This window comes from Mus caroli, unplaced genomic scaffold (assembly GCF_978045245.1).
Source record: "Mus caroli unplaced genomic scaffold, Mus_caroli_1 scaffold_10, whole genome shotgun sequence".
Taxonomy (NCBI): domain Eukaryota; kingdom Metazoa; phylum Chordata; class Mammalia; order Rodentia; family Muridae; genus Mus; species Mus caroli.
In genome coordinates, this window is record NW_028227265.1 from 40,804,447 (window position 1) to 40,948,625 (window position 144,179).

General features: G+C 44.6%; 3 protein-coding genes and 2 pseudogenes across 13 annotated transcripts in view; 3 read left to right on the forward strand and 2 right to left on the reverse strand.

Moving 5' to 3' along the window:
• Positions 1-27,411: 27,411 nt before the first annotated feature.
• Positions 27,412-83,369, reverse strand: Cyld (CYLD lysine 63 deubiquitinase). Of its 8 annotated transcripts, none has more exons than XM_021169542.3 (17): positions 83,286-83,369; positions 75,542-76,195; positions 73,808-74,110; positions 71,047-71,152; positions 61,582-61,680; positions 57,723-57,836; positions 51,114-51,493; positions 50,111-50,276; positions 49,151-49,292; positions 47,861-47,983; positions 45,999-46,090; positions 45,070-45,136; positions 38,160-38,292; positions 37,182-37,290; positions 34,442-34,560; positions 33,957-34,173; positions 27,412-32,553 (listed from the first exon to the last, which is right to left on the reverse strand). In XM_021169542.3, the coding sequence occupies exons 2-17, from the start codon at positions 76,043-76,045 to the stop codon at positions 32,369-32,371; spliced, it is 2,859 nt and encodes a 952-aa protein (XP_021025201.1). In that variant the 5' UTR covers positions 76,046-76,195; positions 83,286-83,369; the 3' UTR covers positions 27,412-32,368. The 8 variants fall into 8 exon arrangements, with proteins under 8 accessions (XP_021025201.1, XP_085699841.1, XP_085699845.1 ...); XM_085843715.1 differs by lacking the exon at positions 83,286-83,369 and adding an exon at positions 83,192-83,279; XM_085843719.1 differs by lacking the exon at positions 83,286-83,369 and adding an exon at positions 82,984-83,170.
• Positions 51,917-52,822, forward strand: LOC110300063 (nucleophosmin pseudogene; annotated as a pseudogene).
• LOC147002360 (small ribosomal subunit protein eS7 pseudogene) lies at positions 59,223-59,879 on the forward strand (annotated as a pseudogene).
• Positions 83,370-92,854: 9,485 nt separating the features above from the next.
• On the reverse strand, positions 92,855-132,627 carry Nod2 (nucleotide binding oligomerization domain containing 2). Its single transcript, XM_021170890.3, has 12 exons — positions 132,586-132,627; positions 126,595-127,061; positions 119,283-119,388; positions 114,280-116,095; positions 109,377-109,460; positions 109,134-109,217; positions 107,135-107,218; positions 104,879-104,962; positions 104,338-104,421; positions 98,215-98,298; positions 95,861-95,944; positions 92,855-93,659 (listed from the first exon to the last, which is right to left on the reverse strand). The coding sequence occupies exons 2-12, from the start codon at positions 127,051-127,053 to the stop codon at positions 93,587-93,589; spliced, it is 3,042 nt and encodes a 1,013-aa protein (XP_021026549.1). The 5' UTR covers positions 127,054-127,061; positions 132,586-132,627; the 3' UTR covers positions 92,855-93,586.
• An 11,204-nt stretch (positions 132,628-143,831) lies between these two features.
• The window catches only part of Snx20 (sorting nexin 20), an 8,984-nt gene continuing 8,636 nt past the window's right edge, over positions 143,832-144,179 (forward strand). For all 4 annotated transcript variants that reach the window (XM_029481031.2, XM_021170432.2, XM_021170435.2 and 1 more), the window contains exon 1: positions 143,832-143,957. The gene's annotated coding sequence lies outside the window, so the exon portion shown is untranslated. The remainder of the gene's footprint in view (positions 143,958-144,179) is intronic.

Consider the following 144,179-nt stretch of genomic DNA (forward strand, 5'->3'; position numbering starts at 1 on the left):
TCCCTGGTCTCACCTGGCTCCCTTGCAGGACCTTGGCCAGAACCCTTCTGCTGGCTGTCCACTGCTGAGTGGCCTCCCCTCCTCCAGCCAGCTAATCTAGGGTTATCCTCGTGGCACACAAAACTCCAGGAGATAGCCAGAGGACTGGTCAAGGCAACTCCACAGGTTCAACAAGTAAGGCCACATCAGGCTCCAGTTCTCCAGGAGACATCGAGAGTCACATGGCATTGCAGCAGACGAGGAGCAGGCAAGAAGCTGGGGCCAATTTTGCAACTCGTCTAGAAAATCAAAACGGGTCTGCAGCTCTGTGTGCATGTCTGCAAGCATGGACTGTGGGACAGAATGCATGGGAGAAATAACTTCTGCTTTTTTTTAATTTTTAATTTTTACACTTCTCCAAGGGCCGACCTAACATGCTTGTCTATATATCACGAATTGGGGTTCTGGATAGTGGTGATCTGCTGTGTTCTTCTGCAGGTTCAAGTTCTCTTAGCAGCTGAGCCATCTCTTCAGCCCTAGAAATTTTTTCTAGTTTGTGAAAAAGCAAAACCAATCTACCAATAGCCCGTGTCTGCCTCCATGCCTATCTGTGTGTGCAAGCATGGGCTAAGACAGAGCTAGTCTACCCTCACACACTCCCCTTTTGTGGGGTGGGTGGGGTGGGCCACGGTGCTCGATGGCAACACCTGGGACCCTCTTGAAGTCTTTTGAAGCTAGGCCTTAGGGTGCTGAGTGTTAGCACCCCAGGGAGCAGCCCTCAGCCAATGACACACAGAATGGAAGACAAACACCCTCACCAAGGGTGGGCCAATCCCAAAGAAAGCCCCATAATGTGACTCCAGGTGTTCCCTCCATTGCCTGTAGCAACCACCTGCTTAACAAATGGACCCTTTGCTCTTCCTTCTCCTCTCTGAAACTGCTTCTGAGGACACCTCTCAAAGAAAGACGCTAGCGTGAGTCTTTCATACCCAGGTTACTCCTAGCCAGAGGCCTAACTTTGGACGCACTAGGAAGCCTGGGGATCCTGGAGGCATTGAAAAGACTTTGCAGACCAACAGTCTCAAGGCGTTTGCCCCTACGAAATAAATGCCCTTTTCCAAGTAAGCTTCTGTGTCCTGGGGACCAACAGGCAGAACTGCGCCCTGTCCACAGGCTCAGGTCCTGCCAGCAGGAGGGGCTGAGGCTTGGGGACTTAATGAGGTCCCCGGCAGAAGCAAACCTCGCTGAAAATGACAAACGAACAGCATTACAGACTGGTCCCACAATTACTATCAGTTGGCTGTAATATAAATATGCAAATTCCCCGGGCTTGAACTTTAACACCCTCTGTAGAGACCATTCATCTCTTTAAAGTATTAATTTAAGTTGTAAAAGGGCTCATACATCACCGCATGTCATTTTGAAAACAAATATTAATCAATTTTACCCTCGGAATTGCTACGGAGGAGGCAGTCCCTGCGCTTGTAATCCAGGAGGCTGTGGGAAAGATTTACATATTCATCCTGGCTTAAGGAAGCTCTGATAACAGGTACATCTACAGCCCAGGGACGGGACTTAACGCAGACCCTTATCTGCTGCCAGCTTCTGCATCCGGCCCTGCAGAGGCTGCTGCGCTGATGATGACCTTGAACAGGGACAGTGGGCTCAGACCCATGGCCAACTCCTTCCTTCCCTGAAAGTCTAGACATTCCCTCCTTAAACCCAAGAGGAACAGCCCTGGCTTTGGGGGCCTGCGAGCAATAGGCTGGCCAAACCACTAACCTGAGTATCCTCTTCCACCAGCCTTAAGAACCTGCAAGTAAGAAAAGCAGTAAATACCGAAAAGGGGGTTCCAGGTGCAGAAACTGGAAGTACAGCAGGTGGGTATTTTCTGAGGGAGGCGGGGGAGGGCGGGGGCGGGATCAGGCAGTGTTTAGGATCTAGTACCCAACCATTCCAAACTAATGACCAAGCCCACTTCTCTGCTTTGTTGCCTGAGAAACAGACTTGGATTTTAAAGATAGAAACTCAACTCTGGTCACTGTCAGGTGGAGAAACCATGAGAAGCCCCCTGGTGCGGACTTGTCGGCAGAGTAAGCACTGGCATTGTGCTGTGAACAAGTGTTATTATTCCCACTCAATCCTTCTCCCCTCCACACCAGTCCCGTCCTTCCACTTCTTCCTGTATCAAGCTGGGGAGGCAGAACCCTCCTACTAACTGCCCCATCCAACAGAACTTAGTCCACAATGCACCCCCAGAATAAAATACACATGTTGGAGAAATAGGCCCCTATCCCACGAGACTGAACTGCCAGGGCTTCCACCAGGGAAGTGACCATTCCCCCACCCACAACCCCCTTTTCCAAGAGAGCAGCCTTTAGGTGCCTCTGGATCACGGCTCTCAGGAAAGCAAGACTGCTTCTCCTTCCTGCTACTGTTGACTGTCCAGCACAAACCAGCAGAGGGTGCATTGCCCTGGGAAGCTGCAGGGGAGGAGGGCTTCTTCCTGCACATAGATGGGGCACAGGCAGAGCTATCAGTTACTTTTAACTGAATATCAGTAACTGTGCTTTTCAGCAGGCACACTCACATCCCCAGGATGGGCTGTGCAGCTGAAGCAGAGAGCTAGCTCTTCCTCTGTGTACCTCCAAGCCGGCATCAGTGTTTCCCTGGTGGACTGCACATGCATGGCTGGAGGGCCCCTGAGGGATTGACCAGTGGGTATTGCCTACCACCTCCTGGTGTGTCAGCCAGCTGTAGAAACAGCTGTGGATGTCGGGTTTGTGCTTCACTTCTCAACCTGGGCAGATTCCGAGGCATCTGGTGATGCAGCCATGAACCCCACCCCCATCCCCACCCTCACCCCCACCCCCACCCCCACCCGCACCTGACTCTGTTCCTGGAAGTCAGTTACCTGAACAGCAGAGAGCTTTGGATAGGTTTCCCTGTCTGAATCTCAGGATTTCTGTCCTCGTGTGCACGTTGAGCCATGTGCAGCTCGAGCCACATATAAGTGTGGACAATGTAAACTGACCCACAGGTAAGTGTGTGCATAACACAGGAGCCACGAGAAAGCACACGGGAGCCCAAGACAGAAAAGGGACAGTAGTGAGTGTCCCCTCTCGGTCGTTCACACCTGCCCTACTCACCGAGGCCCTGACAACCTGCTCCCCAGCATTTCTGAATCCTGAGACTGATGGTGTGTATTAGCCAATCGGGGGCAGGGGACCCAAAAAAGGATTCCATCAATGTGTGTTGGGTCATGGGTAGAGACATGAATAGAGTGACGGATGTGTTAAGCTCCATATAAGTGTTGCTTTGTGAGAACATGGGGGAGGGATGGTTTGTGTGAGCATGGTGAGAATGGGGATTGTATGAGCATGTGGGGGGGCAGTTTGTGTGAGCATGTTGCTGGGAGGGGGGAGGGGGAGGATGACAGCAATAACAGAAACATAGTGAAAGTCAAAGAGAAATAAGCCTTTCTTCAAAACACCCTATGTTGTAATGTTTCATTCACCGAGCATCTATCCCACCGATGTTTATTAAGGAGCTAATTCGCTTTGGATAAATGAGAGGCAATCCAGAGGGCTAAAGGGCTGCGCTGGGGAACAGAAAAGCCAGCTCACTTTCTCCATCGGCCCTGAAAGCCTACGGCAGACACCAGGCTTCAGGAAAAGCTACTGTAGAAGTGAGGAGAGCCCCCACTCTCCCCCTGACTTCCTTCCTCAGTCAGCAGCTACCCTCATCATTATCTCCTTTCTTAAGGAAAGCATACAGGTTTGGAACTCAGGACAGATGACAGAGTAGGGAAAGTCCAGAAATCAGGTGTAATTTTCAAGGCTAGTACAAATTTATTTCTAGGCAGAACACTGTCTTCAAGCACAAGTCATGTTTTCCATGAAGGCCAAGTTCTCCTGTCTGAAGATCTCTCGGGTCCTGGAAGTCAGTTACCTGAACAGCAGAGAGCTTTGGGTAGGTTTCCCTGTCTACTTCCACCTCCTCACCCACAGAACAGGACATGCCCCCTTGCCCCCAGCCTTGTCCTACCAGTGGGACCCATATGAAACACCCAAGGACACTGGCTATCTAAACAGCCATCATCAGAATGACAGAGCCAGCAGACAGTTTATTTTTCCAAAGTGAGATAACCCTTATAGAAATGAGAACAAATGATGATAAAAATGTAGAACTCTTCTTTCTCATTTGGTTGTCTACAAGCCGGTGGCTTCCCTACACGGAGCTGTGAGCCCTCTAGCTGGTAGCAATCACTTCCCCGCCCTCTCACCCATTTCCATGGCTGCCCCAATGTGAACCAAGATGAGAGTCTTTAGTTCTCACTGGCTCCTCCCATTAAACACATGGGAAACTGAGGTCCAAGGGGGAGAAGCCTATAGAGTGAATGTCTTGTATGGATGCATCACCTGTCAATTAAAAACCCTATGGCCTATGGCTTGGGCAGGAGATAGAAGGTGGGACATCTGGAGGGCCGAAAGAATTCTGGTCAAGCCCAGGAAAGATGTGAGGAGATGGAGAGATGGTACCTGAACACAGGTGACCAGCCACGTGGCAGAATGCAGGTTAAAATAAATGGATTAGTGGGAGTGACAATCTGGTCAGAGAAGAGCCTAGCTATATGACCAAGGTATTCATAAATACATTTTTAGTCCAAGTCTTATTTCTGGGAGCATGGGCAGTGAAGAAGAACCGGAACTGAATTTCCACAAAAGCCTGCCTTAGCAAGGTTCGCATGTGTCCAGTGCGCATGTGTCCCCTTTCCCTGACAGAGAGTCTTCTCTAACCACAGTGTTTTGGGGGACTCCTAGGGCTGGAGGAAGGCGAAAGTCTTAGCCGCAATTCTGCAAAGCTCTAAGAGGCCCATCCCTCCGTTGCTCGGTATAAGTGGATCTTAAAATGTGGGTGGGGATGATGGCTTCCAGAGAGGTGGAGGTTGTTTGACAGGAACATTCCACGGCTGGTGTTTCACAGTTTGTCTCTTCGGTCGTTTACGGTTAGGGTATTACCAATATTAAGGCAAAGTAGATTCATTTGACAATCACCAGAGGGAAATCAGCGGCTGCCATAAAGCCAATGAAGTTATGACAGCAGGCCCGGGAGGAGTCAGAGCTGAGGAGAACCTGCCAGGCTGCTGACAAACGATGATAAAGTGATCGCTCATTCCAGCACTCAATGGAAATTGACAAGGTGGGCCTCCCCACCTAATGAACAGATCCAGCCCTTGCTGGATCCGATGAAGTGCACAGCAAGGTTAATCTCCACGCACAGCCAAATGAATCTACTCCCACGCTTATGAGAATACAGCCAGGAGGGCAGGAGCTGTGGCCTCCAAAGAAAGGGCCCAATGTGCCAAACAGGGATGGCATCAAGGTGCTGGGGGTGGGGTGGGAGGGGGCTCTATATGTGGCATGCTGACTGTACCCATCTAAAGGTACCCCTGCTGCTAACCCATCAGCTCCCCAAAAAGAAACTCAGGCTCAAATGGCGCCGACAGTCACACAACCTCTCGGTGAGCAACTGTCTCTATGACTTGTATTAAATGTGCCCAGCTCTGGATTCTTATAAAATAATGTCAGTTACAGAACAATACCAGCCTACCAGACGAGACACGTTAGAGGAACAAGGCGGGTGGTGTGGGGGTGGGGGGAAGACACCCCCCCCAGCTACCCTCGGAATACAATGCACCAGCTGCACATTAATAAATATGTAATGTTTGATTAGAAATATGTATAGTATTTTTTCCCTCCCCAAATGCCGGCTGGCCCTCAGGCGGAAGACGGGATCTGGCCCGCACTGTCGGGTTTCTTTCGCTTGCTTTGAAAATACAAACTCAAATGTTTTCCCGTCCCAGCTGTTTCCCATTGTTGCTGTTTATCAGCTTGAAGGATGAACAGTGGAATAAAAAAACACGCTCGCATTTCAAATGTGCCAGTCAGTCACGGCATTGTTCAAAGAAGAAAGCTTAATTGTCTGTGCTGGCAAACTTCTTTTTGGTGAATATCCAGGTTTTAAGAACAGCTATTCAGCTGTGCAATTTGTTTAATACATGCAGAGAAAAGCCTATAAAATCACTCAGTTTTCTGGGGGAAAAAATTAAATAAGGGGAAAAGAAGAATTTGGGGGTGGGGTGGGGTGGGGTGGGGGTGAGCCACATACTGAAGATCTCCACCATGCTCCCTCCGGGACCAGAGTCTCCCGAGTCTGTGTTCTGCTTGGGATCCTCTGAAGCATCCCGTCACGGATGGGAAGGGTGCAAACAAACTGCAGACACAGCCCAGGCAGCTGGAACTGCAGACGGGTCCACTCAAAGCGCTTCTCTCGCTGAACACACCAACTTCTGTTTGAACAGCCCCTGCTTTCTAGGAGCGGAGCAAACTAGTCAGCAATGATCAGGGGCCATCAGGAAATGAATTCTGGAATTTGGCACTGGCGAAGAAAAGTTCCTGTGGGGAAGGTTTTAAATGCCAAGGTAGACTTCTCACCTGCTGAGGTGAGTACCTTAGGCCAAACCTGGACATCCCAACCAGCCCCTCCATCTGTCAGGGATAAGCGGGGGCGTGTTTGCCTGGCTCACCCACTGGACAAAGCTATACGTGCACCCCCCCCCCCCAGAAAACACTGCTCATGCAGCCACAAGGAACATGGTTATGCTTGAATGGACTCAGCTGCTGCTGCAGGGGACCCTGGCTCCAAGAGGTTTCCACTTGGAAGCCGGATGCCCTGGGGACAGGGGGATAGTCTAAAACAGTGGTAGGAAAGCCACCTTGTCCCTTCCAGAAGCAGGCGTCTGGGACTCTGATTGAACCCATGTGGATGACTGCCAGACCTCACCTGTGGGAGGAGGGGAGAGAAATGGGGACTAAGAAAATGCAAAGACTCCGGAGGAAGGGCCTCAAAGATGGAAGAAAGGTCTTCACTATCTACCCAGAGGCAACGTATTCCACTAAGACAATCGCTCTCTCTGTCTCGATTTTAACGCTATGGTGTTTTTCTATAACTAGGAAGGAGTGAAATATCTGGAAGTGCCCAACCAAATACACCACAGTGTACACACACACACACACACACACACACACACACCTGTTTCCAGCATCCTCCCCTCCATGCCATTCACAGTGGAGTGCTTACAACATCCCACGCCCAGGTCAGTGACAGAGAGATCTGGGTCTCAGAAGGCAGGGTCACCTGACATGAACCTACCCAGCTACCGTAATAATAAGCACCCTCTCCCATCCCTCTGTGTGCAGTGCTCTATTAGTCGTGTCTCCAGAGAACCCTGACTAATACAACACAGAGGGAGTGGAGCGCTGGGGGCGTGCTTATTGCCCACAGCCAAACCTGCAAGACCATCCACCTCTGTCGCCTGCCTTGACCTCTCCCCTAGTCCATCCCAGAGCAGCACTAGCTTTTAGCATTGAGCTTAACCCCTCATGTTCCTTAAGGCCCATAATTTCTCCATTGGTACCTGTTTCCTGCACCTTCCATTCCTCCCTCCCTTGCTGGCCCCTACATCTCCATAGAAACATGTCTTACACCCTAGAATTAGCAGGGAAATGAATTGGATCAATACTACAACTGAGGTATGCCCATCGATCAGCGCTGCTCCGGATTTCTCCAAAGAAAAAGCCATGTTTGAAAAGGAAAAATGAATGCATACCTACATTAGGTAACCAAAGACTCGCTTTGTCTACAGTTCCTGGAAGTCAGGAAATATGTGAGGTTGGGTTGGCAGAACGGGAGGAGACCATGACGAGAGCTACTGAGAAAGCAGAGATGGCCAAAGCAGCCTTGTGGTCAGAGGAGCAGCGAGCAGAGCAATTAGAAGAGAAAGGAAGAGCCTGTGCAGTCGATTGTCACTGGTGCCAGGGATGCCACCCCATACCCAAACTGGCAGGAATAGTCAGGTCAGACCCAAGGACTGCACCCTAGAGCAAGTGAACCCATTGCTGCTGTTGGTCTTACCAACCGGCTCACTGCACAGAAAGGGCAGGAGACTCTGCAACAAGCACATGCTGGAGACTTTTTTTTTATCATCTCAGGCTAAAGAATCACGCCACGGTGTCAGTTCAATCCCTGGAACCCTTCAGGCTCATTCCCAGTGAAGACAAAGAGGACAAAAAGATACATAAAATACCTAGGAATAAACCTACAGAGAAATGCTCAGCATCTACGTGGAGAAAATCATAAAACTTTACTGGGGGACATAAAAGAAGGCCCAAGCAAATGAGAGGTGTGACCACAGGCCGCATGGAAACACTCAATATTGTAAAGATGTCAGATGCCCTTGAATGAAGCCATAAATTCAATGTCACCCCAGTCACTACCCCTGAAGATATGTGTGTGTGTGTGTGTGTGTGTGCGTGCGCGTGGGTATAGAACTGGAAAGGCTGATGCTAAAATTCACTTTTAAAAGAAAATATATGAGAATGGTCAAGGAAAAAATGTACAAGAAAAATTATTTGTGAGGATGACATAGCAGATATTAAAGCAGATGGTAGGGTGTTTAAAGAAGCATGAAGCTGATTAGCTTAGGCTGGAAACCCGAGGAGCGGCTGGAAGGAGCAAACATAGCATGTGGGCCTCAATTCAGACTAAAGAAAAATGGCAGATCGCACCCCAGACCACGAATGCAAACCTGATGGAATTAAGAAGCTGAACCTGAGAGACCAACCTAAAAAGATGAAAGACATTATGTTTTAAAATCATATGAAATAAAATCAAGGGAACAAGCTTATCAGGAACTTTTTAAATTCTGGGGCGGGCTGGAGGCGCTGTCTTCATGGTTGAGAGCACTCGCTGCTCTTCCAGAGAACTGTGCGATCAGCTTCAGGTCTCTGACCTGCTTCGTTCCAAGTCACTATGTGACTAAGTTGTTTTTTTCCCATTACAATGTGTTTGGTAATACATACATTCAAATTATCTTAAATAGTAACCAATTTTGTGGTTTCGATTTTTAAAAATTATTTATTTATTTATTTATTTATTTACTTTTGTTTTCCAAGACAGAATTTCTCTGCATAGCCCTGGCTGTCCTAGAATTCATTCTGTAGACCAGGCTGAACTCACAAAGATCCTCCTGCCTCTGCCTCTCAAACGCTGGGATTAAAGGCATCTGCCACCATGCTCAGTTTCAAATATATATCTTTAAATCTTTTCATAACAAATCCCTGAGTTCACACTAAAACACATGTGCCCACCTACCAACACGTCTACATCAGTGGCTCTAGGCCACAGAAGCAAGGGGATACACCTGTCTTAAAGACCAAAGAGCATCAATATGCTGGGACTTTAAGACTGTGCCCTCTCAGCTCCTCTGTCTGGACCTCAGCTGAGTGACTAGGCAGGTTATAGCTCCTTTCTCTGGAGCACTGTAGTGTGCTAACAAGAGGCACATAGGTCCAGAAGCTAAACCCTAGAACAGCAAATGCAACCTACAGACAATGGCTGACAGATCAAAGGATCCAAAAGATGCTGGTCCCAACGCAGTAAAGGATTACAGTGCGATTTATGTTTCAGATATCTCACCACAACCACAGCCCCTCCCATGGCCACAGCGCCTCCCAATTCCCTGGTCCCGCCCCTCCCTCAGCCACAACCACAGCCCCTCCTCAGGTCCCAGTTTTGGCCACAGCAGGTCTGTTGTTCGCTTCATCTTCCCTGCTCTATGCTTTCTCCCTTTTCTTATTCTTCTTACTTTCTTCCCTGACAAAATTTATTTCTCAAAATAACCTCACGGATCAATCACACATTTCCCAAATCCTTGTCTTAGGATCTACTCCAAGGAACCTGAACAAAAAGAGTCAGTATGGGAGTTTTGCTAGCAAAAAGACAAGCAGGATGCGATTCTGAAGAAGCAGTGCGGCTAGAGTTTAAGATTTATGGTAGCACCATGGAATAGCATTACAGTTGCAGAGAGTCCTACCTGGGCCACCTCTGGGGTGGTGGGAACCCAGGTGAGGGAGGGACCACTGCCTTTTGCAGGAGTTTTGGTGCTTGAAAGGCAGAGCCAGAAAGGTTTTTATAAACACTGGAATCAAATGACCACCCACAAGCATCATCGATGCCCTAAACGAAGGATAATTCCACTCAGAGCAACCAGTCACCATGAGCAATAGGCATGAGCATCCAAGAGCCTGTGGTGGTCAATCTGTCCATTGACTTCATGGGAAGGAGAAGCACACAGGAGCTTAGTAAGGCATCTGCCAAGACGTGTCTATGAGACTGTTTCCAGAGACAGATCATTCAGATTCTGACCCAATGAAGCACTCCATCCTTTGGTGGTTTCAAACTCAACAGGCCATTGAGGAGGTAGCACCGTAGAAGGTGGGAGAAAGTGGTTTGCTGAGGGCATTTGCTTTAGGGGTATATTTGGCTTGACCTCCTCTTATTACATACAGCTCTACTCTACTTTCTGTCCACTAAGAGATGAATACCTTCCTCCTCCATGTACCCCCATTGTCATGATGCTCTGCCTCACTGGGGGCCCAGAAACATATCGTGAGAATTTTGAGTTCTTTAAAAACCCAGTTATGTTATATGTGCATGTTTTTGTTTTAATCCCAGGTGGGTAATAAGAGACTGCTTCACAGCAGGTGATTGTGATTTGCCTCATGCACTAACAGGAGTGTGATCTTTGTCAGCTGCAGAGAGTTTAATTATGGGGACTCTAAAGAGGGTATAAATGGAAAGGCCCTGAGAGAGGGCCTGTGGAAGTGGCTGTGCCCCTGCTGTTGTTGCTGCTGCTACCACCATCACCTCTACCCCCACTGCTGCTGCTGCTGCTGCTGCTGCTGCTGCTGCTGCTGCTGCTGCTACTACTACCAACTCTGCTGCATTTGCTATTGCTGGGTTGCTGGGTTGCTAGGTTGCTGGGTTGCTGGGTTGCTGGGTTGCTGGGTTGCTGGGTTGCTGGGTTGCTGGGTTGCTGGGTTGCTGGGTTGCTGGGTTGCTGGGTTGCTGGGTTGCTGGGTTGCTGGTTGGAGACAGCCTGATGAAGATTGAAGCTGCTCCAAGGAACCTGACGCCCCCCCTATCAGCAGGAAGTAGTCTAAAGAAGTCTACACCCCTTTTCCCATCTAACCTTCTTTTTTTCCCTACCTCGTGTAGAAGGTCTGGAAGAGTTTGGGGTGGGGTAAGACTGGAAGGGTGGTAGATAATAGAACCCAATAAAGTAGCCCAAAAAGTACACCAACAGAAACCATGAGTGAAAAGTAACAATTCTCTTTCAGTAGTTCTGTGAGATACTCTTGTCACTGCAATGAGAAAGGCAGCAAAATTTCCCTGCAACTCAGACTCCTGCAGCTGGGAGCAGAAGGAGCTGCTAGTCTGAGTTCAGGACCAGATCTCATCACGACACAACCATGTTTGGACTGTGACAGGGATTTTAAGTAAATGACTCTCCAGATTCTGGTGATCAGGCATAGACAGGGTCGTGGGGACTGTGAGCATCTCCTGAGAATGCTGGGTTAAAGGGTCAGATGGAATGCTGGACAAGGAGGCACAGTTTGAGAAGGGTACCCTCTCCTTTGACATAAGACTTAAAATTCCAGGAAGGATTCCAGGAATGGAGTCTAATCACCACCTTGGAGGCTTGGGAAATGTGATGTCTCACTAAAAGAGCAGAGTCACCTATACTTTCCATGTCCACAGAGGAGGAAAGGCTCAGCCAAGCTTCAGACTAACTACCTCTCCCATGCTAAGTGTGATGTCTTCATTAGTTTTCTGTTGCTGTGGTAGAACACTGACCAAAGACAACTTGGGAGGGAATGGATTGTTTTCACTTCTCAGTTCTCAGTCCATTTCGAAGGGAAGTCAGGGCAGGAACTCAGGGCAGTGACCTAGAGTCAAGAGCTCAGGGCAAGAATCTAGAGGCAGGAACTCAGGGCAGGGAACCAGATCCAGGAGCTCAGAGCAGGGACATTGCCACATCCACTCCAGTAGTGACTGGCATGACAGGCCTGGAAAGCCTGGAAGCAGTCCCGAGGCAAAGAGTTTCACTGAAACTTAACCTCCTGGAACCTTGGCATTACCATAGTTAGAATGCCCCAGATTTGTCCCTGCGATAGTGTGGAGGGTCTTGCATGCTTTCTTAGAAGTATTTTACTTGAATAGAGCTAGAAAAGCTCAGGGCTAGTCTACATAGTAATTATTTAGAACAATAGCCGAGTGACACCCATACACAGGAATACACAATGACCTAGGAAATAGGTGGGTTGTAGTATTATTCATGAAAGGGTTAGTAGAACAGAATTCCCCTGGTGCAGGTTTTTCACAGGCCCAGAGGAATAGCATAATAAGATACTTACTAAAGAACCCCTGGTGGTGGGTTTAACAATAGACTAGCATTGTATCAGAGCATTCACCTGGCTCCTGTGTTTAGCTGATCTTAATTAAGGGTTGTTCCTATTCTCAGTTGTAAACACAGCCTGGCTCCCGCCATCTTTTTATGTATGCATCTTCTTTGTTTTGTGTTAAGAACCAGTGTACCTTGACAGATGTATTTGCCTAGCTTACTTGTTTTTCTTCAGTATTATAAGACTGGTGCTCGCTTTGAGAAAATACATTCAGATACCACTCTCCCTTGTGTTCATGTCTGTTTGTCACCCTTTTCTCTCCAACTCCTTGCCCACCTGTAACCAGAACCCCCTGATTTCTTCCGCAGATTGAGGGGGGCCAACTGAGTCCAGTCCGCAGCAGGACATAAAGAGGCAGGAACTCAGGGCAGGGACCCAGAGGCAGGGACTCAGAGCAGAGACCCAGAGGCAGGAACTGAAGCATAAGTCATGGAATGTCTCTGTGCTCACCTGCTTTCTTATTCTATCCAGGACAATCTGCCCAGAGTGGCACCACTGCAGTGACGTAGGTCCTCCCACATCAATCTTCAATCAAGAAAACATACTACAATCTTCTCCACAGGCCAATCTGGTAGGAGTATTTTCTCATCTGAGGCTCTCTCTATTCTCAAGTGACTCTAGCCTTTGTCAAGTTGACAGAACACAAATCATAACAGACAGTATATTTACCAGAGCCAACAATCACTGTATGGCTTAGAGTCTGGTCTGATAAATGTGTCCTTTCCATACCACATCAGGTTTTTTTTTAACACTACTATAAAAAAAAAATCCCACAAATGTATTGGTTTACTATGACAGAAAATTATCCTTTACAGTTCTGGAAGCTGAGAGTCTGACACTGTGGTATTGACAGACCATGCTCCTTCTAGATACCCTTGCCTCTCTAGCTTCTAGTGATAGCCAGAAACCCTTCACCTTTCTCGTGCTGGTAGGCATATTTCAGTGTCTACCCCCATTTTCACAAGACCACCTTCATAGTGGATCTCTACCTCTCTTCTAATGACATAGTTGGGCCCAATGCAGTCCAAGATGGCTTTGATATATAATTGTCTTCAGAGGATCTCATTCCAAGTAAGGGCATTGTCTTGGTCAGTGTTCTATCACTGTGAAGAAACATTATGACCATAGCAACTCTTATAAAGGAAAACATTTAATCGGGGCTGGCTCACAGTTCAGAGGTTCAGTCCATTGTCATCATGGTGGGAGCATGGTGGCACACTTACACACACGGTGCTGGAGAAATAGGTGAGAGTCCTACATTCAGATCCCTGGGCAGTGACACTAAACCTAGCTTGAACTTTTGAAATCTCAAAGTCCCCTCCAGTGACGTATTTTCTCCAACAAGGCCACACCTCCTAAACCTTCTCACATAGTGTCATACCTTGATAACTAAGCATTCAAATATATGAGCTTAAGGGGTCCATTAATGTTCAAACAATCACAGTCATATTTGCACATTCAAGTACACATATATTTAGTAGGCAGCACCAGACAACTACACATCCTAACCATGAACAGAAGGTCAAAAATCTCTGCAGTTATGTGCAGTGAATAATAATAGATCAGTCCCAATCGATATCAACTATCTGGACATTTCTCAAAGTACCTGACATCCATTCATTCACTATGTTAATGGCATTTTGTTAACTGATTCATATAAGCAAGAAGGAGCAAGTCTTCTGGAAGCCTTGGTATGAATGTATGCACCCCAAAAAGAAAATGTTTAAAGATTCAGGGGGCGTGTATCAGCACAGTGGTCTGGAGCAATGGAAAAGTCTCTACAAAATAAACCACAACCCCATAAACCATACTGTATAACTCACCCCAGGGAAGGAGCCTGAGAGCAGGTGGACCTGCTTGGATTAGAAGATGCAGATGCCCACCCTTGGGAACCTGACTCTGCCCTTTCAGAAGCTATGTGGAGAGATGATGGTCTTGTAAGGTTCAAGGCAAGAGGGGTCTCTGCAGCAGGGCCAGGCTGTGCCCTCCATCAGTTTGTAGTGTGGCCCTGTGACTCAACAGGACTTATGGCACTGGCTTAGAAGAGAAAGGGTTTTAATTATTTAGTTCTGCTTATACCTTGATAAATTAGAAACAAGACAGTAAATAAATAATCAAAGCAAAGGAAGGGAAATAATGAATGGGGCAGAAATCAGTGAAATAACAAAAAGAAGAAACCCAAGGACATGAAGATCTAGTTCTTTTAAAAGATCATCATAACCAATAAACTTTTCTGCTGCCATGATGGCTCAGTAGCCTAAGACCCTTCATGGAAGTGCACCCTTGAAAAACTCATGCCAAGGGTTAGCAGAACCAAATAGAGTATATCAGGAAACTATGGAAAGAAATCTGCACCGAATTCAGGGAGCTGAAAACCTGGCAGGAACCAAAGCCTACAGGGATACTTCCAGTCCCCAAGCAAGACATCAAGATGTAAATCGGCCTTATCAACACTTGGGGGGGGGGGGCAGGGTCAGGAGGCTCCACCCTCCCTGAGGGTTTATATGTAAGCAAGGACAGTAGGGGTGGGAGAGACATTTTCTTCAGGGGTAGCCACTTGTAGGTATAATGTAATGTAGGTACAATCATGTTGTAAATGACTCTCATATCATTAAGCAATGCACTAATGGTCCTCACCATTGCCATGAGGCCAGCAAAAGAAAAAGAAAATAAAAAAAAAGAAAACTGAAAAGAAGAAGAAGAAGAAGAAGAAGAAGAAGAAGAAGAAGAAGAAGAAGAAGAAGAAGAAGAAGAAGAAGAAGAAAGGTCATTGCTTGTTCAACATGATGGCACACCTTTTTTTAACTCCAATCTAATTTACCAGAAAGCTTCTAGACTAACATGTCACTCTAACATCAAATAGGGATCAAGAGTAACATACAAAAATCATGAATTAAAATAAAATTGAAAATAAAAACTGTATCTGAGCGTGGTAGCAGGAGATCGGAGTTCAAGGTTATTCCCAGTGACACAGTGAGGTCACATCCAGCCTCGACTATAGGAGACACTGTGTCAAAATATTGAGCGCGCACACACACACACACACTAAATAAACAAAAACTTTACAAAGAGCATTTATAATGGCTTCAAAATGGATCTAATTTTTTTATGAAGAATTTGTGTGCTGAGAACTATAAAACTCTGTTGGAAGAAAAAAAATCAAGCTCAAATGAATACAGAGAAGCCACGCTCCTCCAGTAGGTGACTCAAGAAAACTTTGGGTAAGCACAGCTCCCCATGTGCTGGTGGGCCTTCTGCGATCAGCAGAGGCTCTAAGAGAACAGCAAGCCAACCTCCCCTGGACAAAGGCAGCTCTCTGGAGCATTGGCCTTAGCTTGACCATCAGTGGCTCTCCTGGGCCCTGAGCCTACCACATAGATCACACTGCAAGTGTGGACGTACCAAGCTCTGGGATCACATGAGCACACAGATATTGTTCTGTCCTCTTTTCTTCCGGATTAAACATCACTTTTAGTTCTCACATTGGAATCCATGGTCCATTTCGACTTGCTAGGGTATGGTGCAAAGTAAGCGCAGACTTCCCTTTCCCCTGAACTAAACTGCCAATTTTCAAGTGTTGACAATAGTGCCATACCCCCACTCTGCTTCGGTGGCACTTGTCAAAAGTCAATGGATTATGTAGATATGGTTCTATTTTTAGACCTTCAGTTTTGTCCCATTGATCTATATGACCATCTTTATGTAAGTATCATACATCTTGGACATGGTATATATTTTATGAGTCTGAAATTAATATTAGCCCTCCAGCTTTCTGTTTTTGTTTATTCTAGATCTTTCATTTTCTGTATCAATTTAGAAACAAATTGGAAATTTCCATTCAAATTTGGATGAAATTTTGACTGGTATTACACTGAATCTTTCAAACATGGTTGGGGGATGAATTGATCAGGTTTCTCCACAGAAACAGAGGTGTGTGTGTGTGTGTGTGTGTGTGTGTGTGTGTGTGTATGTGTGTGTGTGTATGTGTGTGTATGTGTGTGTATGTGTATGTGTGTGTGTATGTGTGTGTATGTGTGTGTGTATGTATGTGTGTGTGTGTGTGTGTGACCATTAGGTAGGAAGACATTAGGAAAAAGTATCTAATGCCCTTGGTGAAGTAATAATAAACTCTACATTGAGGGCTGGCAAGATGACCCAGGGGAAAGGACACTCGCCTCCAAGTTCAATTCCTAGGACCCAATAGTGAAAAGAGGGCATAGGGTTCCAGAAGTTGCTCTCTGCCTTGTCCTCTGTGTTGAGAGGACATTTATAGAAAAGAGATAAAGAAATATTTTTTTAAAGATTTATTTGTTTTATGAATATACACCTTCATTCCAGAAGAGGGCATCAGATCCTGTTACAGATGATTGTGAGCCACCATGTGGTTGCTGGGGATTGAACTCCAGACCTCTAGAAGAGCAGACAGTGTTCTTAACCGCTGAGCCATCTCTCCAGCCAGCAGAAATATGTTGACTGCAGGAAATACTCCATCTCTTGGCTTGTGGCGGTTATGTGACATAAATATCATCAAAACTCACTGAGTTGGGGCTTGGGAGTGCCGTTTGGTAGCAGAGAGCCTCTCCAGCCTGTGAGAGGCCATGAGTTCTATCCCTGCAAAAAGGGGAGTTTAATGACCAAGAACTGGGGCCTCACCAGGGCTTCACGTGTGAGAGGTGAGCACATCTCCTTCGAACTGCAGCCCCTCCTTTACGCTTTTGACAGTGCTGTTTAGTGCGTATGAACTTTGCCCCTCTGAACCGGGCAGACGTGCAATGTTTGAGAAGCTCTGCCTACAAGCCAGACTCTGAACTGGCCTGTTCTCGTGGAGTTGCTAATGCTCATGTGGAACATGATTTGTTCCGTGTGGTCCTAAGACCCGGTCCTGAAATCAGCGCATGCAAAAAAGGGAGGGAATGCAGAAGACAACTCCAGGCGAAGGTCCTCCGTCTTCACCCTTCCCTGTGTCTGTTGGAAAGTAACACAGCCTGGTGCATTTAAAAGAAAAGATGTTCATGTGGGCTCGAGATTCTGGAGGCTGGTAACTCCAAGAGCAAAGAGGCAGCATCTGGTGAGGTTACCCGGAATGTGTGGGAGGGTCAAAACCCACGCATGCGCACGTGAAAGGAAGGCCTCACTACAGAGCTTACCTCTTGACACAGTGCTCCTGGGCAACTAGCCTACTCCAGTCGGGGGGCATTAACCCTTCTTAATGTCCGTCTCCCACCCCCAAGCTTACCATGGTACCAATTGATGTGCCTGTTGTGTTAAGCCAGTCCTCCCTCGCTCCTCCCTCCTTTCTGTAGAACATGGTCACTGGCTGCCTGCATGGTAGACTTGGTGCTCGTTGCTTCTGATACCTCCAAGAACTTTACTCACTTCTTCAAGCCACCTACGCAGAATCTGCCTTCTAGCCAGATCCCACAGAGCCCTGGGATGTATTCCCTTCAGATGCATTCCCAGTTCCCAGATTCATTTCTATAACCCTGATGACTGACAGGCTCTAATCTTCTACGAGCTCACTTCTGTTCCCAGCCTCATTTGAGTCTGGCTTGTTTTACTTAGCATAAGGATCTCCAATTGCATCCATTTCCTGCAGGTGACAGTTCCTTCTTTACATCTGAATAAAATCCATACATTATATAGGCTACATTTTCTTAACCATTTATCTGCTGGAGTCTGACCCCACGTCCTAGCTGTCGTAAATACACATCTATTATATTTTAACTTCTAAGTTAGGCACAGTGTGAGACTAACAATGATCACAGATAAATAGAATGATAATAACAAGTTGACACAGTGAAAGTTATCTATAATTTATGAATTGCTCACTCTGGAACTTTCAGACCACAGTTGGCTGAGACCACAGTAAATGAAAAAACTAAGACGCACATAGGAAAAGGTGGTCATCCTTTGATTCAAATTTTGTTGTGGAAGTAAGAATAGGGCAATTTCAGGAATTTAGAAGCATGTCAGAAACCTCAGCCTATGCACTCAGATTGCTTCAGGAGCATCTATGCCACTCAGCCTTTTAAAAGGCGAACTTGGTGGCTGGGATGTAGCTCAACCTGCTGGTGAGAGGGTGTGGTCTCTGAGAAGCCAGAACACTGAATTTAGAGCAGTCAGCCCCAAGGAACTCTACAGAAGCCCCAGTGAGCTCTTGCTCCCACCTCTCCCACAGCCTGGACAGGAGTCTCTTTACCAAAGCCTGCCTTCTGGGCTCCAGCCGCCTTCCCACCTCCCTCCCTACCACCCCGTCCACTCATCCCGGGCCCGGCCATCTGCACTGTCCACCACTGCCAACCTTCCCACCAAAGCTGCCTCCCTTTGTGTTCTCTATGAGGACTCTTGGTCTTCAGCCACTGTAGGGTCTGAAACTGACAAAGTCCAGAGCAGGTTCACAGAGGAGGGACACAGGCCTTGGGAGGGAAGCTGCAGGGGACCAAGAAGACAGCTTTTGTGAAGCTTTGCTGTGGTTCCTGAGTCCACCCTACTACAGCTGTTCTGCTCTTTGCACCATCACCAAATCTTTTCTTCTCCATTTTCTTTCTCTTCCTTCCTTCCTTCCTTCCTTCCTTCCTTCCTTCCTTCCTTCCTTTCTTTTCTGTTGTTGTTGGTTTTTTACAAGATCCCGCTATGTGGCCCCCATTGACTTCAAATGCAGTTCTCCTCCGTCACCCTCTCATGAGCTGGGATTATCACCACCGTGGTTCCTAGCCCACCGTGGCTTTTTTAACTCACAGTTCAACAGACATTGTAGTCCAAGGGTTCATTTCCTTGTCCACCTCATCCCTGCAAACTCAGCAGCTTGACTGATATCCCAAGGGCATGGGACTGAAATAAGGAATTCCACTTTCTTCCATCTTTGATTCTCCTTAGCCCTGTGAAGGATTGAATAGTCTAGGCCAACACTGGAGGCTGGGGGTGGGGTTGGGGGGATCTACCCTCCTGAGTTCCTGGTTCAGATGTCATTGTTTCAAACCACTGCCATATATACAGTGCCCCATACCAACCAGTGTTGAATCTGGACAATATTGACCTACTAAGGCTGACGTATGAAATTAACTGTTACCATGGTAATTATTCCCACTGAGCAACAAACTCGAAGGATGTGTGGAGCATGCAAAGCACACTCTCTGGCCCTTTGTCATCTTTCTGGGCAAAGACGCCAGAGAGAGAAGCAGAAGAACTCTGGAGGGAGCCATCACTTTTCTCTCTTCTGTATCAGCTTTCCCACTCACATCTTAGTCTCTGGGAGAGAAGCTCAGAGCAGCCACCAAGACCTCTGTGGAAACCAGGTCTTTCTTAGAGACCCCTATACTGACTCCCCCAGGAGCCCTGCTGACTAGATGAAGGCCAGAGAAAGGGTGCTGGATTCTCTCAGACAGAGTTTGGTGCCTGGCTCCATCACAGCTCAGTCAAGACATCCTAGGTGAATCACTTCCCTTCAAAGATGGCGACACTAAGGTCCACCCCTTGATGCAGCAGGCTAGCTGAATGCATGCAATACACTTGGTCTTTGATAAGTGAGCAGAGGGTGAGAAATAGTGGTCTCCTTCCAACCAAGGTCTTGGAGGGTCAATCCATAGCCATTCACTTCTTCCTTCTTCTTGAGTCTCCTGTCTTGGGGCAGGCTCTGAGACTCATCACCAAGTGAAATCAGGAGGCACGCTGCAATGGGAGCCGCAAACAGCTGTGGGACCTGGTGACCTAGTGACCTACTGTCTCCGAGCTATGAAGCTGAGAGCCCTAGTACTGAGAGTCATTCCTTGGAGATCACTGTGGTGTGGGCTTGGGAAGGTTCCCCTGCTGCCTGGGCGGCATCTGGGCCAACCAAGCCTAGGGAGATAAATGGGAGGTGTGCAGTGGCCAGCTTCCTGGCCTGGAGGAAGAGCAGGTGCTGATTCTAAGGGTGGGGGTGGGAAGCAAAGGGGAGGGGCAAGGGGAAGAGTCACCACTGGTGGTCCTGGTAAGCAGTGGGAAATGGGAAACAGACAGAGGAACAGGAAGTTGCTCTGCTGAGGTTGGAGGGACAGGGAAGTCGCCCACAGGTGACAGTCACTTGCCACTGTGCAGGACATGCAATCCCATCCAGCCCAGCTGCCAGAAGGTGTCCCCGTGCTCCCTATTCATTACCTGGCATAACTAATTGCCTGGTGACATTTCCCATATTATAGACAAATGTGAGTTATGGGCCCAGCTGCTCCCTCTCTCCCCACCAGGAATCGGTTGATAAATATGTTTATTCGAGGTCAGCCTGGCCTCATCCATTAGAAATATTGTTTTTCTAAACATTACATTGATTTAATTTAACTCTAATCAATTTAAAATGGTTCTGACAATTAACAAAAGCTTCAAATATGACCTTAAAGTAATAGGATTCATTAGCTATGTTTAGGATTAAACTTACCCTAATAGGGCAATTTTTCTTCCAAGAGTATTTGGTAAGCGACTAGTGGTCAGTCAAAATGAAATCAATTATTATAAATTATACAGTTAAAGTTGATTATGTATCCCCTGCTAATTTGTATAAATAAGGGTCTTTGACAATGGAAGTAATTTATTAATAACTATCTCCCCCAGCCCTGATCACACTTCATGTTCCAGCTGCCAGGGCATCTGTAACCCATGAAGTATTATTTTCAGGGCTGCTCTCGATGTATGCTAATTAAACCATAATTAATTGGAGCAGTTATAGTTAAAGACAATGCTAGTGCCCTTTGCTCGGTTATTCATGACAGTTAACTCATTCAAAAGGAAACCTGATCAAAAATGCATACGCTACGCTGGCCCCACTCAGCCCACAGAGTGTCGGTGACATGACAGCTGGCAAGCTGGAAGGATGACACACAGGCAGAACTCTAACCTACTTGGGTCTATCCTTCCCACCCTGCCTCCACCAGTCTGGGTCCTGATAGAAGCTGTGGTCTCTCAGAGTGCCAGAGAGGGTGTAGAGATGACAAATCTCTGGTCTGCCAGTTTAAGAGAAAATGGTTGTCATAATTTTATGAATGGGGAACTCTTGCGTCCTCTGGAAAACCGTAGTTGGAAAGGTAGAGCAGAACGAACCTCCTGCTTGCGGCCTTCAACTGCACTATCTCTGCTCCTTCTCAACAGCACCAGCCTGGTCCTTGTGAGCATGTGCAGTTTAAGAGCCTTGCTCTGGGATGCCTCGTTTTGTCTGTTCATTTTGTTTTGCTGTTGTTTGTTTTTCCACACAGGGTCTCTCTGCATAGCACTGTCTGTGCTGAAACTCTCTCCGTATTCCTGGCTGACCTTGAACTCGGAGAACGACCTGCCTCTGCCTCCTGAGTGCTGAAATCGAAAGCAGGTTCCGCCTCCACCCAGCTTAGGATGCCTGGTTTTAAAGCCCAAGGTCAGCACCTGGCCAGCAGATCCCTGTCACTCAGGCAACACAGCACGAATTCCAGAAGTCCACCTCCACTGAGGAACCTTAGAGTCTGTGTGTCCAGTGCCTGGGCTCCTCTGTATCACACATCCCAGGGCAAGAAGGACTCACCGATTGATCCTGATTCAGCCCTGCCTCTAACTCCCTGAGGTCCTGGGTGGGCTTATTTCCAGGTGATTGTGTGCCTATTTAATAGAGCCCTACCAGCAGGAGAGAGAGCAAGCGGTAGAATGTGACAGTCCAGTGACAAATGCAGACTCCACCTCCCTCCGTGGGCAAGGCCACAGACTTCCATACAATGTCAGGAAGTTTGTGGAGGCAGAAGCCGTGTATGCAGGACTTGTCTCTTGCCTTCAGGAGCAAAGGGACCCAAAGGCTCATGTTGAAAAATGTCCCTAGGGAGCCATGTGGCCTGACTGCAGGACAGGGCTATACAGAAACCCCACATGGGAGACATGCTGTGGTCAGTGGCATGATGTTGACAGAGAAGAAAGGAAACCACCTTCTAGGTCCTTTTATAAAACTGCTGGTGACCCCAGAGCCAGTCAGCACACCTAGGGGCCTCCCTTACCCATGGGCTTTCTACAGGTGGGGCCTGACAACACAAGCAAGCACTTCCCTCCAATTTTAGGGTCAAGGCCATGCTCTCTCTCTCTCTCTCTCTCTCTCTCTCTCTCACACACACACACACACACACACACACACACACACACACACACACGATCCAGAGGAATGAGCCGAGTCTGTACTATACTCCAGGGTCTATTTCTCCCAGTATATCAAGTATATCAGTATATCAAGTATATCAAGGTTCTGCAATTCAAGCTTCTCCAGTTGGCCCCCAGTATAAACAAAGTAGCCAGGATCTTCCGGCTTACCCTTGGGCAGGTGTGCAACCACTAATTCCCTCAAAATGGTTCCTACTGGCACATGTGCTAACTACGAAGTTTGCAGAACATGGAGACTTTTGAGTCGTGTCTCCATTTGTGAGCGGTTACCCAGCATCAGGAGCTAAAGAAGAAGCCAAACAAGAAAAGCCAGCAGCCCAAGAAGAATCAGATCCCCAGCCACCAGAGTAGCACCGGGAGTTCACTGATGGAGACCTCGGATGCCAGAGCTGAACAGGACAGTGCAGAATGAGGCCCAGTTCCCGTGTGGAGTACGCGCTGGTGCTCAGAGAGAAGCCATGAAGAAGGTGGTGAGGTCCCTTATAGGATCTTTGCAGCAAAGCACTGTCGTTTGTTTATGGCGAGCCCTAATCGGGACCTGGGAATGAAGCTGCATGCTTCCTTCCTCACCCAGAAGGAAAGCAGGAGTTAGAGAAGGCTGCTGGAAGCTGGGCAGCCCATGGTGGCACCACAAGGGACAGCAGCAGTAGTCACCTGCAGGAACTCCTCTGGCACACCCTGCCTGACCCAGGGGTCCTGTCTCACTCACCTGATGCATGTCACTAAATGAGCATAGGGAGGCGTCGAGGCTCCGCTGGGGCTGCCTGGAAGTTCCCACAGGCACAGAAAGCAGAGTATCAGCATCTTTCCCAGATATAAACTCCAGGTTTCCCGAAAGATAAAAAGTGTTCTCTGACATGGCAGGAATTAGCATACAGCACGCCTGGATACAGCATACAGCTAAGAAAAGGGAGATGGTGTGAAACGCCATCCCAGGGCCCTGCTCTGCAAAGCTGGTTCTGTCCGTTCTGCATAGGACCTCCCCACCTGCCTTTCCCCATCAGTCGGGGGCAGGTGGCCCAGAGACTCCGATGAAGTGAGCTGCAGGGCACATTTGTGCAACTGGTGACTTTAGGTTTGAGCCTAGACACACACATCAGTGGTTGTGATATCAGAACCTGTTCCTTTCCATCTTTCTTCGCATAAAACAAGATTCATACTCCACCACCAGCCTTACCCTGTCCTCCCAGGAGATGGCACTATCTCGTTCTAAATGTGGCTTTAAGGTGCCTGAAAACTCACGCTGGAGTCAGAACGAGGGCAGAGCCAATCATGAAGGAGGACAGTAGTAGCAGTCCTGGTCATCACGCACCATCTGTCTTTAAGTTACACGAGGGAAGCTCAAGCCCTCCCGCATGCCATTTGTAATGGGCCACGTATCCCTGAAGGCCAGGTTTGCTTTCAACACCACCTGCTGCCTTCCACACATTAACAGTCTGACTGGGACTGACTACTTGGGAGCTAGCAGATACTGTGTCATAACCTAAAGTGCCCACAAGGTGGCGCTCATGCACTCAGAAGAAGATGACCTAGGAAATACCAAATCTTACAAAACAGTGAGGACTTGTCACGGCCTGACCAAGTGGGGGCAGAAGGGGTGTGCTAATTTGTATTGCAATCCTATCTCTCAATTTCATGATTACATTGCTTCTGCTGCTGCTGGTGGCTACCATTTAGTAAGGGGTTTCTGAGCACCAGGCAGTGTGATAGGCACTTTACAAGCATGGCTTCATTCAGAGTTTATTTCTGGGGAAGCTCTGCGATGTCTCCAAGAGCATGTGTCATGAGGCTGGGACCTCTTGTACTTTCTCAAAAGGGTTGACAGTTATCCAGCTCTGGCTCTGTCCACAATAGTGAATAGAATAGCTTATCTGCCTAAGAGGCTAACAATTCCTTTCCCCATTCAGCAAATGTTTGAGCACCTACTGTGTCAGGCGCCAGTCAAAATTCTGGGAAAATGGGAGTAAAGAATCAGAGACGGCTCTGCTGCTAATTCTGAGAACACAGCAAACCAGAGCAGAGTAAATGGTGTGTGGGTGAGGAGTGCAGGGGAGAGGGGGGAGCCTAGTAGCCATCGGAGGAGTCCGTGGTAAGCAAGAACAGCAACAGGGCTCCTGAGAAGCAATAGTTAAAGATTCAGGAGTGAACAGCAGTGAGCTAGGTCTGGAAGTTAAACTGAAATGGGAGAGGTGGTTCACACCTGTAATCCCAGCACTCAGAACACCGAAACAAGAGGACTACTGCAAGTTCAAGGTCACCCTGGGCTATAAAATAATACCCTGCCTTTAAAACAACAACAAAAATACAGTGAAGAGGGAGGGAAACCTGGAGAATATATTTACATTGACAACAAAAACAGCTTCTGGAAACTTGGCCCTTCCTAGTTGCTATCTATTTTATGATATCTATAACAGCAGTGGGCAGACTTCTCCTGAAAGTAGCCAGAGAGTAAATATTTCAGGTTGTGCAAGGCCTTCAGAGTTCTGTCACTGCTCTACAACTCTGCTGTTGCAGGACACATGGGTGTGACTGTGTTTCACTAAAATGTCACTTGGGCAAACAGTATCAAGCTAGACTTGGTCCCGATACAGTGTGCAGAGCCCTGGTCTGGATTCTAGCATTCAGTGTGGGCATGCTCTGCCCTTTTGGGAAGAATTTTTCTATGTCTCTTTCCAATTCTGGCTGCTGGGCTGGTACTTTGATAACTTGCAAGCGCATGGTGTGGATGTTTATGCTATAAGACAAGCACAGGGGACCAACAGGGTTGTTCCCCATGTCCCCTGTACTCTACCCGCGCTATTCCCATCCTCCCAGCTCCCAGCCACTGCCTTGAAGACCTCTCCCAGTGCTTCTCTAAGGAGACTGTCTGTTCGGTAACAGTGCATTTGTCTACATTACAATGCTTCCTATTATAATCTCACTCCATGACAACCCACTGAGCAGGCTTGACCCTCTGGAGCCAGCAGACCACAGAGCTGAGAGGCAAACTGTGGGTGCAGGGTCAAGGCCTGGCTACATTTATTCCACAGGCTGGTAAGACCAACTAGCCCCCAAGAAGAGCACACCACGGTGGCATTAAAGTCTTGAAAAGTGGTACTGTCGACAGATAAAATCTTTGCAGAGTTTTGTTGTGTTTTGTGAGGAAAACCCCTTGCTAAGAGAAATCACTGATTCTATACTATGCAGGGCAGTCTTCTCCAGCCTCCTTGCTATCATCATCCCCAGAAACAACCCCTTCCATCAACACTGAGCATTGTAAAGCAGACCCCCACCACCACCACCACCACTGGCAACCCACCCAGACCTGCAATTCACCAACAGATGAAGACAGGCAAGAAACTCTCCCAAACTATTCTTCTCAGGGACACCTTTCCCTAGTCAACCTGGTGGGCTATGCTTTTGAGTGACATTTGGAACATTTGGCGTTCACATACACTTTGAAATGTTTCCTAAATGAAACAAATAGCATCTTCTCGACGTCTATATCTGTACTCTTTAAACACTTTTTTAAAAAAATTATATGTACGGGTATTTGGCCTGAATGTATGGCTGTGCACTGTATTGTACCAGTGCCTGTGGAGGCCAGAAGAGGATGCCAGATCCCCCTGGGACCGGAGTTGCAGATGGCCGTGAGCCATCAAGTAGGTGCTGGAGACTGATCTCAGGTCTGGTGGGAAGGCAAGCAGTGCTCATAACCACTGAGCTATCCTCCAGCCCCATGTCAGCATTCTCCATTCAAATCTTCTTCCATCCCTGCTTCTGTCCTACATCCAACACACATACACCCTAACTAGGCCCAGGGATCTTTCTTGAAAATCTAGACCAGCAGCTTCTCCATAGACTTGTCTGCTTCCCTTCTGGAGCTGTGTCCACAGTCCTATCTTCCACCGAAGCAGACGGTTCTCATTAGGGATGTTGTGTGGATTGCTTACCTTGGAAAACTCTGTCCATAACTGCTTCCTACTTGACTGCGCACTGGACTAGTGAAAAGAGCCCTGACAAATACCTACCTCTGGGCCACCTTCAGATATTCCTGTGGGCCTACATACAGCAAGCATGAGCACCATGAATAAACCCAGTGTAGACCTGGCCTATGGCCAAGATGGAGAACCCTAACTCTGGGCCATGCATCCCATCCTTCAGATTGTGTCAGGAGTCGAGGCAGAGGTCAAGGGTGGGACCAGAGTTCCTCTGGCTGGTGAGCTCTCAACAAAGACTGGTTTTCACTGGGCAGTCTAGATCCACAGATGGGCAATACACACACCATCTCTGTCACATCGATATGCCCAAATGCAAGAATGGGATCTGTGAACATGTATGCCAGCCTTTGAACCCAACAAGCAAAGGTAGAGCTGTGGAACAGCCCACATCATCAGCAGGTCCATCCAGCTGTGGGTTCTCTAATCAGAAACCTTGACCCACTAGACTAGCAACCCTCAGATCATTTTAGCTTCCCTTCCAATATGCAGTAAGTGGCTTGGCCTCTAAGGAAGAAGGACTGGTCATGCATTTTGTTACCTAACAGGAGCTTGGAGTCAAATTTCAGTCCCTAAAATGTCATGTGATTGATCATCCCCTGGGCATTAGAGAGAAGCAGGCACATCCTTGACAGCCTTTAGCCCCAGAGCATAGCCTCTGGAGTGAACAGCTCTGGGTCACATCTATAGATATAAGCACAGGAGGAGCAACCTGTGGTCGGAGGCTTAGAGACGCTGGCCATGAGCCATCTCCAGCACCAGAGTGGGCAGAGTCTAATGACTAGATCCCGATAGCCTTCCTAGACGCAGCGTGGGCCTGGAAGCTTGAGGAAGACAACTGTGGCTAGCGTTTCCCAGGGGCTTTCTGATTTAAGCACTTGAGAAGTTGTAAAGAACCAGTTCCTGTGTTTCCCTAACTCCAAGACCCTCCCCCTAAAGAAATCAAGGAGAGAGAAGCATAAAAACTGCACTTTAATGATACAGAAACAGTACATGGTACATCTCTTCTCACAGCAGCACTCCACTCCTCTCCAAGGTTTACAAAATTAAGGCTAAACTGGAGCATTCTGATAGCAAGGGATTGCTTTACATGATGCTATTCATGTTTTCATAAACAAAAGGATGTTCTTCAGGAAAAAAAGAATGTTGAACAAGGTACCAGAAAAGGAACTGGAACACATATTGTGCTCCTTTGGGTCAGCTTGATAGTAACCACCTCCCTGGAGAGTACCAGGGAGATATTTTATATATATATATATATATATATATATATATATAATGAATGTTTGGTTCTGGTATGAGGGAGACTTTCCAGAGTTAGCATTCCACAGTACAAAGCTATTTCATAATATGAAACCAAAGAGAGTTGTATCTCCAGTATAAATCCCTTTAGAATAACTAATGAAAGTCAACAGTGTTTAAAAGCACAGAGAACTGTGCTGAGGCCCCTGATGCCTGGAAGGATAATCTCTTCATCAACAGCCCTTTTCCCTAAATGAGAATGAGAACCAAAATACGCTGTAACAAACCCATCAGCACTGCCAGGATAGAGGTAGGGGACCCTGTGGCGCTCGAGGACCAGCACTGCTATTTAAGGCCACCAGAAAGGGCTTATCACCCACAATGCCACTGTTCACTACTGGCCAATTCTGCTTCCCACCCTCTGGCACTGCATTTGGACTCAAGAGAACCCTTTTTAGCAAGTCTAGAGTTTATAACAAGACTAAGCTATCTCCCCTAACATCTCCATCCAGGCCCCCCCACCCCCACCCAGTAAGACAACGGACAGACGCTCACACAGGAGCAAGGGAAAGCCCCTCACAGGAAGCCACGCTCTGACACCTTTGACAAGAGGGCCAATGCCCAGAGCCACAGGCTTGCCTTCCCTGATGAGCCCTGTCCTCTGCCTCCTCCAACCCTCTTTGCTCACTGGCTCCCACTATAGCAACCTCTTCTCCATCCACCCTGGTTGCACTATGGAACTAAAGAATTCTTTCACTGGTGAAGAGCTGGAATCACAAAGACCAAGGAAAGCCACCTTGTTTGCTTTTTTGTTTTTGTTTTTTAATTTGCAGGCCTCATGACCTACCTTCTCTAAGAAGGAAATCCTATTCTGACCTGTTACTGGGGGTAGGGAGTGGGGAGGGAAAATCTTCCCAAGAATTTAAATGTTTGCATTATTAAGTAGTAGAGAGAGATGAGCTCAGGGATTTTTTTCCCTACTTCTCTGGCTCCCGGAACCTGTTTCTATAGAAATAAAGTGAAAAGAAACATCTAAGTGCGTGCCACTGAACATCCTGACACTTCCGTGTATACCTACAATTACTAATCTCTCCAGCAATACAGGGGGGAGGGACACATACCAGATGCACTCCCATCAGGTCATATGTAAACGCAGATCCACACAGAGTCAGTAACCACTCCTTCACACTTACACAGAGTAACTGCCGTAGATAACACTAACAGAAGAAGGGGGTCTTTGAAGCCTTCCAGCCTTATGACTCCATAACTGCTGCTGGTCACTGTTTTCTGTGGATGAGCTTCTGAGTTGAAATTTCCTACCTCCAGCAAAAACTCAGATGTATCAGGCATGGCCTGGAACCCTGACAATTTGTACTGCTTCCCCTTATCCAACTACATATCCAACCCCTTCATCAGACAGAACAAGACACTGAAGCTCAAGAAATCGAGGTGGTGTTCAGCTACAGAGCAAGTGATGGAGAAAGAACCCGGGATTTTTGTCTCTTAGTCCTTTGCAATAAGGTTACACTAGGTTGTCTCCCAAAGTGGTCCCCAGACATGCCTGTTACCCATGCCTATGCTAAGAAGCATCAACGGTTGCTCTGGTATAGAAACTGAGCAGTAAGCTGTATGAGAGCAGGCCCCGGGTCTCTTAGGCCCCATGCCGTATGCTAGCCACCTAGCAAATGTCCCATAAATACTTGTTGGCAGTTACTCACCAGGCCAAGTACCGGGTTTTGCACTCCCAACTCAGCGCAGGAAGATGCAAACAGATGCAAGCTTATCTACCTGCTTACTAAATTGCAGTTGGGAGGGCTGCTGCTCCTAGATTTATGAAAACGCCACATTCAGACAACCAGAGAATGGACGGACACGCTCCAGAAGTCAGAGGTAAGAGGATCCCGGCCATTTACCTAAGCACTTGGCAAACATAAAATAAAAACCCTAGGCTACTCTGAGGATAAAATGCATAGGAACCACCCACAGCTGCACTACACAGATACCTTGCTCTGTTTCTCAATGCATTTTCCCAACTTAGAAAATACTTTGTGAACTGAGCTGGACTCTCTGTGAAGCTCGCCCCAGGAGCTAGACACTTTGTAGCTTTTGGATTAAAAATGTGCCTGGGCCCTTTCCTCTCCCTTGTTCATCCTCCTGACTCTCCATACATATATACAGATTTGCCTCACAGTAGAGAAATAGAATTCTTATATTTCCTATTTGTAGCTATGGCTCCTAAACCATGTTGTGAGTAAAACAATCCTACTACACTACCATCTTGATAAGGAGAAGGACACTCAAAATATTTTAAAAGGCAATTGGGAAAAACGGTACAGAAAACCTAAGATTACAAAATTAAAGTAATCCACAGGCATGAGGGCTATCTGCACCACAGGGTCCAATCCTATTGCCCCAGGGGCAAACCAGGCTCTGCTGGGACAAGGAATGAGGAGGGGCTATCCAGAGGGACAAGAAGGCATGGGAGAGAGCTCCTGCTGGCCTGTGGTCCTCAGGCCTCCCCAGCCACTGTAAGTGGGTGTTCCGCTGTGTGCCCCTACCCACCCACTACTGCTAAAGGACACAGTGCAATTTTGAGATGATCTTGCTTAAGGATTGCCTGTGGACATGGTCCTCCTCACTCACTAAGTGCCACTCCAACTTCAGAACCACTGCAAACAAGCTTTGAGTCCTCTCCTCTGAAAGCCAAGTAGCTAGTCTCTTTGCACATGGATTTTTGCCTCCATTTCTGAAGTTAAAAAAAAAAAAAAAAGCTTTCCCTCAGCCCCCTCCCCTTCACTGTTAAGCCAGGCTTGCCTATAAACAAAGACCTGACCATTCCTCAGTTAAACCTTTCAAAATCACACTACCACACTAACAGACTCATTAAATACACACTTATTACAGGGTGACTGAATTCTGGTCAGTGTGCAAGCTCAGCCCCTGTGCTCACTGTTCTCACTTGTCCCAGGATGATGAAGGCAAGGCCAGCCTATAGCTGGAGGACTTTACTGCTATCTACTCATGGCCTCTCCACCCAGTCTAGGCACTCAGCTATATAAAAGTCTGTGCACAGGATACACACTTTTCCATTGCAAAAGTACAAATATTACAAGATGGACGAGTTTTGTGTGTTGTGATTTATAAAGCTAATCCACACCAGCAAAATGGAATAATAAAACCAAGGAGTAAAGTGCCTTTAAAAATAACAGCAATATTTATAGACTCTTTTGACATTAAATCTTTTATAAAGCCATATGTTACACATATACCACCTTCTCTTTCTGTAAGGTTGACATTATTCAGAGAGACAGCCATACCACAAAACACACTCAGACAACAAGCATTCTACAGCATCCGCCATGGTCTACACACACACGCAGTCCTAAGATGACATCCGTTTTCTCCTTTGAAATCATCACTGACATTGCAGTAACATGCTGATGTGGTTGTCACTGTTTCAAGTGATACCAAATTGACACCAGAGAGTATAAGGGTCTTCAGTCAAACAAAAATATTAGTCTTATTTAAATTAAGAGAAATTCACTTAAACTAAAAATAAAATAATTTATTTACAATGAGATTTTTAAACACCTAACACATTTTTTCAGGGAAATGTTGGTGCTAACTCTGAGCCAGCTTCATTTTCTCTGGACTGTGGGTCTGTATAAGAATATATAATTTGGGGCTGGAGAGATGGCTCAGCAGTTAAGAGCACTGACTGCCCTTCCAAAGGTCCTGAGTTCAATTCCCAGCAACCACATGGTGGCTCACAACCATCTGTAATAAGATCTGATGCCCTCTTCTGGTGTGTCTGAAGACAGCTACAGTGTACTCATATAAATAAAATAAATCTTTAAAAAAAAGAATATATAATTTACTTATCACTCAGTCATTTCAGAAACCACTGCATGTTGTCCCATACTTAGGAGCCCCTACAGAAAACCTGTTCAGTAACAGTTGTTACTATGACTACGATGCTTGTTTTGTACCCTAATTCTTCAAGAACACATCAAAAATGGACATTTTATGACAGAGTCACTCATTTATCTCAAAACTAGAACAAATAAAAAATAACACCATGAAAGGAATTTCAGCATGTTCTGACCACTGCTGCAGGAACACAGAAACTCAGCAAAGTACAGACATGCAGGAAATCAGCACTTTATAGGAAAATTAACAATTAAACTCAGCACATCTTCAACAACTGGAGTAAAGGTGGACTCTTAATAAAATCATATTAAGTCTTTCTCAAGGCAATCATTAGCTACAAAAGGAAAATGATTTCATACCCTTGGTCCATAAGAAGAAATATTTATTTACATCCTCAATGGACTAAAAGAGGTTTTAGACGTCACAATTAAAATTGTATGCTTCCAAAAATATCGTATCATCAATGCAGTTAACTTAAAGTGTTAGATATTAATAAATCCATTTAGACTTCTTAAAAAATCAACACAAACATACTTCCTAGAGTGCAAAATGCTTCTTATTAAATACTTCAGGAACACAAAAGCAATTTGTTTGGAAACACAGGAATCCTTTGCTGAAGGGCCATCATCAAAAGAGACACCCATTGCCGGCAATGGGTGCCGGACAGAACCACAAACAAGCTGGAGGAAGACACAGCACTAAGGTTTGTGCTGTCTCTGCCCACTGCGGATGACCTGGTTATTTGTACAGGCTCATGGTTGGACTCTGGTACATGCACATGTATGCATCGCAAAGAAGTCTGCGCGCACAGCCTTGAATCCTTCTGGAGTCCAAAGAGTGCAGGTCCTCCAGAGACATCTTCAAGTACTCTCCCACTTCTGGGCAGGGCGTCACTTGTGGAATGTTGAAGCCATTCTGACCACCTAGAGAGAGGGGCAGTGAAATCTATTTAGGGAAGTGAATGTCTAAGTCCTTCCGGCACCCTGTCCTACCTGAACAATTCTACTATCCTAGAATTTAATGAGTACTGACTCTGAGAACTGGAAGAAAACCTTTGTTTGACTTCCAGTTTCTAGAATTATAGTCTCCTTGGCTTCTGAGAGGGTTCCACAGGCAAAAGTGAATAAAACTGGTGAAAGAACACATATTTAAGATAGGCCTGATTTGCAGGCTGCTACCCACTGTGTGCACAGTCTTGATTCCTCATACCTGCAAGTCCCTCCCATACACTAACAGCCTGACATTCTTTTCCACAAAAATTTTGCCCAGTTTTTGAAACAGTTAGTAATACACACTGCTGTTTTCCTATGTTTTAAGGACATACTTGCACACCTCTAACATGCGTTGTTTATACACGGATCAGCAGAAAGCACATTGATTACGTGTGCTTTGATGACTGGATTACAGAAAGCCTGTTTGGTTTTACTCTCCCAAGTACTTTCCCAAAAGCCATGCTGCTAATGCTAACTGGGTGAAGCATATAAACAGGAGAGGTGGGCGTGCCCCTCAGGTGTTGAAGAGCTGGGAAGAGATGGAGAACTGCTGGTCTTGTGTCTCTGGTCAAGGAGGTGCTACTAGGATCCTCTGGTTATTAGAGAGCCACACCAGAAGACCTTAGGGCCTAGAGCTTGGGAGAATACCTGTAGAAATAGGGGTTGGGGGGTTGGGTGTACTGTGACAAGTATTTTACTTCTAAAACTTTTTGAGGTCCCGACACTGAACTGTGTATTAAGAAATGACTAAGCTTCCTAGGAACAGCTCATTAGATAAAGGTTTCTTCATGAAATGGAATGCAGGAGATCAGGAAAAATGAGTTACATGCAAACCATGCAATCTTCACCACTTTAAACTTTAACTAAGACAACAGAAAAACAGGCATAATTTCTACAACTGCAGTATTCCCACTGAGCTTGGCCTACAGGTGCTCAATAAATGGCTACTACAGTGTATACAGAACTGAAAGGAAATAGATGGTAAAATCAGATCTAAAAGAAGAATCTTAGGATTTTTTTTTTTGAGGTAGGGCAAATTGAAAAAGATTCTCATTATGTACCACACACTGGCCTCTAATTCACAATCCTCTACCTCCCAAGTGCTGAGATCTTAGATAGCACTCTTTAACAAATCTGTTTAAGTGCCAAGATGTCATAACATTGTTCCTTAGTTTGGGTAGCTGAATTATGAATACAGTTCGAAGATTAAAGTCTATAGCACCATACTATTCCTTAAAGGATTTTCTCACAAACACCCTATTACTTCACCCACGTGTTCTCACTAGGAAGCACTACACCCCTAAATACAGGATGCTGACGAAGGTGGTTAATACCATCTCGATCCGCCATGCTGTCAAAGAAGAGCCAGGCAGAGTCATCTTTCCCGTACTTCACAAAAGCAACATAGTGGCTCGTTTCTATGCAGAGAACAGCAAATAACTCCATCTTCTGACAGGGGATGCAGCCGTGTCTCCAGTCCCAGTCAGGCAAGTCTTTGGGAAGTGACACTGGATGATAAGAATGATTCAACCTCCTGGGATGAAGGTGAACCTAAACGGGACCATGAAGAAAACACCACACATGAGCTAATACCATGTTTCAAGGGAGCAGACTCTAGCCACCTTCACTGAGCCCAGCTCTTATAAACACAGCCAAGTATTTCTCTCTCACACACACACACCAACAGAAGAGAGATGAGCAAGAACATTTACTATGAATGTACTTTGATTCTGAAGGGCTTTCAAGTCCAGAAATGTAGTGGACAGTCGGTCAGTAGATGACTTCTACAGGGCATGTCCACCAGGTAAGTACAGATTACCTGAGTGCTGCAGGTCTTACAGAACTGCTTGATCTTCCCAGCTGAGATGTCCGGATCGTCGTAGCACTCTCTACACTCGTACATCGCAAGTCCTCCACAGATGCGGCACTGCCTGGGAGCTACCATATGCAGAAAGGGGAGGAAGAAGTCTTTTAAAAAGTATTCTACCTGCCTGTCACGGTATCAATACCATAGTTTTTATCACAATTGCTCTGTAGTACAGCTTGGGGTCAAGGATGGTGATTCCACTAGAAGTTCTTTTATTGTTAAGAATAGTTTTCGCTATCTTATGTTTTTTGTTATTCCAGATGAATTTGCAAATTGCTCTAACTCTGTTAAGAACTGAGTTGGAATTTCAATGGGGATTACACTGAATCTGTAGATTGCTTTTAGCAAGATGGCCATCTTTATTATATTAATCCTGCCAATCCATGGGCATGGGAGATCTTTCCATCTTCTGAAATCTTCTTTGAATTCTTTCTTCAGAGACTTGAAGTTCTTGTCATACAGATCTTTCACTTGCTTAGCTAAGAGTCACATCAAGGTATTTTATATTATTTGTGACTATTGTGAAGAGTGTTATTTTCCTAATTTCCTTCTCAACCTGTTTATTCTTTGAGTAGAGGAAAGCCACTGATTTGTTTGAGCTAACTGTATATCCAGCTACTTCACTGAAGTTGTCTATCAGGTTTAGAAGTTCTTTGGTGGAATTTTTGGGGTCACTTAAGTATACTATCATATTATCTGCAAATAGTGATATTCTGACTTCTTCCTTTCCAATTTGTATCCCTGTGACCTCCTTTTGTTGTCTAATTGCTCTGGCTAGGACTTCGAGTACTATATTGAATAGATAGGGAGAGAGTAGGCAGCCTTGTCTAGTCCCTACTTTTAATGGGATTGCTTCAAGTTTCTCACCATTTAGTTTGATGATGGCTACTTGTTTGCTGTATATTGTTTTTACTATGTTTAGGTATGGGCCTTGAATTCCTGATCTTTCCAAGACTTTTATCATGAAGGGTGTTGGATTTTGTCAAATGCTTTCTCAACATCTAATGAAATGATCATATGGTTTTTGTCTTTCAGTTTGTTTATATAGTGGATTACATTGATGGATTTCCTTATATTGAACCATTCCTGCATCTCTGGGACGAAGCCTCCTTGATCATGATGGTTGATTGTCTTGATGTGTTCTTGGAATCGGTTTGCAAGAATTTTATTGAGTAATTTTGCATCGATATTCATTAGAGAAATTGGTCTGAGGTTCTCTTTCTTTGTTGGGTCTTTGTGTAGTTTAGGTATTAGAGTAATTGTGGCTTCATAGAACGAGTTGGGTAGAGCGCCTTCTGTGTCTATTTGTGGAATAGTTTGAGGAGTACTGGGATTAAGTCTTCTTTGCAGGTCTGAGAGAACTCTGCACTAAGCGGGAGTGGGTGGGTTGGTGAGCAGGGGGAGTGGGGGAGGGACTGGGAGTGGGTGGGTTGGTGAGCAGGGGGAGTGGGGGAGGGACTGGGAGTGGGTGGGTTGGTGAGCAGGGGGAGTGGGGGGGGGACTGGGAGTGGGTGGGTTGGTGAGCAGGGGGAGTGGGGGAGGGACTGGGAGTGGGTGGGTTGGTGAGCAGGGGAGTGGGGGAGGGACTGGGGGTTTTCGGAGGGGAAACCAGGAAACTGGATAACATTTGAAATGTAAATAAAGAGAATATCAAGTTTTAAAAAAAAAAGCAGGCAGAGAAAAATAAATTATGAAGCCGCAAACAATGACCCAAACACTGCTAATTTCTCATTAGAGGCTATGCCAGCCAGCCAGGGGTAGTGTGAAAGGCAGCAAATCCTGTGAACATAGCATTCTGTGCTCAGTGAAACAGTCCTTCAAGATGGATGGCAAATGTCAAGTGACTAAATAAGATGTGCTGGGGTGAGGTGGGGCGTGATGCTCGGAGAGGGCAAGCTCTCCCTTCTCAGAGGAGAAGGGGAGAGCAGGGGGAGAGAGGGAGGATCTATGTGTGTGAAGGGGCACTGGGAGGAGGGGGCTGATATTGGAGTGTAAAGTGAATAAATAAATTAAATGAAAAAAAAAAGGTATTCTGTCACTAAAAATGCTCTGGGGGTGGGGAGGCCTAGCCCCCTTCTGATCCTTTTAAAATTTCATTTGGATTTCCTGTGTTTTTTATTTTTAGGATTTTTTTTCAAATAACCATTTTTGATAGCCTATTCTAAGACTGTTTCTCTGGTCATAAAATACCCAAGAGATATAAAGAAAGTATAAAGAAAACTGATAGCACCTATGAGCTTAGTCAGCAAGAGAAATGCACTATTATTATTATTATAAACTTTCTCTAACACTTGTATGTCTGCATATCTATATACCTGCGTGCGTCCAGTGCATGTGCATTTCACGCATGTCTCCCATTCAGTCTCACAATGCACTTTCCTTCCACTTACAATGGTTTCCATGTATGTTGTCCTCATACTCATGTGTTTAATGGTAGTAGCTGTAAGAATAGTCCAATCAACCTCTGGCCTCTCACTAACATTTACTTGTCTCTACTTTCTTATCATATAATGATAAGTGATTTTGCATTTAAATTGTTTTTACCTCTTCTCTTTTCAGAATAAATTCTCAGCACTCAAATTATTGGCTTAATATGTCCAAGCTCTTCAGGTACTGCACTGCGTGTCAAAGTACTATATCCACAACCAATGTGACTATTTCTAAAACAAACAAACTAAGGACTATAACTTACTGTCTTCAAGTAAATCTGTTATATTTAATTCCAGGGAAGGAAAAATTTTTTTAAATAGTTTAAAGTCTTTTCCAAACCGAGGCATCTGGATAATCAAGCATGATGGTGCCTAAAAATAATAAAAATAATAGTGTTATTGATAACAATAACAACAACAATAACAGATACATCGCTTTAGAAATCACAGTCCTACAGGGCTGGGCCTCCTCAGCTTAGAATAGTAGCATGCCCACACCTTTGAGTCTCGTCTCCTGCACTAAGGGAAAAAACTGCAAAAACAAGTTTCCCTCTGAAACTGAAGCAGTCACAGCTGTCAAACCCAGCAGTAGTTTCAGCACTGCGCTGTTGGCCCACATGTGAATGTGCAGTGTGGACACAGAGCAGCAGTGAGCTACAGGATCTCCTGACTTTCCTGTCAGACGTCATCACAGAAGATGCTACCTATACATCAGCAAAGTAAGTGAGATGAACAAACGTTCCAGCAACAGACCACGGCATGCACTACGGAAACCATCCATTCAGGTAAAAGACAGTCTTCTATTACATTCATTAACAAACCCACACAGAAGATTTCACTGGCATTTTATCTTTAACAAAGGGAGAAAAATAGCATTACCTTCTAAATGTTTAGATACGATGCTTGGGTAAAATGACAACTAAAAACATAAACATGTATATGTATATGCATACCTTTGGCACTAAGCACCTTTAAAGGTCTTCAGGTTAAACACTAGATTTCCCCCCCACTTTGCACCTAAATCCAAAACATTTCAACTTAAGCTAAAGAGCTTTCTTAAAAAAGAACAAAGTTGGAACATAATTTTTTGTGTGGGTTTTCTTAACAGGGTGAGTGAGAGCTGGGTGTGGTTGAGCAGGGCAGCACTCAGGGTAGTATGTACAAGCCCTGAGTTTAACATCCCCCTTCTGACCACTGCTAAGAAATAAAACAACAACAAGAAAACAGTCAGAATCACTAACCTCTGCAAATTTCAGGTTGCTGTTGATAAAAGACCATTCTAATAACTGCTGAATTGTGGGTACTCCAACTTTCTCATTTTTTTCCATAAAAATTTGATAGAAGTTACAGTCTTGAACTTTTTGACCTGCTGATCTAAGAGTATCAAAAAGAAACGTACATAAGCTATCCACATACGCTAAATGATTGAATCACAATATCCAGCCAGCTGGCAGGACCTGAGACTATAATACCATGATCAGATGTGCAGCTCTGCACCATCCAAAGCCAGGTGAAAGACAATGATTTGGATGAGATAATTAAACGCACTATGCAGAAGACCTCATAAATTATTCACAAGTTCTCTCTGTGATCACAAGAAAAATGTATAGACTAATATCCCAGTCAAGAAACACTATGTGAGGGCTGGTGAGATGGCTCAGTGGGTAAGAGCACCTGACAGCTCTTAGCTCTTCCAAAGGTCCGGAGTTCAAATCCCAGCAACCACATGGTGGCTCACAACCATCCATAATGATCTGACGCATCTGGTGTGTCTGAAGACAGCGACAGTGTACTTACATATAATAAATAAATAAATCTTAAAAAAAAAAAGAAACACTATGTGAGCAATAATCAGTTCGATTTCTCTCTCCAGATCTAGAAAGCAGCAATCTGCTTTTAATGATTACAGTGAATGCTTAAATGGCTCAATGACAGACTCTTACACTGTCTAGATCAACTTCTTTTTACTCCCTAAAATAAAGGCCCTAAGAGGTACAGAAGGACAATTTTCTAGCAAGCTAAGCAGGACAAGGTGTGAAACCCAGGGACCCTAACAACTGTCCTCCAGCCTTGTAGCTACCAAGTCTTTAGATGGTCACCCACTGACCTGACAAATACCACATAAAAGTCTACAAATTCCCATCACAGTGAACACTGTAACATCTCCCATCCCTTAAAATCTTAGTCGTAATTCTTAAAACTAACACTACTAAGAGGTTTTATTTTTAATCTTTCAGTACTATTTATCTTTTTTTTTTTTTTTAAACAATAGTGTCTGGGCTAGAAATACACACTGGAGCTCTTCTCAACCATAAAGAACAAAATATATCAGTCATAGAAAAATGAATGCAACTGGAAATAATCATATTAAACAAATTAAAGCAATACTATAAAGAGAAACAATGTGTTTTCTCTCATTTATGGTTCCTAGATTTTACATAAATTTGGACAAAGCATTTATTTGTATATGACATGAATGTATTTATTATGAAGCTATCTAGGGAACAAAGGGACTATCAGGAAGAAGACACAAAAAGGGTCGGGAAGGGATGGAGGTATAGGGGGAAGCACACTAAACATACAATATGAAATTTTTAGAAACTGATAAAAAAAATTAAGTAACTTTCTGGCTTGAGTTTTAGAAGTCTGAAAGAACCTACAGAATCATAACAAAGCTGTGAAGCTGTACCAAACCATGCTAGTTGGGTTGTACATTCTCCACTAGGGACAAGCCAAGAGCACAGGGATATCAATTTGGTAACTTTTAAAAAATGGACATCTACATCTTACAAATATTAAAATAGAAACTCATGGGTTGCAGTGGTTTGGGTCTGCCTTTGTGGTGCAGACCACAGTAGGTGGGTCCTGAAGTCCTGTACTCACGCATCTGAGAATACCCAGATCCTGCAGCTCCATGGGGAGCATGCAGCTCATGATGTCATCACTGGTGCTACAAGGAGCTTGGATGGCCCTGCCTTAGTGGCCATAGTACTTGTGTCTTCTGGCTTTAGTCAGACCTTTTCTTGCTCTGTCCCCCAACTCCTGCTTTTGGGAATGAGAAGCCTCCCCTGCATCACTATAAGCTGAGGTAGGAAACTTGTTTATTCATTTTTTTTCAGGGGCTCACAGTTAAAAAGACTATACACTTGAACAGTATTTGAACAGTGTTGGAACTATTAAAGCTTTTGAAGACTTCTGAAGTTAGAATGAATGTATCCTGCATTAAAGACGGCCAAAAGCCCACAGGGATGAGAAGTAAAAAGTAATAGCTTTAAAATTGTATGTTTGGGCTGGAGAAAGAGTTCATCCTTTAAAAGACAAAAAAAAAAAAAAAAATCAAAAACAAAAAAATCTAAGGCTCACAACCGAAAGTGGCAAGAAATGTCTGAGCAGTTAGGACAACACACTGCTCTTTCAGAGGCCCAGAGCTCAGTTCCCAAAACCCACAAGAGGGAGTTTGTAACTCCTGCTTCAGATGGTCCTACATCTTCTTCTGGCCTCTGTAGATACTGCAGTCACACATATAATTTAAAAATAAAATTTAAATTATTTTTAAATGAATAGGTGTGGCCTTGTTGGAGGAATGTACCACTGTGTAGTTGGGTTTGAGAGCTCCTAGTGCCTAAGTTCCACTAGGTGTAGAAGAGAGCCTCCTCCTGGCTGCCTGCCTTCGGATCAAGATGTAGAACTCTCAGCTTCCTCTCCAGCACCATCTGCCTGGATGCTGCCATGCTCCCACCATGATGACTGAACCTCTGACACTGTAAGCCAGCCCCAACTGAATGTTGTCCTTATGAGAGTTGCCCTGGTCATGGTGTCCCTTCATAGCAGTGACATCCTAACTAAGACAGTATTCAGCCCCCTATTAGCTGGCCTCCCTTATAAAGACAAGAATGGCACTTGGGAGAATAAGAAGAACTCAAAATACCATCTTACAGTCTTTAGGAAAGAGTTGGTGGAATTATGAACAGGTTGCTTGGAAGTGTGAGGGGGAGGGTAAAGAATTGCCCAGGTGCCTTTCCCAATTCCAGAAAGGCCTTCACACTCTGAACAGTATCTGACACTTTCTTACTTCTGAGAATTACTGCAGTATTCAACTTATATTAAACCTGGGAAGTCTTGATGTCTCTTAGATATGGCTAGACTAAGGGGAAAAATTTAAAAACGATTTTAAGCATTCTTAGTTTATTTCACTAAAAGACAAACAGGCTATTCTTCTCTTGAAGTCCCTTCTTTCTCAGGAGTTTTTTTCTTGCTTTTCCTTAATAAATCTATGTTTATTCTAAAAAAAAAACCTTTTAAAGGAGTCTCAGTATGGTGGCATATGCATTTAATATAAGTACTCAGGAAACAGGCAGATGAGACCAGCCTGGTCTACACAGCATGTTACAGGCTAGCCATGGAGAGACTCTAAGGCCACATTTCAGGATAAAACAAATACAAAACTTAAAAGATGAAAAAAAAAAAAAAAGAAAAGAAAAAAAACCTGACATTTTCTTCCCAAACTACCTACCAGATGTCCTATATCATATCTTTTCTTTCAATACCACTAAGTTTCCTATTCAAGTTTATTAATAAATACTTCCAATTATATACTATTTTAATGTCTATTGTTTTTCCTTCACAAATTATAATCCTTTTTTTTTTTAATAAAAGAATCCTACACCTATGGTAGCCAGGAGAGCTGGCCCTGGAGTCATGAAAGCAAGCGAGCTGGCCCTGCCACTCACTGGTGCAGCACTTAGGAGTGTGGCCCCTACCTCCCCTGGTCAACACAGTAGTGCTGCCCCTGGTCAGTGGTGGGGTTTGGGGAGAAGCAGCATGGGTGAGCCAGCCCTAAGGCCAAGAGTGTGGGAGAGCTGGCCCTACCACTCATCTATTGTAGGGCAGTGAGGGTGCAGGGGTGATGCCCTCCTCCGCCCCTCACCATCTACAGTAGTAGGAGAGCTGACCACAAGGGCATGAGAGGAAGAGAGCTAACCCTGATGGTGAAGGCTCTGGTGGGCCGGCCCTTAGGATGTGAAAGCTTCACAGGCTGCAGCACTTGGCAGAGTGGGCCCAGCCCCCTGACTGGGCATCAAGGAGAAGCTGACTCTGGAGGTGTGGGTGTGACTGAGCAGGCCCCGAGGGAGGGCAGGAGAGCAGGAGAGCAGGAGAGCTGACCCTTCCTCCTGCTAAAGGCGGTACTGGGTGGCCTAGCCTGGGCAGTGCTGGAGAGCTCATCCTAGTGGCGTGGATAAGTGAGAGGCAGTGTGTTGACTAGCTCAGCTACCACCCAGGTCCAGATCCAGGGCTCTGAGTTGGCCCACCTCAAAATCTATGTCATCCGCAAATGGGACACATGAAAGGGCCAGTCCTGATGATCCAGAGTTGCAGGATCTCTGGGAAACAAAGCAACAACAGGACAACCAGGAGGTGTCCCGATGAGCTCCAATATTGATGGTGTCACAGAAGCCTAGAGTTCATGAACCAGACCAGTGACTCGCTTCAATGAACATTTGCAAGTGAAGATGTGTGGACAGAGGGGTACACTGTGGGTCACACTGTCGCACACGACAGCTTCCACGATGAGATGGTTTCTACGCTTTGTTTTGCTCTGTCCGTATGGTTCTTTTTTGTTTTTTATTTTGGCAGGGGAAGGTTGCCAGGGGCTGGGGAGATGGGCAGGCTTAGGGTGTATGATGTGAAACTCACAAAGAATCAATAAAAAGTTTAAAAAAAAAACCTGACGGCATTTTTACCCACTTCATTTTGTAGAAAACTCTAAAATCATTTTCTTGAGTTTCAAAGAAAGGACAATAAGTTGGATTCTGTCAAAATGCAAGTTATTTTGAAAAAAAAAAAAAAAACCTAACATGTTTAATTAATTAATCTTTCTCACTAACCAAATCTACCTTTTAGCTTAGTGTAAATCTTTTTTAACTCTACTTTTAAAAACTTGATTGCTGCCTATTTTTCTTTCCTAGAACATAAAATTTTCAATTTTCTATATGCTTGAAGGAATAAAAAAATGTTACTGACATTTCCATGATTACTTTTTAAATGGCCGGATTATAAACTCTTTTGTTAATTCTCTTTGATTTTCTAGGCACACAGAAAGCTAAGGCAGCCCTGACTTGCTGTTAAGTGTGTACACTCAATGTCGTTTGTTAGAAGCTCCTAAGCAGCACCACACTTTCACTGTGCACTTTCCTTGTTCCCACAAACCGTTTAGCATTGGTTCAAAGTGCATCACTGAGACAGAGGTAAGAGAACTAACTCGGCAGTGTTGGGATCTTAAGGAAGTAGACAGAACGAATACTCCTAACATTTTCAACAGAGAAACCAAGATTGAAATCGAGAGGGGTCTACCACTGCGACCTCTCAAATGACCTGGAAAGTGCTGACATTTAGAATATCTCATTAAGAACTATACCACATCTGGCATGGTGATTCCACCAGAGGTTCTGAGATTCCTCCTCACACCAGTCAGAATGGCTAAGATCAAAAATTCAGGTGACAGCAGATGCTGGCGGGGATGTGGAGAAAGAGGAACACTCCTCCATTGTTGGTGGGATTGCAAGCTTGTACAACCACTCTGGAAATCAGTCTGGCGGTTCCTCAGAAAACTGGACATAGTACTACCGGAGGATCCAGCAATACCTCTTCTGGGCATATATCCAGAAGATGTCCCAACTGGTAAGAAGGACACATGCTCCACTATGTTCATAGCAGCCCTATTTATAATAGCCAGAAGCTGGAAAGAACCCAGATGTCCCTCAACAGAGGAATGGATACAGAAATTATGGTACATTTACACAATGGAGTACTACTCAGCTATTAAAAAGAATGAATTTATGAAATTCCTAGCCAAATGGATGGACCTGGAGGGCATCATCTTGAGTGAGGTAACACAATCACAAAGGAACTCACACAATATGTATTCACTGATAAGTGGATATTAGCCCAAAACTTAGGATACCCAAGATATAAGATACAATTTGCTAAACGCATGAAACTCAAGAAGAATGAAGACCAAAATGTGGACACTGTGCCCCTTCTTAGAATTGGGAACAAAACACCCATGGAAGGAGTTACAGAGACAAAGTTTGGAGCTGTGATGAAAGGATGGACCATCTAGAGACTGCCGTATCCAGGGATCCATCCCATAATCAGCTTCTAAAAGCTGACACCATTGCATACACTAGCAAGATTTTACTGAAAGGACCCAAAGATAGCTGTCTCTTGTGAGACTATGCAGGGGCCTAGCAAACACAGGAGTGGATGCTCACAGTCAGCTATTGGATGTATCACAGGGCTCCCAATAGAGAAGCTAGAGAAAGTACCCAAGGAGCTAAAGGGATCTGCAACCCTATAGTTGGAACAACATGATGAACTAACCAGTACCCCGGAGCTCTTGTCTCTAGCTGCATATGTATCGAAAGATGGCCTAGTCGGCCATCACTGGAAAGAGAGGCCCATTGGACTTGCAAACTTTATATGCCCCAATATAGGGGAATGCCAGAGCCAAAAGAATGGGAATGGGAGGGTAGGGAAGTGGGGGGTGGTATGGGGGACTTTTGGGATAGCATTGGAAATGTAATTGAGGAAAATATGTAATAAAAAAAAAAAAAAAAAGAACTATACCACAGTAAACTCAGGTAATACTTTCAACAGAGAGAACGAAGAGATCAAGTTACTAAACAGAGAACTAGAGAGCTATTTTAAAGCTAACTGAGCTCTGTAAGTAACGGGAAGTAAAAAAACAAACAAACAAACAAACAAACAAACAAAAAAACCCAAAAAACAAAAAAACCCACAACATTCTCAGGTGGTTTTTTTTTTTTCTTTTTTTTTTAAATTCAATTAGAATAAGATTCTCTTTAAAAGCTTATTAACTGAGCTTCCAAAAATATTCATATTCAATTGCATAAGTAAATAAGTTGTGGGCACATCTTCACTAGGGCTAATTCAAAGGGCAGGTTCACCTTGTGCTCTGCAAGTGTAGCTCAGGGAAACGGTGGCAGCTAAGGAAACCCACATCTGTCCTTACAATGCTTAACTACACTCAGATAACACTGAGGAGTATCAGCAGGGATTTCATTCCTACTGAGGGATGGCAGTGGAAAAGAAGACCTACTTCCCAGTGCTTCTAGACAGCTTGAAAGTTACCTTATTTTTAACAATGGTTCAACCCTTAAAATATCATGAAACAGGATATTTAAAAATTCTTCAGGATCTAGGAGAAAATTAAAAATTCAAATAAATCACAGGCAAAAGTTAAAGGCATTATATTCTGTATGACAAACATATTTCTACACTGAACTTAATTTCATTCCTTCAAAATTATTTTAATTAAAAGTTTAGTATTTTCAAACTTTCCTAATAAGGGAAAAACCTTTATTTACAGGTTATAATAAAATGTTACTTTTCCATTTTGTTGTCATGTTGTCCCATTTAGCAGAATATATTCATTTACACATAGTAAGAACATTTTTATGTCTTTTGGAGGATTTCAGTAGACTACCACCTAAAATAAACCCTATTTTTCCTTCTATTTAAGTAATTATCATGTGTATAAATGTCACAGCTGACTACATTAACCCTGTTAACATACTCAAAGACAGAAGTTGGATCTGAGAAATTGTCTAGTTGTGAGTAGACAGAAAGGCTGTCCACCTCTTCCACAGCTCTGTTCAACTAGAAGCGTAGGTGGGGGAGTTGAGTGGCTCAGGACAGCCCTCACCACAGGAGGAGAGGCAACTCCAAACACCACTGCTGGCGGCGGCAGGGACTTCAGTCGTCTACTGTAGGTCACCCGCTTTCTTAATTACTACACATCACAGCTACTTTGGAAGAGAAGAATCACTTCCAACACCAGGAGAAATTTGCATGTCACATAGAAAAAAAATTTTCATTTATTTTTGCAGTGCTAGAAATCAAACCCAGGGTCTCTTGCATACTCTACCACTGAGATATATATCCATAGCCCTCTCAAATAATTTTAATTTAAGATTAACCCTTTAAGTAAAACAGACATACTTCAGGATATAATTTAACATATTGTTTAGCAACATAAATTAATAAATTAGAAAAGTCACCTTTTTCTTCAGAGGTAAAGCCTGATGCAGCCTCAACTTTTTCAAGTATTTTCCTCAGTTTCATAATCTTTGTGGCACATACATATCCATATCTATATTGATAAAAATGAATTAATAGATACTGGCATAGTGAATTATATGACATATCTTAATAATCAAATACTTTTCATAAAATTCTAACATGTGAAACGAATCAATAGACTAGGCAGCTATTTTTAAAAGCACAATTGCAGGCTTCTTACTAAACTTCAGAAAGTGAAAGACTGAGATCCAGAATGGCACCTCCAAAATAACATGCACTAATACAACTCTAAAATATTTTAAAAGTCTTGGTGAATGGTTTTTAATCAGTAACATTTTCTTATTATTAAAATATTTATTTTATAAAATAGAATGTCCACATTTTAGAAAAATCACTTTAACATATAGGATAAGAGATATGAAAAAGGGGAACTAACGATATACTAATAATCTAAAGTCTGCAATCAAACCAGTCAACATAATTAAGAAATTCTCTTTGTTTGATTATGGAGACTATGGGCTTAACGGAGCAAGTCAGAGCCAGCTGAGCACTAATCGTGTACTTGCTTTTGAGAGTGCTAGTCACTCACTTGTTAATAAATACCTATGACTCACGTAAAAATGTTTGCCACTGGGAATACAAAAGGAAAATTAAGCAAACAAACAAATAAACAAAAACCACCAACAAAAAAATCTGCTTTTGGGAACTTGCAATAAAGCAAAATCTGTGTCCAAACAACAGGTGTTAAGTTTGCAGACACCAGAAATATATCTCAAATTTCTGAGCTCAACTGATCTTGCCTTAGTCTCTTGAGCCAGCAAGTGCTGCGATTACAGGTGTATACCACCATGTTCGGCAAGACACATCCTGACCTCACAGGCCATCTGACAATCTCTTGGCATAGAGTGAGTGACAAAGTAGGCTAACTACAATTCCGGACTGCTTGAACAATATGATGCGAAGAATATTAAGTCTCTTACGGAAAGGCTTACAGTGTTTTACAAAGAAGGAAGGCTATAATACACCTTGTTATTGATTTGACCTCTACTGGTAGTACCATTTATATAGTGAAAGAAAAATCTGAGAGGTTAAAATTTGCATAAGACAAAATAATTAATGTGAAAATCAAAGCACATATTCATTTTAAAGGGTAAAATGATTACAGAATTTAGGGAAAACAAGTATCTAAATAGAGAAATTTATTCCTTTACTTTCTTAGTTATGTGACACAGTAGGACATCTAAAATATTCCTTTAATTTACATACTTTGTTATTTTTTAAATATATTAAATTAATCTTTATTTTTATTGTTAAGAAAAGTATATAACAAAATTCAAATTGATCATAACTGGCCTTTAAATTGCGTAGCTTGTTCTCTGTCTTCCTGACCTACTAGTTTCATGATCATTGCATGACTTAACTCTTCATCACTTAACCATCTGTGATGTTAACACACATCACCAACATCACATACCAAAGTCTTCCCACATCATCTTCTGCACATTTACAACTCACCTTAGTAAAGAAGTAAAGGAAGACACAAAAATATTCTTTTAAACAAACACCATATTACTATAATACACCTCATCTGCTTTTAGTACAGTGTTATTACTAACTTATAATACATGCTACCAAATGATTCACATCATTTCATAGAATATACTTACTACATACACTGAAATAAACAAAGCAGAAGACTAAAGGTTTTAAAAAGTCAATACTTCATGAGAATCAATTTCTATTCATCTTTTTTTTACTACATGAGCACACAGCAAGAATTACTACACAAGAAAATAGCAAACAGAATGCAAACTGAAGACAAAACACATCTTGTACTTACATTCTCAGAGGATTGACTATCTCTGTCCTCAGTAGCTCCTGAGTCTCACTGTAATACTCTATATCATTCTTCTCTTTGGGTCTAAGTAACACAGTGTCCAGGGCAGAACTAAAAGCAAATAAGCTACAAAACAAAAAGAATATTTTCCTCATGCGATAAATATATTGATATTTGAGAAAATTCTTAAAGGAGTCAGAAGAGAAAGAGGAACAATGCATAGGGAAGTAATGGCATAAGAATTCATGTGTCAAGACAGCAGAGGTCTGTGTTCAGCAATTAGTGGGCCCACAGAACCTGAAGTTCCCAACCACAAACACAGGGTAAAGACATGCAAGGGAATGTTTTGAGAAAAGCTTGTTTACATAGTCAAGAAGAGCCTGGAAATCAGCCCTCCCTCTCTTTCCTTCCTTCTTCCCTCCCCCCTTCTCCACTTCCTCCCTCTCTCTCTCCCCATCCTCTCGTTCCCCCTCTCTCTCACACACAGACAACATGGGGAGAAAGTTGGAGGCTACTAGTTAGGACAAATACATCTTGTTCTCCTGAGGCATGTGCTTCTATAAAATAACTTGTGAGTGACTAGCAGCAGAAACTTACTAGTATCAAAAAATATAACATTTGGCTTAAACAGATTTTTATCAGGAAATCTAAAGAATATAATAGCAATACTACAAGGTTTGTTTAATCACAAGTATTACACCAACAAAAAGACCCCCAGCCTTTATTCTGCTCTCTGCTTTTGAAATCTTACCATCCCTGCTAACCCCCTCGCTCTTGTGCACAGTTTACAGAGCAGAGCTGGCAGAGCCTCTTAGTTTAATTGCAGTGCACAATCCTTAAGGCCACAGATTCATGGTTCAATCTTCAGAGTTTAATGTTCCCTGTATTATTCACTCCACTTTAGGAAAGACGACACAAAGGATGGCAACAGTGATCCCATGGGAAATAATTTTTAATATAAAGAATTTCCATGATCACATCGATATACTAAAGTATACACATACAATGCCAACAGTTTACTGCCAGTTACTTGGCTCATTCAATTGCAGTCTACTACATTGAAAGCAGATGCCCTCATCACATCTGTTCACGGATTAGCTTTTAAAATCTATAAATAAGATATAAAATTTGTTAACTGTCAAGGACTAAATCTTATGATCTTTCTTAACTCCCAGTCAGTTTCTCTACTCAAAGGCACCTCCTTTCAGACACACACACACACACACACACACACACACGTCCCTTCCCCCAGTAAGGCACTATCTACACTTACTGCAGAAAATGTGAACTTACCAGAATAAAGTTGAGTCTAAGTAACAAGAATTGTAATGGCCCTGGATGCCTTTCTTCTTTCCAATCATTATCTCTAAACCTTCCTTTTCCATTTTAGGTGGAGTATTTTCTTCTACTACTTCACTTAAATAGCCCCCAAATGCTGAAAAGATAAAAAATGAAAATAATTATTTTAAACCATGATAGTATATATTCATATGCACTGCATGTATATATGTCATCGTTTAAAATACATTTGGACATCCTGTGCAAATTTTTTCAACCTTTAGTTAACTGTTAGTTATCTGGGCTTATAAAAATGCTATTATTCACTTGCAACATTGCTTCCTTCAGATAGAACTTAGAAAATTAAGTCAATTAAGCACCTGTCAAATAAATACTTTGTTACTTGTCCAAAATGTTTCATTTTCAAGTGTGAAAAGAAATCAAAAATTTCAAAATTACTCTTCAACATTTAGAAAAATGTTTTTCATCAAGATGGTTTCCCTATTTACCCCTGCTTGACGCTCACTATTGTCCAGAACTGGGAAAGGCCAGCATCAGAAAGCTGAAGACAAGTGGTGACAAGAGCCATCCTCCACCTGTCAAACTGATTATGTCCTCAGACTGTAACAGATTTCTTCATAGAATACCCTGAATGAGGTGCTTAAATAAGATGGTGAGGGGGACATTAATACTAAAAAGACCACATTTTCATTTCTACTACCTATATTGCCAAAAATTAAATGTCTATAATCACTACAAGAGAAGAAAACAAAACAAACTACTACTTTTCCTTCTTTAGATCCTAAGCATTTTCCCTGACTAACACTTTTTTAATGTGTCTCCTCTTAGGACAACTTTCTTATGCACCATGTTACAATCTTTAACAATCACTTAAACACTGTTATCCTGAGATACTGAAAAGCAGCATGAGACAGTCATTCCAGATGGGTAAATAAATTAAAAGTATCCAAGTACCTAAAGAGTTACACCTTTCAATCTGATTGGAAACAGGCTGCAAGGATGCAAACCTAGAGTCCGGTCTGCAGCTCTTCAGTTTCACAAACAGTGCCTTCTTCAGGGCACACGTGAAATAGCGCGTGCCCCTGAAAGTTCCATCTGTACAGCCTGCGCATTCATCTTCCTGAAAAAGAAAGTCTTCTTCGGTATGTGTTACACTGCACCTTGCAGAAGGAGTGGGGAAGAACTTAACCCTGTGTCTGAATTCCTTCATCAAATCTGTGCTGAATAGAAGAGCATCAAGGAAAGGGACTGACTGACTGACTAGGGAGTGGTTTAAGAAGACAATTCTTTAGCCCACCAGGAAGTACTGCATGCATTTCCTTGGTTTACTGATTTGCCCTGAGCCATTTCAAAAGTATTAAGATCAAGGGGCAAGGGGAGATAGATTAAGTTATCTATCTCACCATCAAGATAACAAATGAAAAAAATTAATCAAAAACCACATTAAGGTAAAAGCTAAGTTTATTCAAGTTCCTCATTCACAATTATGAAATGTCACACTATATTCTTTTCTAATATCCAAAGGGAAACCCTCTTCTACCAAAGACCTCTGAACATGATGATTAATTTGTAAAGCCAGTCATATCAGAGGAGGCTGAGGAGTAAGAAGAAAACCTGATAATTGCTTTGTTAGGTGCATTATACTTAATATAAGGAAGCTAAATAGTCTAAAATAGCCTAAAAAGTCTTCTACTCCTTGATTACAGACAAAGAAACACGAGGAAAAAATGAGCCAGAAGTTTAAGGAATGGCAAAGGGTGAATGAAGCTAGGCCATACAGTAAGAATATTTTCTCTATTACTGGAAATACACATATATGCACACAAACACACACAAACACACACACACACACACACACACACACGATGATTTTTCCAAGAAATCAAGAAATAGGGGGAAATCTAGACAAAACCTCATGCAGGAAAAGAGTTGTAGATTTTTGGCCAAATTAAATTACCAGTTCCAGTCCAGCTAGCACGTCACTGAGCCCTGGTGGCTGGCCAATCCAACGGATAACCCCATAGAACGGGGGGTTCTCTTTTACTTCAGCCAGTGAGCCCACCTCTAGCCCGTGTGCATTCCCAGAAGAGATGGGCAAGGGTGGACTCTCCTGGACAGGTGTGCTGTTCAGCTCCCCCATCACAGACTGTACTGACAGAGAGAGTGGACTATGAGCCATGCTGCCATTAGTATTGGGCATCTTTGTCAGGCTGAAGGGTAAGGAGTGAAATCTGTTCTCGCTAGACAAGGAGTTCATGGAAGGAGGTTGCGGTGGAGGTGATGAATGTCCGAAGTCCGAAGACATCTCTGTAAGTGACTTTGCAGGGTCTTCTGCAACTATGAAAAATTGTTCTTAATTAGAAAAAGTTGTTCAAGAACATTAAATATGCTTGTATCTCTAAAAACAATAAAAAGATCTAGTCTAACTGAGCACATGATCCCTTTGCAAGTCCACTCACAGCACTACAAACCTACTGACTAAATAACGTCTGCCCTTGTTTCTCTTCTTCATCTCCAAACTTTTCTGTCTTGGTAATCTGGAACCAATTGTTCATCTATGTCTGGTCAGTACCACATAGGTTAATACTCTCTAAGCTAGAAATCTGTGTGAACAAATATAAAGAAAATTTAAGTAGCAACTGTAAATAACTCATGGATCAAAGAAAAAATAAGTTAAGTTTTAAAGATAAAATAAAATAAAAGCCCTGCTGTGATTCTGTCCTGCGTGTCACAGTTTCTTCTGTCTTCCATCTCATTGAAGACTCGATGGACATGGACATGAGCCCCCTTAGGCCTCAGAACTACCTTTCAGTTGTGAACTAAAGGCTGACAAAGATCATCGCTTTAAAGTGGATAATGATGAAAATAAGTACCAGTTATTATTAAGAATGGTCAGTTTAGGAACAGGGGCAAAAGCTGAATTATAAGCCTTTGTAAGGGCAGAAGCAATGAACTAATGTGAAGGCAGTTTCAGTAACACTGACAATTGTGAAAATGTCTGTACAACCAATAGTTTCCGTTGGGGGCTTTGAAATTTCACCACTTGTGGTCTTAATGCTAAAGTATCAGGGCCTGTGCACAATAGTGAACAGCACCTAGTAGCTGTAGAGGAAGATACAGTCAGAAGACAAACATGAGGATGAGGAGGATGTAAAACTCTTAAATATGTCTAGAAAGCAATCTGACCCTAGAGATATAACAAGGTTCTACAGAAAAAAAGCAAAACTTGATAAAGATGCTTAGGATAATGACAAAGAAGACAATGATGATTTTGATGAGGAAGAAAATGAAGAAAAATACTAGTGACTAAATCTGTACAATATACCCCAGCAAAAAAAGCACAAAAATCAAACCAAAATGGAAGGGACGTAAAACCATAAACACTAAGATCAAAGGGTCAAGTTCTTCAAACAACAGGGAAAAAAATCCTAAAACACCAAAAGAACCTAGTTCCATAGAAAACATGAAGGCACAATTGCAAGCAAGTATGAAAAAGGTGGTTTCTTCCCAAAATGGAAGCCAAGCTCATTAATTATGGTGAAGAACTGCTTCTGGACGACTGCCTAGGGGGCTACTCAAGGTCTCTGGTAGTGGTGGATGTCTCTTTAAAAAAATGATTTAAGCCATTTGAAATATTCAGTCTTACTTCATTTCTTTAACAGTTGATATCAGGCTGTTCTTTTTACAATGTAAAGTGAGAACTTTGCCTACTGTGTTTGATAAATGCTGCCCAGGTTCAATTGCCAAGAATGTGTTGTCTAAAGTGCCTGTTTAGTTTTCAAGAATGGAACTCCACCCTTTACTTGGTTTACGTAGGATAGGACATAGTCATAGTGGTGGTCAGATGTAGAAATTGTAGGAAGATAAAAATACACGTGTGAAATGAACTAAGTATTTTAATAAAGTTTAAAAAAAAGAGAGAAAAAAGAAACCAAAGAATAAAAAATATATGTGAAACACAGATATGTAGTGTTTATTAAAAATTACTGACAGCTTATTTTAGAAAAAACAAAAAGCTAAGTATTAATTAACTCATATAGACTTGGTATATCAGAAAGCCAAAACAAACAGAAAACAAAACATTAATGAAAGAGAAAAAAAAGAATAAAGAAGGTTAAGCCAAAGTGAACCCCAAAGAAGTAACTCAAGAAAACAAACTTAAAGATTAAAAACAATACCCAAAAGTTGCTTCCTTAAGTGACTAATGTAGCTGACAGGCACACACTGCTTCTCAGAAGGAAAGAATGACCATTTTAATGTTGTTGAGCTAATCAATAATACATATGTTTAAACATCTGGGGCTAGAAAGATGACTCAGCATTTAAGAATGCTTATAGCTCTTTCAGAGAACCTGGTTTTGGTTCCTAGCACCCACATGGTAGCTTGCAATCTAGGCATGTGTAAGGCTCTAAGTTCGGTTCCTGGCATGACAAAACAAAAACGAAACAACAAAAAAACCCAATAAGCCAGGATCTTATTCATACTCTGCAAACATCAGTTCCAGGTAGCATATAAAACAATGTGTCTGGAAAACTACACATGTCTAGTATACAACATAGAAGAATGCTCTTTATTACTTCAAGGAAGAGAGCAATTACATATAAGCATATAAGCCTGTAAGGGGAGATGACAACTATCATCTGGTTAAAATAAGAACTTGTTCATGAAAAGGATTGTAACTGTGAGTGGCCTTGAGCTAAAGGAGAGAAGACTTGCAATCTACTTTTCTCAGAAGGTAAGAACATCAACAGGACCAAGAAAAAAAGATAAATGAAAGATCTGAAAAGGTAATTCACAGAAGAACTAATAAACTAGTGAGAAGATCTTTGCCCACACTAATAAACAGGTTAAGTGAAAACACAAACCAACACAAGATGTCATTTAAAACCTATGGGTCTTACACACTATTCTTATCCTTAATTAAGAGACTCTTTATAGAGTGAGCAGGGGTGAATGTAGAGACTCAGAATGTACAATTATTGAGTGTTTGCCTTAAACAGGATACTTATACAACTTCTCTAAAGCTTGAGGAATACTGCAGAAGAGGGAATGGAAAGAATGAAAGCACTGGAAGATAAGAAAATGACGTAATTTTTATTATTTTTTTTTTTAATTTTTGAAGCAGGGTACCTCTAGCCCAGGCTATCCTCCAAGTTTGTGTGTAGTCAAAGCTATCCTTGAACTCCTGCCTCTATCTCCCAAATTCTAAAATTATAGATATGTATCACCATATCCAGTTTTCATCTAAGCCTTTTACGACCAATATTATTTCATAAAGCTATTGAACAATACATCAGGTTCAAGTAGCTCAAGAAGTTATGAGTATACCAGTTTGAATGAGAACGGCCCCACAGGTTCATAGACTTAAGTGCTTAGTCACCACAGAGTACTGGGTTTGAGAAGGATTAGAGAGATTAGGAGGTATGGCCTTACTGGAGGAGATGTATCACTATGGGTGGGCTTTTGAGGTTTCAAAGGCCAGACCAGGCCCAGTCTCTTTTTCTCTGCTGCCTACAGATCAAGAGTAAAGCTCTCAGCTACTGTTCCAGTGCCATGACTGTTTCCCACCATGACGATCATGGAATAACCCTCTAAAACCATAAGCAAGCCCCCAATTAAATATTTTATAAGAATTGCCTTGGTCCTAGTGTCTCTTTCATAGTAACAGAACAGTAAAGTAAATAAGATACTAGTACAGTACAAAACGTATATTAATGAAAAGATGAAATTGTAGCATAAATTGGAAGCATCAGCATTGTCTAGATTATGAAAGCCTCTATGTCCATTCGCTCCTTTTTCTTAGAAATCAATCAGCACCTTGGAGAACATCTGTGAACCTGCTGGGAATGGCAGGGCATGATCAGGCTTCCTCAGTCATCCTCATTGGTCTCCATGCACATCCAGAGACCAGCAGTATTTGTAGAGGCCAAAAGTTCCTACCAGGTACTCTCCAGAAGTTAGAAAATTAAGAATTTGTAGTACAGACCAAGTCCTAACAAAAGTAACCCACCAGGAGACAGGCCCTCTTAAAGGAACACCATTTAGACACACGTCCTGCCTTGTAGGCAAAGGTGAGTTCTTGAGGGAGGCAGGTCATGCCGCCTACATTCACAAACTCCACCCAGTGCAGGAATCAGATGTGGAGAATATCCACTCAAGTCACTTTCTGTATAAGTACAGATGTAACCTATGTTATACAATTGCAGATTTTTACTGTGTGTTTTAGCCTATAACTGAAACCATGTGATGCATAATGTAGTCATCATAGAGACTTACAACACCATAAATTCACATTTTCATTTAGTTTACCAAACCTACTGAATATAAACCACTACAGAAGCACTAGGAACTTACAGAAAAGACAGGCGAGTATCCACGGGACATTTAACCTAACCTAAGAGAGTAGGCAAGAACAAGGAAGGCTTCTGAACAAACAAAAGCTTCAGTTTAAGAGGTGAATAGCAGTCAGCCAGACCATTAAACTGGAGGAACTAGTCCAGACAATGAATCATATGCACAAAAGGGTAGAAAGTGGGGCAGACATAGACAGAAAAACAGACAGAGACACACATACACATGCATGCATGTGCATGCATGCGTGCACGTACACACACACACAAAGAAACCCAAGCGCCTTGACCTATGTCAGTTACTACACTCTATATGCTAGCACACCCCAATTGAGCCTCTGATGACTTCTTCCCATGACAGAACTGACTGGGGTTATCAATGACTTCCAGAGTTAGCATCAAATGAGCTTTATGTGGGTCTCACTCCATGTGCTCTCTCTGAGAATTCACTTACTCAACGCACTCCTGACCCAATGGGCTCTTGGTTTTACCCAAAGCCCCACAGTCACTTTTCCTTAGACTCCATTAAGACTTATCTTCCTTCCATCCCAGCTATTAAGTCCTTCAACATTTCAATCACTGCCCCTTCTCCTCACTGTTAATTAAAGAACTTTAATCCTCCTGTGTGAAGACAACTTACAAATGTATTTCTCTAGCTCTTATCTCTCGTCCAAGCTTTAAACCTAGACATCCAACCAACCCTGTTTAAGGATTTACCTCTGGGAAGCTTAAAGGACCCCTCAAATGAATCATATTCAAAATCAAATTCACCACCTACTTCCTGCCATCTAAGTACATGATCCAGAAAACTAGGGGTTACCACTGATATGCCTTTCTTCTTCAACTCTTATATTCAATCTAGCTATAGCTCCCTTCAACTCTCAATATCCCTTTATGTCAAATTACTCCTATCTCTCCCCCAAATCTAATCTCAGAAATTATAATCAGTTACTGTAAAAACCTTCAATGGTGTCTACTTACTACATTCACTTTGAGTCTACTGTCTGTCCTGTACCACAATGCTGTTTGCAAAAGACAAACTTGGATATACCACTCTTTACTAAAATTTTTTCAGTGTTTCTCCACTTTCTTTCAGAGAAGTATAACTAGGAGATTATGTGTGACCTGGTCCCATTGACTGTTCCCTTTTCTCCTCTGGATCTTTCTAGTTTTCTAGGCTCCATTCTTCTCAGAGGGCTTTATATATACGATTTCCATGACCTAACTTGTGATATTACTCCCTCTGAATCATTTCTCTAATGCCCGTCTGTTTTCTGTCAACTTGATACAAAGCAGTGTTATTCGGGAAGAGGAACCTCTGTTGAACAAATGACTCCATTAGATTGCCTGTAGGTTAAGTCTATAGGGTCTTTTCTTGATTAATGATGAATGATGAATGTTGGAAGGCCCAGTCCACTGTGGTCAGTGCCACCCTAGAACACATAGTCCTGAGTAGTATAAGAAAGCAGACAGAACAAGTCATTAGAAACAAGCTACTAAGTAGCATTCTTTCATGGCCTCTGCTTCAGTTCCTACCTCTAGGTTCCTGCTTTGAGTTCCTGCCCTGACTTCTCTCAGTAATGAACTGTTCCCTGAAAACATGAGATGAGTTAACCCTTTTCCTCCCCCTGTTGCCTTTGGTAAGTGTTTTATCATAGCACAGATACACCTGGTAAACATGGGTTGCCCTGTGACCTCTCTAGCAGCTTCACAGCACCAAGTCCTGTCACAGCACCCATCAACATTGCAATTCCAAATATTTGTGTCTGATGGATTTCTATAATAATAAATGGACTACAACTTCAAACAGGGTTAGGGCTATATCTTTGTCATAGTAACCTGAGAATGTCTCAATAACTACTTGCTGAACAGATGAAGGAAATAAAGAAAATGATGTCTTAAGAAGGGAAAGTGGTATGTTTTAAAGGAAGTAAAATAGGACAGTCGTTAAATGAGTCATTTCATTTCTAGAAAACTTTGATCCTAAGCACATGGGTTAAGAGATAAGAACGGACTACTAACACATTTCAAATGGATCGTAACCCTCAAAGCAGAACAGTTCAAACTACACTTAATATTTCAGTTTAGCAATATTAGCATGTCAGCAATGGTCTACTCACTGGTTCCAAAAATTACAAATATTGATGAAAAGGCCATTTTCTCTTACACACTAAACAGAGAGGATCATTATAAAGAGTACTAAAGTTATAGGTTACCTTCATCAATGTACCATGGATTTTTGGACTTGGATTGTTGTGAGTCAACAGATGACCCATTTAGGGTATAAAATAATTCAGATCTGTTTCTACTTCCAGGGTCTGAGGTAGATCCTGTGGAAAAGAAAAATTCCTTTTTAAAAAAAAGGTCAAAATGGTGTAAAAAAGATTTTTATAAGTAATATGAATGTTGTATACCAGCTGCTGTACAGATAATAGACATATACAAACAATGTACTTTATTGTTGTCTTCAGCTTTAGAAGTTTGGTAATTGGTCAATACAAGCAAATGGGAACAAGCTAAAGCCTGCTTACTTGTATATTAAAGCTCTAATCATTCCACAGGCAGTAGTGGCACACACCTTTAATTAGCATTAGGGAGGGAGAGGAAGATAGATCTGAGTTCAAGACCAGCCTGGTCTACAGACCAAGTTCCAGGACGCCCAGAACTACACAGAGAAGTCCCATGTCAAGAAAAAAAAAAAAAATCATTCCATGCAGTCTATTTCTCAATGTTAAAATTACCTCCTCTCATTTCATTTGATCAAACTACTGACTCACACATTTAACCTGCTACAGTCATACCATATAACAGTTACTCTCAACCTTCCTAATACCGGGACCCTCCAACCATAAAGTTAGTTTTGTTCCTACTTTATAACTGTACTTTTGCTGTTATGAATCTAATGTCTGTGCTCTCTAATGGTCTAAGGCAATTCCTGTGAAAGGACATTTGACCCTCAAAGGGATCAGAACCCATGGGGTGAGAACTGCTGTGATATAAAGACATTTCAGTCTACAAAAGAACAAATGTGCAGCAGTGTTACAGAGCCTACATATGCACACAGTTCTCTTACAAAGGTGTGTGTAAGTGCGTTCTCTGGGAGTCACAGAAAAACACCAATGCCTAATGATGTACTACTCAGAGTGCATCCCATGTGATTATAATTTCCCTTTGTAATCTTCAAATGCTATAATCAAACTGAAATTAAGAATAAAAAAATTTAGCCGGGCATGGTGGCACACACCTTTAATCCCAGCACTTGAGAGGCAGAAGCAGAGGCAGGCGGATTTCTGAGTTCAAGGCCAGCCTGGTCTACAAAGTGAGTTCCAGGACAGCCAGGACTACACAGAGAAACCCTGTCTCGAAAAAAAAACCAAAACAAAAAAATTCAGGTTTAGGCTAGGTATGTGGTAGTAGAGCCCTGGTTTAGTTTGTGTAAGGTACTAAGCTTGATCCCAGAATCACCCTCCCTCCCAAAAGAAAATCAAAACAAAACAAAAGGAACATAACTTCAGTGTCTGGAGCTATACCTGAGTGATGAAGTACTTTCCTCACCACATATAAGGCTCTGTTGACTTTGATTACAAACATTACAAAAAATAATAATTTAATTTTTTTTTTAGATTTACTATTTAAACACCTTAGAATTTTACCAGTAAAATTTCTTGTTTTTTTATAGTTTCAGGGGAAGGACTTTTGGAGGACCTCTGGGGCAGCCTGTAGATGGTCCTAGCAGTGATGCCCGTGACCCAAGTGACTGATGGCACCTTCCTCCCCTTAGGTGGAGGCCATGTTAAGCTTGAATGCCAAGACTGTGAAGCCCAATGGTAGAAGCCCAGTGAGTTTGAATCTTCCATCTCTCAGGCGCTGCTGCAGCTGGAGATGAACTCAGATCTTAAGACATAGCAGCAGGAACTCAACATGACCAAGGAAATTGAAGTTGGAGGTCCAAAAGCTGTATTAACTTTTTTTTTTTTTTTTACCAGTTCCTCAGCTGAAATCCTTCCAGAAAATCCAAGTCCAGCTACTTTGTGAAATGGAGAAAAGGTTCAGTGGGAAGCAAGTAGTCTGCATTGCTGGGGGAGGACTCTGCCCAAGCCAACAAGGAAAAACTGTACAAAAACACAGTGAAAGCACCCAGAGGCTGCACCCTGATGACAGTGCACTATGTCATCCTTGAGGGCTTAGTCTTCCCACATGAGACTGTGGGTAAGAAGATAGTGTAAAGCTGGATGAGCAGCTGGCTCAGAAAGGGCCACCGAGACAAAGCACAGCAGAACAACGTGAAACACAGGGTCACAACATTGTCTGCTGTGGATAAGAAGCTCACAGGCAAGGATGTTAATTCTGAATTCTCAGAGTTTCAATTTTAAAGAAAAAAAGTAAACTTGCCATTCATAGTAATAAATATATAAATGAATAAATAAAATTTCTTAATTTTCTCATGTCTGAAAAAAATGAAGCACCATAATTTCTCATACTTTATATTATAGGACAAATCATACTAGAGATTAATTATGTGGTCTTAACAACTCTATTTAATGCAAGTTAAATTCTAAAATGCTAAGTAAAAATTTATTTCTCTACCAGAATCTTCCTCGTGTTACATGTAGAGATCACACAACTCTTTTTCTATTAGCTTCCACATACCTCATAGGTTTATAGCAATGGTTCTCAACCTGTGGTCATTCAACTTGGGAGATCACATACTAGATATTCATTACAATTCCTAACAATAGCAAAATTACAGTTTGGAAATAGCAACAAAGCAATTTTATGGTTTGGGGTCTCCATAACACAAGGAGCTGTATTAAAGTGTCACAGTATTAGTATTAGGAAGGTTGAGGACCACTGGTTTATAGGGTGATAGTTAAATCAGAAGAAAGTAGACCTGCATTACAAACAGGTACAAGGCACTTCCCTGCCTCAGTCTTAGATATACAAAAACACACCTCATTGGTGATCAGTACGAATTCCTCAACCTATACTGAAGCCAATTGCTTTTCAATTTAAAGTAAAAAGCTCTGCACTTGACAGTTTAACTCATACTTCATGCAGTACACCTGTAGCCAGCTACTTGGAAAGCTAGGACAGAGGAATCACCAGAGTCCAGAAGCTTAAATTCAACATAGGAAACTTACCAAGGCCCTCATCCCCAAATCAAGGCCCTCATCCCCAAATAAGAAACCTATAGCTTTTTTATGTTTGAGAGTAGTGATCTTATGGAATGTTTTCTGTGTGCATGACATGTAGGTATGTGTATGAAAAGGTATGTGTGCAATTGTGTGCTAGTCCTCAAGAGCTTATTGTGTTTTGTTTTCTTTAAAGAATGGCTCCACTGACCTGAAAGTTGCCAATTAAAATAGGCAGGCAGGCTGGCTAGTAACAGCTAACAAATCTCAGGAACCTCCTTGTCTCCGTGTCCCCAGTGTTCTGTCAAAAGGAAACAGTAATTCCTCAAACTCCAAAAGGCTGCCCTAGACTATAGAAGGATTTCTGGTAGTCAGATAAAGCCAGCATTCCTCAGGAACTTCTGAAGCTGGTTCCTCTCTACCAAAGGAGCCATTTCCATAATCACTGGTAGAAGGGACAAATGGTTCTCTGTAGTGTCTATTAGACACCAGAGTGCATGCTGGCCTCCAGGCTCCCTCGGCATCCTGAGCATCTGTGAAACACTTCACAGCCCATGCTCCTCTCATCTCCTCCTCTACACTAACTCTCTCCAGCTCATGGGCTTCCCTACTCCCAGCCACCCATTTGTTCCCTATATAAAGGCAAGAGTTTCCCCTGCCCCCACAATTCTTGCTTCTCTTGGAAATGGCCCTGATCATGTCCAGTCTGCTTCCTTTTCTTTCTGCTCTGGACTCTTTCAGCTGCAAAAACTCCCCTGACAATTCATGGGGTGGCCATTTTGGTAGTTTCTTTACTGCACCCTCACAATCATGTACATAAAATTTTAAGTTTACATAAAATGCTTGAGTTACACACACACAACACACACACACAAATACTATAAGGATTATTTAACAGTTGGAAAATCAGATATCATGTAAACTATCAAGAATAGCTCCATACCTGTAACCTTTGGTTTATTATGACTAGATGAACCTTTGTCACCTACACCTCTTGACATAAAGGCAAGTTTGGGAGGCCTCCTTTCCTGTGTCACGCTATCTGGAACAGCAAACACACTTTTTAATATAAACATAAATTCATGTAGAAGAGAAATAGTTTAGCAATCAATGACAAGTGCATAAACAAAACAAAACAATCCTTTCCAACAAAAAAGAATAATCTTTATAGTCATGCAGATTCTCTTTAAAGACTCAAAAACACTGCAAAGTAATTTCTCAGGGAAAAGAACATCAGCACTGTTCTTATGTAATTTCTACAAGAAAATACACTCCTAAATCCTTCCAAATGCTTTAACTTCTGAAAAGTTAGTCAGAGGAACTCAATTCTGTTTGATGTTTTAAAAAGCTATAAAGAAAACCTTACATAAAGAAAACCTTATTCATAGTTTTTGCTGCATTTTCCAGATCAGCATGCCCAGCACAACCCTCCATATTCCAGAGTGTTTTACACTCAAGGATTTACAAAAGGTGCTGAGACAAAGGTGGACCATTTATTGACTGCAGAAACCAGAATCTTTACACGCCTACAGAATCTCCAAATGATGTGGCACTAAATGTATTTGATAAAACCTTTTGTGCCACTCTAGTGAGAATCTCAGGTTAATTTATTTCACAGAGATAGCTTGATAGCAGTCTGGTTAGGAGACAGATGAGGCTTAGGAATGCTCTGAGTAGTAAATATGCTTCCACTTTTAACACAAACACATTACGAATAACAGATGTGTATGCAAACACATGTAAACAAGAAAAACACAGATTTACGCACAGATCAATAATGCAGAAAGCCAGAGACGCTGCACAATAGTAATTTTTTTTTTTTTTTTTTAAGAAAGCAACCTCAGTTTCATTCCAAAGCACAGACACAGAAAGGCTTGGCAAACTTCTTTAGATTCCAAGGCATTTCTAACCTTAGAACAATGTCAGCATTCACATGACACTTATAAACACTGACCAAATAAACATAAGGGAGCTAGGTGACAGGCTTCCCCTTAGGAAGTTCAACAGCACATCCATGAAGTGCAGGATAATGCTGAGGGGCCATACCTGATAAAGCTGTTATCAGCAAAAAACGGGATCACCCACAGTGGAATTTTGAGGACAGAAAGGAAAAATAGGAAACTTTTTTATATTTAAAATACAGAAAAGGACATTTAAAATAAAAAAGGGAGTCACTCTGAATTAAGTAAATATAAATAATGCTTGATATCTTTTTCCATGGTTGGAGGAAGAGGGAAATATAATATAATATAATATTAAATATATATTAAATTATATATCTTAAACATCTCAAAATACAATCAAATGAAATACTGAAATATCATTTCAATTAAAAAATTATACTGGATGACCATAATTTTACAAATAATACAATAAAAGAAATACTAAAAATGCCTTTATGACATTACCATTCAGGTATCTATAAATATTATCTATAAGAGTTTTTATAGGAAAAAATAACTCTTTGTCACTGGAGAAATGCCCAAGTCATAGCATGTAAACTGACTAAAGACAATTATGCCCACTGTCAACTATAACTAAAAGTATGTAACTCTATTTAAAAACAGATGTTTGTAATCCAACATATATATATACATACATATTAGATTTAATGGCTTAAATCTGAAGAAAACTTGAATATGATATGGTTGACAGGGTGAGGAATAAATTTAGCAGACAATTTTCTTAAGATTGAAATTATCATGAATAAAGATATTCAAGGATATAAGTCCACCCAAAAGCACACCAAAATGCACACAGTAACCCTATTCATAATAACTAATGGCTAAAACCAATCTATTCTATAGAACAAATAAACATTGAGGTATATAAAATTGTGAACTGAAGATAAAGGTCTGTGGCAGAGCACTTGCCAACATACCCAAAGCCCTGGGTTCAACTTTCCACCACAAGAAAACAACAGATAGAGTTCACTAAAAATGTGGTCTACTAATACACCTTACTACTACATAACAATAAAATGGAGCAAACCCCCGCTACACACATGAACACTGCTGAGCAAACAAAACTAGACCTCAAGTATACATAGTATACACCCAGCAGGACTGCATTCAAAGTGATAAAACTAGGAATTTAATCATTACTCTTTTTGGTCTGTAAGGAAAAAAAAAAAAAAGAGTATTTTTGGAGATTCTTGGGCTGAAAATCCTAACAACAAAAGAGTGAGCAAGTTACTCAAACAAAAGGTTTATAAATTTAAATAGCCCACTAAATTAAGAGGGGTTGTTTAAATGATGTATTGTTCAACATCCTCTATCATGGTACACAATTCAAACCCAAATGAGGATTTAACATGTAACAAAAATGCTATGTACAGCAATTATCTAAAATAATCTCTGTAAGTTTAGATGACTAATCAGAATATTTTAGATAACTGTATATAATAACTGTATCTGTAAGGGACCTTACAGGTAACATCAGAATTGCCTTCTGAGCTCTGGTTCTTCAAACCATCCTTGGCTCTAACTGTCTCTCATGACCAAAAGTCCTCCCTATATAGAAGAAATTACAGAATAGGCAAACTTGGAGAAACAGACAGCAGCTTCATAGGTGCCAAGGTCTGGAGAGAAGCTGCTATTGGGAGTGGGTAACAGGGTTTCATTCTGGATGATAAAAAGTCCTAGAGCTACACAACAGCAATAGATGCATGACATTCTAAATATACTTAATATTGATGGATTATGTTTTAATAGAGTAATGTAGTGGTACATGAATTACATTTCATGTTTTAAAACTAAGAAAAACTTCCAAATACAGAACTAAGTAAAATTTGTTGGACTTAATCTCAAAAGCGAACCTTGTAAAGAAGATGAGAAGACAAGACTAGGAGAAAATACTTGTAAATCATATTCAACAAAGGACTGGTGTCTAGAATACATTTTTTAATTATATAAATCAACAATAAAAAAGCAAATAACTCAATTAGAGCCTGGCCAAAAAAATAAAAATGTATTTTACTGAAGAATATAAGTATAAGACATAAAAACATGAAAAGATGTTCAGTATCCTGAGCTATTAAGAAAACAAAACTGCAATGAACTATCACCACACATTTCTCAGAACAGCTAACATGAAAAGCAGCCATGTTGAGGGGGATGTAGAAAGACTTGATCATTTGCATATTTCCAATGCTCATGTGACACCATACCGACCGAAGTCACTCTATAAGACAGTGTAGCAGTCTTTTTTACAAAAGCTTATTGTAAAGAATAGTGGTCCTCTGTGTGGGTAGATGAGGTCCTCCCAGTGCTAAGGGTGTGAGCTACTTCCCTTGGAGTTGCTGGTCAAGAATGCTCTTGGAAATCCCCAAATCAGCAAAAACAATTGTTGCTGTTAGTTGCCTACCAGATCTAGATGATGAGCTCTTATTGCTGAAGATATCACATGCTGTGCTCAGGCTGGGACCTTCCTCTGTGCTATCTATCCCTTATAGTGCAGAAAATGTAATGCAGACTGCTAGGGGGAACTATCAAGTCATAGTCAGCTATTTGCCCTGTGTATAACAACAATGGCTGGCCAGATGCGCTCACTAGTCCAAAAGTGGCAAGTTTATAGGGGAACCAACAGTTTCCTGATTAGGTTTGGGGCCTACTTTACAGGAGTGGATCTCATCAATCAAATGCCCATGGGTAAGGAGGTCATAAGACGTAATACAGAAATTACTGCTGCTGTTGTGTTAAATAGATATGATGTGGCCCATAAAGTGCCTTCTAAGTAACTTATGTTTATGCCCACAGGGTGGCTGTCATTTTGGTCAGAGAAGCTTCCTACTGCAGTGGTCAAAATGCTGAGAAGAAATAGTTGTTCAATGTCCAACTGCAACTGTTACATCTATATCATCCTTTCCAAGGCTCAGGAAAAACTGCATTCGAGGGTGGAAGGTCTATAAGAGCTGAAAGAAGCAGAGAAGCATGTGGAGTGCTAACTTCCAGGTTGCTGCACTCTTGAACTTACAGCAGCTATAATACCTTAAACAAGATGTACATGTGATTGGGCTTGTCATGGAAAGGGAAGGGACTCATGGGGTCCCTCCCTCCCTCCCTAAGGATTTATACATTGTTAATGGGTTATAGGAAAGGGCAAGACTTTTTTATTTTAACCAGTCAGGTAAATTATACATGCTCCTATAGCAACCCTAATGAAACTCATTAAGTCTAACACACACACACACACACACACACAGAAGCATTAAAGTGGGACTAATGGGGAAAAGAAGGATTAGTGGTGCTGAGAGGGGTCAAGAAGGTAACTGGGTAATCACGGTTGAAATACATGATGCACATGTATGAAAATATTATAATATATTATTATAATATTATTATGTAAAACTTACTATGGAAATAACATGATCTAAAACTACACAAAGAAAATATACATTTTCTACATATTTCTACATATATTCTGCCAGAAAAATTAAGATTTGAATTCACTCAAATCTCAGCATACAATGCTCATTAAAGCATTGCTCATAATGATCCCCAACCTAAATGTACTTCAATGGGCACTCGTTAAATGAACAGTACACCAAAAACAAGGACTATGTTAGCAATTAAAAGGAAAAGAAAACTTATACAGCATGGTTACATTTTCAGAGAATTATGGTGGATAAAAAGTCAATCAGAAATCCCCCAAACCATGTCCTATACAAATTCACTAACATAGAACTTTTCTGAAATGGCAACTTAAAGAAACAAAGAACAGACTGGTGTTTGCAGATGTTCCCTCTCCCAGCAGCTACCAAGTGCTTCAGTGTTTCAGCTAGTGGTGGGATTTCAGACCTACTATCCCCTCCTTCCATGATGGGATTTTGTCTGGCTTGAGGCTGCATGGGTCTTGTCCATGTTGACACAATTCATGTGAGATTATATATACAACTGCCCTGCTGTATCCAGAAAACTCTGTTTTCTTGACGTCAACCTCTACTGCTGGTTTTTAAAACCTTCCTGCCCTCTCCTCTGTAAAGTTCCCTGAGTCTTGGTGGGGGAGGTACAAGATGTCTGTTCCCACTTAAGGCTGAGTGCTCCGTTGTCTCTTGTTCTTTGTACCCTGACCAGTTGAGGGTCTCTGTCAGTGGTCATCTAGTGCCTAAGAAGCTTCCCTGATGAGAGGTGAAATGGAGTGTTCTATGGCTACACATCCATTGTAGCTCAACAAAACTGTTACCTTTTTAAAGGACATGAACTATGAAGACATGCAACACCACACACACACACACACACCAAGGATGAAAAAGAAATCCTGAGCTTGGGATCAGCCTCAGAAGAAAAGGTTCCCACTAAGCAACTTCCTTTTTAAATTTCTGTGAATATGCATAAACTGTGCAGTCTGAGTTGTTTAATTACATTAAACTCTTAACCTTCACAACTAAAAGACAGAGACAGAGCTCAACAAGCAGAAATGTATTACTTTAGGAGTGTCACAAAAAGACTTCACCACTTCACAAACCTGGATGTGGTATCACATCAGATGTGTTAATGCTTTGGGCCATCAGAAACAGCAGGGCAAAGAGGGACATTTTTATAGCAGGCTGAAGCAAAGGTATCGAGACACCAACAGTAAGAAACAGTTCACTGGGAAGAATTCTTTGCAAATCTCACCATCTATTCAGCTGCTGAAAAGGAATCTTTCCTACGTGCTGGAAATGTTAATTCTGTCCCACAAATAGAGGTAATTGAGCAAGAAAATAAATAAATAAACTAAGGAACTAAAGAGAGACTCTTCATGCTTTTTACCCCTCAAGAAAACAGTGTTAATGATACAAAAGATATAGATGAAGGCTTATTCAAATTAAATTAATTTTCATCTAAACAACTTTACTTTTTAAAAGTCTATTTGCAAGCTTTATTTTGTTGGCAAATAAGTATAATTTATGTGTATAAAAGCAGTATCATTCTTAATTATCTTCTATTCAAGATTTATGAATATCAATAGTTTTGAAAGAAAAAAAGCATTCTTTTCCTTTCTCATGACTGCTCTAAACCAGCAATGATGTTAATAACAAGCAAGGATCTTCAAGATCCCTGTCATGGGACTCTTACATCATGAAACGTACATGGTTTTCTCTTGTTGTTGATGGTTTTGCTATTTTAATTGTATATCAGTATTTAAATAAAATATAATTTAAATGTTTTTAATATAAGTACTATAAAAAGGAAAAATAAATTTTACTTGTAAGGATAAACCCTAACTCCAACATAGAGAAAACAAAATTTTTTTTCTACTCTCCTTTCCATTTCTTATGTGCAACTGCAGAATCTAAGACAATTCACATTTCAAACAAATTTAGAAGTGAAATGTATACATATATGTTATTCACATACATATCATATAATATATATGTTTAAATAAAGAAATGCAGCTGAAGCGTTGGGGGAGGGTGGAACATTTCAAATCTTTTTCTTCTACAGGAGAATGAAAATAACACAGCCAAGTCTGCATATGTGAGCTTTATGGCTCAGGGATCTTCTTCCTTCTTTAATGGTAATACCAACATAATTGTTTCCCCAATCCCACAACTTTATATAACATATTTCATTCAGCTATAAAATACAAAACTCAAAAGCAATGCAATTAAGATAGCTAAAAATGACAGTTACATTCACTCAAAAAAAATGTCATGGGCTTTAAGGTTTCAAAAACACTATTGGATGGGCCCCTAGGGGGAAAATTCCTTAAAAAAGAAAATGCCCAAAACATGTCTTTTTGCTAACTGAAGTGAAATTTCACTAGAGGATATGACTGTACAAAAGCAGTATTACCTAGAATTTGTTCCCCTGTAAAAATTCACAAATAATGAAAGAAAAAATGACAAGGACTTCTCAGCTATCAAGCAAGTTAGCATTATAAAATTAGCATAGCTCTCCAAATGTATTTAGACAGGGCCTCTCAATTCAGCTCTACTAAAAATGGAGGCCCAATTATTTCTTCTGTGTCTGCTTAAATGTCTCATGGAGAGATCTATAGGAACACATGGAAGTGACAGGCCAAACCCCATCTCTCCTACCCCTTGTTTTATCATCCTCTAGCCTGGTACCATCTAATTGATCATAGATATACTCACAGATTGTCTATCTCCATTCATTAAAATGAAAACTTGGAATAAGAATTATTTTTAAAATTTGTTTAATTTAATATGTGTATGTGCCTGAGTGCATGCATGTGCGTGCGTTCCTGCATGTATGTGTTCAGAGGTCAGAGGACAATCTGCAGAAGTCGCTCTCTACATTTACGATGTGAGTTCCAGGAATTAGTTTGGCTTGAAGGCAAGTGCCCTGACCCACTGAGCCATCTTGCTGACCCTAATAATTACTTCTCTTCAGTACTGGGACTTGAACTTACAGATTTACTCATGTAAGGCAAGTGTTCTATCACAGAGCTACACTCCAGCCCCAATAATTCTTACCTGCTTTGCCTCCTACAATATCCATATCTAACAAAGCCTATGTAAGGGCTTGCTACTATCTGAATGGTGTTTTATATTGCTGTTTTTAAAACAATAAGCACTCACTATAACATTAAAAAGTATTTCAACTCACAAACTTCCTAAACTATACTGTCTATAAAACAAGCATGACAAAGTAAATACCACTAAATAAAATATGAACACACATACATGCTTTCCCCTAAATATACACCATTTGTTTCCAAAAGGTTGAGCAAGGAATTGGGAATGGGGGACCCAAGAGGAGTTGGATGGGGGTGTTATAATCAAAATGTATTATATGTATGAAAATTCTCAAAGAATTAATAACAAATATATCTTGAAAGAAATCAAAAGTATGACAGATTTTTTAATAAAAGCAAAATTGAAATAAAGCTGTTACACGAATTTCACACCTCTTGCTACAAAACTAAAAGCTATGTGGGAAATATGTTCAAACTGTAAAGTAAGTATTTATGCCTTGACACCAACAGGGAGTCAGGAAGGACAGAGTGCAGCCCAGGAGCCTTCATTTCCCATTTCTCTGAAACAAGAAATTCAGGACTGAAAATAAGCTATAGAAAAAAAAAAAAAAAACCCTCAAAAACATTTTATGTTAACATTACCAATAATGGAAAAACATAGGCAGAGAAAATAGTTTGCTGCTCACTTATGATTCTTGCTACAGTAAAACTATCTTTTATAGAACCAGAGACAAAATACATCTCCATAGAAACAATATCCCCTAGCATCTGACACTAAGAAATATATCTTTTTATGCATTTCTTCATAATGCAAGAACACTCTGAGAATAAGGGATTTGCTGGAAGACTGAAGAGAGCTCATGACAGACAGGATGGACAGAAACTTCAGCTCTGCCACTTACATCATTTCATCACAGACAATCCAAGTCTGATTTGAGCCACAGTTTTGCTTTGTTACTTTTGCTGTTTGTTCTGTTTTACATTTTAAATCAGCAAAAAATTTATCAAGACCTATTTTATAAATTGGTTTGGAACATAAAGATAGCATATAAACCATCTAGTTCCAGGCCTAGCTCATTCCTGCTATTCATAGTTACAAAACATTCACTATCGTCCCCATCTCTGAATGCCTGCCTCTCTTGGCTCTACTGCACTAGCCTACCACTGGGAATTCTAACAGCCGGGGCTGGTGTTGCTACCACTGCCAATTATCTCATAGCAGCCAAGGGAGACACTTACTGGAAACAAAACAAAAGATTCTGAAGCTTTGCAGAGGTTTTTGGTGGTGGTGGTGGTGGCGGCTTTCTCATTTGGTGTTAAGTTCACAGGCTGTGCTGTATCTCAGAGGTAAAGAGTTTGACTGCGGTGCCACCTGTGCCACATGTGTAAGACTCTGGGTTCCATCCCCAGAAATAAATGTTAACTGCCTTTACCCACTGAGATATCTTGTTCTACTTTAGTAATTATTATTACTTCTATAATGATATATATAATAATAATATATAATAAAATTATGTAATGTTTCTGACCACAGTCATGGAGCATGATCTATCATAATGCCATCTTAAAACAAAAAGAACTTCAGCCATCATTTAACAAGAATCCTGAATCTACTGTGGAGTGTAGATGAGGTAACCAATTTCTCTTTACAGGATCCTACTTTCAACTCTTACTCCAACAGGCAGCAGCTTTTGTATTTTTGAACCTTCCAATTATAAGAAAGGTTTTTTTTTTCTCTATAAGAATGCCTAGGAGACAACAATGTAACAGATAATTTATAAACTTCACTCAGTACTTTTAGAAATACTACTTTTAGAAATAACCTTTATTGCTTTTGTTTGAGGTAAATAAAGGATATTGTATTTATTGACAATTCTGCCTTATAAAACCCAATTTCAAAAGACCTATCTTAAAGTATATATTTCCATTCTCATAACAAAACACACGTTAGAAACTGTCTTCTGAATACATAAAGGAGACATACCTGGGATGATGTCATTGATGTGCAGGAGAACTGTACTTTCAACACTTGCAAAACTACAGAGTTGGACTCCATCAAACCTTCCATCCCAGTTGCCAATAGGGTTATCCTAGAAATGACATACAAAGGAAGCCTTTAAGCCCTCCTCAATTAAATGTAAATATGAACATCTCCATTTCTTACAAAAGACTCTTCTAAATTATTTTACATTGAGAACCTTTAACTATTTTGCCCAAAAGAAAGGTTATATTAGAAATAGCTGCTAAAGTAACAAGGTTTTATAATAATAACAACAATAATAATGTTATAGAAAACACACAGAAAAATAGCTTAAAGTATTTTTCATACTTTAATCTGTATTAATAACACCACCTGAGGTTTAAAGTGACATTGTTTGCATATGAAAATTCACTAGGAATGCATTATTTAACTCAGAAACCTACCCTTAAAAGTTAATCACACATTTATATCCCTGGACACTTTGCCCATCTGAATTACTATATGACTTTCTATAGCAGAATGGTAAGTTACTCCAGATTTCTTTACATGGATGAGTGCTCTGCTACATGTACACCTAAATGCTAGAAAAGGACACTAGATCCTTTATAGGTGGCCGGAAGCCACCACGTAGATGCTCTGGAACTCAAGACCCCTGCAAGTGCAGCCAGTGCTCCTAACCACTGAGCCATCTCTCTCCAGCCCTCAGAATTCTTTTGTCATTTGTAGGTATACAAGACTTTCCCCAAAATGGAGATTTTCTAAGTTATATTCTACTGTGTCACCAGCCATGTGGGTTGTTGAAGAGGTAAAGACAGATGAGCCAGTGAAACAACTGCTCTGAGCAGATGTGCATGTGTAAAGTGTCCCTGGAAACAAAAAGGCATGAGAAAAGTTGCAGTTGAAGAACTTCTCAATAAGCCTAATGACAGGGTTTGGAAGTGACTCTTGCGTAAGTCAAATGGTGATGAACAAAACATGGGTGGACCTGGCAGGCAAGCCTGAAGACAGCCTGCGTGAGCTAAACAAGATGATCTCCTAGGCTACCATCGAGGGAGGAGAGGACCCAAACAGCTCCTGTCACAAGGAAAACCTGGGCCAAAGAATCTATATGGAGATTGAGTCCAGAGATTATTGGCCTGCTTTCTGCAACCTTCTCTCTGCCCAGCCCACAACTTTTCCTCTGAAACACTAAACTCACATTTAAAGAACACTGGTTTTAATTATTAGCAATTCTGAGAAGCCCACAGGTCTCACTCTGGCTCTAATCTCACATAGTAAGAGTCTAGCAAGTTTTTATTTTATACCTAACTGGTGAGCATCCAACACAATTTCTAAGCACAAAGTAACAAGAACATGCTAGAAACATTTGTGCCCTACCATTTCTTTTTGTTTGTTTGTTTGTTTTTGTTTTTGTTTTTTCGAGACAGGGTTTCTCTGTATAGCCCTGGCTGTCCTGGAACTCACTTTGTAGACCAGGCTGGCCTTGAACTCAGAAATCCACCTGCCTCTGCCTCCCGAGTGCTGGGATTAAAGGCATGCGCCACCACACCCCGCTTTCATTTCTTTACAGTATTTCTGAATAAATAAAAATGATTACTAAAACTAGCCCACTGTATGAGCCCGCTGTTCATATCCTCTCCTATTTGATATTATAAAGAAATCTCTATCCATAATGAACTTTTGCTCATATTTTCAATCTATAATAAAAATGTTCTCAACCTCTTTTTCTCACTCTCTTAGTGCCACAAGTTAATTCAGTATGTGGGCTGGAATGTATCCATTATTAACAAGTGTGGCTATTCAGTAATAAAATGAGTGACACGAACAGAAAAGGTGAGTGTATGACCTCACTGAGGTGCCTGCAGACTGGTACTGAGTGTAGCTAACAGGCATGGACAAACTGGCCAGAATGTATTTAATAAGAACAGAGTTCCCCATGAGATGATAGAAAAGTCCAGCAGACAGATCATGGAAATGGCATAATGAGAACATACCAAAAGCCACTGAACTGTTCTCTAACTATACTTAAGTTGGACACATTCTTCTATTAGACATATCTGACCACAATAAGGAAACAGTTTTAGAGCCGGGCGTGGTGGTGCACGCCTTTAATCCCAGCACTCGGGAGGCAGAGGCAGGCGGATTTCTGAGTTCGAGGCCAGCCTGGTCTACAAAGTGAGTTCCAGGACAGCCAAGGCTACACAGAGAAACCCTGTCTCGAAAAACCAAAAAAAAAAAAAAAAAAAAAAAAAAGAAAACAGTTTTAAACAGTACAAATCATGTGGGAATACTCCATCTACTCAAATGCAGTGCAGTTTTTTTCCTAGGTACTTTTTATTAATGACTTTTTACTTTCATTATTATCAGAGAAATCAATAAAACTTTATTAAATATATACAAAGCATGTACAAAAAATCTTTTTAAATTAAAGGAAAATACAGTGTCATACATTTGGGCTTGGCCAGGGAAGTGTCCGTTCCTTTTATTAGTTTGCTTTGGTTTGATTTTTGTTTTTGTCTACTGGTCAATTATAATAAGGAAAATTTAAAGACTGAGAACATTCTCCCAATTTATTAAAACTGGAAAAGGATTGCATTCTGTGTCTGCTCATATGTCCTATTTCAATATTCCTGGACCAAAGATAAACTGAACTGTCTTCTTTAAAGTGCTGTACCTTAATTCATTTTAAATATTCAATTTAAACCTAAATTGGCAATGAAACTAATACATATATTCACAATAATACAATCCAAAATTTTCTTACCATGTCCACACCAACAAAATATCCTAGACTCTCTTTTCCTGGTAAAACATCACAGAATATTACTGTTCCAGATTCTATACTTTCTCCAACCTTCAAAGAAACTCTGGAGTTTATTTCCAAAGGGGGAGGTTCAACCTGCATTGTATCTCCTGGGCCTGCAAAATCACTTTCCAATCCATTGTCATCATCTTCTATAAGTTCTAGTTTGTCCAATGCAACAAACACGCCACAGTCCTCATCACACTGGAAAAGCTGCTTCCCTTGATATACCCCATCCGTGAAACCTTGACCACGACCTTCTTCCTAAAGAGATATAGAAAAATATATAGAAAGATTATTCATTAAAGTGGTTACAGGACAATTACTTTGGGAAAACTCTAAATTATACACATAATAAGAAATATGACTAACAGTTACAGTTGGGTTTAAGATATTTAACAAATAAAGCTGTATCTGATAGTGAAATTACCTCATAGTTTCAAATCATAATTCTTTTGTGAAAGAGTTAGACTGAAATTTACAGTAGGGGCTGGTGAGATGGCTCAGTGGTTAAGAGCACCCGACTGCTCTTCCGAAGGTCCAGAGTTCTAATCCCAGCAACCACATGGTGGCTCACAACCATCCGTAACGAGATCTGGCGCCCTCTTCTGGAGTGTCTGAAGACAGCTACAGTGTACTTACATGTAATAAATAAATAAATCTTTAAAAAAAAAAAAAAAAAAAAAAAAAAAAAAAAAGAAATTTACAGTAGAATTCTACCATAATTTTTGTCATTCTACCTTAAGCAAAGAGCAGCATTTGCTCCATTTACTGAAAAAGAGCTGTATGCCATCCACTGTATTAGTGTGCCCTAGACACACTCCAAGTCATGTGCTATAAGCACTTCACAGAGGAGAAACAGATTCACAGAGCTGGATATAGGCTGGTTACGTAGCATGGCAACCCTGCTAGTATAAACCATAACTGGCTGTCAAAACCTAACTATCTCACTGTTGAAAAACCAATCAAGAAGCAAGTAAGACCTTCTACTCACAAGAATGTCAGAGTGTGGCACTGCTGAGAACCAATACTCAGTTTGGAAATACTCAAAAAAAATTTTAGGTATGTTTCCAACAGAAATAAATTCCAAGGCAGTTTATAAAAGTCAGGAAGAAGTATAATAAAACTGAAATTGCTACAATATATTTCAAAACTCTTGCCCTAAAACTGTTATACTTAATAGCATACATAAGGAACTGAGAACCCTGTAGATGACAGACATCACAAGATATTTCACAATTTTTGAAGTATTTAACTAGAACTGGCAGAGTTAGCTTTTTGGTTGTGAGCCTTTAACGGCTGAGCCATCTCTCCAGCCCCAGATTAACTTTTAATATAAGGTAATTTAAAACTTCTTAGATACGGAAGTCAAGAACAATGACTTATATATTCCTATCATAAGAGACGATTTTTAAGTTAAAATTAGTATTTTAAGTTAAAATTAAAAATTCAAGCACTGAATTTATATCCTCTCAGTTTATTATTAAATAAACTTTGGGGCTGAGATATAGATCAGTGGTAGAGGGCCTTGGGGTCTATCCTGAGAAGTACACCAAAAACAAACAAAAACCATAAATCCTAAGGATCATGAGTATAAAAAATATACTGCACACAAAAGGAGGAAATATGTATGTGCTCACACAACACACACACACACACACTCACAAAAACACTAAAATGTCTTTTCAAACTTACCAGTAATTCTACTCCAAAGAAAATCCCCGACACCGTCCTCTCCGCTAATAAAGGTCCTCTGAAGCGTACAACTCCTGGAAATTTCTCTTCCCCAGATCGCAGCTGTACTTTCACAGGACTGCCCACGTCTACCTGGAGGCCTTTACTTAGTCGGAGTCTGTTTCTAAATAGGCTGAGCCTCTCCTCACAGTTGGTAATTGCCAACAGTAACTCTGTGAATTTTTCATTTATTTCTACAACATCCTTTTCATCAACAAACAGAACTGCATGCGGTTGCTCCAAGATTTTTAATCCAATCTGATTTTTCTTGCCTTTTGTAGAAGGAACTCTTGAATGCCCCACAGAACGGTCTTGGATGTACTGTCCTATACTCCCTTTGGGTACTTTCAGCAGCTTCTGAGTTTGTTTGTCTGTTACACTGCATTCTTGAAGAAGCAGATAAAAAATCCGTTCTTCCCAGTAGGGTGAAGTAACTTTCTCTTGGCTCCACAGGCCTGAACTCATTGTGACAGTAACTTTCAGAACATTAACTGGCAAAAAGGAGCCACTAGTAAATCTGTCATAAAATCCAAAAAAATGAACTCACTATAAGTCCCAAAGCAAGATTTTAGCAACCTGGCATCCATGTTGTAAAAAGACAGCAATTCAAAGAGCCTGGCAAACAAGCAAAGCAAACTTTAGACTCCATTCAATACAACCTTAAATTAAAGCTTAAGATTTTAAAAATCACATTTATACACACACACATACATATATATACATACATACACATCTCAAAGAGCTAAAAGCATGTGACTGTGTCTACTGTAACTGCATTTTAAGAAAGCCAGAAGCAAAGCATTTGCAGACATTAACAATAATGACTATTTCAAAATTATAAAATCACAATCTCTGAGATTTTTTTTTCCTTTCAGTTTTTTGTTTGGTTGTTGCTTTGGTCCTAGTTTTTTTAAGACTGGGTTTCTCTGTATAAGCCCTTACTGTCCTAGAACTTGCTCTGTAAACCAGGCTGGCCTTGAACACAGAGATCCACCTGCCTCTGCCTCCTGAGTAATGAGATTAAAGGTGTGGGCTACCACTGCCCAGATGAGATGTTTTTAAACTATAAAGTAGCATTTCAGTCTTACTTGAACGGATAAGACACAGGGCTTTGAGAAAACATGCATAATCTTATTAATTAAAAAGGCTATTATTTCTAAGCATGTAACTTAAGTAGTAAGTTACATATTATAGTACTGAACATCTTTTATCAATAAAAATATGACAATATTATATTTGGAAGCTTCATCTACAATTCATTTATGTTTTATCTGACTCAACTTTATTTTTATACATTTTATTTACATGTGTATATTCTGTATCTGTATGATTATATGCCCCGTGTGTATAGGTATTCCAGGAAGCCATAAGAAGGGATGGTTGGAACCTCTGGAGCTGAATTGATAGGTAGTTGTGAGCTACCCACCATGAGTACAGGGGACTGAATTCAGGTACGCTGGAAGAGCAGTATAAACTCTTAATTGCTAACCCATCTCTTTAGGCCTCCTCACTTTCATTATCATAATCTTGTATATTTTGTGCTTAGACAGGGAGATGTTAACTAAATTAATTATAACTACTATTTAATTTCTTACAATTAATAAACAAATATTATAATCTAAGTATATAAATAATATTTGAAAATGGTTTATAGCCTCAAAATTTGGACTATGTAATAATGACATATGACTATAGGATAATAATACTGAATTATAGATGTTTATATCAATAAATTGTGGGGTTTGTGTCACAGTTTTAACTATGTATTAAAAAATAATATACAAGCGATTACTTTCCAGCTTCAATTTTTCGTTTAAAACTGTTACAAAAATAATTACACAATTCTGTAGTTAAAGCCTACTCTTATTGATGACTTTAAACTATATAATTTCAAATGCTGTATAAGACAGGTCTATAGCCAACATCATGCTAGAGAAAAACCTAAAGCAATTCTCCTAAAATCAGGAACAAGGCAAAGTTATCCGCTCTTGCTACACATGAATACCACAGTTCACATGAAAGGTACAAGGTCAACATGTAGGAACTGGTTCTCTCCATCTACCATGTCAGCTCTAGGAATCGAACTCAGGTCATCAGGCTTGACAGCAAATACCTTTACCTACTAAGCCATCTTGACAGTCTAAAATCTACTATTTTGTAAGCCAATTTAAAAATATAAAGTTGAAAGAAAATTAGAGTTAGAAGGAAGATTTCCTGCTTAGCTAGACTGCTGATCCCAGAAGCCATGGTTATTAAAACAAAATTCCCAGTGGCAGGTATGGGATACCCTCCTTGTCAGTCAGGCAGGTCCTAAAGGCCCCCAAGACAATACAGATTCTTGCCAATCCTCTTGGTTGCCATCAGAACTAGATGGTGAGATTCTATTGCTGAAGACAACATACTCCCTAGCTGTAAGATATAGAGAAACCAAGCTAGAGCTGAGACAGACACTTCCTCCCTGCTAACTAGCTTTCAGTGTTGAAAGATGCTATGTACACTGGGGAGAGTAGGACATCAGCCATCTTACCCAGCTGTGAACCCCAGGACTACAACAGTAACCCAGCAAGCAAGTTAACCTAACATGCCTACTAGTAGCAAGACTGTGATGGGATCAACCAGCTACACTCTATTGGATTTGAGGCCTGCTCTGGCTAGAAGGAATCAATGCCAGGTATTATAAACAAGTTCAGAAACTCACGGCTTAGGGTTTAACTTAATACTGTTGTTTACCTAAATTGGCATGGTGTCCAACTGCCTTCTAAACATCTCTGGTTATAGCCACATTATGTCTTAATCAGAGAGGCTTTTTTTTTTTTTTCCCCACAATGAACAGCAGTGTCCAAGGTTCTGAGAAAAGGGGAACAGCTTGAGTGCTCAGCTCTAAGCAGAACATTTATACTACTCCCTCTAAGGTTCAGGCAATGTTGCAGAATGGGGTGGAGTCTTGGGAGGAGAATATAAAACCTGGAAGATAGGGAAAATAAGAGCAAAACACTATCTTCTGGCCATAACACAGCCACTGCAATCATGAACTCACAGCAGCTGTGATTGCTTATTGGGCCCATGTAAGACTGGACATGTCAATAACTAGTCATGGATTAGGAAGGGGTTCGTGGGTACATCCTTGCTAAACTATTGGCTACTAGGTGATCCTGGGGAAGAGAAAATCATCATCTTTAGATATGTACCCACCACTGAGACCAACTAGGCTCAACAGGTGGCCTTCATTAAGCTTAATGGGTCATAAAAGAAAAATAACATGAATGTGGTAAGGGGACCTGTAGGGAGGGAGTAGGATGGAGTGGAAGGAAAATAAGATGAGGCAAGAGTAACCAAAACATATTACATACATATTTGCACCCTGTGAAGTCCAATACTAACTCAGCAGGAGCCACTAGTGGCAGGACTGCCATAGGATCAAGCAACCATGCTCTATCGGATTTGAGGCCTGCTCTGCTAAAAGGAATCCATGCCAGATATTATAAGCCAGTTCAGAATCCATGACATAGGGGCTCACTGCTAGAGAACAAAAGTTTAAAAACACAATTATATCCTTTCAAATTAAGGGCTTCATTATTTAATTATCTTTCTGAAAAGAATAGTTCCATGTATCTCTGTCACAAGAATGTGGTTATTTGTTTTATCCTTCTTTGAGACAGAGATATCCATCTCCATCCCTGTGGCTAAAGGTAGTAATTAATAAAGCTATCATATATATCCATTCAATTCTTGCAATTTAAATCAAATACTCTTAGAACTAAAGCAGAAATGGTATTATTTGACTCAATAATAAAGCAACATTGCTATGTTTCACACACAAGAGTAACATATCTCTTAAAAGTATCCCAACATTTTCACAAGTCTGTCCCTTTGCAAGCCCAAATGAGAGACTCTGGTCACCCAAGACAGGATAAGGCAGGCACTCCTCCAAACCACTGCCACCTGAAGCACCTGCACACTTGGTGAGGCTGGAGGCAGCAGCGGCAGCATGAGCGGCTCCTCTTCCTGCTTCCTTTTGTAATGTGCTCTTTAATTCCACTTGAGGGCACTGTCTACTTCAACAGAAAAGGGAACAATTTATATCTGCTACTTACATAACACACCTGTAGACACCTCAATCTTAGCCCAACGTAAACAAAATCCCTCAAGAGGACACCCAAGAAGCTACACAACCCCTTAATATGGCTCTGTGCCTCTGAGGAACCAAGATAAAGTGTTTGGCTTTTTTACTAAAATGCTATTATGTCAGCATTAAGGAAATTACCTTTTTCTTGATCACTAAGGTATCATTAGGAATATAAATTATTATTAATGAGTCTCAATATAAAAGGCTGTTTATTACTTTGTTATAAAGCTTTTCATCCTGTCCTCTGGCTCTCTTGCCTGTTTTATAGAAATCACAGTATATACTTATATGTCCCTCTTGCAATCAGCCATTTTCTGTGGTTTCCTGCAGTCAGCCTGTGACTGTTTTTGTGATGTTCTTGCTTTCCAGTTTACTGCTTCTAAACAGTTCTAAGAAGTGAGGTGATGAGCTATGTTTGTGTGTCTGGAAAAAGCAAAGCAACACAAATGAAGAGGAATAGACAAATTCTAGAGGGGTACTGAAGACAAAGGTACACAAGGCCTTATTACAAAGAGGTTTTAAGACTGCTCCCAGGTTCAGGTAGTCAAAAAGCAGCAAGTTATTGTTTGGGGTCTCTTTAAAATGCATTTCAAAATTTTTGACCAAAAACATTTCATAGCTATTTTATTTTTAAAATGATTCTTTTCATTTCTAAAATTTCTAAAACTGGGTATCTTTAGATGGTAAGTTGGTACCTGCCTATTCTATTAACTCTCTCTAACTTAACAACTAATGCTAGACAGCAAGTTCACAGGAATGCGGAGAGAGAGAGTATGAGGAGGAGATTTTCAAGTATACTCTCTTGTTATTTGGCAAATGGAATCACTGTGAAGGTGAACATACCAGGAACATTGTCTAAACATCTAAACATTGTCCCATGTCTGACCGGGTAACAGTAACTGTGTATATTTTGATTAATTACTGAAAGACTGAAAGAAGAGTATCAAAGAGCTGGACCACAACAATGTAGCCTCAAACTGTTCAGCATGACACAAAGACGAAAGGAGGCCTTTCTTGGGGACACTGGAGACGAGGGAACAGAAAAGAATCAGAGATCTGAAATCATTATTTGCTTATGAGCATGTTGTCAGCCTGAATGCTGAGTAAAGGAGGGTTCCATTATGTTAAAATAAAAATTATTAAACTAAATGAGGGTTAAAAAAATAAATGTTGAACAATCTCCAGTGAATGAAATGATAAGATGAACAGGATGCAAGTCCTACAACAAATAATGATCAGAATTACCAGGTTTTAAGAATCACAATATGAATGTCATCAGCTACATAAAAGCGATAATGTAACTTTTCTAGACTATAAAACATCTAGATGCTCAAGTGATCAAGTTGTACCATCCCTAAGAAACTCACAAAGACAGGTGTAATTCAATGACTTCTGGCCTCTTCTGAGGTAGCCTCCTTGTTCTAAACACCACAGAAAGCTTTCTAAATCACAATAGAAATTACAATACTAAATACTGCTCAAATCACAAATGGTAAAGAGGTAAGCAGGCTGGCATGGATATGCAAGAAAAGAGCCACATCTTCTCCAAATGCTTTCAGTCAGTTAGAATGACTAACTTAAGAAAAAACAACTCTTACTAAAAGAACAAGTCATTACATGCCTAAACAGTAAATAGAAATACAGAGATTTCAAGACCAGAATAATTTGTGACACGAGGATAGAGTCACAAAACCAAGTGGGACTTAAAGGTTTATTTAAAAAAAGAAAAGAAAAAAAGTCTGGCTCTTGCATCTGCAGTCACATCAAGAAGACAGGAACAATGCTGTCTCTTGTGAGTTAAACCTAGCCACTGGGCTCTAAAAATGTGACTTCCCCACTCACTCCTTGTCTTTCCAGGGACTAGACCAGAAAACATGATTAGCTTAGATTGTAATGGTGGAAGCCAAAATGCTATTTCCTTGTCCTATTTAAGTGACCAGAAGTTTCTACTATGTTAAAAATAAGAATCAAGAAATAGAGAAACATGATGTTTGCCTAAAATATCATTAATTCTCTGGGGGGAAAAAATCACAATCAGTTTTATACTATGCTACTATCCATATAAGTAGAAACAAGTAAGGGGAAATGTCACAATTATGAAAGCAGGTTGTTTGGAGCGTCATTTGAAACTAAAAATGTAAGATGACAGTATAAACACCAGGAGCAAAACACTAAGTATAGATTGATGGGCAGGATAATTACTGCTCTTTCTTCATGTATTAAAGACTTCCTTAAATCACTTAAGCACAATTTCAGGTATCTTCTGTTTAATATGTCATTTTTACATAACAAGTTCCTGGTCTTATCAGCTCATCTCAAAAGTTTCCAGTCCAAACAAGGCTTTTTTTTTTTTTTTTTTTTTAAAGAATACCTTAAAATTTTGCAGCAGAACATTAGAGAATGTTCTGGGTACTGTCAACAACATTCAAATTACATGAACTTCACTAAGAATTTCCAGCAAATCATTTTCCTTCAATACTGTTCTAGTGCAAATCCACCCACTACCCAGCGGGGAGCAGCAGGCTAAATTCTTGGGGCCATTCAACCTACTTGAGGTATGAGGGGGTGTGCAAGAGACTGATGCTTGAATGCACGCCCTCTTGATGCCTGCATTCTTCTCTGGAGCCAATGATTACAAAAATGAGCAATCTTATTAGGAATCCCTGATTAGCCCCAACACAGACACACACACACAACACACACACAGCAAGGTATGAATGAATGCTCCTCTAAGGAGACAACTTTCCAGGGAAAAGCAAAGCGGGGATGGTGGGGGTTGGGAGATTGCAAGGCTTGGTGGCTAGAGGATGACAAACCCCTAAAACATGCAAATGCCAAGGGGTGGAATAGAAAAAGATGCCAAGGACATGAATAACCTGGCAGCTGACCCAGACTCAGTTCCAGACCGTGATCATTCACGACTTGGCGTTCTCCTCCAAGGCTGACCATAATAATAAAAGGAAAAACAAGGTACCTGTCTCAACAGGGTGCACCTTCCAACTACACAACTGTGCAAAACCATCCCTCCTCCCCCCCCCCCCCCAGGCCAGAGAAACTGAAAGAAAAAGCAGAACACGCCATTTAGCGAGGCCAGACTGCTCTTCCGGGAATGGAGCCACCAACACCCCACAAAACAGCACAGACGTGAGGTACCATAACCCGAGATTCTCCCTGCCTCCTGCAGCCGTTGGGAGCCAGACAGGGTCCCGGCCTCAGTTTCCCCATCTGTCCACGACGGCGGGCCAGAGAGAAAGACGGAGTCCTGCACTGCTCCTACCCAAGCCCTGTGGTGCAGGAGTCCCGCGAGTCAGGAGCCCTCAGGCAGGCTGGAGGTGACAACCGCGGTTGACGTCAGAAGCTCGTCGGCCCGGGGCAGCTAACGGGCGGGCGCTGAGGCCCGACGGTCGCCTCCGCGCTTCAGGGCGCCTGAGGCAGAGCAGGAACACTGGGGACCTAGCGTCAGCCGCGCGGCCGCGCACACTCACCCGCCTCGGCCGCCGCTCAGCGCCGCAGCCCCGGGCTTCAGAACCGGCGTCCCGGGCCGGCCGGGCGCCCCACACCCACCACCCCAGTATTTACCTCAGGCGCGCGGGCCCCCGCACAGCCGAACCTGCTACCTGGGCCCGCCCCCACCTGCCCCGCCTCCGAACCGCCCGCGGGGAGGGAGGAGCGGAGGCGGAGAGGGTAGATGCCGCGCTAGCCAATTGTATCCAGAGATCCGACCCTGCGTGCGCTCTGATTGGGTCTTCCTGTAACAGACCTTCCTCCAATGGCTGCTGGCAGGGTGCTGGCTGAAGGGACTTTCCGCTCGGTCAAGCTCGGTGGAGGCAAAGGGAAAGCGAAGGGGCGGGGCAGAGGAGAAAGGGTGGGGGCGAGGAGCGATGGCTGATTGGGCAAAAGGCCGCCAGTGCCATGTCACCATTGGCTGAAACCACGCCTGGGCGGGGCGCTGTGCTCTTAGCTCCACCCTCCTTGCGCGGGTCTTGGCTCTTGGCTTAGCTGTCAAAACTAGGGTGGGAAGCGATCCAGAGAAGAACTGAGAATAATTTTCAGGGTTCCATTGAAAGAACAAAGCTTAGAATTACACCTAGAGTCAATGTTTTCTTTCTCAGTTTGTCAACATGTAACACGGGGAACTCCCAACCATCCTGAGCCTCAATTTCCTCGTCTGTAGAACGGAGGTGTTAGTACCACCTGTTTTACCGGATTATTGTGAAATGCTATATAGTATCTCCTAACAGTAGACTCTGTACAAATTGAAGCTCTTTCTGTCCTCAGATGGGGTCTGAGACACCTGCTGATTTTTTAAACTTCTGTGGCCACCTCTCCCAGGTTGGAGAGAGTCTCCTACGGATAAAGAAAGGCTTTCCACCCTCTACCTTACCCAGGACTGCATCCCTGGCCACCAGCCAGAATTAAGGGTATAGTGAAGGATCTTTCAATTAGACGGAAGGATTCTGACTCCCAAAAGTGTTCAAAATATTTAAAGAAACTCTTTTTATAATCAGCCCCAGAGCCTGGCAGCACATGACTTGCTTCACTGGATAGTTCTCTTAATTAATTCCTTCTCCTTTGACATTTTAACTACTAATTATGGGAGAAGGTGATTAATACTGAGAAGGAGGTGTGTGTGTGTGTGTGTGTGTGTGTGTATGTGTTTAATCATGACACAAATTTCCCCAGTGGAGACTACCATGTTTCTGAAAATCCAAACAATGGAAACTAATAAGAACACAGAAGCAGACAGACACATGGGTGATTGCTAACAGTATTAACTCACTACTCCTCTCCCTGCTGAAATCACCCATGATGAAATTGGCATCTTTTGAAAACTGAAGCCTCAACTCTTACCTGTCTTTCATGGGTATACATATCTCCTGTTCCCAATTTCCCAAGCTCTAGCCACATGATATAAATCAATAGTGACACGCAGTGGCCTTAGACAACAACATTCCCCTATAGATCTGGATTCTCCCATGACACTGGCATGACTCAGAGATCCAGTCTGGCTGTGTAGGAGGACATTTTGCTTGGCCCCATCTAACAAGGAAGAGGACAGAGTTGAGGAAGCAGACTTGGGAATCTTTTAGTGGGCCAAGCAGACTTATTTTCTCCAGATTGCCAGAGTCCTTCCCCCATTCTGTTTTGTCTCCTCAAATCCTTTCTCTCATGCTCATTGTCCTTAGGCTCCTGGAGATGTGATTACCGCTCCTGGCTGAAGCATCTTTATGTCCTTTTTGATAGTGGCATCTTGTATAGTTGAATGCTCTGCTTCAGTAGGGTTTGCCACTGCACTATCAGTGACCACGTACCTCACTTATCCCCACCCCCACCCCCGCTGACACATGCTCACTGAATCAGGATCAGGGCCTGACTTCATCCAAGATCGCCAGCTCATCCAAACCTTACTTACGTGCAGGCTCTTCTTAGTCACCATTCCAGGTCAGTTGGTACTGGCTGCCTAGAACTGAGCTGCCTAGAACGATGCTGAAGCTGTGCGTTCAGGCTCAAGAGATAAAATAGCCGCCATGGTCTGACACACAAAAATGATGTCATTGCCATACTAGATACTATTTGCAGTTCTTCATCTTTCCAGTGTCTTGTTTTACGGGCGGGAGATTAAGGTCCAGAGTGGGAAAATAGCTTCCCTCAGTTACACAGCTGTTTCTTCGCCTGAGTTTAAGTGGTATCTCTGACTAAAGTGCTTCCTAGGCCTCCACAATCTTCCCTTCAAGTAAGGCCCAGCCCAAGTGCAAACTCTACCAGCCATCTTTTCAGATGACTCCAGACCCCATTGATCACCTCTTGCTTCCCTGCCCTCAGCCTGTCCCACCCAACCTGGGCTTGGCTCCGTGCAGATCAGGTTAAGTAGCTGAGCAGCTACCAGGAAACACATCTAAGTAGAGAGCAGGAATGCCTGGTCTGCCTTCCTGGGGGAGGGGAGAAGAGTAGCGCCCCCCACCCCCGTGTTCCGTGTTGACAGCTCAGTTACAGTTAGGATAAGAACAGTCTAAGAACTCTGAGAAGGGAGAGGTGCACTCCGAAGCAGCCTGAGAAGGGCTCCTGCAAAGTAAGAGAGCAATGATGAATGTCAGCAGGGGCTGATGGAACACCCCAAAGGGAACAGGAAGTGCACAGCATGTTGAAAGAACTGAGAAGGGGAACGTGCTGTCACCATAGCACGCTGCATCAGGGCCAGGTGGGTCCTTGTGCCTAGAGCAGCAGGAAGGGGTTTTAGCCTGGTTGTGTGATTCCAAGCTGTCTCACCTAATCCCCTTACTATATGTGTAGGACTCCCCCCACCCTCAATGCATGGCCCTCTCTAGACTGCATCCAGATAGCCTTTTAGGAGCTATTGAGCGACTCACAGTGGGTACTGAAGGAAACATTTCTTAGTGGTGCTGGCACGCCCCTGACATAGACCCTGTTTGCTTTGAACCTCCCAGGGGGGCTACCCCAGGCCTCACCAAGCCCTGTGTTTATTTTATATTTTTCTGCTTACTCCACATCTGTACTTAACACAATCCAAAGTGGACATCTGGTGTCCCTGCTCCACTGCCTCTCCCCACACCCCCACACCCCCCCCCCCATAACTGGTGACATCCAGTCACATATTCAGCTTCTGTGATTCCTGTTGTGTTCCCACCAATCCAGTGAACATGGCCCTGAATCACAAAAGCTACGTAGACCAGATATCCCGGCAGGTGAGGATAGGGTACCATCGCTTTCTCCACAGAAGCCTACCATGGTGTCTTGATCGCGGGTGAGGAGCACCCTCTGAGTACCCTTTGTCACCGAGGTACTTGCCTCTGGAGAAGGGACTCCCGGTACACCTGAGCATTCCATCTGGACGCTTTCACTCTGACCACCAGAAAGCTCTTTTCAATGAGATAAAAAGCATGACTTTAATCATCTTGAAGCTAGCACGGATGAGCCATCGCTCTCCTCTTTGAGTGGTTATCAGTATTATTCTCAATGATGAGTGATTTCTGTGGCCGAGTCTAAAGCACAGAGAAAAAGGCTTAGTGCTCCTCTCCGACACATTAGTGCCACATCTGGAACCCATCTGGGGCAGTGCACACACTAAGCATGGTCTCATGTCCAGTGCAGCCACCCTCCTTTGCGAAGGAAGCTATAGTGGAACCTGCTTTGGTTTCTGCTCCCATTTTTCAAAAAAAGCATTTGCTGCTCTTTCAGAAGACCCAGGTTCAATTCCTACTACCCACATGCTGGGTCACAACCACCTGTGACTCCAGTTTTAGGGGGGGGTCTGATGCCTTATTCTGAACTCTGAGGGTGCCAGACATGCAGGACTGCCCACATATACATGCAGGCAATAGGTCTTCACTTAGTTATTAAAAACTGGGTGCCTATTATGTGCTGTGTACCCTGTGGGGCTCTCAAGCAGCGGCTATTCCAGGGAAAGTATGTCAGCCTTCCGTTGCTGTGACAGAATACAGGAGAAAATTAACTTGTAAGGAAGAAGCGTCGCTGTTGGCTCGGGAGTTTCATGGGTGCTTTGATCTGTTGCTTTGAGGCTGTGGTATTAAACTATTATAGGGTGGCAGTTGATTCCCTTGTGGAAGTCAGGAAGCAAAAGAGACACGAAGAACCCCAAATGACCAGAAGACCTCCGATTAGGCTCCAGCCCTTAAAGGCTCCACCACATCTCAGTAAACCACAGATTGGCAATTAGATCTTTAAAACACGAGACTTCGAAGGATAGTCAAGATCGAAACTCTCTATCAAGAAGAAAGAGGCAACTGCACCCAAAGAGTCCACACTGAGAAGACCCTGAGACAGGCGAGGGTGAGAGTTGGAGGGGAGGGGCATATTGTTCAAGGAAGGATTTCCTCAAGGAGGTGATTATAAAATCCCCAAGGAAATAGGCACAAATACACCACAGAGAATAGTGGCACCAGAGGAATAATCAGACAGCTGTGTGTGTCTGGAAGCAGCAAAGAAGACCTCAGTAGAGGAATACTGTAGGGAACATGGTGTTCCGTGACCAAGAGAACCCTAGAAGGAGACCTTGACTTTACTCTGCCTTAGATGGGAAGTCACAGAGGGCTTAGAGCAGAGGGGTGGCCAATGTTGGCTTGTGTTGGTTCTATGAGGCTCAGTCTGCAGGCCGGGGACAAAAGCAAAGAAACTGGCTAAAGGACTGCTACAGGTAAGAGGCAACTTGTTTCCTGGGATGGAAGCGGTGAACAAGAAGCCGTGGAGAGAGATAGAAGAACATGGAACCAAGGGGCTAAAAAAGAAACTCACTGGGCATGGCAGTACACACTTGTCACCCAAGCAAGGAGGAAGTCTGTGGCAAGAAGATCGCATTCAAAGCCAGCCTGGGAATCGCGGGAAAATGTTTAAAAAAAAAAAAAAATCAAGGAGAAAAAAAGTTTGGGAAGAGACAAAGGATGGAAAGTCATTCTATCATTTTGAATGGATAACTGACAGAGGAGAGATGGCTAGGGGGCCATTGGAGAGCATAATCATAGACTGCGGTTAAATTTAGAGCCAAAACAACAGGTATCTCAGGGGAGCACAGCTAAAGAGCTCGCTAGCTCCGGGTTGCCAGTCTACACGGAGGTAGTCTGTTTGGATGTAACTCTCAAACAGGAAATTACTCAGCTCAGCCCCACCCCCACCCCTCATCCAGGATGATCTGTTTACACTATCCGAAATCTGAGGCTGAACATCTCTCACCCATGAACGTGGCAGAGCTTAGCCCATCACACTGGGCCAACTGAGTGGGAGGAGATGCACCAGGAATACATTACATTAAAACTCTGGTCTAGATGCAGCCCACTTCAGACACGGTTCCTTCGCTCAGGTTCCTCTCTCTCTCTCTCTCTCTCTCTCTCTCTCTCTCTCTCTCTCTCTCTCTCTCTCTCTCTTCGTCTTCTTCTTCTTCTTCTTCATGCCTTTTCTTTTCAGTAGTGGAGACTCAGCCCTGGCCTGCACACAGGCTAGGCAACTGCTTCTCCACCTAGCTACACCCCCAGCCTTTTGATCACGTTTCTATGCCGCATATTCATTTCAGTATCTTGTTTCCTGACTGTGGAGGAGGCTGAAGCAGGGGTGAGGGGAAATACTCGAGCCCTTCTCTCCCAGTCATGATGACTGTAACTGAACTCTGAAGAATTTCCTAAACTAAAATCTAGACAAGTCTCCTGCTCTGGTACCTTTTGTTCTGCACACAAGAATTAGGGACTTTTGGTCACATGGGAAGCCAGCTAGTGCCAGGCTAAGCCAACGGCTGTAAAGCCACGTGCTTCTCCAGTAACCTCTCAGCCAAAGAAATGTAAGACTAAGAACTCAAGTTCACTGGTTATCTGCTCAGGCCCAAGAGTCCTTTCAGTGCTGTCCACTGGCCTTCTGAAAGTCTGGAAAGTTCTTCATCCCTGAACTCCAGTAATTTCCTACCAAAGTCTGAGTACCATCCTTGTCTGGGTCCTTGTACTCTCCATCTCTCTTCCTGTTCTCTCTCTCTCTCTCCTCCATCCCCGTTGTCACCCCTCTCTCCATCTCTCTCTCCAACTCTCTCCCTGTTCTCTCTCTCTCCCTTTTTCTCTCTCCATCTCTCTCCCTGTTCTCTCTCCCCCCACCCCCGTTTCTCTCTCTCCTTCCCTCCTTCCATCTCTCTCCCATTTGATATTAAGTCTCACATAGCTCAGGTTGACCTCAACTCATTAGGTAGCCAAAGATGACCCTAGTTGTTTTTTCCCTTGTACCTCCCAAGTGTTGATTACTACACTTGGCTTTGGCCTCTTATTTCTTCCCAACCTCTCCCTGGATGATGCCATTTGGTTTTAAGAACTCGTTTTGGTGCTGAGGACACCCACCCCATTCTCTCTGGCCGCACCCTCTCCAGGCTCCAGGCTCATCACAATAAATGCTTCTCTTAGGCATAGGAAACTTGACTGCCCAAAACAGAAGTCTCTTCCTCCTGACTTTATCATACTTGCTACCCCAGCCCTCATGTGCTCAGGACTGAACTCTGTTATTCTAGACAATTCCCTTCCCCTGGGCCCTATCTACCCATCAACCCCTGGGCATCTGCCTCTGGAGAATCTCTGAGGTCTATCCTCCTAGCTCTACCTCTCCCATACCCAGCCTGCTCTAGCTCCCCAGTTGCCTTCCCACTTCCTCCTCTTGTCCCTACCCTTATGGATTTGGGTCACAACTCCACCCGAGAAGCAAGTTCTTTGTTAAAGAAAAGTTAGATCATATCTCCCCTGCTTAGAATATTCCAATAGCTTGGCCTTATTTTACTTATTTAGATTTTTAGATAGATAGATAGATAGATAGATAGATAGATAGATAGATAGATAGATAGATACTCACCACATAGCCTAGGTTAGATTCAACTGCTAAATCTTCCCATGAGCTTTGTGAGTGCTGGGATTACAGGCAACACTTACCTCTATTCCAAAGTCAAGACCAAAGCCTTGATCACGGCCATGAAAATCCGGCCTACGGATCTTTGCAAACCCACCTATTGATACCCTCTCCCTGACTCAGAGCAAGTTCATTCCCTACAGTTGCAGCAGACCACCACAAATACCTAGCCCAAAAGTGACATAAACCACACCACGGCAATACCTGAAAGCTCTAAGTGGACTGGGCTCCCTCCTAGGCTCGGAGGGGGAATCTGGCTTCCTGTCATTCCCAGCTTTCAGACCTGAAGTCATGAGTTCTTTAACCCTTTTATGGCCTTCATGGCCAGAGGCATGACATCTGCTTCAGCTGTCTCTCTCCCATAAGGACACACAAATGTGACTGTGTGTAGGGCCAACCAGATAATTCATGGTCATCATCACCCCCATTTCCTGAAAATCTACAAAGTCCTTTCTTCTAGGTAAGGTTCTTTTGGGGGACTATTACTCAACCTGATGCACATTCAAAGACCTTTGCTCCTGGAGTCTTTATGCAGCTGGCCTGTGGCTCCTCTCTCTCTGCCCACTCACTAGTGGCTTGGTCACTGCCCACTCACTGGTAGCCTGCCTGGTCAGCACCTTCCCATTGAAGACCCAGCTTTCTTAGTTCATGGGAAGAACGCTCCTTGGGCCTGGTGTTTGTTTATGTCTAAGTAACACAGCTTTCCTTTGAGGAAGTAATGCGTGCCTGAGACGAGCAACATACAAGGAGATGTTTATCTATGGTCACCGATGAAGAGGTTTCTATCTGTAGTCTCTCGGCCTTGTTGCTGTGGCCCTGTGGCCGTGAAGCATGTCAGAGCAGAAATGTGGTAATGCAATCTGTTCCCCTCGAGAAGCAAGAGAGATCAACAAGGTTCAGAGGTCCTGATAGTCCTTGAAGGGCGTGACCCCCGAGTGGCCTCCCTTCCTTCAGGCTTCCTTGACTTTACTTCCAACCAGCCAGGTCCCAAGCCAACAACATATGAGCCTCTGAGGAATGTTTGAATCCTAGCTACAATTTTCTTCCTCGAATTTTAATAGAAAAGTATTACGTTATCCACATACTTTCAATAAACATGTTTTCTGCCTATCCGTCCCCTCTGTCCTCATGCTGGTGCTCTGAGAACAAGGACAATGGCCGCCTGTTTGACATTACTAGTTGATAAATTATTACTAAAGATGAGCTTACCATCCAACACGGTGCTGTGCAATCGGCATTCTAGCCTCTCCTTAGAGAAAGTGATCTTATCCCTCTTCGCCCATCATCTGACCCAACCACTTTCCAGGCAGGGCAGAGCCCCAGGAACAAAGAGAGCCCATGGAGATCCCTCACACAAACGCCCAGGGAGATGCCCCAGCATTTAGCAAGCCGGACACACCAAAGAACCTGTACGGAAGCAGGGATCCACTGTGGCCAACAGCCACCTGTGTGCATGGGCATAGCAAGACTAAGTCTTGTGTCTGTGAGGCCAGCACAAGGAGGCTGCTGGCAGAGGCAAGCCACATACCTGCCTTCTTCCTGTTAAAAGACATCTACTCACTTCTACAGCCACCAGGAGAGAACTAGGGAACTAAGGAAGGCCCACACTTCACCATGGGTTAGACTCTGCTAAGTTGAAGCCAAATGTGTTTGGACTGTCAGCTATTTCTAAGAATTGCTTTTTGGCATTAGGCATTACATTATCCGGTATAAAACAACATTGTCCCCGCCTTGTGGTACTTTAAAAGTTTGACAAGTTTGGGGATATTTTTAACTGTTTCATCACAATGAACAGAGATTCAGTAACTCAATAGCTTTCACCTCTGTGATTATTTATAGCCGGAAGTTCATGATTGCATTTTCTATAAAAGCACCAACTTAAAATAAAACAGTGCCATTTATAAATATTAACCCGCTTTCACGCTAAATAAAATGGAGGTAGTAAAACTTGTACAATTTAAAAATTACAAAGGTGACATTTTGAAAAACCACAGAAAGACCTTGCTCAGAAAGAAGGGCTTGGTTTTGTCCCCTGCAAGCCTCCAAGCCCCAACTCCATGTCCTAAAGCATTCTGTCATAAATAAAATGGAGCTGTCTTTCAGGAATATGTTTCAGAAGTCTGTTGTCAGAGTTCAGTTCACAGGCACCGACTCAGGGCCTGGTGGGGTCGTTTGAAATTCTGGCCCAGATTAATTCTAAAGAGCTGCAGTTGAGGGAGGAACTGATTCCAAAGGCTCAAACTATAGAGTAATTGATGTTACTGGAAACCAAAGGCCATGTGTGATCCCAGCTGGAGTGTGGTCACATTTTTTCTTATAAATCTAGAACATCCTGGGGGCAAATGGCTGTTGTTTGTGTTAAGAAAGGAGAGCAAGGTATTATGTTGGTTGTCGGAGTTGAGTCCTGTTGGGCCTCAGGCAGGACAAGTGGAGGTATCAGAGTGGGATGGCCTTAGAGAGTGAGCTGAGTCCAGACATGGCTAGAGCTGCTTCCTGAATACTCCTCTTCAAACAGGAGGAGGAAGGCATCTTGTATGTAGATCCACAGCAACAGGCGTTCAGTTAACATCCATGCGTTCCACTGAACCCTTCAGAACCCTGGCCATTCAGAGGCTAGCAACATAGTAACAGGGGAATCTGCTTGAGCAGCCAGAGGCCAGCAACATAGTAATGGGGGCGGGCAGCGGGGGTGGGGTGGGGTGGGGGGTGGGGGTGGTCCTGCTTGAGCTCATCCGGTGCTTGGAGTCTAGAAAAGAAAAAGAGAATAAAAGCATGTTCTTTGCCTGTTCTCCTGAAGAACAGACCCAATGCGGGCAGAGGGAGGGAGGAAGGGAGGGACGGAGGAAGGAGAAAGGGAATTTCTCGGATTCACTTACACCATCCGGATAGAGTAGTCCAACAGTGGCCATCTGGAGAGGCAGAGAACCAACCTTCTCAGCCGGAGAAGCACAACGCCTCACGTTCCATCAAGCTCCAGGCCTGAAAACTCCCTAAAACATCACTGGTGATGGATCCATGTTGAAAGGCCAAAGACGCTGAAGTCTGCTGTTCAAACATGAGGGCAGCAGCCACAGCTGTCCTCACTCAGAAGAAATGCTCACATATGCATGCACACGCTGTCTTCCTCCTCCTTCATCTTCCTCCCACGGGGCAACCAGAGGATTGTGTCACCCACATGCAGTGAGGGCCTTTCCCCTTCCAGTCACTAATCCTGCATAGTGATCCTCTCTAGAGGCAGAAACGTGGTCCTCTCGGCTCATGAGTCTCTTATGTCAGTGCAGTTAACAACCAAGACCAACCATCACACCTCCTCAGGAAAAGTCAATTCCAGACGGCAATGGGGTGACTTTCTCCGCTAACAGAAGATGACTATACTGCATTCAGAAAAGCAAACCAGCCCTGTGTAGCAGAGGGATTCTGCCTGATGTTACTCAGCCTCCAGAGTCCAGGCCCCCACAGTCCACTCACATACTGAGACGTCACAACAAGAGTCTGGCGTCCCTGGAGCTGAGTGTTTGGATTTCCTCCAGAGAGAATGTGTTCCCTCGAAGCCTGCAGGGATGATAGGAAGTGGGGTCTGAGTGGAGAGGGAGGTGTGAGTGAAGGCTTGCAAGGAAAGTAGCCATCTTAAAAACCTATGCCTGGCGGGGGGTGGGGGATGGGAGCTAATGCTCAGTTCCCCACCTCAGACTCAGCAGATAGAAGGGGGTTAGGTTTTGAGGATTCTGTTTTTTACCATCAGCCACCCAGAGTTGTTCCCAACCAGCCCAAAGAATGAGCAAGACTCCATGACTGGCCTTAGTCCATAACACTGGGCCAGGCCAGCTACAGACTCCCCAAGGCCAGCTATTGCTGTTCAGGCAATAATCACATCTGTTAGGAATGAAGTGGGTTAAGTCTGTGCCCACCCAGCTTCATCAACAGTCAGCGAGGCACATTAGAGCCCTTAGGTGTCAGCCTGAGGCTGCTCTACTCCTTGAAGATGGAAGGGGACATATCTTGGGACTATGTAATTATTTTTAAAAACCAAAACAAAATAAAACAACAGCAGTACAAAAAAACAAAAGCTGTCTTAGATGCTAGGCTACTGGACCTCACAAGCAATGGGACTGTAGTCACACAGGAAGCAGACTGTCTCCAGCTCAAGTGGTTTCAGAAGCTTTGGCTTCAATTTTACTCTCTGAGATCTGTGGTTGTATGAAACACAAGCTCAAATGGAACCTGGTCTAGGTAATAGGCCTTGTGGGTCTGCAGCCAGCTCTAAGAGTCTGCCCACCTAAGAAGGGCCACCAGTTCCTCTCCTCTGCTTAAATGTCTGACACTGGGAAAAGGGCTCCAAGCCAGGCATGGCGGTGCACACCTGTAATCCCAGCACTTGGGAGGTAGAAGCAGAAGAATTAGGAGTTTATCCTTGGCTACACAGTGAGTTTGAAGCCAGTCTGGGCCATATGAGGTTCTATCTTGAGGTGGTGGGGTAGGGGTGGGAGCAGGCAAGCAGGGGACAGAGAAAATAGGATCCCAGAGTTGACAGAAACTTTTGAGAAAATACTGAAAACCATGCTTGTCTTGTTTTGAGACAGGAGCTTGCCCAGACTCTAGCCTCCTGAGTACTAGGATCACAGGCTCGTGCCATTATACCTGATCTGAAATGCAGAACTTTCACAGTGGTAGCTTTCACTCAGGATGTGTTAAGCCAGAGCATCCTGCTCTGCTTTCTGCACGAGAACCAAGGAGCCTAGATCAGGTTGACTCTGGATGCCTTCTTCAAACACGTGAAGGACTGTCTTTGGCTTTTAATTCTATGGATGTGGCCTTACCATACTGCAGTCCCCACCTCCCCTGTGTAAGCTCCAGAATTTAGAAGTACTAAGGGTCTCACATAGATGAGAGCAACTATTGTGGCTAGAAGCTGGGGTGGAGCTCTTGTTTTAATTATCTAACCAAACCACTATACACTTTTCTTTACAAGACAGGGTTTCTCTGTGTAGCCTTGGCTGTCCTGGAACTCACTTTGTAGACCTTGAACTCAGAAATCCACCTGCCTCTGCCTCTCAAGTGCTGGGATTAAAGGTGTGTGCCACCACGCCCGGCAACTAAACCACTATTCTTACTTTGCTGCTTAGAACACCAAAGTTTCAGAATAAATACTCCTGGTTTTATACTTTCCTTTCTCTCTTCTTCTTCTTCTTCTTCTTCTTCTTCTTCTTCTTCTTCTTCTTCTTCTTCTTCTTCTTCTTTCTTCTTCTTTCTTCTTCCTCTTCCTCTCCTCCTCCTCTTCCTCCTCCTCTTCCTCCTCCTCTTCCTCTCCTCCTCCTCCTCCTCCTCCTCCTTCTTCTTCTTCTTCTTCTTCTTCTTCTTCTTCTTCTTCTTCTTCTTTCTCTCTCTCTCTCTCTCTCTCTCTCTCTCTCTCTCTCTCTCTCTCTCTCTCTCTCTCTCTCTCTCTGTTTTTCAGTTCTCAGCCTGTAACCCAGGCTGATCTAGAACACACATTCCTCCTGTCTCAGCCCCACAAGCACTGGTATCAGCTATATACCACCACACCCAACTACTATTTGAAGCAGAACTGGCCCTACTTGGAGATACAGATTTCCTTCACAGCCAGAGATGTAGACCTACTGTGTGCAGAATACCAAATGTTGGTCAAAACTGATCTTCAAAATTCCACCATTCCTCCCTCCCTTCATCTCATTTCACAGATCTGAAAGCCAAGGCTTGGAAAGGCACAGAAGTCCCCCCCCCCCCAGGGCCCTTACCAAACCTCCAGAATGGCACTGTTCCTGCTGAGGGCCTGCAGGAGGGCTTCTGCACCCCGGTAGGTGATGCCATTGTTGGACAATCTGCAAGAGACATAGACAAGATGAGCTACTACAGGGCTTAATTTTCCACTGAGCCCATCCAGTTCCAGGATGCCTGCTGCTCCAGCCCTGTGAGATGACCCATGAGGGTCAATGCTTCTGTAAAGAGAGCCCTTCTTCCACTAGACACACACTGGGAAGGGAGGAAGGGCTGAGGAGCCACAGCTCATTGCCAGGCTTCTACGGGTTCAAGTCCAACTCCTACCATTTGCTGTTCAATCTTCAGCAAATTTGTCTGAATAAGGAAGGACCTGCCTCACAGAGAGTAAGACGTGAAGAAAAAATGACACAGCAAGAGCTCTTGGCCCAGCACCTCACTGACAGGAAGTAACTCATAAACAGTGATGTTCGGGGACATAAGTCAGAGACAGAGGCTGGGACAGGAGCTGATCCACAATGGAAACTTTTGTTCCTTGCCTTCTAAGAACGACTGCCCCATCTGCCTTCATCCCCAACACTGGCCTATTGCACATCTACCATTAAGGTGATGCTGAGAACACCACCAATAGGTGTCGAGCTTTTCCTGTGTGCCAGCTCCCTACCTTCTAAACGTCAGTGCATGGCCAGAATCCATGAGGAGACCAGTTACTACCCCTTTATACTTGAGGCAACTAAGGCATCTGTCCAAGGAGAGAGGCTGTCTGCCTGTGAAGCCTGGACTCCAACCAACACTTGGCAGAGAAGACACTGGAAAAAGAGTTGGGAGAACAGAGCATTCTCTCTCTCTCTCTCTCTCTCTCTCTCTCTCTCCATCCTGTTTCACCTCCCTTTAACACCTCACATGGAAGAGAGATATAAATAATATAAATGTATAGATAGTATGAGGAAATCGGTATGGGGTAATTATTACTACTCAGGATGCTGAATCGTCAGTCTGACAACAGGTGGCACAGAACACTCCCCACCTCCACCACTGCCTGGCATCCTTTCAGATCAAGTGAGGCAAAGTGTGGCAAAGAGGAAGCGCAAACCTGCCACATCCACGCCCAATCAGTGATGTCCTGAGGGTCCCCAAGTGCTCCAATGGCACTTGCTGCTTCACACATGCGTGGTATGCTTCCCAGTGTAATAGGAGCCTTCCCAGTTTGAATTCAAACACCACCTTCTTATAGAGGCCTTGTCTGAATGACAACAACCACACACACACACGCGCACACACATACACCCATGGTTCCACATCCTCCTCCCAACTAAAAATGAGCCTTTTGTTTGCCATCTGTCTCCAGCATTAGAATACAAGAGATGGGAGAATGTGAGCCCGCTCTGTCCTAGCCACCTGATCTAAGAATTGTGGTAGGAACACTTTCTATTGAATGCATACAGGAGTGTGCCAATATTTTTCCAATCAATGGCTGAACACACACATAAGCAAACACCAGCACAGAACACACCAGGAGACACTACTGGACATGGCCATCCAAATAGCCCATCTGCCTGAGCCTCAGTGGCTCTTGGGGGAAGAAGATCACCTGTAAGACATATGGCAGATACACTCATCAGCCTACCCATCCGTGCTCCAATTTACATTTCCAATTCCGGGAGTTGCTTGCTGAGACCTGCCACTCTCTGGAGCAGCGGTTCTCAACCCTCGTGATGCTGCAACCCTTTCAGACCATTCCTCATGTTGTGGTGACCTCCAACCATAAAAGTGTTTTCCTTGCTACCTCCGAACTGCAATTCTCCTGCTGTTATGAGTCTTAATGTAAACATCTGTGTTCTCTGATGGTCTTAGGCAACCCCTTGAAAGGGTTGTTAGAACCCCCAAAAGGGTTGCAACTGCCAGATTGAGAACCACTGCTCTAGATTCTTGGAACAAGCTAAGCCACGTGAGAGTAAGCTGGAGGGTCAGGAGAATTGACGGCCCCATAGACACACCTCTTGCAAAAAAAGGTGTTTACTTGAGGAGACGTATCCAGCAGCTCCACTCTTGGATTAGATATGTGTTGAGCTTGTTCTGCTAACTCCCAAAGGCTCCAGTTGCAGGAGTTCTAATCTGAGTGATAACTGACTCAAGGTCCACCTTCCACAGTTGTCAGCCCTTTCTGCCGCACCAAACCTAGTTCTTGCAGTGTTTCCCAGAGCCACCCAGATACCAGGTAAGCAATAGATACTGGTATCCTCATTGCCCAGCCCAAAACAAGCTTTCCCTACCAGACACCTCAGTGAGGTTTCCAGAGCTAGCCAGAGCCTGATCTCAGACCCTAAAATCCCTCCCCACACTGGGCATTATTGTACCATCACAGGGTACTTACTTCAAGAATTTCAAAGTTGAATTTCTCTTGAGTCCTTCTGCGAGAGAATATACCCCTTCGTCACAGATATGGTTTTCCTCTAGGCTGCCAAGAACAGAGAAGAAGTCCTTAGGGCATTGACTGTGGAGGAGGATGTCAGAATGGGTTGACCTCCTATCTTTTAAAAAGATCCCAACATGCATAAAAATAAGAGTAGACAAGACTGGTGAGGGGTCTCAGTCCCAGGACAGCTGTGCAAAGGTGGTCCATGCTTCCACTGTATAAAAATCCCCATTGTGAACAGCTATAAATACTCTTGCTGTCCTAGATTATGAATGTCTCTTTCTTTCCTAGCTCAACACGAAACTTCTTTTTGGCGTGAGAAGCTATGTACTTCGTGAAGGAGATGGTATTTCCTGCTTTCCATTGCAACCAAAATTGGCCAAGTGACACACAGCAGCCATGGGTACACAAGGAAAGCTGACAGATGGGAGCTTCCAGGAACACTTCGGAATGGGAGGTGCTCTGCCTGTCTCTTGCTCTTGTACCATGCAGAGACCGAATCCTGAAAAAATGCAAAAGTAATTGCTGCAGATGGAGCAGCTACCTTGATCATGAGATGAAGACATACACTAAGCATGATGGGACAGGAAGAGATGGAGACAGGCGAGGCCCTGGTAACCTGCTGTCGCCATCATTCCAGCTCTAAACTGCCTACCTCCAGACATTCCAGACACAAGAAAATCAACCTTTGCTGGCCTAAGCCTCACAGATGGGGGGAAAAAAAAGGCCTCCCAGCTTTCTATTATGCAGTCAAATTAACTTACACTAAAGCTGGCCTGAGTTTGCCTCCATACTTTTGAGTTCCTTGCAGCAAACTGTAACTTAATTTAGCATGCAAATGAAGAGCAATCTAACAAGAATATATTCTTGCAGCAAGTAGCTAGGTTTCAGGCAATCACAACACCCACACTTCAGCAGGGTCACAGGCTGGCAACTCATACCTCATCCAAATGAGGCAAGTGGAGAGCCATTGCCAACTAGTTATTTCCTTTTCCTGTTGGTAAATACTGCTCCCATCGTTGCTGGGTGGAGCTCCCTAAACCCCTCCTAGTTCCTAGTACCAATCTGTGGATCAGTCTTTGCGCCTATTAACTCTGCTAAATCTACTTTGTCTAAAGTTCCTTTATGCCCAGCTAGTCAATACCCATGTCCCTTTCTCCCCTATTTTAATAATAATAATTTTTAAAAACACCTTGTTCTGTTGTGGGAAGCCATACACTTAGAACAAACAAACATGGCATTTCCTACTCTCTGCTATAGCCAGGGCTGGACAAGCAAGCAATCATCCTTAGAAGCAATGCCTCCCAATGAGGTGCTTCTCTGTCAAGAAGAGATGGGAGAATTCCCGATCAGCATATAATGAATGCTGCTTCCTCAGATCCAAGGCCTCTCCAATTATGAAACAGTTCCCTCTGAGATTGAAACATTATCTGCAGGGAGACTCCTTAAGCAAGAAGGTAAACAATTCAAAAATCACTTCAGGAAGTCCCTGAAATGGACTAGATTCACTAGGCCCCTCCCTGCCACCATAAACAAAATCTGGGCCTCTGTCCCAGCAGAGTAAAGAAGACTCTCAGATATGCCCAACTACAAAGAAGGTTCTGAGACCAGAGCAGCTGCCTGGAGGAAACAGAAACCAACCCAGCTGCCTAGAACAGGTTTAGACCAACTCAGTCACTTGGAAAGGGCATGATTCAACCTATTAAACTCCCTGAAAACTGCAGTGTGCTCTAGGTTTCAAGATTTGCAAGTTGTCACCCAGGCTGGGATGGGCATTGGTGATACAGCTGTCTTTGGGTCATTTCTGCCTCTGTAAGTAACCCCTCACCCATATTCCTACAAGTAACCCCAATAAAACTCAGGGTTCACCGGTGGTGGAATCCATACTTTAGTCTGTAGTGGGCTCCCTATCTGGGGTAAGTAGACTTGTACGTTATGTCTCACCAGGAGAAGTTGTGTCACACACCATAATTGGCACCTGAACAGGGACACGACAGAACCACAGATGAGTTGGGAGGAGCAAATGCAAGGTCCTGGCTCTAGGTAGCAAGATGTGCAACTGAGGCTGTCGCTAAGAAGCTTGAGAGGGGCTGTGGTATGCACATCTAGTAGAATTATCCTTCCCTGCACAGTATGTCTTTGTACCATGACAGCGTTTGCATGGTTCTTGCTGTGTTACCCACAACTAAGGCTGTGCCCTCACAATTAGGAGTGTCTATGGGAAGAATCCCAGGATGACCGTCTTCATCTATGTGGTATGGGGTGGCATGTCTGCTTGCTGAGTGGGGTCCACCATGTGAATATGGAAGTCCCCTGAAAACAGTTAAAGGTTTAGAGGAACTTTGCAGTCTTTGAGACGAGCATACAAGGGTCAAGATGGTTGGCAAGCAGCAGCAGGGATTGCCTGGCCTCTGCTGTGTGTGGTTAGCAATGCATCAATAACTGAGATGGCTGCCAAGCAGGAGCTTGGTTGTGTAAATCAGAGACTTGTTTGTGGAAAGAAGCAATTTCAATTAAAAAAGGAGATGTGACTGGCATCCTCCATGTTGGCCTCTGATTTGACGATTTAATTAGATAAACAAGAGGTTAAGAAAACAGTAAAAGTGATAAAAGATACCCTCTAAGTCCAACCTTCAGCAAAAAAAAAAAAAAAATTGAAAAAAATCTATAATCCAACAAACAGATGGGGATGGAGGAAATTAACAACAGTCCAGTGCAAAAACTACTATGATCAGAAAACATTCAACACTTGCACTGACGTAATTAGGGAAGGTTTTAAATAATGCAAGAGTCTGTCTAAGCCTGGCTTGTGAGGCCATGGGACATGGGAATGAACAGGATCGATCGGTCTGCTGTGGAGGCAGAAACGCTGAGGAATATCATTTCCTATCCCTCCTTAGAACAAGGGCTACATAACCCGAGACATGATGAGGGAAGTCCGTCCCCAAGGAGAATGGCTTATTAAAGCCATAAGGACAATTGGTTATCAACGTCTGAAGTCCCCATAAACATCAGGAACTGGATGACCACAGAGGAGGAGCAAATATTACTGGGGTAACTAGGAATACAAGTGGCTGTGTTTGAACCCCAGTTCACTGGGTCAGATAGAACTGTGTTCACAGAGAAATTAGAGAGAAGGTTGATGCAGCAGGGACCTGACTGACAGCTGTTATGGAACTTTAACAGCTTTACGGAGCCCATTGGTCTTTATAAATAGGAAAGGCTTTGGCAGATCTCTGTGACTTAGACTAGCATGCAAGAAGCATTTGTAAGGTGGGAGAACAACCAAAAGGAGAATGAATAAATGTGCCTGTGAATATAAAGAAGCCGCAGGCATCCAGGGGACTCTTGGCAGATTTTCCCACCCCATCTTGCCTACGCTGTCCATCCTCTGTATGACTTGATAAAGCCTGTTATGTGCGATGGGGACAAAAAGGCTCACGAGGGCTTTAAGCAGGCTAAGATCCTTGTAAGACAGGCTAAATAGCTATGTGCCCCACTACTTCAAATGTCCCTTCCTGTTAGAAATCACCAAGAGTCCAAAAGGTTATAGCTGATGACAATGGCAAAAACAGCCTGACAAATAGTTCTTGTAGGGTTTGGGTGCTGGCCATAAAAAAGAAGCAAAAGCTATGTGCCCACCACCAGAACAGCAACTGCAAGAGGTGAAATCTCTAACAGTTCCACATCTGCGAATGAAAAACACTTAACCTGCTGAAGGGCTGGATTGAACATCTCCTGAGCAAGGGACTTTCTGGTGTGGCACAAAATCAAATTCTACAGAGGTGACATACATATGTGACATATGTACTTAAAACAGTGAAATGTGGTGTCTACAAGCCCTAGTGCCAGTGCCATACAGGCTGTCCTAGGACCTGGGTCCTTTAAAGCAACTGAGCATCACCCAGTAAATAAACCAGCAGCTAAGTAATTTAAATCCAAAGGGTACCCTATATAACTTAGAAAAAAGGAAGGAAGAGGGGGAAAAGGAGAGGGGAGGGGAGGGAGAGGGGAGAGGAGAAGACTCCCAGAGGCTATAATGTTATTGAATGAAAGTCCTAGTGCCAGAGATGTGCTATCTCCCTATGAGTTGTTGGCCAGGAAAACCTCTGAGGCCCCTCAATCGTTAGTGTTGGTCGTTGCCAGAAGCAGACAATACGACCCTATTGCTGAAGACACCATGTGTGCTTGCTTGACAGAACGTGGAGAAATTAAGCTGGAACTGAACTAAAAACCCCCACCCTGCTGGCTGGCTTTCATGGTGCCAAGAGGGCATTACAGGCTTGACGGTGGAGGACTGTCACCAACATTCCTGCTTGGCTAAGGATCCTGCCTGCTGAAATGCCAACATGCTAGGCAAGATGTGCCTGCTTGTGCAGTAGTGACTCGGCTGTCACGGGTAACACCAACAGCCTTCCGATTGGATTTTAGGCCCACTCCGCAAAAGGGAGTTCATGTCTGGTGCTGTACGTCAGGATGGCCGAGGAGGTCGTCATAGGTTTTCTAGGTAGATGTGATATGCATGTCCAACTGCCCTCTAAACCTGTGTGTTACACCTACACACCACTGTTGTTGTCACCCTCCACTCATATCCACTGGGGATGCTCCAAAGAACAAGTGACTGTTCTGTGGCATGGTGGCCTGTTTCTTAGCTATAGGTGGCCATATACAGTCACCTCCTCCAATGCTCAAAGACCATTGCAAAAGAGGGGCAAAAAGAAGGTAAGAGTCAAAAACAAGAGTGCTCTGCAAAATTCTTCCAAGATTAAAACATTACATCCTACAGGAAAGCTCTTTAAACAGAGAAGTAAACAACTCAAATAGCTCCAGGAAGTCCCTAAAACTGACCAGGTTTACCAACTCCTCTCCTCCATCCCCCCATTTCCCATCCAGAGTAAACAACAAAAGCTGTGAGTCCCTCTCACATAAGACAGGCTGCATAGGAGACTCACACCAGTCTAGCTGCCTGGAAGAGGCTTAGACCAACCGAGGCACCCAGAAAGTCCACTTTTCATCCTCTTGAGCTGCCTGCAGGCTGTGCAGTGTGTGCAGATGAGCTGCCACCATGCTGGGGTGCATTTTGGTGATGCAGCTGTCTTTGAGTCATTTCTGTTCCTGTAAGTAACCCCTCATCCATATTTCTATAAGTAACCTCAATAAAACGGATGGTTTTCCAAGTTAAAGTTTGGTGGCATCCATCATGGGCTCCTATCTGGAGTGAGTAGACATGTGGTTTACATCTCCCCAGGTGTCACATAACACTTCCACACTGTGTTTGTGGCGATCCTTTCCATGTCTGTGCTTGGCTGTTTCCTGGAGAAATCACTTGGCATTTGTTTTCTCTCGCTACTCTATCTGGAACTGCAAAGGTACCCCTGGAGGTGGAGACACTGGCAGCGTCTACAGGAGGGATAGGGTCTGCTTCAGGTGTCATATGAACACTTGGTGGCTCGATCAATGATCCCAAACTCCACTCACAAGGATCTGATGTGATCTTTGACTTCTGAGGTGGCCTTTGACTCTAACAGCCAATGTTTTAAAGAACTGAAACTCATTTGGAAATACTAAACTTCACAAGCACTAGTACCCATGGTACTACTGCTACAGTTGTTGGCGGCTGCTGTAGTAGCAGTAACCTCACCGTTACAAAGGCTTTGCATTTATGGAACACGTACACATATGGCAGGCTCTATATTAAGCACATACACACATGGCAGGCTCTATATTAAGCTCTCTAACAGCACTACCTTCCTTAATTCTTAAAAATTCTTTCTGGAGCTGGGAGCATTCTGGATTTCAGTTCTCAGGTAGAAAGCTATAATCTGGGGATTACTTTAATCTGCCTGCTTGATTCCAGAGTTTGTGGTCTTCACCATTACAGCATGTGCAGGCAATAGATGAATCAGCAAGCCAACATATCCACGTAGATAAAAAGAATTAGCAGTGAAGCACCAGGGTCTGCAGGCACACCACTCAAAGCCAAAATCCGCTGATGACTCAGTCATCCAGCCTTGTGTTACCCACACAGCCTTCCACGGACAAGGCTAGGCAATCCCCCCCACCCACCCACCCATAACTCACCAGAGCTCCTCCAGTGACTTGTTCTTCTCCAGCATCAGTGCTAGGGCTTGGGCACCCATGCTGCCAATGTTGTTTCCTACCAGGCTAGACAGAATTGTGGAATAAAAACGAATCAGAATAGAGGCAGACCTCAGAGATTGGTCAACTGACCTATAGAGGGCGAGTGACGGACAGGCAAATGAAGGGTGTCCTCCATCTTAGACATAATTGATTACAGCGCCTCCTGAAGGCCAGGTGCAGCCTCCAAACCTTCCCCAACTGGCCAGCCATTCTCAATGGATTAGAACGAGTCCTTATCTGATAGGTTCAGCTCACAGCCAACCATTTACTAACAGGGAATCATGACCCTAAAAGGAGGGAGAGTCACCTCCAAATTCACCCCCAAACCCTCAAGTTTCCTGATCCCAAACTCATAGGTCTTTCATCCTTATTTTACTCCCTAATACAATGGAGTGCATACAAAAAGTTCAATGAACTTCAAAACCATCCCAACCCCCTCGGTCCCCCATGACAATGACATGACACACATCTTGCAACTTACCTGAGCCACTTCAGGCTCTGGTGGTCGGCCACAACTTCAGCCAGGGCTTGGGTGCCCTTATCACCCACGCTGTTGCCCCAGAACCTAGGATGTTAATAGGGTGTGTTTTAGGCACATACGTATTCATGTGCTTCCGTAGCACCACTCCACCCCAGGGAGGTCTCAGGGGTCCCAGCAATGTGGACCTACCACACCATTTTGGTAAAATGACCAAGCTCTGCTCAGAGTTTTCAGTGACCTTAAAGTCTTTAGCAAAGGTGTGTGGACCCACCCCTTGGCGAGGGGGAGTCCACCCTAGTAGTGGTTCACAGGGGTGATTTGTTTTCCTTCCTGACGTTTAGTCCAGATTTGCTTCCTGGTAGCTATCACCTCTTACAAGTCTCTAACTATTCTCAGGGACTACCCAGAGTGATGCTAACTCTTCCCGGACAAGCCAGCCTTTCATCTCTTTTTTCCTTCTTAATCCCCTCTGTTTCTATCATGTCCACACCCTTTACCTTCTGAGCTACTCTCCTCTGATCCACAATAGGTTGGAAATAGTCCTCACGCTCTGACCCATCCATACAGAGACTTGCCTTGTACGAATGTGGATATGTACAGATGAACAAAGACATCTGCACTGGGTCGGCATAGCACTCTCACGCACTCTGAAATAGTTAATGAAGTTGGTTGCCAACTTCAATAGGCCAAGAAATACTTAAGAAATACAGCCCGCCCCTGCGGGTGTTAGCAAGAGTTCTTCCAGCCACAGTCCGATGGCATGAGGGGTAATGAGCTAACCAATTAATAAATCCCTTCATGGAGTCGTAATATGACAGCATTAGCGGTAGGCGGTGAAATCGGAGTATGGCCCATGAAAGATCACCTGGGGTAAGTGTCCTTTGGGCCAAGTATTGCCCTGAGTCTCCTCCTACATCCTGCCTCCACTTGCTGGTCATGAAGAGGACAGCTGTTCTCTCCCACAACCTCCTGCCACCATGGTATTCAGCTCAAGCTTACAGGGCCAGACAATCGTGAACTGAACCCTCTGAAACTGTCAGTCAAAAATAAACATATCTTCCCTAAAGTTGCTTATGCCAGATATTCTAGTACTAGCAGCCAAGAGCTAATCAATACATCAGATTAGGTATGGACTGAGGTGGGGCTTTATAGGCACACTGCTCTGTAGACAAGGCATTGTGATAAGACAACAACAAAAAAATCTGGAAATATCCAAAGTGCACATCAACAGGTGACTGTCAAATAGATTACGTAAAGCCACCCAATCAGGGGAAGGCTACCCAACTCTTCTTAAAATGAGCTCACACTGGTCTGAAAGATGCCCATACTATGCTGGGAAGCACGAGGAGAGATCAGGCTTGCAGAGCAGGTCTCATCTCATGTTATCAAAATGTTTATGATTTTATTTCAGTTCCTGGTGCCATCCCTGACCCAGACAGTTGTCTTTAAAAGATGTTAAATGGAAGCCAGGCATGGTGGCTTCCCACGCCTTTAATCCCAGCACTCAGGAGGCAGAGGCAGGTGAATCTCTGGTTTCAAGGCCAGCCTGGTTTACAGAGTGAGTCACAGGACAGCCAGGACTACACAGAGAAACCCTGTCTGGAAAAACCATAAAAGCTAAGTGGTACATAAATGTCCAGTTGTGGCAGGGGAGACCTCAGGCAGAGAGAGAGAGTTCCATGGCAATAAGGCCTTGTTTCTTGTCTATTCTGTTGCTGCTAACACATCTGGAAAGGGTGCTGACTTCAGATTACCACAGTCTCCCTCCTGGCTCACACTGAGTTAACGGGCAACTAACTTGCCAGAGCAATGGGTCAAAACATCTGGGCCTTATAGTTACCCTCTCTTCCTACATCTTGGATCTCACCATCCCCAGTTCTCAACAACCAACCCCTCCTTTGGAAGCACAGCATCAGATGTTTCCATAGAAACCCTGGTGTTCTTGAGGAGCAGAAGGTACTTCCCAGGATAGCACAGTACTGAGCATCTCTTAGGACAAGAAGGCTCAGGTCCCCAGTTCAAGGCACAGCCCTCTCCCTACCCACAATACCATGAATCTCCCACTTACCAGGTGAGGAGGTGAACACAGAGGCAGCTCAGAAGCAGCCTAGCAGCACCCACGCTCACCCCAGCCCACCCTTCCGCCTGGATCCCAGGCTGCCTGGGGGCTCTTCAGGTGAAGTGCTTACCTGCCCCTAAATCTGTGAAAGCCCCACATTCCTTCATGCACACCCTCTATCTCGGAAGCAAACCTACCCCAGGAACTTCAGGGAGGTGTTGCTCTTGAGTCCCTGGGCCAGCACCTCGGCTCCAGCGGCTGTGATGTGATTGTTCCCCACCCTGGCAGGAAGACACAGAAGATCAAGGAAGGCACAGCATGCTGGCACCTGGCCTCTTCTGGGGTGTAGTAGTGACATGCTGCTCAGCAAGGGGTTCCGACCACTTGGGTGTGGTTTTCCAAATAGGTCTGGGCAGGAGTCATAATAGAAAGCTGTCCTGGCTTTCTGTTTCCTGGTTTCCCTAGGAAGTTGTCACATCTTTTTGTTCTTGGTCTCAGCCACCCTCAGTATACACCCCAGCATAACCCCCCCCCCAATCCCTACCCCCTTGACTTCAAACCCACTGTCACCAGGGGTAGCCCTGGCCTATTCTGAAGGGACCCAGAAAAGAGGAAACACCAAGGATACTGCAGGAGGGAGGCAGGCAGGGTCACAGGGGTGCAGCAATTAGCAAGGACAAGACCACAAAAAGGTTGCAGCATAGCTAGATCTAGTCTCCTCTAACAGTTCAGAGCTGTCACCCACAAGGCAAGCTTTCCAGAATAAATACAAATCAAATTCATCTTTCCAGGGCACTTGAAACCACCCTGGCTCACAACCATCTTATAGGGCAGGCATGACCATCTCATTCCAGAAAACACGTGGTACCAAGAAAGCAACCCAAGACCTGTGCTGGGCAAGTTAGCTTTGAGACCACCCCAGTGGCCTCATGAATTCTCACAGAGTGGCACCAAAGTCCAAACTACTTCCTCCCATCCGTCTCCTTCATGCAGGGTCAGTCCCCAGCCTCCACAGCTCCCTCCTCATTCTCCCACCACCCGTGGGCATTTTCTGCTCCTATAATCCCTTCTCTGAGCACTGAACTAACATAAGGATACACAAGCTGGAAGCTTACATAATTTACCCATGATCGTTCAGTCTCTCGGCTTACTATATAAAGCACGCACTGTACTGTACCAGCTCGTTACGTGCGTTAACTCCATCCTGACAGTCTTTCAGATGGCTGTAAATATGATCCCCATTTTAAGGAAAGAGACGGGAACAAAAACAACTGATCCGACTAGCTCACGCAGCTAATCAGGACTCGGATCTCTGGGTGTCTAGATTCCAACCAGGGGACAGCCTCACTCCAGAGTCCCTGCTTTCAGCCATGATGAAAGCACCGTGGACTGGCCCTAAACCTAGGCCTCCAGGTCTGAGTCCAACAGCCTGTGCTACCCACAGACTTCAGTAGATGGCTAGACCAGATGAGACTGGGGGAGCAGGTGGCAGTGGTAAAACAGAGCTTTTTGTACCAAGTGGCACCTGTGGCTTTGGCCTTTGTAGCCCTGAGATGAGAGCTGTGTGGCCATATTTTAAAATGGCCTCCCTCGTTCCAAAGGCAGCCAGCAGGCAAGAAATAAGAGGAGCTATTCTTCACTGTCTTCACTGTTGCTTTGCAAATCATAAAAGGCATGAATATCAGAGAGAAAGAAAGAGAGAGAGACTTGAGATCAAGCAACTAAAGAGAGAGGCACTAAGTACTTGGGGTGTATGTGTCAATCTTGGGTAGGAAAGCAATTCAAATTGAGGGCAGGAGCATCAGATGGAATTTCAAACCTTGCCTGAGTGCTGAGGAAGCTCTGGGGAACATTCCAGCACCTGGGTACCACAGCTGTGACAGTTAGCACAGATTCAGTGTATATCACAAAGAACTTGAGATCATAGACATGGGGTGAGGGGGAGGGCACTTGGAGGGCGGTGCAGGCAGGGAGGCCTAGAAACTCTCCACCCCAGGAACCAAAAACTTCCAAAAGACAGGAGCTCCTTAGCCTCCACAGAGCAGAGCATAGCATGGGATCTAAGAAATGAGCTCAAAGTGAGACCTTTTCCTGGATGCAGTCAAGGATCACCAGCCACCATTGGTCACAGGCCAGATCATGTAAACTCAGCTCTGGGAATGTCGGATTCAGAGAAGAAGGGAAGTCTGGGCTCACCTCAGGGACAAGAAGTTCTGCTTGTGTGCAAGGAGCTTGGCCATGGAGCAGGCGCACGCATCCGTGAGTTTGTTGTTGAAGAGACTGCTGGGTTCCAGGAAAGATGGAAACAAAGCACAGAACTTCAAACAGGGGAGTCCTCCTCTCTTCCCAGGAGCCATCCTGCCTACCCCAGGAGTCACACCTGGCCTACCCCATCACCCACCCATAGCTGCCTCAGTGGCCCTGCCCAGTCCGACTCACGCTAGCTTCTGCAGCTGCTCACAGCGAAGAGCACACTCAACCAGCGTGCGGGCACCTCGGTCTGAGATATTGTTATCTCGCAAACTGAAAAAGATGACATTGGTTCAGTTAAAAGTAGAGCAGATGAGACAACACCCCCTCCAAGGAGACCCTCACCTCCAAATGACAACCTCACTGTGCTTCTGGTAACCAGAAGGGCAGAGTACCTCATGCAGATAGAGAGCCCCCCATCCAAAATCCCTGACCAGGGGAGCTGGTGATAGAAGACAGTCTAAAGACTGGGGACCCTGAGCCCTAACTAAAGAACACTGGGGTTTTTTGAGAAGCCATGGAGTTGATTTCAAACCCAGTTCCCATCTTTGCAGAAGGATAATGACCATGACAGTCACCCCATATAAGGATGTTAAGATGGAGAGGAGCTGACCTGTGGCAGAAGCAGTCAGAACAGGATGAACCATCTAGGAAGCAGACTGCAGACCAGCTAGATAGACACAAGTATCTCAGACCTTGGAAACAGCCCTAAGTTAAAGAGCACTGCTGATCTGCCCTTGGCTCACCAAAGCCCTGAAGGTGGGCAAGGCCCTGCAGTCTGCTAGGGAGCCTGGGTCACAAGGTCATCCGAGAGCTTTCCTAAACTACAGCTTCTCAAGCCCCTACCCGGAGCTGGTAGCCTGGGGATAGGTACCCAGTGAAGTCAGAAACCTGTGTACTTTAACAACGATGCCCTCCACTGGCACGTATAAGTAATCCTTGCATAGGTGGTTACCAGCCCAGGTACTAGTCCCCCTCAGCTGGATGCGCTGACCTTGATCGGCTAGTCACTAACTGTCCTAGTTTGATTTCCATTGCTGTGATAAAACACTATGAACCAAAAACAAAACAAACATACAACAACAAAAACGGAATAGAATCTAGAACTTTGTTTTGCCTTATGGTCCCAGAAGGGTAAGAGTCTATACTAGCAGGGAGGCATTGGCAGCAGGTAAGCAGCATGAGAGCTTACATCTCCAATGGTAAGCACAAAGACAGTGAACTCCATGTGGCAAGACTCTAAACTCTCAAAAGCCACCTCCAGCAATGCCGTACCTCCTAAACCTCCTGAAACATCACTGCGAATTAGGGACCAAGTGTTCAAATACCTGCCCCTATTGGTGTGTGTGTGTGTGTGTGTGTGTGTGTGTATGTGTGTGTGTGTGTAGAGCGGGGTGGTTCTCATTCAAACAGTTAGACTAGCTATCTCCAGGTCCCTGCACCTGCAACAAGGAAATGCCCATCTCAGCAAACTCTGCCCATGCACTGTACATGGTAAGAGCCACCTGAAATCACCAGTCCATTTTCTGTGCCAGGCACTGCTCTGTGAACCCCCCAACAGTAGCATCATTAATTTCACCCCAAGTCCATACAGTAGGCCCTACTGATGTGTCCTCAAGAGAGACACAAACAAAATGGGGTGACTTTGCTGGAGTTGCACAATGCTGAGCCAGGATAGCTGGGCTGCCAACCTGCCCTCAAGCACAGCATGGTGCAGCCTCCCTGAGGGCTTTTCTAGGGCTCTCAGGGAAGTGGTTTTCAAGCTGCAGGTTGTCTGCCCTATTAGTGAGCTCCACAGACAATTCTAAAAGTTCTGAGCAGGATGTCAACGCTGAAATAGGACAGCTGAAAGAAAGCAGGGTGAGTCAGAGCTAATGAGGGAAGTCATCTCACAAAGCGCTTGTTTCAGTTCTGCACGCCCGTGGGTCTGTGCATTCTCTCTGGGAGGGGAACAGAAAGCTGAAACCATCACCCTAGAGGCAAAGAGAGCAGAGTCTAAAGAAGCCTGCAGAGGAGTGCTTTGCATGTAGGGTTTCTTAGAGACCAGGATTTCAGTTGGCATGGAAACCCTTCGGGTGGGGAAGATGCAGACTCATACTGTGGGAGAGAAGCTGACCCCTTCTTCCCTTCTGCTTTCTTTCCTCTCTCTATGTGGCTGTGTTATGCACATGCGCGCGCACACACACACACACACACACACACACGAAATGCTAACCTCTTAGTTGTACAAAGGTTAAGAACAGTAGAGCTTGGTCAAGGGCTTTAAGCGCCGCATTCAGCTTTCTCTTACTAACATAATCCCTGAGGTGATTAACTTAAAAAGCAAAAAGATCCATTTTGACACACATGTCTGGAGATGTCAGTCTATCTGCTGGCCTTCCTGCTTTGGAACCTGCGTCAAGGCAGCACATCGTGACAAAGGGGTAAACAGCGTGTATCTCCAGCCAGGGGATAAACGCTAAAGGAATGAACTGGGCTCCCATAATCCCTTACAAGTGCACACCTCCAATAACCTACAGACAGGGATGCCCTTCTTAAACATTGCACCTCCCAACACACAGACCCTTGAGGGACATACATCCATACATGGTAACTACTCAGGACAAAAAGAAGCTGATTTCTGCAGAGCAGGATTCTCACAGAGCAAGACTTCCGGCGTCTGAATAAAGGGTGATGCTTGTTACCCACAGGTTCCCAACCCTCCCCAACTTCCGCAGTCCCCCCAGGCACCCCCTTCCCACCCAAGCCTACTGGACAGGAATTACTGCAGCCCAGGAACCTCCAATTCAACAAGCGACTTTTCATGACACCAGGCCAGGACTCCCTTTTTCTGAAAACAGACAGACCCACAGCCTCCCAGACCTCTGGACCCATCATGTCACAGAATCATATGAACGTTCTTAATCATTGAAAAAGGACCATTTAAAAATTCCAGGGATGGATGGGTGCTGAGCTTGGCATACTGTATCTGTAACTCTGGTATGAAGGGGGGGAGGCAGAAAGATCTTAAGTTTGAGATCTCAGTGTGAATTAGCTGAAGCCGCACTTAAAAATAAAAATCCAGAGATGACTTGGTCTGAGGATCATCCAGGCCAGTATACTCAGTCTTCTGAGGTTGTGGTTTAAAAGGAGTGGCCCTGCCTTTAATCCCAGCACTTGGGAGGCAGAGGCAGGCGAATTTCTGAGTTCAAGGCCAGCCTGGTCTACAGAGTGAGTTCCGGGACAGCCAGGGCTATACAGAGAAACCCTGTCTCGAAAACAAACAAACAAACAAACAAACAAACAAACAAAGGCTTGGCCCACTAGCCAGGAGAGCAGCTTCAACACCCAGGGCTCCAAGTTCCCAATTAAGGTCCCATGCAGCTCTGTTCCCAGAGACATGGTGCATGGTACAGATCATGTTCATTCATTTTCCTGGCCAAATTCATGCTCTTCTCTTGGCTCTAGGTGCTAGGAGGCAGATACCCTAAGGTGACCTCAGGTAGGCTCAGCCAGCAGAAGGCACAGCACTGGAAAGGCAAGGAGCAGAGAAAAGGGGCCTTCTTACCTCAGATGCATCCCTACCTAAAGCTCCTCCCTGGGTCTTCCTCTCAGCCAGCAAATCCTCTCTTGCTTCAGGCTTTTCCCTAGAGCCCTTCCTAATTCCCACCCACAACTCTGCAGTCCCTTCCATAGACTTTCCCCCTATTCCCCAACTTAAGGGCTGCATCTGTTACCTCAAGACCCTGATGGAGCTATTCATATTTCTATTATACAGTTATTGTGTACAACAGAGCTACACATTAACTGCATATACAATACACCATATTATGTTATAAACTTGCAACCACATCCCTGTACAAGGGTAAGTCAACACACAGTTTCACAAAGGTGTCTATGTTGTGGCTTTACCTTAGAGCAGATAAGCCATCTAATACGGACAGGAATCTTGCCTTTTGTTAAGTTCAATTAAGGTTATCTGCAAGGAGAGGCAAAGCCTCAGGAGGCTGTTTCTAGATCTTAACTGTAATGTACAACTTCCTCTTTCTGATAGGCTCTAAATAAATAGCAGGCCACCCCGTTTACTGACAAGTGAGAAGGGAGGTTGCGGGGAGGGGCATGCTGGTCACCAGATCTGGGTATACTCTCTGCCTTTGCCCAACCCCAGACATGGAAAGAGGCCCACAGATGTTCCAAGGAGCAGAGCCTCATGTTTTTAGCCATGGAACAGAAAGCAATGTGGGTGATGGGAAGTTCTCCAACTGATTTATCTCAAGTGACGGAAGTCCCATAATGATGAAATTTTAAAGATTCAAATGGGGCTCAAACTATTTCTGGTTTGAAGTGGTCCTTAATACAGACACAAAACTTTGTGTGGGACCTCAAGGATTCCCCAGAGCAGTGGAAACGCATCCAGAGACAGGAGACTTGAAACCAGGAAGGCATGCTTTGTGAAAACCACCCTTGTTGCCCATATGATTCTGACGAGTTACTTGACTTCTGTGAGCCTCAAGGAAAGAATCACGGGGTGCTAAGAGCCCTGCTGAGCCCAGCACGGTTGTGGGGGATGGATGGGGTTATTTCAGAAAGGATAGCACAGTGCCTAACACAAAACTTCAAGCCTGGCTGCGATGGCTAATCTTGGTTGTCAACTTGACACACCTGGGACAAGGGAGTCTCAATTGAGGAATTGCTTCCATCAGACTGGCCCGTGGGCTTGTCTATGGGTCATTTCCTTGATTGTTCATTGATGGAAGAGGGCCCAGCCCACTGTGATGCCATCTCTAGACAGGTGGGCCTGGTGTGTACTAAAAAGCTAGCTGAGCAAGCCAGAAGAAGCAAGGCAGTAAACAGAACCCTCCACTGCTCCTTCTTTACGCTCCGGCTTCCATTCATTCACAGCAAAGGGAAACAAACTAAGACAGTAGCTCTAGTTATTTGTTCTGAAACTAAGGCCCAGAAGAGGGAAGGATCTGGCTGGTGTTGTATGAAGGGTGGCAGAGGTGGAATAGGACCCAGACTTCTGGGTCCCAACAGTGTTCTATGCTTCTACGTCTAGCCTTGACAGTAGCATTTGCCACAGGTCCAATCAGCAAGACCTTGTCACACTCACTACAGAGCTGTGCAGACCCCAAGGCACGGTCGCAGCTGTTCCACTCCAACATCTCCCACAGAGTTGTAATCCAGCTGTAGGGCCACAGGCCGCTGGAGATGTTGCAGTACAAAAGCCAGCGCAGCACACTCTGCAGGGCCCACTCTGCAAAATGTCAACTTCAGGTGTCCGATGTCCAAGCGACGGACAGCCTCCTGGGCCAACTGCTCCTCCTGCATCTCATACAGGCTCCGGATGAGCCAAATGAAGCCCGGCATAGCATGCATGCTCTTGGTCTCACCGGGCACGGCAGGCGGGATGGAATGGAAGTGCTCACGGAGGCTGTGGGCCAGACACGAGCGGGCACGTGCCTGACGCTGGAGCAGCACCCTCTCGGAGACCTGGCATGCGGCCAACAGGTCCCGATGCTGCTGGGACAACAGACCCGCTAGGAAGGCTGCAGTGATCTGCAGATTGTGTGGCTCAGCCTTCTGCAGCAGGGCTGCTTTGCTGCCCTTCTTGACTCTGGAGCCCTGGATACACAGGTTGGGCAGCAGCCTTCCCAGCAGTGAGCTGCCCAGCCGGCCACAGCTGAAAAGGTGCTTGAGAGAGGCCACCGACGTGTCAGCACTGACAGCCAAGTAGAAAGCGGCAAAAAAGCACTGGAAGGTAATGTGCAGGAACTCCAGGGGCGCCTTGCTCCCGGGCACACTACTTTGGGCACGTACCAGGAAACCAAGAGAAATATCATCAGAGTCAACCTGAGCTGCCTGGAGCTGCTGGGCTGAGAACACATAGCAGCTCATGGCCAGGCCCCGGAGAGCCAGGTGGCCAAGGTGCAGGAGGGTGGAGAGCCGGCTTTGGAGGAGTCCAGGTCCCAGACCGAGCGGGGAGGAGTCCGGAGGGGAGGCATGCAGCAGGAAATGCTGCAGGATCAGGAGGTACATGTCCGTGCTGGTTGTTGGGAAGCCCCTGTTCTGCAGCAGAAGTTCCCGGTGGCATCTGGACACCATCCAAGAGAAGACAGGGAGGTGGCACAAACCATGCAGGGCTGAAGTGGCTTGGATCAGCTGGATGAGGCGGTCTGCCACCCCAGGTTCCCGGTGGTGCTTTCTCAGGTACAGTTGGATGCCCTCTTCGGAGAAGCCCTTAAGGTGGCACTCTGTACGGACGAACTTCCTGAGGAGCGCTGACACAGCATCCGGGCGGCTGGTCAGCACCTTGCAGGCATTCTTCAGCAGGTTCCCCTGGAGAAGGTTGAAGAGCAGAGTCTGGACTGACGTGGGGTCAATTGGAGAGCAGTGGCGCTCCCGGTCGGTGAACCGGAACTTGAACTCGTCCAAGCCATCAAAGGTTAACAGGACACGGTCAGGATGGTCAAGGAGGAACTGGAAGACATCGTCCTGAGCGACATCAGGCCAGCAGCAGTGCTCAAAGAGCAGAGTCCTCAGGGACAGAGGTTTGGCCACGCATTGCAACTGTCTGCAGCTGAATGGGAAAATGAAGAGAAACTCCTGGAAGCTCCTCCCTGTTGCCCACAGCAGGTGCAAATGCTGCAGTAGAGTGCTCTTGCCACTGCCTGCTTCACCCACCACCAGTATGGTGTCGGCATCTCTGTTCAGGTGACCATGGGTATCAAAGAGGTCCTCCAGGCCCAGGATGGCAGGGCTCTTCTGCAAGGCTCCGGCTGTGCCCACTTCAGTCCGCAGCTCCAAGATGTTCTCCGTGTATATATCCTCCAGGCAAAGATTCTCTGACCCATCGTAAGTACTGAGGAAGCGAGACTGAGCTGACACCATGGTCCTCAGCTTAGATATGAACTTCTGACACTCGGCAGCTAGGATACAGAAGAGGCAAATGAGGGTGAAGCCATGGTCACAGCGGGACCTACCTACCCAGAGAGTAGCCTGCATGGGGAATGCAATGTGTGGAAGGGCTAGTAGGCATCTGTCCTAGTGGGCATCTGTCCTGCCTTATTCACCTCTAAGCTGAGGGTTTGGTGGACAGGACCCAGGGGCTTCCAAAACCTGGTTCTTCCCCTGCAAAGTAGGAATATGGCCGAGAACTTTGATATGGTCAAACAAGGATGGTGATACATGCCAACTAGTCAGTATAGCATCCAACACAAAGGACATTAGCCACTGTCATATGTATTATGCACTCCTGAAGGGACCAGGGAGGATATGGGTTGCAGGATCTGTATCCTGATTGTCTATCCCTGTTGGGTGGCCCGAGATACCCTTTAGTGTCCACTGCCAATTTCTGATGGAAAATAGAAGGGGGCAGGTTTTAGGTCTTCAAATTCTGAAGTCTGACACTCAGGCCCACCATTTGCTTGGCAAGCCATTTGGCCTTTCCAAGATCCAGTGTTCTTAGCTGTAGAAACAAGAACTACTAAGGCTTTCATTTGAAATGTCCCCACTAGCTTGTGTGTCTGAATGCTTGGTCCCCAGCTAATAGTACTGCCTCAGTAGAGGTAGCACCTTTAGGATACAGAATCTCGATGGCTGATACGGTTCACTGAGGATAGGACTCAAAGGTTATGTCCCGGCCAACTGCCACCTGAGCTCTCTGCCTCCCATCCATTGTTGTAATGAAATCAGCCTCTCCTGTTATCTCTTCTTGGGTCAAGCTGCACCAGCCACCAACCCTCCTGGACACAATGTACAGTCCTAAAAACTGGGAGCCCAAAGAAATTTTCCCCTCTTGAGCTACTTCTGGTAGATGTCTGCACCACCACAAGAAAAAAAAATGGCCACATAGAGCAGCATCCAGATCTGATTCCCAGACCCCACCACCACCACCATGTCTGTGTTATCTTACATGCTAAATGGATTAGTCAGACTGAATGGCTAACTCTGAGACCTCAGCATCACCAGGTGCCTGTGCCAAATCCTCGTCAAAACCTTCTGATACTTCCTTCCTGCCCCTTCCTCCTCCTGCTTGTTTGCATCCAGGGCCCTACTGCCAGTGCAAAGCACTTCCTAATGAGAGCTAAGTTCTCCTTTCAAGAAATGGGGAAGTGCTGGTCAGAGGCTTGGGCTGGCAGGACGTCACAGGACATCATAGGATGTCAACACCTTCACCCCACCATGGCCTCTGTGGCCCTGGGAAAGCACCAGCCCATTTGGCCTCAACTCAGAGGTATGCAAGTTCTTGTCAGAGAGCTCTCAGGCCACTGAAGTACCAGCAGAGACATAGGAAGCAGGCACCTGGGCTGCTGTCACTTCTTCTCATCTTCTTTTCTGACACAGGGTCTCATTCTGGAGCCCAGACTTGCTTCCCACTTGCAGTCTTCCTGCCTGAGCCCCACTGTGTGCTGGGATTAAGGGCCGAGCTGCTGCAGCTGGTATTCAAGACCTCTTGTTTCCAAAGGCGAGGATCCTTGTGGCTCTTTCTGCCCTTTGGCTATATCAGGAGCACTGACCATATACCAAAAGATACACAGGCCCCTTTCCAACGCCATGACTTAAAATGCCAGCTTCTAGCCATTACCAATATCACTGAAAGCTTCCAAACAAACCTAGTGCTGGCACGACAGCCTAGTGGGTAAGAGCACTTGGTACCAAGCCTGGTGACATGAGTTCAGTCTCCAAAACTACGGTGGAAGAGACAGCCAACCCCTGAATGTTGTCTTCTGATGTCCATGTACATGTCATGGCACACTCACATGCATCTATACACACACACACACACACACACACACGCAATACACAAACACACGTGCACTCACGTACACGTGCATGCACACTTGCATACAGGCACACACAAATTAAAAAAAAATAAGTAGGCAAAATGAAATTTGGTAGAGTGAACTAAAGAAATGTCTCTCATTTTCATTAAAAAATAAATAAACCCAATTTTTACTTTTTTTTTTGAGAGAGAGGGTCTCATGACTTCCAACTTGATATTATAATGGAAGATGACCTTGAACTACTGATCTCTCTGCCTCTACTTACAGGTGTGTACAACCATGTCCACCTGCTTAATTGCCATCTTTAGAAGCATCTTGTGTCAGGGAACTGTCTAGTGCCTATGTGGCCAGCTACACTTGATGACATTGTCAGTAAATACTCCCCAAGGGCCACAGTGGCATCTACACAGCGAATCCCATCTCATGTTCTTGTATGCAACAGTATACACCTGGGTACCAAGCACAGGCCTCCAGCCACCCTGCCCACACGCTTGCTTCTGCACAGACAGCAGGGCCAGAATGATAGTCCCTTCTGTTAGCTATAGTTCATGGACCAGGAGTCCACATCAGGTTTCTTCCCAGTTATGTGAGAACAAGACTGGGGGAGTACCAGGCTTGCATCCTTCTGCAACTGGTGGTTTCTTCTCCCAAGTAGAGAAGGACACTTCAGTCACACCCATCTTGCTTCTCAAGCCTCAATCTTCCCATCTGTGAAATGGAACATAGCAAATACCCACTTCTCGGAACTGTTGGTAAATGGCAGAAAAATTCCATAGAGTGTATGGCAGGCTGCCTGGTTCATTTCAGCCGTGTCACCCGGGCCTCTCTCACTGCTCAGCTGAGCATACCATGGATGAGACTGCACCTTCTAAGTCTGCCTGGTTTTGAGTTCCGGATCATGAGAAACTAGGTTTCATGGATTGAGAGATCCTAGCCCTATCTGTGTCTGATCTAGAATGCAATTTGGACAGCAAGATGTACCCATAGCTGGCTCTCTCCACATGCCTTGGCTCCAGGGAGCATCGTGTGGTTTGGGGAACAAAGAAGGGGGAGAGCCACCATGCCCTCATCTTTTCAATCGTCACTGCTGTCAGGTTGCTGCTAGGCTTCAGATGCAGGAACTGAGTCTGGGGGACGTCAGGAGGAGACAGCCAACTCCCGCAGACTGTCTTCTGATCTCCATGTACATACCATGGCACACTCACATGCATCTATACACACACACACACATACACACGCACATACACAAACACACATCCATGGACGCTAACTGCCTTGCGCTTTGCTCTATAACCAGGGATCTGTGTTAACCAGAAGGACAAATACGTACCCTCGTAAGGCAGAGGCAGTGGAGCTGGCAGTTCCCTGACGTGCTGTAGAAGGAAGGCAGCCAGTCCATTGGCCTTCACCGCAGCGAGATCAAGCAGCCTTCTTGCCTACAGACAACAAAGAAAAGGCCATTGCTATTTTCAAGAAGGCCGAAGGAAGAGGAACAGTGTGGGAAGGTTTCTATTAAACGTTGGACACCCCTAATCTGAAGGTCCCAAATCCAAATGCTCTTAAATCCCAAGCCTTCTAAGTGCTGACACAATGTCACAACAGGAAAATTGAAACATCGTGTAGAATTACCAACCATGTGTGCATGAAATATAAATGACTTCTGTCATTAGACGTGGGTCGGGTTGCCAAGGTAATCATTGTTTATGTAAATATTCTAAAACCCAAAAAATTTTCTGAAACACTCCTGGCATCAAGCATTCAGGATAAAGTAAAAAACCACCAACAATACAATCAATACACAGTCCTCTTCTAGCATAATGAGAGCCCAGAAAAACAACTGCGCTACCGTCTGCATTTAGCAAACAAAGATGATGTAGTCGTGGTTTGTGAAACAAACACACAGCCAACCTGGCTCCCTCCCAAAACCCACTGAGAGAATGAATAGCTAAAAATTAAAAGCTAAAGAAAGACAAAATAAATACATAAACCTACCAACGGACAAAAAGCAAGCAATGATTTTGGAAGCTATAGACCCCTGGAAGGCTGGTGTTGTACCAAGTCCCATGACCTGGATGCTTAAACTCTCTCTCTCCACAGAACCTACTTTCTTCTCCAGCCTAAACTATGCTCTGAGTCTGAGACACGCACCCCTAACTGCCCATTTTCTTCCTTTTAAATGTGTCATAAGTATACGTGCACGCACACACACACACACACTGGTCACACATGCACACACGCCTTTCCTAGTCTCTGCTCGGGTCTCCTCAATCCTTCTAGCTGTTCAGCCCAACATCTGAGGTCACCTTACAGTCCCTTCTCTGCACATCGTCAGCACATCCTGTAGTCTCCACCTTCAAAGTACCAGAATCAAGCTATCTGACAGAAATAGAGTCCAGGGCACACAAGCAAGGTATATGTGCACCAAAGCCTAGCAGCCACATGCCTCAGTGACAAGTATTGGGTGTACTTGGTCATAGATCATACTTGACCACAACACCCAAAATCCTGCCATTTCAACACACGGTCAACATAAGAAGTAGTGGAACATGCTGCTTTCTAATCCCTTTTCTGTTATGTCTTCTACAGTTGGTACATTTAGCTGATGGCTACGGAGCCCTGTATGCACATGAGGCCTACTGCCATCTTGGTCCAAGGCACAAGGCACACCATGGCTTACCTAGAAACTGCACAACTGCCAGTCTCTGCACTATCCCTGCCTACAGCCTATCCCATCCCCCACACCACAGTCAGAGAAGATTGCCTGCTTCCTAGTCAGAGGTGAGTATTTTACAGGTTAGTCACACAAGTAAACATCCCAGCCATGGCCTGAGTCCAATGGTAAACACTCCAGAGCCAAAGTAGACAAGCATCCTTGTCTGTGACCATGTAAACCCAGACTGCATCTCTTCTTGACTGCTTGACTGCCTTGACCCCCTCCTCTCCTTGAATGCTCCACTTAGCATTGACCTCCCTCTCATTTAATGAGCATGCCCAGTATGCTTCGACTTCAGGACTTTGCTCTGACAGCATCTCTGGGTAGAGTGCTAAACCCTACTGCTGGCTGGCTAATTCTCTCACCCACTTTAGTCTTTGCCCAGCTCCTATCTTCTCACTGAGAATACTCTAACAACCTTTCAGGAAGGTGAAGTCACTACTTCACACCCTGGGGACTCTCAACAGACAGATCCACTCGTTTATTAATCTTCCACTGCACAGGGTACCTTCCAAACTCTGCAATCTGCTTGCTTCTGCTATGATCTATCCCGCTGAGGTGTGAACATCATAACAAGGTTTTCTGTTGTATTCACTGATTTAGTCCCGATGACAGAGGCAGTATAAAAGGACTCCTGCTAGACAAACAGACAGATAGACAGACAGGCAAACGGATGGATGGATGGATGGATGGATGGATGGATGGATGGATGGATGGACAGGTGGGTGGGTGGATGGTTGGATACATGAGTCAATGAATGGGTGGGTGGGTGGACAGATGGACAAACAGATGGATTGATGGGTGGATGGATGGATGGATGGATGGATGGATGGTAGATAGACGGGTGAATGGATGAATGGATGGGTGGATAAATGAATGGATGGGTGGATGGATGGATGGATGGATGGATGGATGTGGGATAGATGGGTAGATAGATGAATGGATAGGTGGGTAGGTGGGTGGGTGGACAGATGAACAGATGGATAGATGGATGGACACATGGATGGATGGTAGAAGACTTCTGAAGGCTAAGTCCTAAGACCAAAATGTTGCTGTTGAAAATCATGTCATATGTACCTTACAGTCTGCCAAGAGCTCTGCATGGCAGCATCAAGTATGTCTGTTACACAAGAAGACAATGAAGACAAGGAACAAGTCAAAGAATTTATGACAGAGATAACCAGGCTTTCTTCCACACTCCAAAGCATGAGCCAGCCACTCACTGTCCCTGCCTGTCATAATGCCCAGAGATCTGCATTCTGAAAGGATGAAAAAGGATCCCAGGACTGGGAGAATCCAGGCACAACTAGAGAGTGGTTGCCATACCCCAAAGCCAGAGTTTAAATGACTATGTGTAAAATATATGCCAAGGTTACCTTTCCACTACCCAGTTCACTCATCCTCCAGGTTCCCAGACCTCTACAATCATACCTTTACCACAGGCAGGAGGCTTTCTATCTGAAGAAGCTGGTAAACCCATGAGAAAAATTCTACAGAAATAAACTACTATATACAGTACCATTGTCTAACCATCTACGGTGAAAGTCATGTAGACAGGTTTCACCTGGTTGCTCAGGATATCTCAAAATCTGTCTTTTTAATAATAACCAAGGTTTACCTATGCCCAAAGAAAGTGTCAAAATGGGAGATTGGAGCCAAATTAATAGAGAAGGGATGGTAACTTGAAGGTTCAAAGGTTTATACAAGGAGTGAGTGATGTCACACAGTGGTAGAATGATTGTTTAGCATGTGAATGCTCTGGGTTCCAACACTAGCACAGAAATGGATATATATATATATATATATATATATATATATATATATAAAATGAATCAAACAATGCAACTAATCATATAAATAAAAAACAGCCATTAATATCATCTTGTCTACATTAAAGATTACATTCCCTAAAACAAGAACAAGTCGCTGTAATAAAGAAACAGTAAAAATAGCTTTTACATGCTGCAGGTGTTAAAGCAGAGATGGAAACCTCAAGAGTTCAGGGTTTAAAATACCATACAGAAAACAGCAAAAGGTAGCTGTGGTGGATTACGCCTGTAATCTCAGTACTTGAGAGGCTAAAGAGGGAGGATTGCCCCAAATCTGAGGCTAACTTGTGCTACATAAGAGCTCCAGGCTAGTCTGGGCTACAGTATAAGATCCTGTCTCAAAAACAACAGTAGCAGGATGCACAACAATGGTAAACAGAAGACAACTGGAGGATTCATCCAGAAATTCCAGCATTCAAGCAGCTGCAATTCCATAAAGAGAGAAGAAAAGGAACAACAACGAAAAATCATCAGTAGACCCATCAGTGAAATTTCTCAAGCACCAAGATGCAAGTTTCTAGATTCAAATGGCCTCTTGAATGCCCAGTCCCCAAGGTAATGATTACAAATTTCAGCATATTATGAACTTAAAAGAAACTTTAACAGGTGTAAGAAAGAAATAGCAAATGGTCTTTGAAGTCTCAGTGCAACCCCTAAACAGGGAAGATAATGGAGTAATGCCATGAAAATTCTGAAGGAAAATGATGGCCAGAATGTATACTTATTTGATTGTATGCAGTGTTGGGGATAAAACTTAGGGTGACACACACACTAGCTTTCTACCACTCAGGTTTAGCTCCAGAGCTCTTTTTACTTTCAGTCATGGTCTCACCAAACTGACTAGACCATCCTTAAACTCACTCACTCTGTAGTATACATAACCCTTACATTTTCTATATGCCTGCTTAGCCTTCCAGGAAGCTGGAATTATAGATGCTCCACAGGATTTTATACCCAGTCAAACTGTCAATCAACTATGAGGGAAGCTTTAGACACTCAATTCCTAAATTCAATTCCTAAATTGTCTAAAAAATAGAAGAGAGAATATATGGTCTACCAAAATGGAGTAAACCAGCCTATGTCAGGGAAGGACAATGGTGTCATTCATAGAACTGTGTACCCTTGACCTAGTCCTGGGAGTCAGAATCAGCTTTAATGAGCTTAGAGTAGACTGGGCTGCATGCCCCACTTCCTCAAACCACATTCCCAGTGACATTCCTCCCATTTGCTCACACCAGCTCTGCCTGATGCTCCAGATTGAACAAGCCCAGGATTTCCCCAGACTCATCAATGACATTGTCATTGGCCTACTAGGAGGTCCCTAACAGACTCCCAAGGAACGAGAAGCCAGGCCATATCCCTAGTCCTGGGAGTTTCCATCTAAGAAGAAAAGATAATACTTCTGTTTCCTGACAAAAGTATGCTTATTTTGTTTTTTTTTTTCTTAGTTAGTTTGTTTGTTTCTTTCTTTCTTTCTTTCTTTCTTCCTTCCTTTCTTCCTTTCCTTTCATTAAATACACTTTTTGGAAATTTCTTGCAAAAGGCATAGAAACCATAAAGAAAAGCAACAGAATGGTTAACAGACAAGTTAGATCATTGCTTGCCTCTACTGGTTACATGTGAAGGATAGGGTATCAATAAGGTAGTTTCTTCATCTGGATGTGGGGAAGTTTTTACCCTAGACATAGGAAATTTATACACTATTTTGTAGGCTTGGTACTTTTCCCAATATAAAACTGTCTTAGTGGTTCTATGACAAAGCAAGCAAGTCAGAGCTCACGCTGCTACCTCAGTCCCATTGGCTTTAGCATCTGCATGAGTCACACGGACAGCTGGCATCACAGTTGGTGTTACCAGCCTGAGGTTTCCCAACAACTGTTATCCCCAACTGAGCAAAACTACACAAAGCTCTCACATCTTATGACACAAAGGGAAGTGTATACTCCTTGGAAAGAAACAGACAGAGATCCAGTTCCTAGCCAACCCTTCTTTAATGGGCAATATGTTCTTCATTTTCAACAAACACACTCTTCACCACTGGATGAATGAAGCAAGGCTTAGCTGTGCCACTAGAGAGAACACTTTGCCAGTGCCAAGTGCACACTTTCCCTGTACATGCTCAGAAAGCAGGGGAAAGAAGGCACTTTAACTCGAATTCTGCTTCCTTCTGTGTTTTCAGTTCCCAACCTTCAAGCAATGAGAGCCACCTCTATAAAGAAATTAAAAGGTCAATGCTAGGGACATGTTAGCTGGATATACCATAAATACTATCTACACTGAGTCAGAAATTGAGCCACTGAGGGAAAGAAAGCTAGAGATCCCAAGACTCCAGAGCTGAAGGGAACAAAGACAAGGGAGATTCTAATCACTTAACTTCAAGCTGTGGGGCCCCTCTGTCATCTCTAAATCCTCAGATCTGTTACCCACTGTCCTATCCCTCAGCTCACTCCTTCATCTTCAGTGTTGTCTTTTGCTGTCTACTTAGTCCTTCTGTCTGTCCATCTGCCCTTCCTTCTGTCTTTTCTTTCCTTTTGACAGAGGCTCTAACTATGTAGTCTTAGCTGGCCTGAAACTCACAGAGTGCTGGATTAAAGGCATCTGGCCTCACTTCATTCTTTCTTGGGATGGAGTCTTTGCCATCCCGCCTTTCTTCTTTCCAGTAGGTTATAGCCCCCTCGGTCCTGCTGCCGCCAATGGACCTGGGTTACATCATGTTCTTTCGGTTTCTTTCTGGGTATCTACAGGCATCCACTGGTTGCTTCTTTGGCCTGTAAGTTATCCCAGTTTCTTTTCTTGGACAGTCTAGATTCTTTTGATATTAATACTCCCATTTTCTATAGGGCCTAAGCTTCCCTCCTCAAACCCATTAGAGAATCCCTCCCTGGAACACTGGTGAACACTAGATCAAAGGTGATGAATTACAATTTCACATGAGTGGGTGGGCTGGTTCTATCCCCACTACTGGTCACAGGAGGCTCTGAGGATTTATTAATATGTGCTTTTGAATGCTAATGGAAGGGACACAGGGGCCATACCTTTGGGCCCGAGTGTGCAGGAATGAGAAGACTGTGCGTGTTCTGTGAAGACCTACCCACCTCAAGCAGCACGAGGGCAACAATGAACTCAAAGATGCTCATTTCATCTGCCCAGGGAAGTTGACCCTAGTTCACCTGAAGTCCAACTTGCTCATCCTCACCCTGACATGTTCCTAACAACTCACTTATTTCATCGACAAGGACTCATCAAACACCTACCACATGAACAAACGAGTCAAGGCCAACACCCGCTGATCTCCTGAAACTGAAGTAGAATGGATGCTACCATTTTCCATGTTTCACAGGCAGCCTGAGGACCTCTATTTACAGGAAAATAGAAGTTTCGGAGATACTCAGCAATACTTTTCTGTCCATGTGGTTTCTGTTGAATCCTTGCATTTCGGGTGCCAGTTCTAATCCAATTTCATATCTGAAATCCTAGGTGGGCATTTAAACTATATTGGCACACAGTGGGCTACACAATTAAATTCAGATTTAACATAATGCAGAATTACTCTCCACTGAGCTGTTGATTTGAAGCAGATACCAATAAAAGTCTGCAAGTACAGAGAGCCACTCAGCACGACATGACAGCAGCCAGGGGTGATGATAACAGGGCTTCCCAGACACATCTCTAATTGATATATGGGTGATCAGGGAGCTCTCCCCCAAAACCTTGAACATCAGAGATTAACAGTATCCTGCAGAGGAGAAAAGTGAGATGGGAGAAAAGAAGGGTAGAGGTTAAGGCTGGGGAAGAGCAAGAAGCCTCAGCACTGCAAACAAGAAAAAGAAAAGAAAGGGGAAGGAACAGATGAAGAGCTTGACATGTGCTCTTGGGATGTTCAGAAACATCCTGTCACACCGAACTGGCCTTGAACTGCATCATTCTGGCAACTGAGGCCAAGCCCTGGGCTGCCACAGCAACTCTGACCTGCCTGGCCCACTGTGCACAGGAAATCCCACCAACTGCATTATTCCATGGGGCTGACTCAACAAGAGTCACAGTCTTCGTGGCTGAGCGTCCTCCTCCTGTGGATCCTGCTGACACAGGCCATGGCTTACCCTCTGAGATGACGTGAAGATTGGCAGCCTGATCTCCTCACACTCGTACTGGTTCAGAAACCCCCCCTCCCTTGCCAGCTCCAGCATGGCTTCTACATGGTTGTAGAGTCTCCTCACAATGGCTGGCCGGTGACTCTGCAGGTCTCTGGTTGGATGAAGGGAGTGAGTGTCCCAGGACCCGTGCAGTTCAAAGGTATGACTGTTGGCCTGTGCCTCCTGCACAGCTTCGAGGAGCTTCTGACAGCCCCAAACACCCTTGTTCCAGACTGTGTCCAGCAGACGCCTGGCAGAATGGGAGAGAGGTTGGCCAGGGAGGCTGAGGCCCTCATAGTCCTCCCTGGAGAGCACATCCCAAGACAGCAGCCAGTCTAAGATGCTCTCAAAGCCCTCCAAGGACCCTGAGACCAGCAGTGCCACCAGCTGGCTCCTCTGTGCCTGGAACTCTTCCTGTGAGCACATGTCACAACCTGTAAGAGAGCAGGGGAGGTCAGAGGTCAGGAAATGACTTCTCTAGAAGCCAGGCTGGGACTGTAGGGAGCAACGTATGCAAACTCCAAGTGAGCCAGGAGTACTCAGGCACTGTCCCCAAAGTGAAACCCTGGGATATCAAAAGCTAGCTGCAGTTGCCATGAGTTTAAAACAGCCAGATATGTAAATCCTCGAGTCCCTGGGCTCCCGTACTCTTGCTACAGTGCAGAACTGTCAGGAGAAGCCAGCTTCTGTGGATCAGTTCCCTCCTAGGCAGGGTGACGAGTTCCACCAGAGAGCATGATCTCTCATACACCTTTGGGACCACTGGATCCATTAAGTGCACCCTCAGTGCCTTACTGAAAGATTTCCTTCCCCACTCCCAACTGCTAGAAAGCAGAGGCTGTGGCCATTCCCATCTACAAAAAGGGAAACTGAGGCACATGGGAAAGGGATTTTGTAGTACTTATAGCTGGGAAAGATAGGGCTAGGGTTTGAACCCAAGGAGTGGGACTCCTTGCCTGACACAAGCCTTTGTCTCTTTGGTTATCCCCGGAGCCCTGCCTCTGTACATAACTCTTTATGTTCCATGGATAGATCTGGGGATTGCTGTAAAGATGCCAATCCTGGTGGAATGGGATGTCATGGTGCACACAAAGTTGGTTCAGAGCCCATTGGTATGCCACTCATTGATAGCAACACAAACACACACACATACACACACACACACACACACACATACCCTTGACCAAAGGCCCTTGCTTCCTCCTACGAATTCAGCAGCACACACTGAATGCAGCCCCTCTGCCACAGTCTTCAGGAGCTCAGCCTTCAGACCCGAGTGCTGGGGGCTCGGTGAGGACGGGACCATCAGAGGCGTTAGGCACTGAGATCCCTATGCGACAAAGAAAATCTCCGTAGGCCAGTTTGTAACTGCCACTGGCCTGGGGCAGTGCCCAGTGTCTTAGTCAGGGTTTCTTTCTTTTTTTTTTTTTTTTTTTTTTTTGGTTTTTCGAGACAGAGTTTCTCTGTGTAGCCTTGGCTGTCCTGGAACTCACTTACTTTGTAGACCGGGCTGGCCTCAAACTCAGAAATCCACCTGCCTCGGCCTCCCAAGTGCTGGGATTAAAGGCGTGTGCCACCACGCCCGGCTCTTGGTCAGGGTTTCTATCCCTGCACAAATATCATGACCAAGAAGCAGTTGGGGAGGGAAGGGTTTATTCAGCTTATACCTTCCACATTGCTGTTGATCACCAAAGATGTCAGGACTGGAACTCAAGCAGGTCAGGAAGCAGGAGCTGATGCAGAGGCCATGGAGGGATGTTACTTACGGGCTTGCTTACAGTGCCTGGCTTGCTCAGCCTGCTTTCTTATAGAACCCAAGACTACCAGCCCAGAGATGGTACCACCCACACAGGGCCCTCCCCCTTGATCATTAACTGAGAAAATGCCTTACAGCTAGATCTCATGGAGGCACTTCCCCAACTGAAGCTCCTTTCTCTGTGATAACTCCAGCCTGTGTCAAATTGACACAAAACCAGCCAGTACCCCTGGAGAAAAGGAAAGCGAAAGAGCACAGGCAAGGAGGAAGCGGAAGAAAGACTTCCTTTCAAAATCTGGGACATTCTAAGATGCTGAGGAGAAGGGGTGGGGGCAGCTGGAAATGGCCTGGGGAGCCCAGGTCTTTCCTGTTAGATTCTGATATCTTCCTCTACAGCAGGCCCGCACTGCAGGCTAGGTCTCCCTCAGTCTGACACCCCTATGCTGGCAAAGCACTGGGCTCACTAGAAGCCCTGGGGATGTTAACTCCAAGCCCAGCCAGAGAAGCCGGGGCTGGAATGCTATGGGGCTATCTTCAATCTCTAACTCAACACCACATTATGGACATGCAGGCTGGAAGCCTGGGGCTGGCTGGACGGGGAAAAGCAAGGCAGCGAAGCTACCTGAGTATCTGGCAGCTCAGGAGAGAAGGTCTCCCTACTGTGGAGCTTAGAGTCCTCACTGGCCAAGCATGTCACCTGTACCCTGTGCTCAGCCCAGGGGGAGCCAAGGATGGGAAAGAGGCAGATGACAGCAAGGGGCAGCATGAGCTGGGGCCAAGTCGTGGACTGAGTCTCCACTGTGCAAACCAGCCAGAGGTAGGGTGCTACTCCAGCACCCCTGCCTGGGTCCCAAGAAAAGTAACCACTGCCCCTTTCTACTAAGAGAAAAGCACAGAGGTGAGGTTAGCACTCTTGCCCGAGGCCTGAGGTGCAGCCAGGAAGTTATGGAGAATGAAAAGATTTGAGATTGGGTGGCCTGGCTCATTTTACCTATAGGAGGCTGGGTAAGACACTTACTGTTTCCTTCTTCTGCAAAGCACAATGAGCCAAAATCCCAGAGGCATAGCACAGGCAGTCTCTGATCAGGCCAACCCACCCTAGGGGAAATCCCAAAAGCCTGAGCAGGAAGCCTGAGGTGGCAGGCCAGCACCCAGAAGAACTTGCTCGTTCTTGGCAGTCCTGGCACAAAAACTGGTACATCTACACTGGCTTTCACTCAAAGACCCTGGTGGTGTGAGGTGTCTCCAATAAACATGCTTGTCCAGACAGAAACAACTGTGAGAGAGCAGAAGCCCTCCCCAGATATGTTAAGAGCCTGCCGGATACCCAAACCATCCACACCCAGGCAATGACATCAGCAGTGTGGACACCGGCAGGGCGAGGCAGGAAAGCCACGTGGTCCGGTACTGTCTTCTATTGAAGCTGGAAATTCCCATCTTGCCAGACTCCTGCAGACACAAAGCAAGACATATCCCCAAAGACCAATTCTGCCAGCCCCCTGCCTCTGAGAAGGCCAACTCCCTATCTCATCCCAAACAGCTGGAAAGACCTGGGCTTGAGGCTGTCCTCCTGACAGGCTGAAGAAGTTCTTCATTAGTTAGTCCCAGAATCTCGTTCTTGTACCTTCCTTCCTGGTCAGACTTGCTCTCCCCAGGCTAACCACACTGCTTTGTCATCCTTGCCTTCTCTACCAGGCTAGTGCCACGTTGGAGTCGCTCTTAGGCTCTGCAAGGTGCAACCCAAACAAAGGGGGTCACTTCCTTTCTGAAACAGAGGGTCAAGGGTATCTACAAAGGCCCCTACTCCCCGGGCCCATGTCTGTTTCTTAGCACTTCCTTCCTATCCAGGATCATAGGTAGCCTGGTGTTCCTGAAGTTCCTAGCTGAGGACTTTGTTCAAGGGCTGAAATCCCTTTGCAGTGCCCCAGGCCTCCAGCAGACGGGAGAGGAAGGAAGGCAGCAAGAGGAGAGCAGAATTCCGACCTGAGCTGTCCTAGTCCTGGCTGGCTAAGCTCTCCCTGGAGCACTAACTAATCCCTCTCCTGCTCCATGTCTGAGTTGCTCCCCAGGAAACCAGTTCCAATCAGAGAACAAACAGATTAATTCATCCTTCATTTCTGCCCTCCCTTGTCTGGACCTGAACTGCCATTCCCAAATCCACCCCATCTCCTTCACCCCCTCCCACACCCACTACCAGAGAGAATACAAACCATGATTTCCACTTGTTCTGTTCTCTGCCTTTCTTTCTGTCACCCTCCTCCCTGGAGCACTTCTCTGGAAGTCATGAAGGGTTTCACTGATATTCTTCCCCGCTTCCCAGCTGCTCTTTCTATCCATTCTGCCTCCAAGGCTGGTTCCTAGTCCCCCACCCCACCCCCCTACCGCCGCCACCAAGTACAAATCACTGATGCTTCTCTGCCCACAGGCCCAATTCTCAACTGTGAGATAACGATGACTGAAATGTTACTGGACACCATTCAACATCATGTGGTGTTACCTACCAACATCTCCAAAAGACAAAATCAATCACCGGCTCTCCCTCCTAACAGCTCCCCTCGCAGACGAAGGCAGCCCCGAACTCTCAGAGTCGTGCTTGGCGCTGCCTCTCTCCAGCATCACAGACTATCCATCCAACCTTCAACAACAGACTCCAAATCTGAAAGCCACAGATTCTCTCTATGCCATGATGTAAGCTCTATAGCCTCCCTTCTTGTTTCCCTCATCTGCCATGAACCTCCATAGGCAGACTCAGCCTCACAACTCAATGAACCCTGCCAAACCTTAAGTCAGAGCAGGAGCCTAATCTGTTCATGGCTCCCATCAGAGTCAAAGCGAAAGCCAAAAGCTTTTATGGCGAACTCAAGCCCAATACAAGAGACCTCAGCTGCTACCCCTTTCCTCCTTGCCGCCCACCACCCACCCCCAGCCCTCCAATTCATCCCCCCATTTACACCCTGCTGTAGCTCCTGGCCTGCTCCTCACAGAACAAGGAAGCCTGCTCTGGTCCATCATGCTTCTATAAGTTCCTCCCTCCCTCCCTACACACACACACACACACACACACAGTGGGGGCTTTCTCTAGCCCCCCACATGACTTGCCTATCCCCTCTTTAAGACTTTGCTCAGTGGTGACTCTCTCAGAGGTGCTGTCCTATGTTATGCAAAACTGTAGCCCCCAAGCCCTGTCCCAGCTTTTTCTCCCCACAGTACTTCCTATCCTCTGAGATGGCATGTGTTGGCATGATGTATTCACCATATCCCTGTGCATCACCCAGTGTACAGATGGGGTCTGCATGAGCTGAGGATGTGTTTGTTCCACACAGCATGGGGGCAGGGGTAGCTGTGGAACCAGAGAGTTGCAAGGCCAAACAGCTATAGAAGCCACTTTGTTAGCAGTAAGCATCTGCTCACTGGGCCACCCTACAATGCTGACCTGGGTGGGAAAGAGGGGACAAGATGGAGCCAGTGCCAGCTTGGAGCTGCATGTGGAGGCCAACTGGCATTAAGTGGCCAAGAAACTGGGAGCCCCAATGGCCTCACAACAGACTGAACAGACCAGAGCCAATGGGGCTGACTCTTTGGTCTTCACCAAGAGGGCAGAGATGGGAGAGGGGGCTTTTCCCCTGCAGGATATCAACCCTGGGTGAGATTACATACAGAAAAGCCAATGTCCTTGCCCCAGGCCAGGACCCTGCAGGCTCTGAAAAAGACACAGAAGTTAGAGAGAAGGGGGTGGGGGGAACTGAACCAGGAATAGTTCCTGCTAAGACCCAAAGCAGGGTTTTCTCCCTCTGGGTAAGGACCTCACCTGCAAGTTTCCCCTCCATTGTCCCAGCCACCTCCAAATCACAGCCTCGCCTCAGACTTCAAAGGATCCTGGGGGCTTCAATTTGGTCCCTATACCCTCTTCTCAGTTACCGAAGCCTGCCGTGGCTCCACTCGAGACATCCCTTTCCTTTTACAGCCTATCTACTCCATCGATGCTTCCAGGAGAAACAGAATCCCTTTCAGGAGCTCAGCCAGGCCAGCTCCAGAGCCAGTTAACAGCGTCCCGGCGATGGGACTTGTGACGGTCGTGATCTCCACAAAACCAAGCGCTGTCGCCCGGGAGTCCTCGGTCTCCCCGCGAGAAAACCCTCCTTTCCACACATCCACCTACCCCGATCACCCGCAGACCACAGAACCAGAAAGCAAGCACTCACCGCCAGCTGCAGCGTGGGGATCCCTCGTCAGTTTTGTGTTGACTCCACACTAGGACTCCCTCCGTGATCTACTCCTGCCCATCGCCCCACCCACCTAGCCAGAGACCCCGCCCACTCTGGCAGGCTGGGAAGGGCGTCCACACCTTCTGATTTCCCTCTAGGGACTGGTGAGACAGGTATCCGGGAAGAGGCCTGCCTGCGGTGCTTTGTGTTCTGCCCTTGGGGACCGGTTTCAATCACAAGGGAACCAGAGTCCTGGGAACAAGAGCTAGGAAAGCCCTCGGTGTCAGTAGGAGCCGATGTACCCTCTCAGGGATTTATAAGCCCTTAGTCAGCTACAGTCTTAATGGAGGCATTCCCAGAAGGCTGTGCTGGGTGGTGTTAGGGCATTTAAAGTTCCTCTTTTCCCCTTGGTTGTCAGTCCCATGCAAGCTGATGAGCGAGGTCTAAGTGTAATAGCACTTGCCTCCAACGGTAGCCTCCTAGGCTGGCCTCTGCCACCATCCTAATCGGAATTCGCCAGCCTTGTTTAGTTCCCATTCTTAATGTTACTTCTAAAAAGACTTGTACATGAAGTCTCATTTGAGAGAGAGAGAGGGAGAGGAGAGAATAATTGACACTGACATGAAATTGTATATAAACCGAGACGTGACCACTTCCAAGGTATGGTTGAGGTTCCGAAGGTTTGTATTGTAGATATGAGGGAGGGTACAGCCGGAGGCATCTGGAAGAGTCCAGAGCAGGGAAAATAGCAGCTTGAACATGGTCAGTGGGGGACATGACCATGAGAGGAAGAGAGACAGCCAATGTGTGTGTGTGGGGGGGGGGGAGAAGAGAGAAAGAGAAAGCCAAGAGAGAGCACAGCCAAATGGGGGGGGGGGTTATGGGAATGAGGAGTTGGGGGAGGGAAGCCCACAAGCTGGAGAAGCTTAGAGTTGGGGTGTAGGGTAAGAGGTATGGAGAGCTACAGGTTATGAGGGAGCCTGGAGGCCACCACAGGCTTTGGTGCTTTGGAATGCTAATAGATGCTCCCTTTAGCCTTTTGTCTGGGGAGTTCCTTTTGAAACTGACACTAAGTATTCTGCCGGCCTCTGCTCTCAGTAAAATCTCTTAACCCCACCTGTAGAGTACTCCTCTTGTCCCAGACTTGTGGATGAAGAGACTGAAGCACAGAAAAGTTCATTAGCCTGTCAACACAGTGATGTGTCCCAGGCACCAAAGACTGTGCGCTAACCACTGCCTCACACTGCTTCCAAGTTAAGTACCTATGCAGTACTTATGCGGATGAAATAACCCAATACAAGCTGAATTAAAAGTAGGGAAGGTTTATTTGGGAGCAGCTCTAGAGCAGGTTCACAGATGCCAAGGAACAGGGCCAGGGAAATTACCACATAGACAAGGAGGGGATGGGAGTGGAGGCAGTGAGATAAGAAGAACGAGCATGCACAGACAAGGAGAGAGAAATGCAGAGAGAGAGAGAGAGAGAGAGAGAGAGAGAGAGAGAGAGAGAGAGAGAGAGAAAAGGAGAGACCAAGATGTCTGGATTATATAGGGAAGAGCCTCTGGGGGGAGGGGGAAGCCCAGCCCCTGGGCTGGAGAGTTCAGGGTAGAGGGTGAGTATTCCGTCCATACCCAGAAATAGGTAGGAACTGAAGGATGCTGGGAGAACCTGGAGACCAGGTCTACTTTGATGTGTTAAATAGACACCTCAGCTGCTTGTCCCCTGTTTGAAACAGTTTGAAACCCAACAGTTTCTATTTTAAATAGTTCACATTTATTTATTGTCTGTGGGTATTATGCATGTGGATGCATATATGTCTTGGCACATGAGTGGAGGTCACAGGACAACTTGGAGGATTCAGTTCTCTTTTCACCATGTGGGGTCCTGAGGATCGAATTTAGCTTGTCAGGCTTAGCGTCAAGTACCTGTCGACCATGGAGGAGGAGGGGTTGGGGGAGCGTGGTGGAAACCTAGCTCATGGCAGAAGAAATGCATGGTAGAGACTGTTCACATCCATCCTGGACCAGGAAGCAGAGAGTTACAGGAACCAGACATAGCCTTCAAAGATCTACCCATAGTGATCCATTTCTACCAGCTGCCCCCACCCCACACACTTTCTAAAGGCGCTTCTGCAAAGAGAATCTCACTGTGTAAAAGCATTGCCTGTCAATTAAAAAGCCTATTGCCAATAAGCTGAAGCAGAAAATCGGAGGTGGAACATCCGGGAGAGAGAGAGAATTCTGGGAAACAAACATGAGAGATTTGCCTCAGGATACTGAGGAGACGGACATAAGATGAGGCAGGAAACCAGCCATCACATGGCTGAACTCAGGTTAGAATAAAAGGGATAATGGAGTTATGAGCTAGTCAGAGAACAAGTCAAAGCATATGGCTTAAGCATTTATTAATAAATAAATGGTCTCAGAGTCATTATTTCAGGGAACTACGTGGCTAGGAGGAAAAGCCTGAAGTTATAGTCTGCAGCTTTATACCAAATAGCACACCTATTGGACCCAGTATTTAAAGCATGAGCCTCTGGGGCATTTTACATTCGAACCATGATGCTGACTGACAATTAGAATACAGAAAACTCCACCTGACACGTGTTCACTCACACTCTTTTGAGATCGCATTGGCTAGTTTTATGTCACCTTCACACAAACTAGAGTCATCTGAGAGGAGAGAAGCTCAATAGAGAAAATGTCTCCTTAAGACCTAGTGGTAGGACATTTTCTAGTGATGGATGTGGGAGGGCCCAGTCCACCGTGGGTGGTGCCATCCCTGGGCTGATGGTCCCGGGTTCTATAAGAACACAAGATGAGCAAGCCATGGTGAGCAAGCCAGTAAGCACCACCCTTCCGTGGCCTCTGCATCAGCTCCTGCCCCCAGGTTCCTGCCCTTCTTGAATTCCTGTCCTTGCTGCTTTGGATGATCAACAGTTATATGGAACTGTGAGTGAACTAAACCCTGTAAGGGAGTGTTTTGATCAGGAATCTGCGTCTGAACACTGAAGGTCCAGTTCCCCAATTGGTTCTTGGTTGATCAATAAGCCCAGTGAGCTGGGCTGCCTAGGCGGGACTTGCAGTTTTCCCACAGGCAGGCTAGCAGACACAAGAGAAGAGCTTCGCCATGCTTCAGCGGGAGAAAGAGCCACTAGCCATGTGAGATTCAGGATGGAGTGGCCATTGGCTGCTTCCCCGGACTGGGCCTGGGGTAGCAGGTGGGAGATTAGAAACACAACTAAGCTGAGGGCAGATTTCGGGTGCTGAGCTGGGGCTAAAGGTAACTGAGCAACTAAAGTTGAGGGCAGATTTAGGGTGCTGAGCTGGAAGTGAAAAGAAGGGTGAGATAGCCAGGGAAGGCTTAGAAGAGCCTGGCTATTGAGCAAATCAAAAATGTGTGTGTGTGTGTGTGTGTGTGTGTGTGTGTGTGTGTGTGTGTTTCATCCTGTGATCTGAGGGAACCTGGGTGGGGCTGGTAGCTCAGTCCTCCCAGAGAGCTTAAAGCAGGGTCGTAGAAACTATTCCCCACAAAACCCATTCCAAACAATGCTTTTGGTCATAGAGTTCACCACAGCAATTGTAACCCCGACTAAGACAGGAATGTAGCCTCCTCCAAGTGTCTTCAGAATACGGCCACTTCTTAGCAGAGCTACTGCAGAGCAATTGCCTCTGAGTTGACAACTTTCATCTGGGAGAGAAACTCCTTAAGACTCAGAGTGCTCTAATGAGAGGTCAAACAGTCCATCCTTTCAGATGGCACACGCCAACACTCAGGAGGCAGAAGGAGGAGGAATCTCTGAGTTCTAGGTAAGCCTGGTCTACAGAGCAAGTTCCAAGACAGCTGGGGCTACACAGTGAAATCTGCCTTGAAATAAGTCAAAACAAAACAAAACAGACTCAGGATCTTGAGGAATAGTGGCCATGAAAAGCTTAGGCCCAGGATGATGGTATACATCTTTAATCTCAGTAGCAAAAGCAAGCAGATCTCTGAGTTCAAGGCCAGCCTGGGACAGCAAGTTCCAAATAGAGAAAAGCTTAAGTCCAGGCATGATGGTACACACCTTTAATCCCAGAACTCAAGAGACAGGGGCATGCAGATCTCTGAGTTCAAAGTCAGTCTAAAGAGCAAGTTTTAGGACAGCCAAGCTTAGGCAGTGACAGAATTGGAAAACAGAAAACCGGTGATAATATAATAGAAAAAAGGGCCATGATCCTGCCCCAGCAGGCAGCAGGACTCTGGCAGCTTTGGCCATGTGGCTCTGGCTTTAGAATCAAGAATAGCATTCTACTGGGACAATAGATGTTGGTTAGCTAAGAAATTAGTGGTGATTAAGAAGAGACCAGCATCACTGAAGTGAAATCTTCTGGGAAGTGTTTTCTGAGAGCACAAAGAAGCTGTGTTCCAGAGATAGCCAAAGTTGAACCTCATGCTACAGCTGGACTTGGTAATGTGTAAAATATCACCCAGGTGGTACTGGGTTTGGAGGCATAAAGGAGTCATGGAGATCAGCTGAGGCTTGGCACAGTGTGAGGCCAGGGAAGGCCATTGGTGAAGGTGCAGCCTCAATTACAGTTGACAGCCTAGAACTGAAGAGGTCATGCAAAGAAGTTGAGGCTTGGCACCGTGATGAGAGCCTATGAGAGCAGTGGAAGACATCAGTGAATTAGCAATGCCAGCACCATAGGATGATCACCAAGAATAGCAGCAGCTATGGAATGGAGTCAACCAGACCCTGGAGTGCTACAGAGGGTAAAGCTGGAGAAATGACCCAAGCCCTTTGGAGGAGCCCAGAAGATCATGTGTGGATCCTCGGCATTGGCAAAAGAAGCTGCAAAGTTGGAGTTGCCTTGGATACCACAAGATGTTAGAGATGTCAGAGCCATCAACAAGGCAGTCAACAAAGCAGAAAAGAGTTGAAGATCTGAAGAACACTTTGAACACAGACATGGGATACAGAATTTGGAGTTTGCTCCATTGGCTTTTGGTCTTGCTTTGGTCCAGTATTTCTTCACTATGACATTTTGGATGGTAATGTGTATCCTATGATGTTAGAGGTTTGTGATCTGCTTTTTGATTTCTTAGGGGATTACAATTAAGAGATTGCATGAATCTCCAAAGAGACTTTGAACTTTGGACTTTTAACATTGTTGAGACTGTTGTAGACTATGGAACTTTTGAAGTTGGAATAAATGTATTTTGCATTATGCTATGACTATGTATGGCCCCCATAGATTCATATGTTTGAGCAAGCCTATGGGCACCAGGAAGTAGAATGTGGTGGTGGTTTGAATATGCTTGGCCCAGGGAGTGGCACTGTTAGGGAGTGTGGCCTTGTTGGAGGAAGTGTGTCACTGTAGGGGTGGGCTTTGAGACCCTTCTCCTAGCTGCCTGGAAGCCAGTCTTCTCCTATTTGCCTTCAGAACAAGATGTAGAACTCTTAGCTCCTCCAGCACCATGCCTGCCTGGATGCTGCCATGCCTTGATGATAATGAACTGAACCTCAGAGCCAGTAAGCCAGACCCATTTAAATGTTGTCCTCTATAAGAGTTGCTTTGGTCATGGTGTCTCTTTACAGCAGTAAAACCCTAAGGCAGGTGGTATCCTTACTTTGGTCTGTCAACAGTTCTCTGAATGAGATGTTTATTCACTGTCCCCAAGAATAGTATCACACAATGAGAGCCACTGTTGCTGGGATCCAGATCTCCCACCACTCATTTAGGTTATGTAAGCACTGCTAACAGTGCTCTATGCCTCCAGCAGCATTTCCTTAATAAAGCAATCCTAGTGAGTCTCTTTCAAAAAGTCAAATTATATCACTCTTCAGATGAGAATGCTTGTCACATTCAAAATAACAGCCAACACACTGACAGTGTCCTTATAACTGCTGTGTGACCCTAGCTCTCTCTCTCTCTCTCTGACCCATGGTGATGGTTAATGGTGGTGGTGAACTTGACTGAGATCATCCAGATAATGGACAAAGCACATTTCTGGGTGTCTGTGAGAATATTTCCTGAGAAGATTTGCTGAACTGAGCGGGAAAGACCTGCCCTAAATGTGGGCAGTGTTGTCTACTAAGGCAGAACAATAGCAGCCAGACGCTCGGTACAGACAGTCCTTTGTGACCTCTTGCTCTGGCTCTCACTCTTGCTCTGGCTCTCACTCTTAAGATAAAGAAACCAAGGTTCCCAGAGTCTATTGGCTTCCCCCAGTGGGCCAGATACCAAGAGGCAGAGCTGCTAGTCAAACCCCTAACCTTCTGCCCCCTTTCCTGAGGCCTTACCTATCCTTCAGTGCCTACATCCCACAGTCCCCGTGGGATTCTCCCTGTGCTCTAAGCAGTGAGGAGAAGCTGTGCCTGTGTCGTGCTCTGTCAGCTTAATTGGCTTTCTCTTCCAGATCATGTTCCCTGCATGTTCTTCTCTCCTTCCAGCCCCGGGGAGAGAAGAAGGGACCCAGTGGTTATTGCTGACCTTTGCCACTGGCACAGGCATGACCCAAGCTTGCCATTGAGCGACTCACTGAAAGGTGGAAAAGTTCAGCCAGGCACTTGCTTCTGAGCTGCCTCAAACCTAGAGGGCCCAGTGTGTCTGGGTGTCCCGAATGGCTTCTGTCCTCCACACTCCATTCCCACCTCTGAATCAGAACCAGCATTCTGGCAGCACCCAGCCACTGGGAAGGTTTTGCTGTGTGCTGGTGACCCAGTCTGAATGTCTGAATCTCCTTCAGTTTCTGTTTGCTTGCTTGCTTGCTTGCTTGGTTGCTTGCTTTGTTGTAAGATGTATTTATTTTATTTTGTGTGTATGGATATTATATGTGCACCACATGCATACCTGGTATGATGGACCCCCTGGAACTGGAGTTACAGATAGTTGTGAGCTGCCATGTGGGTGCTTGGAATTGAACCCAGGTCCTCTAGAGGAGCAACCAATGCTCTTTACCATTGAACCATCTACACACACACACACACACACACACACACACACACACACACACACGGTTTTACACACTGAAATCCCAACCTCTGAGGGGCTGAGGAGATGATTCTGTCTTGAGGTCAGGGCCTCATGAATGGAGACTCAAGGGGTTCCCATGATGGCAAAATGGCCATGTAGCCCAGCTGCCTGCAGTGGGCTCTCAGCAGACACCCAGTCTGCAGGAGTCTTGACCTTAAGACTTCCCATCCTCCAGAACCATAGGAAATAAATTCCTGCCATTAATAAGCCATATGGTCTGTGGTATATTGATACAGCAACAAGGATTACCTAAAAACATCAGACCCTAAGAAATTAAAGCCAGCTCTCCCACCCAAGCTTCTCCTCTGACTCCTCACTGAGACCCTCCTTCTCCCTTGTCCCTTAGCACTTCTAGAATCATCTTCCATGTTGACAAAACAAACACTCCACCACCCAACAGAGTATTTGAGAAAAGGGTTTCTCTCCAGGCATGGTGATCCACAACTTTAATCCCAGCACTCAGGAGGCTGAGGCAGGCAGACCTCTGTGACTTTAAGGCTAGCCTGGTCTACACAGTAAGTCACAGGACAGCCTGGGCTACATAGTGAGATCCTGTTTCAAAACACACACACACACACACACACACACACACACACACAAAGACAAAAGAAAAAAAAAAAAAAACAAACGGTTCCTCCGCCTCCACCTTGAACAACTTTCCTCAGTTGGTGGTTGATACCCCCACATCTGCGTGGCCTGGAAAAAGAGCAGAACACCCCAATCTCAGCCCACTCCTGCCTGCTCTCAAGCGCTCATCATGTCCCCACCACATCAGAGGCCTAATGGAAAAGGCTCTGTTGTCTCCACTTTACAGCAAATCCTGACATAGATAGAAGTCAGCCCATCCTGGCCTTGAGGGGAGACTAGGAGGCTCGGCACAGCAGCAGGCTCTTTAAGCCTGTGGTGCAAAAATGAGGGCAGCACCTAGTCCTTCCTCTTGTGTCTCAATGCAGCCACGAAAGCAGTCAGCAACACTTGGTCTGCAGCCCCAATGTAAAGTCCTGCAGTAATAACCTTTGAAATCTTTAAAAAGCCTCCTCGTCCATGCGCAGCTGCAAGAAGATGAGAGCGACCAGAGTTATCAGGTTTTGGATCACTTTGCAAAACACCTCGCCAGCTCAGGTTTCTTTGGCAAACCCAGAGAGACCCTCCTCAGAGATCATCAATTCCTTTTAATTTCTCAAAAGAGAGTTTCAGGATTGTAGTCTCTGAGCATGCTCAATAGCTGAGATTGGTAAGCAGTTATTCATTCATTCATTCATTCATTCCTTTTGAGGCATTGGGAATTGAGTAAGCAGTCATTTCTGGTTCATTATTACTCAATCTCTGGATTATTACTCTGCATTATTACTCAATGCAGAGTCCTTGCACATAAGAAGGACTGATTTAATCTTGCCAGTCAGAAGGGCGGTGGCCCGCTCAGGGGTACACTGAGGCAGACCTGAGCTGGAGCCGCAGCTCCATTCGTCTTCTGCATCATCTCACCACTCATTGGCCTGCTCCTGTGCGGTCACACAGCAGTGATCCTCCGAGCACCCTCTAAGTGTGGGCATTGGGCTGAGTGCTGGGACAGGCTACCCAGATGAACCCAGCTTCCTGCCATTGTGGTGTTTAAGACAATAAGCAAACAGGCATGCCAACCGTGGTAGATGGCATGAAGTCAAGGGCAGGCTGCCTGGAGAAGCAATCCGAAGACAGACAGGAAGCTACAAGCCAGGGGAAAGAAAACCCCACGTGGAAAGACCCTAAAGAAGGGAATTTCCAGAAAGGAAACTCCTGGGCAGGCAAGTCTTCGCACTTCCACCATGCCCACCATGCCCACCATGCCCACTGTGCTCCAGTGTGTTTCACCATGGCTGTGCTAAGGACAGCAAGGGATGCTGGGAGGGGAACAGTGAAGTCGGAAGGGGCAGGAGAGGGTGAAGTTCAGGTTGGCTCTAAATGTGATGGGACATTACCGATGGATCAGAGCAGGAAAGATGCTCTCTGACTTTGGAATCCAGAGAAGTCATCTGACTCAAGATGGCAGACTCTCCCCTTCTTGACTCCATGGTGCCCACCTCTCCTCATTTGGCCTTGGTATTGCCACTGTTGTGAACAGGGATGCCCACTGCTCTGCCATGGCCCACCATGATCTTCTTTGTTACAGAATGAATATGCCCTCTCAGACCTTGGCATGAAAGTCCTAACGTACAATGTGATGGCCCTGACAGGCAGAACCTTAGGAAGTGACTAGATCATGATGTGAAGCCCTTATGGGACTATGTCCCTTAAAAAGGAGACCCCTGAGAACCCTCTAGCCCTCTGCTAATTGTGGGCCATTACAACAAAGAGATAGCCATCCACAAACCAGGAAACAGGCTCTCACCAAACACTAGATCTGCCATCACCATGATCTTGAATGTCCCAGCCCCCAGAACTTTAAGACACAAGCTTGGTTGTTTAAACCACATGGCATCGGGCATTTTGTTATGGCAGCCCAAGTGGACAAGACATAGCCCTTGCCTGTTCCCCTCTCTCATCAGCTTCTGGGCTTCAGAGAAAAGCCAGCACCCAGCAGATGACAAAGTCTCCTGGTCACACTGGCCCAGTTGTGTTCCTCCAACAAAATCTGGGCACACCTCCATGTCAGGTGGTTTCCAAAAACTGGACCCCAGCCCCAAAAGAGGAAGCAGTGACTGTCACACTATTCCCCTGTGGCTGCTAACTGCTGTGATGAGCTCACAGGGTTTGGAGAAGAATTCAGAGCCTGCTGTGGCATCTCACAGATTTCAAGCCTGGACAGAGACAGGGCAAGGAGCTGGAAAGATGCACAGTAGGAAGAGGAGGGGCAGAGGCACACACCTCTCTGCAACCTCTTGTCTCTTTACCACACCAGGCCCTCTGAGATACAGCCCTTGCAGCTGGGACTAGCTAGTCAGAGGCATGCCATGCATAGTAGTTCTCGCAAGCTCTTGCCAAAACCAAATTCTTATGGATATGTGTTCTTGGTATGAGAGTGATAGTGGTGCAGAGAGGCAGGATGTTGTACAGAGTCCTGAGCAGAAAGGCAAACGATGAGGATTTTAGTATGCCTTCAGTTGCCAGCCTCACACGCTCAGCATGACACCATTAAGTGTTCTCTACACCTTGACTCATCATAAGCTTCTGAGGGCCTGTGGGGTTGAAGCAGACGCAAATGAGGGCGAAACCTCTGTGACAGTGAAAAGCAAGATTGATTTAGTTGAGCATGGTAGACAGCATCTATTCATCACAAGATCCTTTCAGTGCAAATGTGAGCCTCGGGAGGAAAAGGAGATTAAGAAGCACACGTACCCAAAGGAACCCTCACAGCCTATCTGCAGCCATTAACGCAATTCGATAAAAGACAAAGAAGGCAATGGACTCCAACAGAGAAGAGATGGGCGTGAAGTAAGCCTGTAAGAAGATGTCTACCATAATTATCCTTTGTGGGACCCAGTGATGTAAGCTATGAGGTGACACCTCTGCCCACACTGTAGAATGGCTTCAAGAAGTATTAGCCATGCCAAGGATAGTGAAGGTACAGCCTAGCTCATTCACAGCCAGGCGAGTGCAAGATGTCCACCCGGGCCGTACCCTAGCCTATCCCATGACCTTTCTGTGTCAGGCACTGGCTCCACATCCCACCAGCTCCATGTGCCAAACCTCAGTTCTCCAGCTTGTCAACAGAACACGAAGGGCCCCATTATGCCTAACTCGTAGCTAGGATAATAACTATTAAAAGGATGTATCCCCAAATCCTCATGTTAGACTGTGATCCCTAACATAATGGGTTTGGGAGGTAGGGTCTTCTGAGAGTTGACTGTCATAAGGACAGTCTTCATAAAGGGATTTATGCTGTAACTGTGAAACTGGAGTGCATAAGATAAGCTTTCTCTTGTCTGTCCACCTCCTACCATGGCATGTCACAGGCGGCAGGACAGCCCTCACAGACACTGCCAGTGTGCTCTTGCATGTTCCGGATCCAGAGCTATAAACTAAATAAACTTTCCTGTGTGTGATTTTTTTTCCTTCAGTTTATCGTCTTCTGTCATTGCCACAGAAAAGGACTAAAACAAAGGACTTTGAAATGAATTCTCCAAATGCCAGCCATCGTTCAGGTGTCTAATAGGTATCAAGCTGCTTAAAGCTGCTGTGAAGTTAAACTGTCCTCCTGTTGGTGGCCTTGTCCCACGTGGCCTGCAGATATTTGTCTCCGCCCATTTCCTGTTTTCAAAAGGAGAACTCAGAATTGCGGCAGACATTCAGCCATCTAGTTGGACCTTGCAAAAAGAGATCGGACCGGGGCATGTGACTCTCCTGGACCCTGAACCCACAAAGCCTGAAGATCCCAGGTCAGTCAGTGTTTGACCCCAAGCGTAGCTGGCTTCTGTGCACTGAGACCCAGTGATGTCCTTGAGAGGCCCTCTAGGAACTCCCTGGGGACTGGGTAGGAGGGACCAAGGGTGGTGAGAGTATGGGCTGTCCTTAGAAACTGGGGCCAAACCCACCTCCAACCTCTAAGCCTGACTCCTTTTGCAATGCCAGGCACTGGTCCTGTTCCTGGGAACAAATCC

Coding starts and splice junctions, on each gene's coding strand:
- Cyld (XM_021169542.3), bottom strand. CDS start 76,045: ATGAGTTCAGGCCTGTGGAGCCAAGAGAAAGTTACTTCACCCTACTGG. Junction 51,494..57,722: donor TCCATGGTACATTGATGAAG/GTAACCTATAAC, acceptor AATTTTTCATAG/TTGCAGAAGACCCTGCAAAG. Junction 34,561..37,181: donor AACAGATTTACTTGAAGACA/GTAAGTTATAGT, acceptor TGCATATGGTAG/CTCCCAGGCAGTGCCGCATC.
- Nod2 (XM_021170890.3), bottom strand. CDS start 127,053: ATGTGCTCACAGGAAGAGTTCCAGGCACAGAGGAGCCAGCTGGTGGCA. Junction 119,389..126,594: donor TCTTCACGTCATCTCAGAGG/GTAAGCCATGGC, acceptor TGTTGTCTGTAG/GCAAGAAGGCTGCTTGATCT. Junction 104,422..104,878: donor CAGAGCCTGAAGTGGCTCAG/GTAAGTTGCAAG, acceptor AATTCTGTCTAG/CCTGGTAGGAAACAACATTG.